The sequence below is a fragment of the Cyanistes caeruleus genome, chromosome 12, assembly GCF_971803275.1.
Source record: "Cyanistes caeruleus chromosome 12, bCyaCae1.hap1.1, whole genome shotgun sequence".
Classification (NCBI taxonomy): Eukaryota; Metazoa; Chordata; class Aves; order Passeriformes; family Paridae; genus Cyanistes; species Cyanistes caeruleus.
The window spans coordinates 787,590-931,768 of NC_141712.1; the positions used below are offsets into that span (position 1 = coordinate 787,590).

At 41.7% G+C, this 144,179-nt stretch overlaps 1 protein-coding gene across 7 annotated transcripts; it reads right to left on the reverse strand.

Annotated features, from left to right (window-relative positions):
- Positions 1-23,536: 23,536 nt before the first annotated feature.
- On the reverse strand, positions 23,537-106,080 carry CDH11 (cadherin 11). 7 transcript variants are annotated; one of them, XM_086848279.1, is made up of 15 exons: positions 105,952-106,058; positions 104,751-104,902; positions 65,264-65,385; positions 55,582-55,733; positions 44,007-44,408; positions 41,940-42,234; positions 41,070-41,189; positions 40,502-40,669; positions 38,147-38,334; positions 36,421-36,674; positions 35,074-35,210; positions 34,755-34,876; positions 33,677-33,794; positions 27,460-27,711; positions 23,537-26,186 (listed from the first exon to the last, which is right to left on the reverse strand). In XM_086848279.1, the coding sequence occupies exons 5-15, from the start codon at positions 44,232-44,234 to the stop codon at positions 25,690-25,692; spliced, it is 2,379 nt and encodes a 792-aa protein (XP_086704405.1). In that variant the 5' UTR covers positions 44,235-44,408; positions 55,582-55,733; positions 65,264-65,385; positions 104,751-104,902; positions 105,952-106,058; the 3' UTR covers positions 23,537-25,689. The 7 variants fall into 7 exon arrangements, with proteins under 7 accessions (XP_086704405.1, XP_086704406.1, XP_086704404.1 ...); XM_086848280.1 differs by having other exon boundaries at positions 105,667-106,058; XM_086848278.1 differs by lacking the exon at positions 105,952-106,058 and adding an exon at positions 105,221-105,375.
- Positions 106,081-144,179: the final 38,099 nt, after the last annotated feature.

Sequence of the window (144,179 nt, forward strand, 5' to 3'; positions counted from 1 at the left end):
GATTTGTGGTTGATCACACATCAATACTGAAATCTAATTAGCTCTTACAAATACTACAGTAGATGGCTAAGCAAATTCTTGAATCAGAAATGGTAATGAATATGCTTATCTAGTACAATTCAAAGGTTGAATAGAATATCTGATATCACATTACTTTAGAAAAAAAATCCAGCTAAAATTTCCCATTAGGTTCAAATATTCTCACACAATATTATCATTCTCAATATTTAGCTATTTACTATGGGATTCATAAATTCAGATATATGCCTTGAATTATGCTTATTAGAAAATTTTGGAATTCTGTGTGGTTACTATTTCCTATAGAGCCTAATCAGAGATGAGATTAAGGGGAGTTCAATAACTTCTGCAGCTGATTTTCAAGTCCTGCTTTGTAGCAGCCAGGGTCTGGTTCTAAGTCACAAACATCAATTTTGTCACTGATGAGTGACTTGAATCAAGCCAAGTCTTGAACCCATGAGAATTAAGATGATCTGGGTTTAGGACCACATGTTCACTGAGAACATTCATCTGTATAAGCTTTTAGCTGAGAGTTTTGATATTCCCTCTGAAACCTAAATCAAGAACTGGATTCTTCTCTCTGCAGAGGTCCCATGATGGAGCTCAGAGGAATGACTGACTCAGGCCAGTGGATGATCACAGTCCTGGGCACTTTCAGTCTGAAACAAGATGGGATGGGGGGTTACATGCAACCTTAGATCTCTGCTGCAGTCTCTGCCTTCCAATCCAATTGCAGATAACATGGGGTTAATACTCAGATCCATTTCTAACTGGATTTTCCTCACCTCATGTTTGTATTCCAGTTCTCTGGCCTCTGTTCCATGAAGTCTGGGGTGTTATGGCTGAAAGCAGGGTAATGCAATCAAGAGTGGGCTGAGTTCTCTTCCATCATATGTCTCACTGTAATGGAAACCAGACTGCGTGCACACAACACTTCCTGAATTCTGCGAAGTTTGGAAGAGAACCCCGTGATTTTACCCAAAATACTCAGAAAATGTCATGACTTTGTGGTTGTTGCAGATATCAAGACAAAATATTATTACTTTCTTTTTAGATTCAGAGAACATGAGGATATTTTCTTGAATAAGAACAACGTGCACTTTCGTGTAAATATAGTCTGCCTCTTCGATTTGCTGAAAAATCCAGGAGGAAAGGTCCTGTAACACTGAGGCTGTGGTGGTTTCTATGACTTAATGTTAAATTTGGTGAGATCTACTTTAAAAATCACTGTTTGCATGTACTGGAGCATTATTTGTGTTTCTGGTGATTGAAGAGGAGGGTCTACACAATCCTCATAGATGTTCACTGTTTATAAACATTTTCCACCAACTCTAGTTCCTCAGCAATTCCCTGTCTTTTAATTGCGCTGTTTCATTTTATTGCAATGATATTTTCCATTAGTTTCTAAATGGAGCAGATGTTTTTCCATCAGTTTGGGATTTTTCTTACCAAAATATTAACTTCTCTTTTCAATTTTGTATCTCATGCTTAGTGCTGGGAAACATTTATGAAGTAACTATTCCTTCCTTGTGGCACCAATGTTCTTCCAGCCTGATGCTGTTTCATTCCCAGAAAAAATCTGTCACTGTGGAATTGCAGAGGAATTTGATAATTAAGGTATAAACTGTTTTTCTTTATAAAAGTGTATGATTTCTGTGGTTTAGGCCTTAAGTATAAATCAGCATAACTGATTTCGAGAGAGATGCTAACACTTACTAAGGCTTCACCTTCTTCAGGTTTTTAATGCTTATTTGTAAGCAGCTGGAAATAAATATTCATTATATTGATTTTTTTATCTATAAAATAATAATATTTTTTTATCTCTCTGGGGGTTAGGTGTCCTTCCTTTTGTTCCGTGTCACCTCTGGAATTTTTACCCATCAGTGGAGGGGAAATCTGACTGCTGGTACTTGTTGGGTGCTTGAGAAACACAAGGAGCTCGGCTGGGCCCAGCGGGGAAGGGAGGCAGGAAAAAGGGAGGGTGGGGGCAGCTGGGGCCTGCCTGCTTTCTTCAGCTTCAGAGCAGGACACTCGCTGGGAGCTGTTGCTGTGGAGAGAAGGGAATTTCGCCATCACCCACACAGAGATGCTCCTTCTTCTTCTCCTTCTTCCTTCTTCATTGGTGACCTCGCACCCCCTGTCCTGCCGGGACATGGCAGTGCCAACCACCACCGTGGAGCTGCTGATCCACCTCAGCCACCAGCCCAGGATCTCAGCTCATCCCTGCTGATCCACCTCAGCCACCAGCCCAGGATCTCAGCTCATCCCTGCTGATCCACCTCAGCCACCAGCCCAGGATCTCAGCTCATCCCTGCTGTTCCAGCTGAGTGTTCCTCAGAGCCCTGCAGGAGCACCAGGACTGCCCTCCCGAGGGGGTTTGTGAAGCAAAACCTCTCCTCCATCCCTTCCCGTCTCAGCAGAGAAAGCTGTCACGGGGCCCCTGGTTCTGTTTTGTTGTTAACGCTGTAGCTATTGTTGTTTGTGTACCTGGTTATACACACTAGTAAAGAACTGTTATTCCTATCCCCAGATCTCTGCCTAAAGGCCCCTTGATTTCAAAATTATAGTAATTCGGAGGAGTGGCCTACATTTTCATTCCAAGGGAGGCTCCTGCCCTCCTCTCTTGGAATCTCCCTAGCAGACACCTGTCTTCTAAACTGAGATGCATCCCAAATGCCATAAAGAGCTCATGGGACTCTTTAAATGTATGAGGCTAAAACTTCCTCCATGTTCAATATGTGCAGAGTAGAGGATTCCTGCTGATGGAAGGGAGCAGAATTGATTTGCTAATAGATGTTTGTCCATTTACATCTCTGGATCTTCCAGCCACAAGGTAGCTGACATGGTGGGAAATTCCATTTGTTGTGGGAAGAGGAGAGAATGAGATCATAGCCCTGGATAATATGGCCATAGTAAATTATTCATTATTGTGATGCATATATAGTCCCTGCCTTGGACTTCCTTCAGCAACATGAAACATGACAGGATGTTTCTTTATTTCTAATGAGTAAATAGACAAAAAACCTGAGACAGCTTCTGTCTTCTATTTCTCCTTTTTGGGACTTTAATCTACTACTGTTTTCAACTTCCTGAGTGTGGTCTTTATTTAAAATAATGAAGGAATGAGGAAGGAATAAAGAAGGAAGGAAACAGCAGAGAATAGAGACAGAACTCCTTTTCCAACCACTTCGTGAAGCTTCTGACATGCATTGACATTGCTCCTCTCATATAGATTTAAGATATGTATTTCAAAACTTCCCTATGCCCCTAAGCCATAAATATTTAATTCTCAGTATTACCATCAATCAGATTAGAGGATTTCTGAAAGATATTGGTGGTAAAAGCTTCTTGTGCTGTTTGCTGTAGACCTTCAAAAGCACTCCAGTTTCTCAGAGAGCTTCTGAGCTGCTGGCAGAGGGGGGCATTGATTAATGGCTCCCTGGGACCCTCTGACACCTCTGCCAGGATCAGAGAGATAACAGACAGCCAGAGAGCAGTGCTTTGTACAAGGTAGGCAAAGGTTAGCAGCACGCAGGTATTCCTGCAAGGAGCAGGATATAGGCAGCAACTCCCTCTGGGGCAGGATAATGGGCTGCGAGGGGGAGCCAGAGTGAAGGAGCATTTTGTAGTACTCAGGCAAAAACAAGAGACAGGACAGATGATGTGAGAGGATTAGATAAAAAGCAAGAATAAGAATCCATGGAGAAATGAAGCTTAAAGTGTGTCAAGGTTTGAGGGTTTTTTTAAAGTATAATTTAATCTGTCATTCATAAGAGAGGGCTAGTATCAGGAGGCTTTTGTTTATTTACTCTTTTTTGCTACCAAAATACACCATACTTTGTGGTATGCTGATCACCTGAGGTGGATCAGCAGGTGAGGGAGGGGATTCTCCCCCTTTACTCTGCTATCCTGAGACCCCACCTGGGCTGGGATGTGTTGCCACCACTGTGAACAGTTCTGGTGCCCCAACGCAAAAAGGACATGGAACTGTTGGAGCAAGTCCAGAGGAGGCTACAGAGCACCTCCCCTGTGGAGCCAGGCTGGGAGAGCTGGGGCTGCTGAGCCTGGAGAGGAGAAGGTTGTGTGGAGACCCCAGAGCTCCTCCCAGGGTCTGCAGGGACCCCAGAGAGAGACAATTCCTCAGGAACTACAGTGACAGGACAATGGGCAAGGGCTTGCCACTGAAAGAGAGGAAATTTAGGTCAGGGGAATTCCTTCCCAGGGAAATTTGGCAGGAATTGTTCCCTGGCAGGGTGGGCAGGCCCTGGCACAGGGTGCCCAGAGCAGCTGGGGCTGCCCCTGGATCCCTGGCAGTGCCCAAGGCCAGGCTGGACACTGGGGCTGGAGCAGCCTGGGACAGTGGAAGGTGCCCATGGCTAGGATGGGATGAGCTTTCAGTCTCTTCCAACCCACCCCACATGACTCTATAATTTGTCATCTGAACGAAGCTCACTTCTCTATCCAGCAGTGTCACCAATAAATCCAGTACATCAAACAGTCCAGTACTTAGTTAAAACAATGCTCACACTACAGGGGTGCAGGAAAATTCAGACAGGTTTGTCAGAGTATCTTGTTCTGCAGATGTGAGCTATTTGTGATAACTGGCACAAAACATCTACTGTAGCCAGGCAGTTTCCATGACCCAGGGACATTTCTTTGATGTAAAGCAGAACAGAGTGCAGGATTTTGCATTGCTCACTCATCTGTTTATCCCAGTGTCATGCCATGTGAAGAGCCCAGAAACACATGCTCCACAAAACTGAAAAATTGCATTTTAGGTTAACTTTGTCTTTTCTTCAGACTGTGCTTACAATTCTTGGTACAGAGCAAGTAGGGTTTTTTTTCAGTCAGTTTCCACTTGAAGTCATTGGAATACTTTTCTGGAGTAAAATGCTGTCCCACAGGTTGCCTTCCTGACCAGGCAGGGAGCTTTTTTTATTTACAGATCTAACTATCTGTAAATACCCTGCACAGAAATAAAGGTGGCTTTAAACTTTGCAAATGTCATTTGCAAGGCAATGAGGCAGCCTTGGGAGAATTCTGTATACAGGGGTTGATTCACAGAACCTGGGAGTCAAAAATAAATTTGCTTTAATGAGCTTCGACTTAGTATTCAAAGTAGGAATTTTTGACACATTTGGGAGTACTTTGCATTAGTGTGAATGAGCCAGTAGCACAAATCCTTGGAATGGGAATTATTTCATAATGATCATAGGCTGACATCACTGACTGGGTTTAACTGCATCCTTTTCAGTGGGAAAGGTAAGGGGTCCTTCAGGGCATGACAGTAAAAGTTGTGCTTGGCATGGAGTCTGGAGAGGAGAAATACCTACATCTCCCAGATGTGGGTGGGCAACACCTAAAAACCCAGGGGTGCTCTCTTCCACAGAAACCTCTATTAACTGGTGGCCATGGAAGGAAAACTGCAGGAAAATGGCAAAAATGTCAGGGCTATCCTGCTTGGCATGGAGGTATGGCCACAAGTGCAATCACTTACAGTGATGCAAGGAAACATGATATCTTTGGGTCAGGAAGAAGGATTTAAGAAGGTCCTCAAGGAGCTTTTACTATAGGAGTCATTTGGAGTGACATTTTGAGACTACAAGGACACACCATCCACTTCCTACAAGTGAGTTATCCCTGAGAGATCCCACACCACCCACCCGTGCACTACTCATTTTCTAAATGACAGCAGCAAAACATAAACTTGGGAAGCAACACAGTTTCATATGGAGTTGGTCTTTCTGGTGAGGATTGGTTATTGTCTAATTGGAGACAAGAGGCAAACAGAGAAGTCTTTGCTCTTTGAAGTAGCAAAAATAAAAGTATTGCATTTTTTCACTGTAAGAAAATAATTTTTAACATTTTGGTGTGAAATTATGTCCAGAGGGTATAATGATCTTATTTACTGCTGGGCATAACTGGGCGCTATAATTTGTGCCATGCTCTCTTTCTTGTTACAGTGCTTCTCAGAGGTGGCATTCAAATCCAAAAGCACAAGATTTTGAAAAAGGCATTAAAGAAATATTTTATTAGGCAAATGGGCATTTTGGTGCCTATAGGTATATTTAAAAATCCCATTAAATGTCCTACAACAGTGAAGTAAGAAGAATGAAGGTTTGTAATTCCTCAAGGAAGAGAAGGCACCTCCTTCTCTCCCAGATCTGTGAGATCTGGCCATGCCCTTCTCATGGACTGGGGCCTTTAATATCAGGGTTGTTACACCTGAAAAGCAACTCTGCAAGAGGACTTTTGCTACTTTAAAAATCTTAAAAGTACCGTCTCACAAGGGAAGATGTTTGGAAATAAAGGGATAAGCTAATTATTTATAATTAGGTCAGACTGGGTAGGCTGATTGCCATAATTAACACAGCCTAATGACTGGCCAGGGGGATTTTACTTGGCTGTACTGGGTGAAACCTGGTCGAATGGATCTCGGCTGTGCTGTGCTGGTGTGAGAGCATCCCCAGCGCAGGCAGAGGAGCAGGGAGCGCTGGCTCAGGGCAGTAGATGCGGGCTGGGATCACGGGGTGCTGCCGGCAGGGCAGGGTGTTATAAATTTGTATTGTGATATTGGCTTTTGCAGATGAATATTATATATTAAATACTTTTTAGCTATGTATGTACTTTTTTTTTCTTGCTAACAAGTCTTAAGTTTAAAAGAATTTCCTAGGTACAAGGCAAGGAAACCCCAGAGGGCAAGAACACTGGGGCCCAAGTTGTTATCAGGAGAACAATAGAACCCAAACTGTTATCAGCAGAAGATATGAAGACCAGCTGCCCTCAGGGGAAGGATGAGGGGCCCAGGCTGTTATCAACAAGTGACCATGTGCAAAAGAAAGGAAACCAAACTCCAAAATAATGCTCATCAGGAAGAATAATGATGACCAGCAAAAATAAATGCTGACCAGCAGAAAATAAAAATTGTACAAAAGCATGATCTAAGAAGGCGGAACCAGGGAGGGGACGCTTTGAATATGCATTAAACCTTCACAGCAGGGGGGGATAAAAAGAGTGTTCCCAAGATACCAGGTGTGTTCCTGGCAAGGCGTCAGGGCACCCGGCCGTTTTAACCCTTTGCTTTATTTCTTTTGTCTCCTAATTGTCTTTTGTTTATATTAAATTCTTTTTATAATTTATTAAGTGAATCTCGTTTTTAATAAGGGGAACCCTGAGCGAGCAGCGAGGAGCTGGCTGAAGGCTGAGAGAGCTGTGCATCAAAGCAAACAGCAGCACTCCACGGTAAAGAGATCTCTAGGAGCCGGAGGAGTTCCTCGGCTCAGGGAACCGAGGGCTCATCCCAGACGGATCCAAGCCGAGGAATCTGGCAGCCCAGGCCGGCTCAGGAGCTCTCCCCGTCCCACAGCCGCTCCCAGGGGATGCTCAGGGAGCTCCGGGGATGCGCAGAGAGCCCTGTGCTGTGTTCCACCCTCCAGCACAGCTTTCCCTGCTGCAGGAGCGCTCCCTCCCCTCGGCCCGGCTGCTCCAGTCCTCTCCACAACACAGAAATGAACCCGAACAGCAGCCAAGCCTCCCAGACATAACTGCTAATATAGCAAAGAGAACAGAAAACAGCCAGAGACTGAGCAGCTTCCAGACTGCTTCAGGAGAGCATCATACACACCTTGGCAGATAGAGAGCGTGAGCAAAAATGCTGGCATGGCCCTGTGTAGCTTTCCAAATCCAAAATTCAGAACTCCAGGCTGCATCCAGGCCTTCACAAGCAGTGTCACATTATTGTTGGAATTGATGCAAAGTTTAAACTTTTTTTTTATGTAACTTTAGTCAGTTTTGCTCACCTTTGCGCCATGGGCGAGGTCTGATAAGCTGAACATCTCAAGTAGCACAAAAGATAACAACCATCAACTGTCGTTCGGATTGGGAACAGCTATAAAGAACGACATGAACTCTCAAGGGAGTTACATCAGGAGAATTCCTCTAGTTTATTGCTTCAGGCCTGTCTTATAGACAGATACATGGAAAGTACAGAAAGGAAACTCTTATTGGTTAGTAAAGTGCTATATTACCATCATTGGTCAGGGGCACACTACCCCCCTGACTTTCTCCTGCAAGGGAAAACAAGAGGACAGACAAACAGCACCTGGCAGTTGTTTTCTGTCTCTGAGGATTGTTTTGAAATCCTCCTATGAATTTTCTCAGGCTAGCTTCTCAGGCAGGACTGAGAGGCCATGGGCCTGCAGTTTCTGCAGCTCCCTGCAGCCTGCTCCAAAGCTAGCATCTATAATCAACGACCATCAACTCCAAACATCACCTCTAGCACAACAGGAAAAGAGAGAGAAGAATGGTCTGGGAAAGAGAGAAGAGAAAGAGGACCTAATTAGCATCGGAGGATCTGTATAACTGGAAACCAAATACTAAGAACTGCACAACTTGGGACTAATGAACACTGAACCATGAATTTCTAAGGGTTTTGATTGTATAAAATATGTGAAAAATCTGGTAAAAATTATGTATCATGGAACTATTTTCTCTGCACAATCTGAGCTATGTGTGGATGAAATTATTTCTGTTGCCCATCCTGGCCAGAACAACATCCTGGACAGAATAAAGTAATGCCCAACACTGAAAATATTTTGGTTTTCTAGCTCTAAAAATGTTGTTGGAGAGTTTTTGTTTTTCCTGCAGTTTCAGTGGCACCATCAGGCCTCATTGTAGCACAGGAAAACACTTGCTCAGGTGCTTTGCTCACTGAATAGAAGTTTCCTGAGGAGAAAAGACATAAAAATGACTGGTGCAAATAATTTCATACATAGAAGGTGACAAGACAGCTGTTTCATGAGACCTTGTGTAGACCAATAAAAAGATTCTTTTCCATCTCTGCTGACTTCAGGCCCAAATGTTTTAAGATCTCCAGGTCTTTCATAAGTATTTGGTGGGATGACGAGGAAAAATAAATAGTCCCAACTCCATTGCTCTGATCTGAGTAATGTTGGTGCCTCTCTGGCGCCCCTTTGGAAACGTGCCTGGGTGTGGGGGTCTGTACTGAGTTAAAGTGGCTCTGAGGAAGCAAAATGCTTAGAGGATCTGCAAGACCCACAGCTGGCAAATGCACAACCAAAACACATTTTACTGAAGCTGTGTGACAAATACAGACTCTTGACATTGATGGGCATTTTCCAATCACATATTTCTTCCATTGAAATATTCATGGCCCCCAAAAAAAGCCAAACATAATGCTTTACAAAAATCAAAACATTTAGTTTTGACAGATTTTTAACATATCTTTCTGCTCCTATTTGCATAAGATTTCATTTGGAAGTTTATTTCAAATTCAGGTAAACCTTCTCCTTGAACTGTACAAGTGTTGTTGAAATACCAAAATCCAAAACGAAGTGTTCAGTGCAGATCAAAGTAAAGGCTTCAAATACATACTTGTCCACTCCCCAAACTCTACAAATATTGTTCTTACAAACCTAACTATTTTTTTCTAATTAAAGAAAAGCAAGGTAAAAACTTAATCTGGAGGCGACATGGGCAACCTCCTGATCAAACTCAGCCAGAAGCTCCCACTGCCACAGCACTGTATGAACATCTCTCACTGGAATGGCTGCTAAAAATGACCTTGGAAATGCAAATTGCAAGGTAACTCAGCGCAGTTAGGCTCTCGGAGGACAGTTTTCCCTCTTGCTTCTCCGATGGTCGCTCTCCCGAGGCTGCCATCAGCGCCTCGTTTGTCGAAAGGCCAATTATCCAGTGTTAAACCTTCCCATTCCAGCTGGACTGTGGGTGCAGAGCTTTAAGGGAGGAATAATTCTGCACCATGTTACAGCCACAGAGCGCTTCAAAGGGGCACTGTACCCTGCAACCCCCAGGTGATTCCAGCCTGGGATTCCCCCTTGGAGCATCCCAGATCGCAGAGAACGAGTGCCATTGGAACTGGTGCTGAAAGAAAAGCGCTTGTAACCAAGACTGTTCATTATATATGTATATATGAAAAACCTCCACATTTTAAACTAATGATGACTTTTAGGCACGGTGTAATTGGAGCACCGGTGGGAACCCATATGTCAGCAGATTTCAAATGGCAAACTTGTGCCTACGAAATGAAGCCATATATTCCCATTAATTGAAACACTTGATTTCCAGTTACACAATATTAGTTTTGATGGTAGGACTCATAGAAGGTTCATGAATTTGTTTGGTTTGGTTTTGGTTTTGTTTTTTTTTTTTTCTTTTATTTTAATTTTTTTATCTATTACTCTGCGGTGTTAGGGTGGAACAATTTAAACTGAGCTGGGTGATATTGGTGCCAGCAGGGTTGTGAATATAAGTGACTTTCAGGGTGCTTGTCTGTGAGGTGACATCAGAATAACCTTGGAGGAATGGTCTGTCAGCACTGCCTGCACAGTCAGAGCAGAAAGGATTAGCAAGAGAAATTTTGATGAGGGTATTTACTACTAATGACTGCCTTCAAAATTGCCTTTTATCTACAGCTTTTCAAAGCATTTTCCATTCATTAAGCCTTATAAAACCTTTGTAAAACTGGTAGAAGATATAGAAATGCAGATATCTTTGTGCCAAAGCACACAGTAATACTTTGAGAGAAAAGGGCAGCGGTACACACTGAACATTACTTAAAATAGGAATTGCACAATATTACAGTGATGCTATCGCTCTATTAATTAGAGTTTGACCAGAACAGGGGAACAGTCCTGCTCTTCTGAAAAATGGTGTGGAACAATCAGTAAATAGTCCTCAGGGCTTCAGTTTTGTGTAGTAGCAGTGAGACAGATGTATGTTATGCAGTGATATAAAAAAAATGTTAAGAATATGAATGGCACCAAGTTCTTTTATTGTAATGAAATCTGCTTCCCAAACTGCCATCCCCCAAGAGATAAAAGCAGTGAGTCAGACCTACTAAACTGCCAAGCTGAAAACCCTGAGATTTTAAAAATTTAAAAATATAGGGTCTTTTTTTAAGAGACTTTACACTCAGATTTCGTTTTCTCTGTGGTCCCAAGAGAAAGAAAGCTAGAATGCAAGCAATCAAGCAAGAGAAAGAAAAAAGGAGAGAGAGAAAGAGAGAGAAAGAGAGAGAAAGAGAGAGAAAGAGAGAAAAGAAAGAGAGAAAAGAAAATGAGAAAATAAAGAGAAAAAATGAAAGAGAGAAAGAGAGAAAGAGAGAAAGAGAGAAAGAGAGAAAGAGAGAAAGAGAGAAAGAGAGAAAGAGAGAAAGAGAGAGAGGGAGAAAGAGAGAAAAGAGAGAGAGAGAAAGAGAGAAAAGAAAGAGAGAAAAGAAAAGGAGAAAATAAAGAGAAAAAATGAAAGAGAGAAAGAGAGAGAGGGAGAAAGAGAGAAAGAAAGAGAGAGAGGAAGGAAGGAAGGAGGGAAGGAAGGAAAACTTAAAAAAGAAACTGTCTCAAAATCTTTGTTTTTCATGACAACCATAACAGTCTCCAGATGCTAATTTTTCTTCCAAGGCCTCACATTCTGAAGCACCTGCATGACTTGTTCAGGCCTCTGTTAAACACCACCAGAATAAACATCCTTCCTTCCTTCCTTCCTTCCTTCCTTCCTTCCTTCCTTCCTTCCTTCCTTCCTTCCTTCCTTCCTTCCTTCCTTCCTTCCTTCCTTCCTTCCTTCCTTCCTTCCTTCCTTCCTTCCTTCCTTCCTTCCTTCCTTCCTTCCTTCCTTCCTTCCTTCCTTCCTTCCTTCCTTCCTTCCTTCCTTCCTTCCTTCCTTCCTTCCTTCCTTCCTTCCTTCCTTCCTTCCTTCCTTCCTTCCTTCCTTCCTTCCTTCCTTCCTTCCTTCCTTCCTTCCTTCCTTCCTTCCTTCCTTCCTTCCTTCCTTCCTTCCTTCCTTCCTTCCTTCCTTCCTTCCTTCCTTCCTTCCTTCCTGCCTTCCTTCCTGCCTTCCTTCCTTCCTGCCTTCCTTCCTGCCTTCCTTCCTTCCTGCCTTCCTTCCTTCCTGCCTTCCTTCCTTCCTGCCTGCCTTCCTTCCTGCCTTCCTTCCTTCCTGCCTTCCCGCCTGCCTGCCTTCCCGCCTTCCCGCCTTCCCGCCTTCCCGCCTTCCCGCCTTCCTTCCTCCCTCCCTTCCTCCCTCCCTCCCTCCCTCCCTCCCTCCCTCCCTCCCTCCCTCCCTCCCTCCCTCCCTCCCTCCCTCCCTCCCTCCCTCCCTCCCTCCCTCCCTCCCTCCCTCCCTCCCTCCCTCCCTCCCTCCCTCCCTCCCTCCCTCCCTCCCTCCCTCCCTCCCTCTTTCTCTCCACACAAATTCAAATTTTTCCAAGAGCAGATTAATTCTAACTGTTGCTGTTTTAATTCCTCTTTCCTTGGAGTACCCCAAAAATTCAGCAGTTGCTATAGGAGCAATGTTAAAGGGCTATCAATACCACCTATAAAAACACAAGCAGTTTAATAGCTGAAAGCTGCCAAAAGATACAGTAATCTGTTGGAAACCTGTTCTGTGCACCTGTGTCAGAGTGATTAGAGTACATTAAATTTAAAATAAATTTAAAAAAAAAAAATTAAAAAGCCCAAAATTTTTACTTCGAAATGACTTGTGGAAGGAGCTTCACAGAATCTTTGAATATTTTTAAAGGGAAAGATGTTAACAGATAATGCACAGAATGACTTGCAGATTCATCCATGCCTGCTCTGAGGGCCACAGGAATTCCGTGCGTCACTGAGTGGCAGCTCCTTCCTGCAGGGCTCCAAAGACGTTGTCAGAATGAAGGGTCTTCATCACAGTGAGTAAAATGTTGCATCCATCTTGGGTGGCTTCCAGGAAATTATCTTATTTAGCTCATTTGCTTATTGCTTTACCATTTCTGCTCATTAAACCACCCAGAGTGAAGTTCAATTTACAAAAAAGTAAATAAATTAATTGATAAATATTCAATGATACAGAAGAAGGCTGGATAAGAGCTGGCACACTGAGAGCTGAGGAGGAGGGTGCAAGAAAGTTCTGAAGCCCTCCCCCATAGCTTTTCTAATGGTTGATAGATATAATCTTTGGAAATTTGCTCTTTGATTTTTGGACAGTGTGAAAATCCCTGTTAAACTCATGTAAAGGCTTGACTGTGTCCATAATGGCTGTAATAAGATTGCTATAAAAATCGCTGAATGGTTTTCTAGGTAAGTCAGTCTGTAAGCTTAGGAAGAACTCAGATTTTTTTGTTTCTCAGGGCTGTAGAGCTACAGAATTGCTGATTAAGGAATCACTTGGTGGGTGAGAAGTACCCTCCTTCCTGAGTGCAGTTCAGATTTGCCATCCTGATTAAAATATTCCCATTCTGCAGTGTTAATCTACTCTTTAATAGTCTGGCTTTTGGCCATTGAAATTCACTCCAGGATTTTTTTTCACCCAGTTTAGTTCACAGTATTTTGTATTATTTAGACAAAAAAAAAACAACCAAGCAAACAAAATTTTTTTTGTTGGATGGAAACTTTCAGAAAGGTTCATGGAAGATCAGAGAGATCCTTTTGCAAGGAGGATCTTGGGAAATGCTTTGAGGAAAAAGGACACAACATTCAGGGTCTTTTGAAGCCTCCACTAGGCACCAAAGAGCTTTGGAGTCTTTTAAATGGTTATTTTATAAGCCATTGGCACCAAGCTCAGTTAAAGCACTTGGCTAATTTTTAATCAGATATACGGAAAAGCATAGAATAAGAATGTGGGTTTCTTTTCTGAGGCTTGTTAGTTATCAGAGTGGTGCTGGAAAAAAGGCAGCTCCATTTCAGTGTTTAATGTGCCATAATATTGCATGACCACAAACCATTAGGTTCTTCATCTCATAGGTGATTAATTTCCAGGGAACATATGTTAAGAGAATAACATATATCCCCAGACTTCCTCTCCAAAAGATTGTCACCAAGCAACATCAGTGTTTTGTATTTACTGACACAAAAATGAAGAAAAAACAAAGATGAAAAATCAGAAGAATATTTTTTTCAGAAAAACTAGTTTGGTCATTAGAGGGAAATCAAATATTTTCCAAATTTCTGGGAAGTTCTGTGAAGTAATATGGTGGTGATGAAGAAAAAAATATTGCAGCTAACTTAGTGTGAGTATGAATTGCATCATCACTGTTCCATGACTTCTGAAACTGGGTAATACAAGTTCATAAAATTACTATAACTCCTTAGGAAAAAAACCCTATTTAATCTCCTTTCAGATAAGCAGAAATGTCATTAGGTTTCCCCTTTCCTGCCTTAAACAGACAGCTCAGTGCTCAGGCTCCTCTGTGGGCACTGATGCTGAGCCCAGGGAGGAAAGGGACAGGATGGGAAAACTGTCTGCCCAGACTCCTGAGAGAATTTGGCTGCCAAGTGCTAACAGGTCTTCACTGACCATCTGTAAACTGAGTTTTACTCTCCTCCTCCCCACCCAGGCTTAGGCATCCTCTACACTGGGATGGATTTTTCTTAGGGCAGGATCAGTGATTATGGACGTGGTTATCCAAGATCCTGCTAGCACCCACAGCCCAGCCCCTGAGCAATGCTGACATGCCATAACAAAAATATTGCCAGGATTCTCTTCATCTTAGCTCTACCTTTTCGCTGAGACTTTTCATCTGCTTTATTCCTCCAAAACTTGATGGTTTTTGAACTAAACCAGGAAAAAATTAGTCTAAATAGTTTATATTTGACAATTTATGAATGCCTCTGTGTGTGTGTGTCTGTCCAAGGCAGGTCTTCAGTGTGAGGTTCCAGTGCTGTCTCCAGTTATTGTGCAAAGATAGCCTAACAGGGTTTTCAAATTATGTCAGTGCAACTGTTTGAAAAATTATGTACAGTTATAGCTGTCTTTAAAACTCCCTATTTATTGTGTAAGCTTTCAACATATGGACCTAAATATCAGTATTGAAGTCATCTATTTCACCTGTCTCATTAGAGAATTATATGTAAGAGCCATAAGAATGTAAAGGTTATATAAAATTGTATCCACTATTTATGTATTATTGTCTCCGACACATATGTCCTTTCCATATGGGATGTTCTCACTGTACAGAACATGGTTGCTTCCAAGTATAACTCAACAGAAGCACTCAACCTTTGATTTTAAAACTGTGATCATCCCCACTTCAACAGCCCACGTTGGGAGGAGATTCCAGATTGTGGGGGGAGGAAAATGGCTGCCAATCTGAATGAGGAGGAACGTCAGATGGCAGGGAAGTATTTGTACGAGTTGTATTAACAGAAGCACTGACCTTTACACACTCCAAAACAAGCCAGATGGGCCTTGGATCACAGCACCTGTTTGTCAAGCAAAACTCCTGAATCATCTCAGGCAGTGTTCAAACACAGCCAGGAGAAGCCTGAACACAAAAGGTCTCCCCTAAAATACATCCCTGAAGCAGTGAAGGTGCACCAGATTTTGAGGTAACTGCTGTTCAAACCTTCAAATCCTAGGCAATATTTTGTTGCATAAATTTCGGCCTATCCATTGTCTGGGATGGAAAACAGATGGGCTGCAGTTTAGCTTTGTAGCAAGAATCCAGATTCAATTCTCTGGTTTGTTCTTAAGAGAATTAATGAAAGTTGAATAATATGCACTGGCAGCCCCTAAAACCCTCCGTGGTTTTCTTTCTCTTTTCCTTGGCAGGGCAAGCCCGTTCTGCATTAAATTTGCATATGGCCACCTTTCTGCTTAGAGTAACTCCAGTGATTCATCTGACCATATTTCTGGTGGATAAGGGCCCTAAATTTCAGGAACTTTGCCCTCAAAGACAATCCCCATGCTCCTTGCAGCTCCTGCAAGTGAACCAGAGGGACCTGCAGAAGTGAACAGTGATTTAGTATTTACCTTGTTTATTCATTGAGCTGGTGAGGGTGATCTTTTGCTGCTCCATGACAACTTGATGTTCAACTGAAACAAATAAAACTTTCTTAAGGGAGAGAGTACAGAACTGTGGATGTCTGTAGCAGGGATATTAAGTAGAGCAAAAAAAGTACATTGGGTTCTGCCTGGAGGAGAGGAGGAGAGGAAGAGCTCACGTGTCAGAACTCAGAGCTAAGAAAACAACACAAACGTTTCAGTCTTCTGAGTTTAAGTGATGATGGAATTCAACCTGACTGACTCATTTTGAAGTTTCTGAGAGAGATAGAAACTCTTTGCCAGATAAATAACTCTAAATTTGGCCCATTAGGAGCAAGAGCCTTCTTCCAGATACCATGAGCTTCTCTGCCATTCCACTATGAGCACGGAAGCTTTCCTTAAGGAAGGACTGGAAGGATTTATCCTGCTTTCTGTTTCCTGACCTGCCTGACTCTCTGCTCAGACAGAAGTGATGTGCTGAGCCCATGGGGAGCCCTGGAGCACAAGAGATTTGGGAAGGAACCCAGCAGAGAGGGGATGAAAGTTTTCAGGGGTCTGTCATTCTTCTTAAAGATCAATGGGCTTGTGAGAGAAAGGGATATTAAGAGCTGCAAGGTAACATTTGAAGTCAGCAGGGATCTGGATTATTTCAAATATTGCACCCTCAACAGAGCTGCAGGGCCTGTCAGTGAAGCTGGTTCAACTCACCAGGGTTTAGAGCAGCCATTTCCTGTGGCACAGAAACCAACCTGCTCCCCATAGCTGTGTGTCCCCGGGCTGTGCTCTGGAGCTGGATCTCCATCGTGGCCATGCAATCAAAGTGGTGGCTGAGGTGAGCATCAAGGTCTGAGTCCCTCTCACTCCCACACACACTCACATTATCTCACTTGCTTTGTTGGCTTTGATTTCTCTCCCCATAGGACATTGAGCCAATCAGACCAAAAGCACTTTGCCTGAATCTTTTCTCCTCCCACTCTTCTCTGAAAGAGTTTTCAAGACAAAGAGTAAAGCTCGGGAGACCAGGATGGTTTAAAGTGAGCTCCTCCTCCTTCTCCTGCTGTCTCCCGTCCTTAGAAATGCTTCTATCTCCCTGTTTCCTGACTCCCCAGACTAAAAGATATTATTTTCTGGCTGCAAGGGAGTAGTTTTGGTGGTGTGGTCACAGCACATCATTCTCTTGGCAGATGCAGGTCTGCATTGGCTCACCTCCACTGCTGCCAGGGCAGCTCAGGTGTGCCATCCATTGGGCAGGGAGCCCTGAATCTCTCATCCATCAGTGGCTATTCCAGCTTGTGACTCCCAGGAGTATCTCAGAAATGTTGCCCTCAGAGTGTGCAGCCAGCACAAACTGGGAGCAGAGGCCAATGACACCTGTGGGGTGTGAGGGAGATCACAGGAAAGGACACAGCCTGGGCTGGCCGAGATGGATGGTTCTGGCAACCTCCCCAGCACCAACAAACAGAGCAGCTGACTGCTCCTGGGCCTGGCTCACCCCTAGAACATGTGATGGGAAGGGGCCATATCTACAGTGAATTGCTGGCATCCAGCTTCCTACACTGTGTGAGAAGGGTTTGTTTAGGTTCTGAGTTTTATAGGTGCACTGGGAGTCTAATGCCCTTTTATTATCACAACTCCGTGCTGACCTCCATGCTAAAAAAAGCAGAGACTTTCATTTCATCTCATAATCCACCAAGGGCAAATAAACAGTCAGAAATTCTACTCTTTCTTTTCCCCCAACTCTCATTAAAACTGTGGTCTCTGTTATTACCATGCAGACATTTTGCACTAGTTTTTTATTACAGTCAAGTACAGATGCCCTTTTTATTTTGAGGCAGAGTTAATAGCAAAGCTTTTTTTGCTAAAGTTTCTGATTATCTGCTATGGCTGAGAGCACTTTGCCAGCAATAGTCTCCTTGGAATATTCAGGGTTATGCACATCTTTTAATTCTTTAAAGAGTTTGGCAGTAAATAACTTGTGTACACTATGATCTCACTTGAAAAGCAGCCTGCAGACTTCTGAATGTGCCTGTCTTCTTCTCCCAGCACCCAGCCACTGGTCCAGCATTGGGAACCTGAAGCTGCTGGTGAAAAAGGCATTAAGGGGATTTTACAATGAGCCGGTGGGCACGGCACAAACCATGCCCTGAGCCTACACTTTTGGTGCTGCTGTGCTCTTTAGGATACCTCTGTCCTCTGTAGGATGGCTCTGTCCTCTGTAGGATGGCTCTGTCCTCTGTATGATGGCTCTGTCCTCTATAGGATGGCTCTGTGCTCTTTAGGATACCTCTGTGCTCTGTAGGATGGCTCTGTGCTCTGTAGGATATCCCTGTCCTCTGTAGGATGGCTCTGTGCTCTGTAGGATATCTCTGTCCTCTGTAGGATGGCTCTGTGTCCTGTAGGATGGCTCTGTGCTCTGTAGGATGGCTCTGTGCTCTGTAAGAAGGTGCTGGCCTTGCTGCTTTCAAGGAGGAGGCATAGGAAAGAGGAGGAGAGGGCAGCAAGAAAGAAAAAGAGCTTGTGTTCTGACCTGTTTGCTGGAAGTGTGCAGGGCAAGGCTAGGCAGGGACTCTGAGAAACCTGGTGTGGTGAAATGTGTCCCTGGTCACGGCACAGGCTGGTAATGGGGTGATCCTCAAGGCCCCTTCCAACCCAAATCATTCTGTGATACTTTGGTACAGTGACTGGGCAATAGAGGCTGACCTTGCTGGAGATTTACAGCATCTCTCAATACAACACATTTCTGCTGATTTTTTCTTTCTTTTTTTCAAAATATTTGAAAGCAGCTCCTATGTCTTTGTTGTTGTTTTTACCCTTATTACAGCTGTGTATTTTTACTTAGGTGAGTGAAACAACCAGTTCTCTTTGGGTGGCCATGACAAAAATTCTGCCTTTCTAGCTGTTCTTAGGTGTTATTGGAGGCATTTTCCTCATGATAGAAGTGGTTAGTGACACCAGACACTCCAGAGTAGTCTGCAGTGCAGTGGCAGCCTTGGTGAGTACAGAGAGTGTCCATATTGCTTCATCTAATGATGTTTAAACACAGAGTGACACATCAGCCTCTAGGACTGTGGGAGCACTTGGACTCCAGCAGTTCTACCTCATTACAGTGGCTGTTCTGAGTGCTACCATTCACTCACAGCAGTAAACTGCGTGCTAGAGCATGTACACAGGATCCAGGCTTTACAAAATGATACAGTTATGAGAACTGAACAGTCCTGAGAGACTGTGCTTAGTGAAAAGCACTTGCTGGAGCATTGTGTAAAGCCACAGAAATGGGCAGTCCTTGGATGTCAGGAGCCTTTCCGAGGCTTTTTACCCAGATAAAGTTCTGATAAAAATTAAATGTCTGAGATAATAATGATGAACTAATAATGAACTATGATTCATTAGTGATCAAAACTGCAGAACTTGGGGCGCTGAGCCATTCTGTACCTGAGCTTCTCTAAGACTCTTAGCAAGGGTGATGGATGGATGAGGAGAGCTTTTGAAGCGTAGACTTCTGCTAAATCAATGGACAAGATTTATCAAATTTCCAGTCATTTCCCAGAGCTTCTGCCAGACCCCACAAACAGCTACTCTTTTATTCATTCTGTGCTAGAGCCACATAACAAGAGAGAAAATTGTGTTCTTTGAGGTTTTATACTTTAAGGCATCCAACTTTCCATTTTAGAAAGCAAAGAACATAAACAACAGTTTTGTTTCTATGTCTGGCCAACGTACAGCAAGTCCAGAATCAATAACAGAAAATATTCCTGAAAAGCCCAGCAGACCTCAAAGAGATAATGTAGATTGGCCATTAACAGTAAGTCATTATGGAACTTATTAAGTGAAGCCTTGGGACTGTCATAGAGCCTAAAGGTTGACATAAATTTTTCATACACATTGAACTTTGCTAAATGTGCTTGCATTTGATTAATGATGACTTTCTCCAGTGTGCTAATAAGAAGAAGGAAAATGTGAGCTGAGGCTGCAGCAGGGAGAATGGGCTTCTGGAAGGAAGGTCAGTGGCAGCAGCAGGAGAACAATGGGGCTTTCTAGAGATTCCCTGCCAAGCAGGAGGGAGTTTATTACTCAGTGAAAAACTTCTCCTTACCACCCAGAGACAGGGCACTGAGCACAGCATGAAAGCCATTTTTGTAATTATGGAAGTAAAAACATCATAGCTCCAAAACAATGGTGGAAAAAATCCACCTCCCAGCCCCTTGAAGCCCTCATATATCACAAAGCACAACCAAAAAACCCAACCTCAGCACGTAAAGCCCTCCATACATCACAGAGAACAACCAAAAACCCACCCTCAGCCTTTGTAGTCCTCCACATATCACAAAGAACAAACAGAATCCCACCCTTGTCCCCTAAACCCTCCATATATCACACAGAACAATACAGAAGAGCTTCATATTCAGCAGGAGAGAGGAGTGGTGTGTCTGCTAGTCCTGCTGGAGACAGACCTGCAGGAAATTTCCCTTGGCAGCTAATGCAGTGAGTCACGGACTCATGGAATGATTTAGGTTGGAAAAGAAGACAACAACAACAAAACAGAGCCTTTACTTGCAGCTAGGTCTGGACAACAGCATATGGATTTGTTCAGTTAAAATAAACATGTTTTCCCTTGTTTGGAAGTAGAACAAAAAGGGAAAGCAACAGCAACCTCAGTCCAAAGCAGTCACGAAGTCCAAGACTCTTTCACTAACCACCAAAAATGCAAGGCATGCCCTAAAACTCAATTGAAATTGAATTCTTAAAAGAGCTACAGGGCAAGTTTTTGGGATTTTTTTCAAAAAAAACCTTCTAATTTTAGAGTTGCTAAAGGTTAAACCTTGAAGATTTTGTTTAATTTTAAAAGAGCACCCCTTTGAGCAAGAGTCTGCCAAACAGTCATAGCAAAGAGGACTCAAGATAAAGTCTTCTCCTTACTTAGATAGCTGAGCAATCAGGTGTTAGTCCTGATTTTACAAACAAGAAAGGAAGAAGAAATGCAGAAAGCAAGAGATGTGGTTATTCCATCTCCTGGCAGTGTGGGGTAGAAGACTGATTGATTCCCCATCACCACCAGCTATAAATTTCCCATTCTAGAGCAGTTTTCCCACCAGCCATGGAATGCTTTACACATAAGCCTGGTTGGTATTTCAGTTGATGCAGTTAAGAACTACTGCAAATGGATTAAACAAGTACAGAAAACAAAAGGGGGGAAAAAAGTATCAGGTTTCGTGTTTGGTAGTTAGAGAACTCACAAGGACTTTGAAAATATCAAGTTCAATTCCCTGCCCCGGATAATATTTATTTATAAAACACAAACTGGCTTCACTGGGAAGTCTGAAAGACTTTTGAGAAAGACCTGGAAGGAGTTCTGAGAGCCACTCAGTCCAAGCAAGTCTCTCCCTCTTTGTGTTGGGTGTTTTCTTTCCATGGGGAAACATGAAATGCTCCATACCTTCTGCAAACCCCCACATGGATCAGGAGCTGTCCCTGACATGCATACTCCCCCAGCAGGAGAGGGAGGTCTGGGGCATCAGCAGAGTTCCCTGTGTGTTCACACACATGAAGTTTCCTGTGGGACAGGGCAGGACAGCCACTGAGGATGTGGGATTTGCAGCTCATTAAGGGAGGGAGTAACAGAGATCTAGAGTTGGTGAGCAGGCAAGGCCCAAGATTTCATGCAGAAATACAAGAAAAAAGTTTTCAAATGGCTATGAATCCATGAATTGGAGCGGGCTGAAATTGTTCTATGACTTGCATAATTGTAGACAGTCCAGCTCAGCCAGATCTGAAGGAGCCTTTCTTATCAAACACAGAAGTCAGTGATAATAAATAATGGAAAACTTTGCACTTGCATGCAGGGAATGGAACTGGGTCAAGATGGTTGATCCCCAGTCTCAGCCTAAAAGAGTGAAAACAATAGTAGAGCTCCAGAGACCTGCAGCTCACTCCTGGAAAAGCTCAGTCTGTTTCCCAAGTCACTCCTTTTGCTTTTCCCTCTCATATTTTTTTTCTTTTTCCTTTTTCCTTTTTCCTTTTTCCTTTTTCCTTTTTCCTTTTCCTTTTCCTTTTCCTTTTCCTTTTCCTTTTCCTTTTCCTTTTCCCCCCCTTGATACAGAATGTGATTCTGATGCCAATTCATCCATTTTGGTAACAGTAGCTCAGTATTTAGATCAAAAGACAAAGGGAAAACTTGCACAACTCCTACCTGGGTTTTTGCTTACTGACCCTTTCATTACAAAAGTAATTTTGACAATGCAGCTAGATGGGGAAGACATACAAGAATTCCACTCTTTTGGGTCCCTAAGATTGTCCCTTTGTGAGCCTTATTTAAATTCCTACTCTTCTCTTTCTCTCTGAGCTTACAAACAGCAACATGGTAAACTTCAGCATTTTATTTTGCCAGTCAGTTAGCAACACGGAGCCAACAGAATCTGCAAGCTCTTTAAAAAGCTTTTCTCATCTGAGTTATAGCAGGCTCTGGGGCAGGATCTCACCCAAGATTACAGAAATGCTGGTGGTTCACTTGGCAAGCTTGTACCCCTTGACATGGTATCAAAGACTGCTTGACATTGTGACAGGAACACAGCAGAGGTGATCTGAGAATTCCCAAACAAGCTCTCCCCTTCCCTTTCAGAGCAAGTTGGGAGAGCTACCTTAGCAACCAGCCCTGCACACACTTCCCTAATTGCATCTTGCCAGGAGGAGGAACAGTGTTCCAAAGCACTGCAGAGACATGGGAGTGGCACCTCAGCCTCCTGCTCTCCTGGTGACACCCAGCTAGATCTGGAGCTGAGCAGCTCTGCCAGCTGGAGCTCAGTATTTGCTCAGCTTACAGAAAACATCCCTCTGCTAAGGTCAGGTTGTCTGTTACTGATGGTGTTTGGAGAGGCATTGTTGCAGCCTCTCAAATGATCCTCAGGCAGGACTTGCAGGAGGGAAAACTGGCCAAAGCACCACCTGCACTGGCCTCCATCCCCTGCCTTACCTGGCTCGGCCGTGGTGATCCTCCTCGTGATTAGGGCTTTCTCCAGACCTACAGACTTTGTAATTACCCGTTTAGTTGTCTTCCATGGGTGTGAGGCTCTGTCCTCAGAGAAGGCAGAGCTACTGCGCTAAAGCAACTGGAGCGTGTGAATCCCTTCCCAGGTGGCTCAGATCTTTGGGAATGCTGCAACAACCTATGGCCCACAGCCTTCTCATGTGTGCCAGGACTAACTCAGAGCTGCAGTTCTGAGCTGGGTTTTACCAAGCTCAGATTAAAGACCTGAGGCTCCAGCAAGGGCCGTGGTGAAGTTCAAGGCAAAGCTATGTCCTGCTGCGGTGCCAACACACGCCGCTCATCCGAGGTGCTGCCGACAGTCCGGAGTGAGGATAATTCCAGCATTTAGGGGCTGGCCTCGGCTGAGATTAGCAACCTAACTTAAAAAAGCTCTACTGTAATTGCATGTTCACTGAAAAGGGGAAAAATAATCAAATGAAAAAGGACAAAACCAGCAGGGAAAGAAAATTTATTTCCAAGCATCTACGAGAGTGCTACAAACAATAGAGACTAAAACTCGAAGCATTTGAAACTATTAAAAAATGTAGTTGACAATGTCCTTTTTAAAAATCAAACATAAAAATGTAGAAAATGCAGTTATTAATTCTAAAACCTGCTTAAAAGTGAAATAAATCCAGATAGCATCAATGAGGATGGAGTTCTACAAATTACTTTTTTTTTTTACTTTATTTCAATTTGTTAATTTGTAAAGTGATACTATTTTTTTTTTTTTTAATGTTTATTTAAATTTTTAATGGAGAAATGTGCAAATCTAGCAAAATATTCTTTGGATTATAAACAAGAGAAAAATCAACAACCAAAGAAATTTGAACAAAGTTAATAATAAACTATAGAATTATATAGAATGAATACAGCTATAATAAAGTGAAATATTACAATAAACATTGTAGAGCAAATCTACTGATTTAGCAAACTCTGCCTTATAAAACATAGGGATGTAAAGGGAAAAGTGAATATGTTATGGATATAGAGCTGAAACATCAGTCATCATTTTAAGGAGTTAAATTTTAATCTAAGTACATATATGGGGGGTCTTCAGAAAAGCAACACACCAACAAATGAGACTTCCTCTCAGATCAAGCAGTTTGGTACCTGACTGCAAATGAAGGACAGGGTTTGTAAAACAAATGTAGGAAAATGTAGATAATTTCTGTTTATTGCCTCTTCCCATATTGTAGCTGCTGATCTCTGACCCTAAACAGCCAACTGTCTTAAATTCAGCAGAAGTACAGCTGTACGCAGATGCAGAAAATGTTGATGTGCAGAACGTATCCCAATCCCTTGCTCCTTCTGAAGTAATATTTAAAAAGAAAAAAAGTTATAGATCCCTTTTTGGATAAAAAACATGCATCACAAAGAATAACTCTGAAAGCACTCTGTATTTCTGTTGTCACCAATTAAAATGTCTCCCTATCCGCAGATGATGCTTTTCTACTGGAAATTAAAAAAAATAAATAAATAAAAAAAATTAAGTGCCGGAATCTTAATTACTACTAAGGTAAGGTAATTGTCAGGTAGAACAGTCCTTAGGGAAGTCACAGCTAAACTGGGTCAGATTTTAGTCTCTAGAACCCGCAGAAGCTCAGCACAGATATGGAAACTCACAAGGCTGGAGTAAAGTGTAAGTACAGAGTACTCCCATTCACTCACAAAGTCACCCCTGAAACCTTGGGAATCTCTAAGATATAAGATAAATGCATATTACATGGGAAATACTGAAAAGTATTACACTTAATTTAATCCAGGAAACACAGTAAGACTATATGATGATTCTTACTGTGTTCTGGGAGCAGCCACACGCTGTAGATAGAGAGGGTACAAAATGTTCACTAGACGTTACATTTGTTTTAATCTAAAAAACATTTGTAAAATGTACTTGATTTTTAAATAATCACTTAACAAGCCAACAAACCAACTACAAACACATAATAAATAAGGCTATTAAAAGGTCACAATTGTAGTAAATTAGTCAGAACTATAAATGGGACATTAGAAACACTATGTTTTTCTTTATATGTTTAATAACCAGAACAAGAATTAAAAAAGAATCAGTTTATTTCAAAGTCTGCTTCTTATATTGAAGCACATATTAAAGCAACAGTACAATGTTCATAAAATATAAGTGTGATGCTGTAACATTTCTTACATGTCAGAATACTGATATTTGTATGTATACTAAAATAAGAATTTTAAAATTGTACAAATAGATACATTAAAAATGACATAGAAATAGGGCGCCTCCCACCGCAACAAGACAGAGTTTTTATATCTGGCACGTATTAGTTCAAGATGAAAGAATAAGCAAAAAGATTTACAAGAATCAGCAGTAACAAGTCTGATGCTCAAGAGACATAATAATTGTACATTGTATTGTACATACATCATATGGGTTTAAGCTGGCTGATTATTATATATTTCAAGTTTAAAAATGCACTACCATATAGAGTGTCCATAGTTTAAGGCGAAATTACAGCTCAGAACTGTTATCTTTTCTAATTTGTGGAAGCTTCTTTGACATAAAAGATTTAGATGTTCATAGCACATAAAAGATTTCCCTCATTTGTAGGTTCACTTTTAGCATTTTCCTTCATTTAAATATTTCGCATTTCTTATGTGGGTTTTTTTCCTTTAGTGAAGCTGGCAGCCAACTTCCAGATTTGCCTTTTGTAGGAAAAGGTACTTCACAGTATTTACCACTTTCATGTCCTTTTATATCAAAGGAATCCTCTCTGTCAAACTTAAATGTTTAAATGAGATTTTTCTTGATTTTTAAAAAAATACCTGCTTACATTTCCTCTGGATTCTTCAGAACTTCGGACACAGTTCTTAAGGCCAAATCTTAAACTTTATTGTTAAGAATCATCATCGAAAGTGTCTTTGGAGCCATACAAGTCTGCAAGTTTCTTAAATCGAGGTCCCCAGTTTTGTAGATAGTCGTAGTCCAAGTCAGAATCTGTCGTTGCTGACTCCAAGGAGCTGAGGGACCCAGCCACGGAGCCCCTGCCCTCGTAGCCATAGATCTGGATGGAGTCATAGGGAGGGGCAGTGGGGTCGTTGTCAGCCTCCTGTATCCTGGTGTTGATGAAATCATCCACGTCCACGCTGTTGGGCGCGGGCCGCAGCCCCGGCCTGGGCAGGTACTGGTACTCGGGCTTGATGTCCTTGCGGGGGATGAAGCCGTTGATGCCGTCAGGGTTCTGCAGCGTGGCGATGTCAAATGCCTCTGTGTCCTCCTCGCCTCCGCCCTCGTCATCGTACGTGATGATGTTTTCCCGCACGTCTTCCTCCTCAAACACGATCAGGGGTTCCTTCTTCTGCCTCTTCAGGGTTACAAACAGTACCACAATGACTGGGGAAAAAGAAGCATGGTTAGATTGCACTGTCGAACAGCAGCCCCTTTGTAAGCAATTATTGCATCCCCGAGCCCTCCGCTTTTCTGCTGGATTGTTGCAAACTTCTGCATTTTCAGTGCTCCTTGCTAGGTAAAAGCAGCGATGTTTGTACACAGAACCGATCTGAGGCTTTCTGTCTGGGCAGCATGCCACTGCTCTTACTAATTGCTCATTACTGCAACACTAATTCAAGGGATGTGTTTGTGGGGCCCCAAGTGTTGCAGAACACTATGACACTGCCTTCGAACAGCCCAAGCACATGAATATCTGCAACAAAACAAAGATGAATCTTTATACTCTCCTGTATGCCAAAAGCTTAACTCTAATTCCAAGTGGCATTTCCATTAAAATGGATTTTTTTTAAGCAAAACCTCCAAAGACATATTTGCTTCTGCGTTCTTACTTCAAATTTCTATAAAATACAGTATATAAGAAAAGAAACACTATAAAATACTACAGGGAAATTAGAAAATATTGCATATTTTTTTTAAATCATCTGAAAACACTTTCTTAAAAGCAGGTCTTCCAAGCCACTCATCTGTCTTCAACACAAGATGTGTTTGAGGGAAATAACTGGCAGGGGCGATTAATCCCGGCTGACCTCAATAAGGAACTTGTCATCCAGAGAAGATCACAGAACTAAGAACTCTAAGACATGACCTCCTTTAAGCAGTGTCCCTAATTAGCTGGCACTAGGCCACAGGAGGACATTCTCCAAGCACATCTACAGAAATTCACTGGTGTTTAGTATTGAAGATACCACAGAAGCCCAGAAAGGTTTAGGATGGAAGTGACCATAAAGCCCATCTCATTCTACCCCTGCCATGGCAGGGACACCTCCTACTGTCCCAGACTGCTCCAGTCCCAATGTCCAACCTGCCCCTTGGGCACTGCCAGGGATCCAGGGGCAGCCCCAGCTGCTCTGGGCATCCTATGCCAGGGCCTGCCCACCCTGCCAGGGAACAATTCCTGCCCAATATCCCATCTATCCCTGCCCTCTGGCACTGGGTGCCATTCCCTGTGTCCTGTCCCTCCATCCCTTGGCAATTGTCTCTCTCCATCTTTCCTGCAGCTCCTTCAGGCCCTGCATGGCCACCCTGAGCTCATCCCAAAACCTCTCACAGCACATCAATACTGCCTATAAAAATTAATTTCACCATCTTGTAGCTGAGGGCAGGATTATTTTTTAACACAAGTCCAGAGGAGCAGCAAGGAAGGAACATCTTTTACCCAGCAGAATGACAATGCAGGCCAGGATGGCAATGAGGGCGCCGGTGCTGAGCCCCGCGTTGAGGACGTAGGCCTCGGCGTTGCAGGACAGCAGGGAGCCGCTGCTGTCACAGCCGCACACGCGGATCGTCAGCGTGTTGGTGCTGCTCAGCGGGGGCACACCGCCGTCACTGATCACGATAGGAAGGAGGTACAAATCCTGCTTCTGGCGACTGAACCCTTCCCGTCTGACCAGCACGCTCGCTGTGTTATCTGCGTGAAGAAGAGAGAAAAATCATCATTAATTTTTCCAGAGTCGTCGTCTCAGGCGATATTGAAAAGGATATTATCTCGCTGCAATGGCTCTCAATTTTCAGGGGCTTTAGCATTATTTCTACAACACACCATTAGAAAGTGTCATCTTTCAAATGACTCGAGCAATTATAGGATTGTATTTAATTCATACATCATCACACTTAGTTTTAATTCTTTAATTAACACAACCAACACAGATAATCTCTGTCTGATAGCATCCTTTAGTACCTGTAACTTTCTGAGAAAGTCACTATATTTTTTCTGCTACCCAAATGGCTGGACCTTCCTATTGCTGTCTGAGCTGGTTTTATTGCTGCTCCAGAACTAAAGCTTTCAATGGAGGGGTAAAACCCGTATCTCCCTTATGTATTCTTGGAGTCACTCCTAAAAGCATGGTAGATAGATATCTGTCCCCAAATAGACTCTGATAATGAGACTCCAACCAAAACAAAAGCCAGTATTTGCTTAGTATGAGCAAATTTGACCCTTGTTGTTTCAGTAAGAAATACTGAAGGTAACACTGTTTTATCAGAATCTGATTTTCACCCAAACTTCCAAAGCCAGAATTCAGAGAGCTGGATCATACATGCACAATATGTCTGGGCACATTCTGAATATAGTGGATGTGAGGAAGCATTAAATTACAGAATCAAAAATGCTCTGAGTGGGAAGGGGACCCACAGGGATCCATGAGTCCAGCTCCTGGCAGTATTTCTGTAACTATCTTGCCATTGTCCTCATGAGAGGTGACCTGCCTTAGTGCAGGGGACAGAAAACAAGCTGCCATCTCAGCACAGGACATTTTGGATGGTCCTGCACACTTCCTCTGTCTAAAGCCTTGGAAAGGAGACAGTGTGGGATGACACCCTGGGGTAAGGCAGCCTGTGCTTCCCACTCCCAGGGGAACACCAACAGGGCTCCCTTGTTGTGCCCCTCCTCTCTTGCTCTCTCAGTTCAGCCTGAACCAAAGTTTATAATGGTTGTAGACATCCCAAAGTAAATAAAGTGAAGCAATCATATCTGTGGTTTTCAGACCATCAAAAGCCAGTTTATATTGAAGATTTATTCCTCACAACCTTTCCTGGTTTGCCATGTTCTTTATTTTTCACTATATAACAGAAAGGTGGGGGGGGGGGGGAAAGAGCATTTATTTTATCTGCTCAGGGAGGACTGTTCACCTCCAAAGGTACCCACTTTACTGCTGCCTCAGGCTTCTGCAGATTAATCGTTTTCCTGTTGAAGAGTCAGCATAAATCCCAGAATTTAATAATGCAAACCATAAAACCTCTTCTAATGATCTAATCACTGTGATTTCCATGGAAATTTGTGAATAAATTATACCCAAAGAGAAGTGTTCTTGCCTTGTATTAACCACCCTTGCAGGCAGTGCCCCTGGTGTAAGACAAGGTCTGAAACTGTCCCCAAATTCGGTCGATCTACGGGATGAGAAGGATGTTTGCACTGCTTGACTCTCCAAGGAACTTCACCAGAAAGGATGAATATTTTAGGTAGGAGCTGTTTGTTACACACCAAATGAATCCATCCCCCATATCTACCCCTGTCCTGCCAGCCCACACTCCCGATGCCCTGGGCATGACAGAACTGTTGATTTTTGGTGTTGAGTTTCACAAAAAGAACAACTGGGTAGAAGACAAGTTGTTCTCCTTTGCACAACGTCACATTTGCTACGGACAGAGACACTGATAAAAATCTGATTACTTGTGGCTCTTGGAGGTGCCCTTTGTCTCCATCAGAGTCCTCTTAATCTCCTGAATGTTTACATGAACCATCTAAACTTTGAGGCACAATTTTTTACAGGATCTTGGTGATATCAATGTCTGCATGACAGAAGCCTTATTTTAGGACTTTAAATTAATGGCCCCATAACGATTTGGTACAAACAGGAATACAACATCTAATATCTATTAACCTATCAGCTAACTTGAACTAATATATTGATCCAGAATAAAACTATTCCACAGAGTCCTCTAAAAATGCAACTAATAATTCATTTCCTCAATGGGACAACCAAGATCTGTTCCATTAAATGAAAAATCACAACAGGACAGATTATCCTTGTGGCAAAAAATATGAACATCAACAGGGGGCTGAGCTACAGCTGCCTTGAGGCTGCAAAAGCACTGTGTAATGGATAACAATACCATATAGTAGTATATTTAGTCTATGGCTATACATTTATTATTTATATTTATATTTATATTTATATTTATATTTATTTATTTTTATTGCCTTTTGCCAGCTGAAATAGTATTCCTAGTTAGAAATAAGAAAAGGACAGCAAATTATTCAACTGTTATACAGACTGGTCTGGTCCACTGCTGTCACTTACACTAAGTAAAGCTGATTTTGATCCAATGGCTGATTTATCTCTTTTAATGGGAAGTGATTTTTAGTTTAACATAAATTTTTAAAAAGAAAAATCTGATCAACATGCCTGGTTCAATTTTAAAAAGGACTACAATACATCAAGCCTAAAAGGTCATTTTTTAAACTTTTACTGTTTATGTTCACTTCTCATATTTAGAAGAAACATAATATCCATAAGAGGAAAAAACCCCCCTTTTTAACCAGATAAAAGATAACATATAATCCTAGCTAATATTCTCATCCTTGCTTTTTTATTATTTTCAAGGCCCAGGAGCAGAACTATAATCCTGGTAAAATGGCATTTTTTAAGTCAACAGAAGTTAAATGTCAATACCAGCTTAAAACTATTACTTAACACATATGAGAACTACCTGACTGTCAGTCTAATGAACACAATGGGGGTTAACACAAGAAGAAGAACAGTCATCTCAAGGCCATTCCCAAAATTTCACATTTTTCCAGCTATGACTGTCTTGGCTATCTAACATCCAAAGGTGTTGCAAGTGAAGAGTCCCTGTGATCTCCATGAAATCTTCAAAATTAGAAGCTAAAATTGCATTATTTATTGGTGATCCCTATACTGATTTCCCTGACCTTTGATTTTTGTCTTTTTCTCTGGTGATCTTATTGATGACTTCCAATCTTTCCTGTGTGCACAGGCAAATGTAGCTCAGCTTCTGGGGGCTTGTTAACACATAGGTTGTGTAAGGAGGATTCTAGATTACAGGAGCTGATTGCAGTGTGAATTTTATCACCTATATCAGGTGTGAGTGCTGACTCAGCCAGAAAACAGAATAATTTCAAGCGTCCAGCTATCTAAAATCCTTACCTTACCAGGAGTGGCAATCACTGTGGATAATCCATGGCAAAATCCTTTGACTTGATTGTTCGTGTGTTTCAAAATTTTGTTGTTGAAAATGTGTGAAGAATATGTTTGAGTTTAAAAGAGGACTTTAGTAATTGATTTTCAGGGGCTCACAAGTTTAATTTCAGGCTCTGTAAAGCTTTATCTTGTGAATTTGGGACTGCAGCCTTTCCAGGAATGGCAGGCTGAAGGAACCCAAGGAAAGGGCATCTCAGCACAGGACCCTGCAGGATTAAAAGTAGGAAATCCATTTATTCAAAATCTGCCTCTCTGCTGTGAAGTGCCATGAGCCTCTGCTGTTCTTCTGAAGGCCTGACTTCAGTGGGAGCAGAATTGAGCAGAGCCCAGGCAGACAGTGCTGCTTGTTTATGAGCTATAATATAAAGAAACAGTGCAAAAGTAATTCTGTGTTTTATCCCAGCGTGGGCTAAGCCATTATCTCATGTTTTCTATGGGAGATGGGCTCACAGCTGAAGACTTGGTAACACAGTGGGTTATTAATAGGATGTAGAATGTGATTATGCTTTTTTGGATTACTGCAATATGTGATTACTTTCAGGAGATGGTAAAAAGAAACTCTATTAAATTATAATTATGGGACTGTATTCACTTTAAAGTTCTGTAATAGGCCCAAACACTAGAGTTTTCATTAACTGTTCTCCACAGTTAATAAAGCCCTTTTTCTCTGAAAGTAGCAATTCCCTCTGAAAGCTGTTGCATGGCTTACAGAATACTTAGACTTACAACTGAAAAAAAAATAAATTTGAATGACCATGGACATTATTTGACTTGCAAATGGTAACATACTCTCCCTGAGAAGTTTTTTATATGGAAGTACACAGAATTTCAATTTTTTAACTTTGCTCTTGTATAATTTACTTAAAAAAAACTCACAGGAAATACATAAATTAACAACATCATTGCACCGAGGATGGAACAAAATGAGGGAAAGAAAGGATGGAAATGGATGAATTTCCTCAGACTATACATAAAAGAAAATTATATGAGAAGATTCAGTCCTTTAATACTGTCTTGTTGAAATAATCTTTTGCAGTATTGTCAGGTAGAAACATGACATTAAACTGACATCATAATTTCAATTACAACACACTTTTATCTAGGTTAATTTTGTCAGCAACAAATTTGCTGCATATGGAAATGAAGGATGAATGGGATTGGATGGAGTCAGGAACCATAACACCTCTGAGATTATCTCTATTCTGATTTACACTTCCTCTGATAGATTATATCTAGCAGATTATATGATAGATTATAATCTTGCTAATCTATTTTCAATTTGATGTGTTGACTATAAAATGTATTTTTTGATGAAACTTGGCCTCCAGGTCTCAAGCAAAAAATACATGTTTTATTACTCCTCCCTAAAAATACACATATGAATTTTTCAAAACTAGTGTTTTACTACTTTAAAGAGAATAAATATATGCCCTGCACTGACTCCTTTGTGAATTGCTTGTGTATGTACAAGTGTCAAGCACTAGGCAACAGCATTACTTTGATCAGTCAGCAATAACAGAGATTTTGTTTGGGAACTCTGATGATAATTACCCTCCTTTCAGATGCTGAGAGAGATATAAAGTGTGCCTCAACAGAACAGGTTTTACTGAAATCATGTATCTGGATTGTGTTGCCTTTTGTACTTCTGGCACTCTTGGATTCATTATTTAAACCAGTTCAACCGAGTTTTACTATTCAGAAAACAGTCAAGTTTCCTTCAAACATTAAAGCTTGCTAATCAAAACCAATTCCTTAGAAGCTGAAACAGTTTTTGCCCTGTGAAGGGAAATAAAATGAAAATAGAATGGAATTTCTGTAAAATGGAAATAAAAAAATTAACATTGAATCAGAATATAATGAAATAAATTGAGTAAATACGTAAACTGGCCAAGACTGTCTTTTTTTTTCAGTTTACCCACCTTCTCTGGCTCCCTCAACCTCTGTCAAGTTCAGGTCGCTGATGTTATTATGTTGTGATCAATTGAATTTTGACACTCTCCCAGGCCTGAGGTTCTCTGCTTACAAATTTCTTACATCTTGCCATCAATTTGAATGCAGAGCTCTACTTTATTTTGTGAATACCAAATGGGCAAAGGGATCAGGATATTCAGATCCTGAGACAGCCAATGGCCAACGCAGGTATGTTCCACAGCACAAATCCCCGTTTCATTTCCTGCACCGGGCAATGATTTGATTTCGTTGGGAATCTAGCCCATGTCTCTTGTGATCCATAATTTACAAAAGCTGGCATACACAGTGGTGAACAAATACAAGTAGCCTAATAATTTATGCTGTCTCAGCTAATTTTAGGTTTCTCTAAATCAAGGAGATCTGCCAATTCCATTTACTGTGTGCTTGGCAGTGGTTTTATCCTCTTCCTGGGAGATAAAATGGCAGTGGATTCTAATCCTGATGGGTATTATTATATAATTTAAAATACACATTCAAGAAAATTCAAGTGAGTTAACAAACATCCCACTTTCCCAAAAACATCCTTGCATCTCAGCTGTATGCTTTTGTCTTCCTCCCCTAAATCCCGGAGAAAGACACTCTACCAAAGTTAATGACTGCTGTTGCATGACATTACATTGGCCATTTGTTCTACTTTGTCATTTCTTTGGATTCTGGTAGAGTAGGAATCTTCAAACAAACCTCTGTTGTCTCTGAGAGTAAAATTTGGATTATGAATAATTTCAGGTGGTAAACTGAAGATAAATCTTGGTCCATTGGCCGAGTCATCCTTGTCATCAGCACTAATTGTAATAAATTGCTGTAAAAGAAAAGCGTTCTGTAAACAAACAGCTCCTTCTCTGGGTACGTCACATACAAGCAGCATTCTGAGACAGCTCTTGACTAAGAATTGTAAAATAGCAGAACCCCCCCTCAAATATAAATATAACAGAGCTGACTCCAAATTACGACAGGCAATCTTTAATTACTATTGCATTAACCACCCCAGAGTTACAGCTGTACAAGCACACACCTTCAACATTCTTATACACGAACATGAATTAATGGTAACACAACAGATCAAATAAAATTCTGCAGAAAACTCAGCAGCTGAGAAAGTCCTTTTTAAACTGCTACACTGACTGCAAAGGCACAGATCATGTGCAGAGCTATTTCTCTATGATCCTAACCCCTCTTCCTCACAGACTGCCAGGAATAAATCTGTTGGCCAGACTCTACAAGCACCACATTAGGATTCTTCCCATAAGACATTGAGTATTTCCATAATATCCAAACCAGTCTCACAACTGGAAAAGCTGCTCCCAGCCAGCTCTACTGCCCCTGTGCTGGTGGGTACTCCCAGTCAAGACCGATCCCGCTCTGTGCACAAAGCACTGGATAACTGCAGATAGCAGTTCAGAAATAAAGTGCCTTTCTGGGTGCTCGAGGCTTTCTGACCAAAACCTCAAAACAGATGTTCATTTATTCCCTTTCACTGGAGCTGACAGGACAAAACTGGGTTAACACCCTAAAGGAAGAGCCGTGTGTGCAGAGAGGTGGGGGGAACAGGGAAGTAGTGGACAGAGGAAAGGGAAAGTGGTGGGAACAAGAAAGGTGGTGGGCACAGGAAGGTGGTAGGAACAGGAAAGTATTTGGGACAGGAAGATGGTGGGCACAAAGCAGTGGGCAGAGAGAAAGATGTTGGGCTCTGGGAAGGTGGGCACAGGGAAGGTGGAGCAGAGGAAGGTGGTGGGCACAGGAAGGGATGGGCAGGCCATACCTGATTGCTTCGGGCATTCTCACACACAAAGGCTTCATAGGCCGCCGCAAACTTGGGAGCATTGTCATTGACATCAACGACCTTGATTGCAACGGGAACTTTGGCTTCCTGGTGCTGTTTGTCTGCAGGAGAGGCAACACTGAGATGAGACAGAAGCAGGAAAACCCCTTAAACAAACAAATTCCCAGCTGCATCCAAGGAAAGATCAAATATGCTGAGGTATTTCTGCTGAGATTTCTTGCAGTTTATCAAACTGAGACAATTGGAGGATTACAGGATTCGTGCCACTGATTCTAAAATACCTCAGTGAAATACTCACGGACTTCAACTGCAAAGACAGAGATATTATGCCAAGCCATTTCTTCCCTATCCAAAGCCTTTATTGTCTTGATATTGCCATCTTCTGCATTAATAACAAAATATCTTTCAAGATCGGTGTGTCGATCAATTGAGTATCTAAAGAAGATTGAAAGTCAGTAATTAGAGAAAAGGACTTAGGAGTTTCATGCATCCAGATTTGTTCAATATATTTACTATTTCTAAATAACTGTAAGAAGTACACCTATTGTTGCCCTCAATACCATTGTCAAAAGGACAATATGTATTCTTTTAAAAGGAGAATCACCTGGTTGATTTTTACATTTAGAAAAACAGTACATCAGAATGTTTGTAATAAGTGAAAATTGCTGGTCTTTGAAGTCTCTATATCAAAGCCCTAATATACTCTTTATTTTCTTCTCTTACAAAACATGATAAAAATATCTACTGAGATATGTTTTCTCTTCTGTTTCATATTAATCGTGGTGATCTTTTAAGTCTTCCAATCTTTGGTTTACACAGAATATTAATTGATCATACCAATTTATCAAATATTATCCACTCTACACATTTTTACAGCTTTATAAAGCTCTGGCTTTCAAAACTTCATGCTGAAATCCTTTGAAATGTTAAGTATACCCACAAAAGAGGTCTTCACAATTTAAGTTACACTGAGAACATGACAAATAAAATTGAACTAATAGAAGGCTAATATAATATCAGAATTCTTTACTGGGAGGGTGGGCAGGCCCTGGCACAGGGTGCCCAGAGCAGCCGGGGCTGCCCCTGGATCCCTGGCAGTGCCCAAGGCCAGCTTGGACATTGGGGCTGGAGCAGCCTGGGACAGTGGGAGGTGTCCCTGCCATGGCAGGGGTGGGAATGAATAAACCTTAAGGTCCTTCCAGCCCAAACCATTCCATGATTCTGTAATTCCAAGAGGATCCAATGTAACTGCAGAAAGTAGGGGTCTGTATGGGCTTTAACAATTAACACTTAAACAATTAACAATTACCCAGCCCAATCCCTAATCTAAATCTTAGAGTCTGATATTTTGAGAAAAATCTATGCTGTGATAACAGGACAAGATATTTGTGGAAAATTTAATTTAGAATAGAGTCTACCAAAGATGCCCTGAAGTGTATTTTAATTAGACACAGCTATAGTATGATACAGGCTTTGAGAATACACAGGCTTTGATACTGGCAGTTTATGGAACAAAGGCACAAAACCAATGTTGGATGGTTAAAGTTTCAATTATCTGGGTGTCTGTAGATCTATCATACTTCCTTCAGAACTTGCATAATAATCCCAAAAGCTAATGCTCAGAAGGAAACAGAATGCAGCAAACCTTATAGCACTGTTGGCAGCATCCGGGTCTTTGGCATGTACTTTTCCAACCACAGTACCAGACGCTGCATTTTCCTGTACTTCAAAAATGTAACTTGGCTTCAAAAACACTGGTGGCTCATCAGCATCTTCCACTGCTATTTTCACTGTCACTGTGTCCTTGAAGGGCCCATTGCTGATGAACTTGGGGTCGATGTGGACATTGGCTGCCTCCACCTTCAGGCTGTAGGACTTTTTGGTTTCATAATCTAAGGTCTGTGAGAAAAAAGAAGACAGTGCATTCCAGAGTCAGGGAAACCAGGCTGTAAGAGCAGCAGGCAGTGCCCTAGTGTTCAATGACATCAAACAAATGTGAGCATCTGTCAACAAGCTTGGACTGAAATGTGTGTATTTAAAAACATAAAGACTCAAATGGAAGGAGCTACATTCTATGTGTGGAGCAGCATAGGAGGGCACTCAAAATATCACCACAGAGTCCTGGTCTCGCTCTTTGCTTGCTGTATCACTGAGGAAATCATGTGCACTGGGAAAATTAACCTTGTCTCCATGCAGCCTTCCAGGCAGCAAAAAGTGCAAGGGATGGTAAAGGGGTTTCCACAAGAGGCCTGGCTTTATCCAGGCTGGCAGGCATTCCAGGTGGATGTGGTTTGAAGTGCTCCTGGGTGCACCATGAGATAGCACACAGATAAGTTAAATTATTTAGGTAGTGGGGAAAATACGAAGACTGTTTGCAGTGCTTTCATTCCTGTGGTTCTCTCCAGCCACAGAACTCATAACACTTTCTAAAGGGGAGGTGGAATAATGCCCCATGGGACAAGTCCTTTTGGGAGCCTGATTAAAGCCACAGCACCTCTGCACCTGCATTGGCATGAAGTGGCTGCACAGTTGCACCTCAAAATGATGATGCAAGTGCCAACCACAATTCACAAAGTATGTTAGCACCAGAGACTGGGTGGAATGACAGCTCACCCACATTTCAAAACACAAAAAATCCACTCCCACCTCTAGAACAGAGACATAAATTAAACCAGGGCAGTTTTGAGCAGAAGAGACCTCTGGGTCCCTTCCTCAGGGACTGCTCCAAAGGGCAGGACGAGGCTGACCAGAAGTTGCCCAGGCCTTCTCCTTTGAGTTCTGATTATCTCCCAGAGAGATAAATAGCTCTAAAGATACAAAGGGCAAAATTATAATGCTTGCATAATAATAATATTTATGTTCTGTAATTTACAATTTAAAATTAATTTGATAATGCTTTCAAAGCTCCTGTTGATGGGCTGTGTGTGAAATCCCCTCTGCTGCTTTTCTCATAGCCTGTGACTCCTTCAGAACACTATTGTGGACAATGCACAGCTGAAGAATTCAAACTATAGGGCATGAGGCTTTTCAGACTGAACATAAAGCAACAGTGAATGTCTGCTACTTATCAGCACTAGGCAAAACTTCATTAACAATGAAGCTGATGGCATCATATTTTACCGTGACTTTTTATTATGAATTCATTTAGTTTGTGCAATTAATCCACTGTACAGTATTTATGTAACTCTTCTTGGTTATTTTCTTCCATTCCAATTCAGCTAATGGGGAAATGGAATATTAAGAGTTAATCACACCTTGAGAAATGAATTAAGTGAAATTTGCATTTACTAATATTTTAGCTTAGGTGGTAATCCATTATTACCAAATATTCTGTCAGCAACAAACACTACATAGCAGTAGGCAACACTTACCTTCTTAAGCTTCACAACCCCTTCCTGAGTCTCATAATCTGTGGTGATTTCAAACATGTCCATGCCATCTCCATCGATGATGCTGTAGGCCACCAAGCCATTCTCCCCAATGTCAGGATCTTTGGCCTTCACTCTCCCCACTTCCTCTCCTGGGACAGCTGCTTCTGACACTGACATCTGGTACACACCTGGGGCAGGGAGAACAGGCGTGTGCCCAAGTGAGCAGGCTGCTCCCCACTTGTGTGTTTAGTCCTTGAACTCAGAAGTTCCAAACAAACCCAGTGATTTTTGGTGTTTTCAACCCCCCTGAAGGAATGTTGTGTTGTGCTCTGTTCTGTTCTAAAGAGCTCTGAGCAGCAAGTCGGCTGTGAAACCTTAGCCCACATGGACAATGTGTAGAACATGACCTCCTCCCTGTTACCCTCTGCTCAGAGAGGGGCTGAGAAGGACAACCAATCACCCAGAATGCAGAAACTGTTGTGGCATCATGGTTACCATCGATAGCAGAGATGTTATTACAAAAATGGAAGGAAAACTCTCACATGGCTCATGGTAAAACCTTCACCTCTGTTTCTCATTTCTGCCCATTCATTCAAAAGCCATAAATTATATACAGTGAATTGGATAAATCCTGTCTGCTGTGCTGGCTTAAGTATAAATCTGCTGCCTTCTATGGCTTGAATTTGGAATGTGAATGTAGAGCAACAGTGATTATCAAAATTTCACACCACAGAGAGTATGTACCAATTTGGATGTGATTTCATGCTGAACAAAAATGGCTTTCCCACAGCAAGCTCCAGTAGGAAAACCATCCCCAAAAATCCCTGGGTATTCAGGGACACCACAGGAGAACAACACTCATCCTGAATAATTCTCTCTCCAACAGTTGTCTTTTAGGAACTTTTGATTCCAGAACTTCCCCAACCCCCTCAAGAGTTCAGATAATATAACCTGATCCTAAATATATAAATCTACATCAGCATTTTTTGCCACATCATCAGCAGTAATAAACTGGGGAGGGAAGAAAAAAAGGGATGATAAAATAAAATAATATAATTTATTTCCCTTTTTAATTGCTCTTTTTTGCTCCACGGGCACCCTAGAAACATCAGGAGACTTACACCAGGCAGGGACTTGGCTCATTACTCAGAAAAACAATTGCCACATGTCACTGGAATAGGTCATTAACTCCAGTCACAAAGAGCCCAAAATTTAAACATATAACTCATTAACAGCTTGAGCAATGAACATTAAAAATAACAAAAAAAAGGAAAATAAGAAATATCAAAATATCAATCATTTGTCTGTTTATACAGACAGCTAAACCCTGGTTTTGAGTTACAAAGCATTCCCAATTCAGATTTAACCTGGGGGTGAATGATCAAGTAGAGGAACTGCTTTTGGGCATTTCTGATAATTTAAAATGTTCTCAGAAAACACTCAGTAGAAGGGCTTGAATTCATAGAGGTAAATCCATCATTTGACAGAGATAACAAAATATTGTATCCTGGTGTCCCAGGTTATGATCTGGAGTGAAAAGGCTTGTTTGTAAGGTACATAAACCCTGATTTTTTAGGATTTAATCCTCTTCTGTTTGAAGAGTAGGTAATGCTGACACAGATTTTTACATTCAGCTCTTGTATGAGGGGCCAGGGAGCTGCAGCACTGGAAGAAGAGCTGTCAGAGCTGTTAGAGGGATGGCCATGGCCAGGATGTATCAGGGTAAGAAGTGCCACTCAGAGGAGAAACACGGTGGACTGAGATGGTGTCTGCACTGCACTCAAAAAACCCCAAACCTAGAGATGAGCTGCAGAACAGATGTGTGGGCCCATTAATGTACTTCCAACCAGCTGTGAAGGCTGAGTCTGGTAATGTCAACCCTGATTAATTTTATATGTGATAAGTAAATTGCTCAGGTATAAAAAAAATTGCTATATTTGACCTCCATTAATACATTATTAACAATTAAATAATACACTTTAACAATTAAAAAATTGTAATTGTGCTAAATTTAGTTTGTTTTGTCATGGTAAATATGAGTCTTGGAGAATATATACATATATGTCTGTCTTCTCATATAAGTTATACAGCATGGCCCAGTAGCTTCAAAAATGAAGTGTAGGGTCAGGAATCTTTTCCATTTAATCCTGGCTCTAAAAATGTCTCACTTTGCAACACAAAGTAAATAATCCAGACAATAAAGTTCCATATGTTGCCAGCAAAAAATGAGTAACTAATACTTCTTTATTCATGTGTGCTGCATCAGTTATTGACTCTTCAAGCCTTGGGTGTGTCTGGTACTTCACAAACACAAGTCCTGGCAGGAGATACGAAACTTATTTTGCAGGTACTCACTCTGTGGGAACTTTGGTGGGTTGTCATTGACATCTGTAAGTGTAATTGTCACTTTGGTTGTCCCTGAGAGGCCTCCCATGTGTCCTCCCATGTCCTTGGCCTGTATCACCACGTGGTACTCTTCCTTGGCTTCTCTGTCCATGTTGGGAAGGGCAGTTCGGATGATTCCTGCAGGCACAAAGGAAGGTGGCACACACACATTTAATGAAAACCTGGCTACTGCACTTGGAGTGCATTAAACACAGCAATATTTGCAGTGATGGTGGTGGTTCTGCTTTTCCTGAGCATTGCTGTAAGGAAAGCAGCCCTAATTTTCCACACAGAAAACAGGCCTGGAGAATTAGAGCTGAGCACAGAGACAGTGTTTCAATCATCACAGCATACAGAACACACAGAAATAGCATCAGCTTTCTGGTACAGAAGCTCCAGCAAATGCCAGGAGACCAATGTGCTGCAGAGCAGGAAGCTTTGCTCAGACACATCAGTAGCTGCACCCAGTCAGTACATTTAGTTCACTTTGATGCACTCTGGTCATGAGGTGCTGCTCAAAGAAACTCTTCAATAATACCTGTTTGAGCCTCCACTGAGAAGTAGGGTTGACCTTCAAGGATACTGTAAACCAATTTGGCACTGTTCCCATAGGTAGGGTCATCAGCATCTGAAGCTGTTACCTGAATAACTGATGTACCTAAAAATGGAGAACAAACACAGGAGGGAGAGTCAGAGGCAAACATGTCTGGAAGGACTGTGCAGAGATGCTTTCAGTCATAGCAGAGCTATTCTTAAAATTTTTTTGTTTCCACATTTGGTAAATGAAAATCAAAATTACTTGACCATTTCTATATAGCAAAATATACTTGTACGACCCAAAACAATCTGTCACCAGCTGTGAAGTGGATTAATGTTCTAACCAGCAAAGATATAAAAGTCAGCAGTCACTCTGCACCGTTATGCTTTTTCCCCTCAGTAGTTTAAGCCTTATATTGCTTTGGTTGTTAGACAGCCAAACAATAGAGTTTTCCTTTACATTTTTCTCAGTAAGTTTCAGACAAATCATTCCTGTAGAAATCTCTGAGACAGACACAAGCTCAAACAGAAGATGAAAATGGAATAGATGGTGAGGCAGTAACTTCCCAGCTTTATTACACACCCCTGCCAAAGGAATGATCTTCGTGTTGACCCCAGAGGATTCACAACTCCATAAATTCCAGGGGACTCTTATGCTCCTTCCTAGGAGGAAAAATAGTTCTATTCTAGGAACGTCTCTCAGTTAGAAGCTGTGCAGGGTTTGATTTGGGCAGCAGATTAAATACATCAAGTGAATCACTGGCTGAACACGAAGTAAATTTTACATTTTATTTTGACAATAAGAATGAAATAAAGCCAAGATGTCCTGACAGTGCAGCACCTCCCACAAGGACAGTGCCTTTCTACTCACCTACATTTGATCTCTCGGGCACATTGGCATGGTAGTTTTCATGGAGAAACTCGGGTGGGTTGTCATTTATGTCTTGAACTTTGACAATGAATTCAGAAGGGGGTTCCAAAGGTCTGTTCGTGTTCCTGTCCACAGCCTGAGCAGTCAGGGTGTACTGAGCTCTCTCTTCCCGATCCAGTGTCTTGGTTGCATGGATGTTCCCTGATTTGTCATCAATAACAAAAATGATTCCTGCTCCTTCACCTGAGAGAATGTATTTAATGTTTCCATCTCCAGAATCAATATCTGAATGAAGCTACAAAAGGAGAAACAGACACACCTTAACAAGGGGGCACACATTTCCTGGATGTGCTTATGAAACAAAGAAGTACAGGAAATTGCTATCATTTCAGTTTTCAACAACTGTGGCTTCCACCAGGCAGTAATCCACACCCAGGGACATGCTGTGACCACATGTACCCTGCATCCAGAGCAGTGCCAGCCCAGACGTGCCTCCTGCCACATGCAGGGCGCTGCTAAACCCAAAGTTTCAGATTTAAAGAAGAGAATACACAAGAAGATACTTATAGCAGGATCTATATTCACATGAAGCTGGTAGGAGGAGTAATTTTTACAAGGATTTTGTACACTTCAATGAATCAAGTTCTACTGGGTTGCATGTAAAAAGCTGTTAAATGACAAATTGATTGATTTAAGTGATAAATGAGTGAGCCCAGCTGTACCCAGGTGTGCAAGAAGGCCAAGGGCACCCTGGCTTGTAGCAAGTACACTGTACTCGAGGGCTGTGTCCAGTTCTGGGCCTCCCTGTTCAGGAAGGACATGGAGGGGCTGGAGCATGTCCTGGGCAGGGAATGGAGCTGGGAAGGGTCTGAAGCCCCAGGAGGGGCTGAGGGAGCTGGGAAAGGGGCTCAGAATGGAGCAAAGGAGGCTCAAGGGGAATTTCTGGCTCTGCACAAGTCCCTGGCAGGAGGGGACAGCCGGGGGGGTCGGGCTCTGCTCCCAGGAACAGGGACAGGAGGAGAGGGAACGGCCTCAGGCTGGGCCAGGGGAGGCTCAGGGGGGATATCAGAGGAATTTCCCCATGGAAAGGGAGCTCAGGGATTGGAACTGCCCAGGGAGCTTTGCAGTGCCCATCCCTGGAGGTGTCCCAGGAAGGGCTGGAGGTGGCACTCAGAGCTCTGGGCTGGGGAGGGGGTGGGGATTGGGCACAGCTGGGACTCCTTGGGCTGGGAGGGATTTTCCAGAGTCAGTGATTCTGGGATTCTGTGTGATTCTGTGACAGCCAACCAGTTTTTAATTACATCCTCTCTAATATAAAAGAAGCAATAAATGCTCACTAAACATTCTTAATTCTACAACTAGTGCACACTTCAGTTTGACAAATGAGGGAAACATTGAGCCAAATTTGGTTTTATATTGACATCTACAAATTGCATCATTTTAAACCAGAATACCCAGCATGGTATTTGCTGACATTGATCCTGTTTCTCCTCCCTTTTTGTGCTGGGGTTAAGTCAACACTGGTCTGCTGCCCATTTACAAACTAGCAAATAGACTGGTTTATTTATCTGTTTATATTTTACTAGTGTTAGACAGTAGCAGAATAAAAAATAATTCCAGGAACTGTGCACATAGCCACATGCACACAGATATTTACCTTCCTCTATACATAGCCCTCAATATATTTTACTGATAATTTGAAAATGAGAGGATCAAAAGATACCTATATTACTGAGCTGCTGGGTTAGACATTCAATTTTTAATTGTTGTTTTTAAAGACCTGAGAATTATATTCTTGAGACATATTTTTGATCAAGTTGTTGATGGGGTTCTTTCTCTTTTGCTGAGTAACAGCCTGAACCTTCATTCAAGGAGTACTGAGGTCAATGGAAATATTAGTATTGGCTTTGCTTAGCACCTAAACTGACCTATAAGAAAATGAAGATACAGCTTATACAGCACAAAGGCAACAGCAAAAACCACAAAATAATCCCCACAAACCTCCCTCAAAAAATAATAAAAAATTTAGAATATTAATCAATGGCTGAAAAAGGAATTCTTTCTTACCCTTCCTACCAGCACAGGATCTGGTCCCGTGTACTCTTCTATAACAAAGAACTGGTTCCACACCCAGCCTCTTTTGGAACGGTGCAGGACTTGTCCCTCCTTGCCCTTCTCGTGGTGCCCGTGCAGCGAGGGCCGGGAGTGGTTGAGCCTCTCCGTGGTCAGGCCGTGGCTGTAGCACAGCACTCCCAGGCAGAGGAGAGCAGCGTGTAAACAATGGTCCTCCTTCATTTTTGGTTATTGTGTAGGCACAGGAGTATCTGAGAATCTACCCCTTCCACCTTGGAAGTCAGAATGCCTTGGGCCACTGAGGAGTTTCAGACCTGTTGCAACTGTTGTGCACATAGGATGCCACCACACATTAAACACATCACCTTAATGCTCTGCAGCTTCCCAACTCAGTTCCTGGAAGAAGGGAAAATGGAAAAAATTGTCAATTCTTTTAGGATGTAGTAGGGTTTTTTTATTTAGTAAAACAAAACTAGGACTTCCTTGGTAAATATCAAGGTAAGATTAGAATAAATACATCAATACTGATGAAATCCTGAGAGCAGACTTGATGTTTTGCTACATGGAGCTGCCGCCTTGCAGAATCTCCTGGCTGGCTTGTTTGGCCACTTACTGGCTGGAAGTTGAAATATAGATAGGGAATCATATTTTCTCCTGATCCTTTCAAATAGATTTTGGCCAAGATGAAAGGTAACTGTAGAAACACCTAATTTAGACCTAATCCCTCTTTAGAGCTTAGATATAAGCCTTAGATATAAGCTGCTAAGGCAGAGGTCCAGATACAAGGGAGATCCCAAGACTGATCACGAATGCAATATTTCTCCACCAGCCCTTTCATGATCAATGGATCCTTGTGCTGAACATAGCCACCTCTGTTTTTTCTGGGCAGAGCAGGGGCTGGCAGAGTTCCAAGGAGCTCCAATTTGGATTTAGACCTTGGAAGCGCCTCAGACGATCAAGGAACGATCAGCACTGATTGCCAGTGTGCTGCTCTGGGCTGGACACAATAAATGCCACAAAGTAATAAAAATGCATTCAGACATTTCTGATAACAATTGATTTAACTATTTTTTCCTGCTTTCCCTGGGTGACAAATTACCAGGATTACATTGATCTCCTACTTTCTAATACTTCTTAGAACACTAGGTCAGATTTAATATTTGAGGGAGAAATTGCATAATAAAATGAAACCTGAACTAAGCAGCCCTCAATCCATCACAAAGGCCACTTTCACTTGTCTCTGGGGTTTCCAACATATTCTCCTTGAATCTTTGCACAACAACAAATTTTACAAGGTCCCTACAATGTTTGGTTTAGTTTTTGGTGTGATTCAACTTTACTCTTCTGCAATATACTGATAAAAATCTTGATGCTATATTTACACAGGCAAATGTATAAATATGTGCTACCATCAGCTGTAAAACAGAATTATTTTTTAAATAAGGAGTTCTTACTCATATTATCAGCAGAGAAAATGTGAATATAGGCAAAAGCTTGAAGCTACAGCACATTTTGTAACTCCAGCCACGGGCAAACATCTCACTAGTCCCAAACCCACTCATTTTGGGTTGTCTTTCTCACACCCTAAGCAGTCATGTCCTCCTTCCACATCCCTTTTACAGTTACATAAAAGTACATTGGCTGACAGGGGTTCATGAATAAGGAATGAAATATTTGGGTTTATTTCCCCAAAAAAGATCAGCTTTCAATTTACTGAAAACTGAAATCACTTCAACCACAGCACCAAACTAGCTCCAGCATAACAAGTGAAATGACAGTCTCACACATAGATGCAAATATAGTGTGGCTTTCCCAAGCATATTTATTAAATAGATTTGTTGTATCCATTTGACTTTTTCCTATTGTTACATTTTACTTGATTACTCACACCAGCATGGAATACATGAAAAGGAAAACCATTCCTATGATTTTGCTTAGGAAGATGCTTTAATTTGGACACAATGTATGTGTGTAAAGTGTGGAGCGTAGGGTCTGTGTTTTTCATTTCATGTCTCCATCTTGCTGAGGGATAAAAACAATGTAAGGCTTAAAGAGCTTGAAAACTGAGATTTCACCTATTTTGGGCACTTGCCTTGCACCCAGCTTTGCATTAAAAAATAAATCAAAAGCTATGGGATTTGTGCTGTAGGGATCACTCATGTGCAGCAGTTAGAGGGGACTGGGCTCCTGGAATGTTATAAAGAACCTACATACTCCAAACATGGAATATGAAGATATTCATAGACAGCTGTGCATTTCTAAACCTGTTGTGAAGAAATAAAAAATAAAAAAAAAATAATCTGTAAATAAACTGCTTATGTTAATAGATTTAGGGAGCATTTGAAAATTAAACTCACTGATAGTCATTCACCATTAACATCACAGAATGATCTCAGCTACAGACATAAGTGAACAAATCCCCCCACTCTTCCCCACCTCCTCAATACTGTTATGTAAACTAGAAAACTTTTTATAATGTTGCTTAACCAGAATGGCAGAGCCAAGCTGATACACACAGTGCTTATTATCAGCTATTCAAGTGTGAAGTGCTGGAAAAAAATGTTAATCACAGATCAATGCTTATTTACTAAAAAGGATTTAAAGCAAAAATTGTTTATTATCTTTTGTTCTGTCCTCTACATGTCCATGTACAGAGATGAAGCAATAAGGTTCCATGTCTTTAAGCTAAAGAAGACTATTCTCTCTCATCCACCACTTCAGAGAATCTCAGAATGGTTTGGGCTGGAATGGACTTGAAAGCTCTTCCCATTCCACCCCTGTCATGGCAGGGACACCTCCCACTGTCCCAGGCTGCTCCAGCCCCAGTGTCCAACCTGGCCTTGGGCACTGCCAGGGATCCAGGGGCAGCCCCAGCTGCTCTGGGCACCCTGTGCCAGGGCCTGCCCACCCTGCCAGGGAACAATTCCTGCCCAATATCCCATCTCTCCCTGTCCTCTGCCACTGGGAGCCATTCCCTGTGTCCTGTCCCTCCAGCCCTTGGCAATTGTCTCTCTCCATCTTTCCTGCAGCTCCTTCAGGCCCTGCAAGGCCACCCTGAGCTCAGCCCAAAGCTTCTCCTCTCCAGGCTGAACCATCCCAGCTGTGGCAGCCTTTCCTCCCAGCAGAGCTGCTCCATCCCTCTGCTCATCCTGGAGCCTCCTCTGGGCTCTCTCCAGCAGCTCCAGCTCCTTGCTGTGCTGGGCCCAGGCTGGGGCAGCTCTGCAGGTGGGGTCTCACCTGAGGGCCAGAGGGGCACAATCCCCTCCCCTGTTGCCCATGCTGGCTCAGCTCAGGGCAGGGGGATCTGGCTGGGTCAGGTCCCACTTGGGCTAAAAACAAGTCCCTAAGACCATTTACTTCTGGTTGATAAAGTCAAAGGGCTCCGTGCTGGCAGCAGTTCCAAGCTGGCTCTTTAGGAAGTGACTCCCAGGTAAGACAGGCTGCCAGGAAAGCTGGAACTACAACAAAGTGTCCCTGGCCTCCTTATGTCCCTTCTCCCCTCCTGGAGGTCATGCTCTGCTCACTCACATCATGTTCACTCCAGCAGCAAAACCTCTGACTCCTATCCTCAAAAAATCTAAAATAGCATAACTTGACTGGCTTCCACTGAAAGCTGTGAAATTACTTAAATTCAAACCAGCTACAGTCTGGATTTTCATGAACTACTTGTATTATAAAAGACAAGGTGCACGAGATACTCTTAAGTAAAAGCTAAAATAAATTTCATTAAAAAATGAAAGAGTAGCATTAATAAAAAAAATAAAATACAACAAAACAAAAGCCCCCAAATATCTTTTTTCCTTTATTTTCCAAACAATCTATCTAAAAACATTTCAAACATTTCAACAATAACTCAGCTGCTGAAAGCCTATGGTTTCTTTCTATCTCAATCCGAAAACATGAAAAAAGAGCTAAACAATTTATAAAGCAATTCTTTTTCTCTTGGGGAAAAATACCTCATAATGCTGAGAGTCTGGAATACAGGTGTGAGGATGGTGTTTGTCGCTGCTGGGCTGCTGCTCCAGTAAGCATCTGAAAATTCCGTGTGCAGCACTTGGGTTCAGACACTGCACAGATTTGTCAGACTGATTTGCCATGAATGGTTGCAGCCTTTTTTAAAAAGTCACAATCTTTGCGGCATTTGGGTATTTCTGCCTATAGTTACAACCCTCAGCTGCAGCCAAGCCAGTCTCAGTGGACACTTGGCCAAACTGCAGCACTGCTGCTTTTGGCTGGGATAGAGCCAGTCTTCCTCTCGGTAGCTGCTCCAGGGGTGTGTCGGGTTTAGGAAGAGAATGATGCTGATCACACACTGAAGTTTGAGTTGGTGATGAGCAGTGTTTACACTGAGTCAAGCACTTTTCAGCTGTCAGCAGGCTGCAGGGGAGGCAGCAAGGGCTGGGAGTGGACACAGCTGGGATAACTGACCCAAGCTGACCAGAGGGATATTCCAGACCATGCCACTGTGCTCAGCACATAAACTGGGGGGAACTGGCCAGGGGTGTCTCAGGAGCTGGCTGGGCAGAAGTCTGTGAATGATGAGCAACTGCAGTGTGCATCATTTGTTTAGTATATTCAAATCATTTCTTCATTATTGTTATCACCATTTTCTTCCTTTTCTGTCCTATTAAAGTGTCTTTATCTCAATCCGAAAGTTTTCTCACTTTTACTCTCCCAAATCTCTGCCCCCAACCCCAGGGAGGAGCAGGGAGTGAGCAGTGTGTGCTGCTCAATTGCTGGCTGGGGTTAATCCACCACAAATCACATCCTGACTTTTTTTACTTTATTGTTTAGAAGTTTGTGATGTATAACTTTGAAATCCCAAATTTTTCTAAAAAATCTGTAAGAAAAGCTGTTTCCCACTTCCTTGAGCATAGTAGATTCCAAGTTTCATAGAAACAGAATATCCTGAGTGGGAAGGGTCCCACAGGGATCATGGACACAGCTCCTGTCCCTGCCCAGACCCCCCAACAATCCCCCTGGGCGTCCCTGGCAGCGCTGGCCAAGCGCTCCTGGAGCTCTGGCAGCCTCGGGGCTGTGCCCATTCCCTGGGGAGCCTGGGCAGTGCCAGCACCTCTGGGGGAAGCAGAACCTTTCCCTGCCCCTGAGGAGACTCAGACACTGGCTGAACCAAGATGGACTTGTATTCAAAAGCATGAATTCCATTAATATATTTTAACTGTACACAAACAAATGTTGGCTATTTTGGTACTGCATAACAGATTATCAGGGGTAAAGGGTGAACAAGAGTTTATTAGCCACTACACAAGGTCTGATCTCATCAGCAAGGCAAATGAATGCAGTGAAATCCCTGAATACCATTTGAGGCATGCAGTACAAAGAAATGTTTTAAAAGTCTAGTCCATACTCTGAAAAACCACCTGCATGGGGAGGTGTATATCAAAATGTCTGCACGGAAATAAAATATGTCCCTAAATAGCTGTGAGAACAGGCATGCTGGGCATTTCTAGTTGCACAGACAGCATGGCTGTGCTGTGTACTTGTAGTTGTTAATACAAACCTCACCAGTTTCAATTTTAACATAAGAAAAGTCTGTTCTTTGACCGTTAGAAACACCTATCAATATTCCTAATGGAAATATGTTGTTCATTTAAGAACTAAATCAAGAACATATCTTAACACCTGGAAAATAATATATCCATGTCCATGTGGAAACCATACTGCAAGCAGCCACTCTGCAAAGTCACTGTACTCCACACAGCTTCACACAGACCTGAATGACTGCTCCAAGATATCAACAGCAAAAAATGAAGAGGCACCAGAGATTATTTCAATGACAAGAGCAGTGGCAGAAGTGGAGTTTAGCCAACTTTAAATTCCTTTCATTATTTTTATGGAAACAATAATCCTCAGCATTCATGATGATTTCCTGCATGCTATTAAATGACCGTAAGCCAAATTATAATAGACTAAACAATTTTTTCTGATTTGTCTAGGCCATAACTTCTGGATGATGCATTAAAATAGCAATTGTTCTCAGGAATACATTTGGCAGAAGTCAGCCAAGATCACAGTGTTGCAATATAATAATGGATGATTATGTTCTGAAATGTTTTCCAAAAGTATCAAGTAAATATAGCAAACTCCCAGTCTAAATGATATTTTAGCTGTAATTAGAATTAGCTGAAAAGATGAAGGATTTATTCTACCATAATTTTATCATCAGACAAGGAAATGAATAGCTTTTTAATGACAGAATAAATATTGGATCTTATTAGTTCTGGAGTTGACAGTGCCTGAGTTTTGGGCAGAGAGGTGGAGGTGGGGCACAGCTGGAAGAGCCCTGGGAGGCAGGGCAGGACCTGCAGTGGCCAGGTGATGTCCTCAGCTGGGCAGGGACCTTTCCCCATCGGAGCGGGCTCTGCAAAGCTCCCCAGAACCTGGACAGACTCCTGCTTTGGGGCTGGGGCTGTTCTGAGCAGCCCCAGGGCTCCCACTGTGCCCTTTAACCTCAGTGCTCAGCACAGAGAGTGTCCCTTCCCCAGACAATAAAATTTCCATGGGCTGATGGAAAACCAGCAGCTCTCATGAAAAGCAAGTGGGGAACAAATCTCCAGATCCAATAATCAATCGAGTCCCACTAGTAAATCTTTAGGACATATCACAAACATAACTGCTTTGGGAGTTTTTACTAAAACACATGAGGTGAGGGATGTGGAAGAGTCCTGTGCACAAGGATTTCATTCCTCCTGTGCATGGATGAGTGTGGGAGGAGTTCAGTCTGCCATAGATCTTTATCCTCCTGCAGATTGCTCCATGCAAACCCCTGATGCCTACCAATTTTCAAGAAATTGGGTGTACATTAATCAGAAAAGATTTTTGAAGGATACAAATTTCTTGTTGCAGAAAGCTACTCAGCCCTAACCTGCTGGTCTCCCACATTTAACATTTAATTTGATTTTTTTCCTCTTTAACAAAATGTTGTTCTCTTCCTTGAGTCATTTCAAGAAAATTATGTAAAAAAGTAAATTGATAGCCTTTTCCTTATTATTTATGGAACAAGTGAAAACAAGAATCAGTAACTTGCACATTTAACTTAATTCTCTCAGTTACTTTTTGATTTTAAACTGTTATGCATTATCAGACCAAAACAGTTTTTCAGCTTGGACTTCATGACAAACTTGTGCTAAAGAGGGCCTCTCATTTTATTTATACAAAAGAATATTATGATATCAAGAACTGCTTTGCAGCACATTTAGTTGCATGACACATATGGCAAAGCCAGTTCTTCAAATAAACCCTTTAGTCCTGAAAATGGCTGAAATTTTAAATTCTAGGTGTGCTAAATTTGGACAAGACTCAAATTTGGATTATTACATTTTTCCTCTGGAACTAGAGGCCAGGCTGAATTTACCCTTAGGCAGAAAGGGAAGTGCGACACTGGTGTGTTAAAATTTGCAAGGCCTCCTTTAGAAGAACAGCTGAACTGGGAGATGACACAACATCAGCTTTCAGCTGTGCCCCAGCAGTTTTGGGCTTCCTGTGTATTTCCAGTCAGGAAATCATCCCAGATGATGAGATGATGATCAGAGATGGAGTTTTGCTTCCTCAAATGAACCCCTTCTCCCAGGGCATCACGGGGACACGGCACCGGCACATTTCCCTCTCTCAGTGCCATAGGTCTCACTCATCCCATGTGAAATAGGAGAATTAAAAACTGAAGGACTTCCTCTGCATCAAACTGACTCCATGCCTGTGAGCAAACCCAGAATCTGGTCATGCCTATCTGTGTTTAATGGGAATCAGGCACAAGGAGTGGAATGACAGGACAACTGATAGAGAGAAGGTTTAGAAAAGATATTAGGGAGAAAAAAATGTTCCCTGGCAGGGTGGGCAGGCCCTGGCACAGGGTGCCCAGAGCAGCTGTGGCTGCCCCTGGATCCCTGGCAGTGCCCAAGGCCAGGTTGGACACTGGGGCTGGAGCAGCCTGGGACAGTGGGAGGTGTCCCTGCCAATGGCTGGGGTGGGGATGGTTGGGCTTTGAGGTCCCGTCCAGCCCAAACCATCCTGGAATTTTTTAATAAAGGCCAGTGTGCACTGGTCTCATGTAAAATGTTTTGTTTAGATGACATGAGCTTGGATCTCTATACATTCCTGCTGTGTATGTAGCTGGTAAATCTCAGTTTTCCCAGTGTGTGATTCCAAAGCAGACTGGCAGCCAGTAACTCCCTGTGAGCCCCTCTGCAGCTCTGGGTCCCTCTTGCTGGAGCACATTCCAGTCCTCACTGGAGAGAACAGCAAACAATCCTCATCTGAATGCAAATTGGTATAAAGTTTTCTGTGCCATTCACAGAACATAATTAGTCTTATGAGACAAAAGTGTTTAGTCCAGAAAGGGAAATTCTTCATATTTAAAGATACTTGGGGGAAAAAAATTCTCTTAGTTATTGCACTGAATAATAAGAACCTCACACTCCCCCAGTTCATGTCCTGTGTTTTGCAAGGGAGCACTTTACACTGCAATGTAAAGGATTAGAATTTGAGGCTGCAGTTTTGCAGAGATAAGTATTTATGTAACTTATATATAACTTTATATTTGGTTAGCAAACAGACAAGATTCTAGAGGTATCCTACCACAGAGGAATTCTAGGTCATGACAAGATTTGTATGTACTAAATGCAGAAGTGAAATATTTACAGAACTGGTGATTTTCATCTTGACAATAGAAGTTGCTTCAAAAATGCTAAGCAAGTTTTGTGGAATCCTATTCTGAGTTCTGTAGAATCCCATGAAAGGAAATCTTAATCCTTTGCATTTTTAAATTATGTTTTATAGCACTGTATTGGATTACTGAGATGTTTAAAGCCAATAATCCCCAGCTGCTCCAAAGAAGAGTTTTTGAAATGTAGCCACATTTTCCTGTAGCAGCTTTGAGACTCAGCGTTACAAAACCATAGACAAAGCCAGAAAATGATGGCCCTTTGAAAACAGAAGTCATTGTGCAGGGAAGAGGAATAACCCCCTGAACAGTGTGATGTGCTATCTGTCAGCATCCACCTCTGGATTCATCATGGAAGTATGGCATTTTCCCCAAGCTTTGATTTAATTTGTGCTCGTGAGGGTGAGATTGCTGCTCACTGTACCTCATATAAAGCAGGGGAAAGCAGGAAGACAACTTAGTACATTATGGAGTGAATGACACAGAAATAAGCCTGAGAGAGTGATATTAAAAGGCTTGGGAAAGGAAAAATGGCTGTAAACAGAGTTTTACATTTACTTGCTGCCCTGGGGAGATCCACTTAAGATAAATGTGACAGAGGCTGTCTGGTTTTAAGCATAAACTCTACAAGAAAACAACCAGCACAAGAAAGGTAGTCTTATTAAAGAACATGGTGATTGATAGAGTCATTCCAAGTAATGTCTAAGCTCTTGGTAGAGTTTATTTTAAATAGTAATTGTGTTCTTGTGCTTTTCAGACAAACTGGAATTCTCATAATTCCCTGGATGCTCCAAGGCCAGCAAAGCTGCAGCCCAGCCCATGCTAGTCTCAGTCGTTGTTATTATGTGAGTGGCTCTCAGTGACACCCTGAGGAGGACACAAATGACAACCAAAGCCAACTTACTTGCAACTACTAACGCTGTAATTACATGCTAAGCCAACCCTAAATATTTTTTCCCCTAAGAATTGATATGTATGAATATCTGAATAACACTTGTGCTGTGACTGATGGTCTCTTTGGTTTGTGCCAGAAATGAGACAGACAGTCAAGATTAAAGAGTGAAAACCTATCAAAAAGCTAATGATTGCAGGCAGGTCTATTGAGCTCCCAAACCAAGGCAGACAGAATTCCAGCCAGCAATCCATTTCTGCTCAGATCCATAACCTCCTGCTGAAGAGCTGGCAGCCCCCACACAAGCAGAAATCTAAATTCAGTCTGTGGTTCTGCACTTACAGCTTCATTTCCAGAGGCAGCTTCAGCAGTGCTGCCCAAATCCAGACTGCTAAAGCATCCTGGGTGGTCTTTGTGTGGTCAGTGTGTTCCTCTACAAAACATTCTTCCACTTTGAATTTAATCCTACTGGACTCCTCAATCTCCATGTCCCCCTCAGTTTGGTCTCCCTCTAGCAGGAACGCTCCTGATGAAAGACTTTCACATCATGACTCACTTAGAGAGGTTCACACTGCAGCCCCTGGAACATTTATCTTTATAAAACTTGACAAGTTAGGGAATTACTGAGAGTCACCCTTCACAAAAGAGAGAAAGGTGAGAGCAAAATTACCAGTCAAAAGCTGCTTCCTTTCCCCAGCTTTCTTGGAACTGCAGAAGGAAGAGCTCAGATCCTTCAGCCATGCCCATGGAAGGTTCTTTTTTCGATAGCTCGCTTAACTGCTCCAGTTTAGTGCAAATTTCTTCCATAAAGAGCATAAAAGCCACTTTGAGATTTCTGAATGAAAAACTGAATCAATAATTAATTTTTGCCTAGGCAAAGATTGTCTGTGAGGAGACCAATTTTGGCTCAAAAGTGAGAGAACAACCCTAGAATATTCAAACATTCTTAAATCAGCTTCAGTGGCACTAATAAAGGAGACCATCACTGTTTAAATTCCTAATGGGAGGCTACACCTGAAAAGACCAAATCTTCACATTTCTATTATTATTAGTTGCAACCTATTAAATCACAAGATTCTAATTAAAACAATATTTGCATGAGTCTTTTCTGAGATGCCTTGCTGCAATTAGTCACCATAGAATATTTCCATTTAACCTAAAAACCCCCAAGTACACAAACACAAAGAAAACACCACTTTCATTAAAATAACTTCCTTTATGGCTTCCTGATGTGCTTTGAGCACAAATCAGAGGATTTATATGGATTTTTAGGGCTCAAGGGCTGTAAGGACTAAGGCATAATTTTCAATTTTATATTGCAAACCCCAAAAATCCAGCAACAGGTGCTATGATGATGCAAAGAGATACTAAGCATACAAATAAATGCAATGATAGCACAAAAAAGACACAAAAAATAGCACAAAAAGACAGGCTGGTGTCAGCTTGCAATTTAAATTTGTTTTTCATTCAATTGATCCACTAAAAAAAAAAAGGCAAATGATTCAGCATATTTTTCATGAGCATAGCTCATTTTGATTTGAACCTGTTCATCATATCTTTCTAAATGATAACATGAACCACAAACACATCCCAGACCTGGCTTGGAACTATTTCTGACCTGTAATTACAGATGATGGTGACAAAACACTTCATTTCTGTTCCTGTAACATGAACCAGTGCCTTGCTACAGCTGGGATGGTGTTTGGTGTCATTGTTATCATGCAGAAAAGGCAAATTTTAAATAACTTGAACTGATATTTCACAGACATTTGTTGTGGGAAGTTGGCCAAAAATGGGCATTTTGAAAATTAAATTAGTGATATTTGTAGCTGAATGAATGAATCAACTTTATTAGATGCATTTTGGAAATGCATTAGGGGTTTTGAGGCTATAAATATCTTTTGCCACCCTTACTATGGTGCCAAGGGCAAGTCCTGGCCTTAAGAGTGCAATAATCAGGTCTGGTGGGGTGTGTCTGCATGTCCTGGAACACCAACCTCAATTCTGCATCTTGCACCAGAAGCGTCTTCTTTAATCAACAGGACAATCTAAAAGTACTGGAGTGCAAATGAACCTGTGTCCAGGCAGGTAAAGCTTCACCTTCCACATCAATAACAATTTTCTCATTAATGAAAATCTCTGAAGTGCCCTTAAAAATGAGTTTGGGGAAAAGAAAGAGGAAAACATAACATTTGGTAGGACTGTTATATTGAGTTTAATTTTTTCATTAAATAACCTTAATATGAGGCAAGTAGAGGGGAAAAAAAATACATTTATCAAAGTGAAATAAATCCAAAAACCAATAATTAAAAAATTGCCATACATGTACGAATATACCAAAAAAATACTGAAAGCTCCATTCACCAGAAGAGGATTAGGCACTTTTTTCTCTACATTAAACATGCCCTTACATTCAGCATGTTTTCTACCAAAATGTTCTTTTCAAAATGTTGCCAGGGTGATATCACTATTTCAATTCAACCAATTTCCTTTGAAGTCTTCCATAACAGTAATTAAATAAATTGCTCTTGGAGTAATTATGGTTTCTTTTTCTGGAAAATGAACTATTAGGTTAAAGAGAGATGAGAGAGTCTGTCACCAAACATAATCTTTCTAGAAACATTGGTACCTGCTACATTTATTGGAGGAAGGATGGAATACTTAAAAACTTTGGACCTAAAGGAAATGTCGACTTCCCAGCTGAAATAAGCACCAAGTTAAAATGACTGCTGACAGTCCTGAGAGAGCAGAGAGAAAGAAAATGGAAGTTGTGTCAGTAGAAAGCTTTTACATTCCATAATATTAAGCCCAAGAGAGCTGGTGAGAACTGGAAGGCCAAATTACAGTGTTAAAGCAAGTGAATGGTGAACAAGATGAAGAGGATGGAGAGCCAAGGACTGATGATCCAGTGGAGGGCACAAAATGGAACAGTCTATAAATCCATCGTGTTGGAGCCCTTGGAGACTGGGCTGCTGCTGTTGAGGGGGTTCTGTGTGTGGCCATTCATCAGCTCCAATGAGTTTCCAAATACATAACTTTATGTTCCAGCTGTACTTTGGCTTTGGCTCCAAGTCAGACTAAAATTGTTAGGTGCAGCATGTTGAGCATCCCTTGAGTTTTTGGGGTTTTTTTCCCAGATTAAGTTCTTTTACCTTTGCTAAGGATTCCCCTTTATTTGTGAAGATTTGCCATTGACCTGATAAGCAGCACTGATTTAACCCTTAGAACAAGCTTAGCTAACCCTCACCTTGTTCTCTGGCTTAGTGTGGTACCTCAGACTTCACAGAATTTAAATTCTGTGTGCTTGTTGGTATTGCTCACATTGCAAAGAACATGGGGCTTTTCATTCCTTGGCTATGTTTTATTTTATGCGTGATGCTGAAACTTCTATCCTCATTTTCCTTTAAATCTCTCTGGTACATGAGATAATGTTGCATAAGAGAACTCGTGTGGATCAGAACTGAGTTTCTTTATGGAGTCTTCCCACCCAAGGACAGTGACACAGCACTTGTCTGCAAAGCTAACCCTCTGTTTTCTCACCACTTTGAAGACCCAAAGCCAGTGTTTTCAACTTAAAAACTTACAAGGCTGAGCAAAAGGACAATAAAAAATAGCTTCCTGGAAATCCAGTGGTCAGAGGGAATAAAGCACCAGACAGGCACCAGCTGGAGAAACTGGATCTGGGGATTCATCCAAGAACAGGGAACATCTTTCTGAGTAGACAGACATATTTCTTGTTCCAATGGATGGCTGACAGGGTAAACATTGCTATAAAAAACTTAACATGATTTTTTTTTTTAAACTCTGTGAAAATCTTTTGAACCCCTTCTGGCTTAAGCTTCAGCAAGTGAGCTTAGAATCAGACCCAAGGAATGGCAAAATCCATACCATAAGAAGGATGAATAATTATGAAGGTCAAGCATGGGCACTTGTTTTATGTTTGTAAACACAGCTTTAACTAAACCCTATAAAACCCTATAAAGCTATAATACGTGACATGAATGATGGTGTGAGAATGAGATTGCCAATAGGAATGTTTACTAAATGCTTATTTAATAATGGGGCTTAAATAAATAGTGTAAAAAATAATTTTCCACATGATAACGTGAACTTGTTAAAATTTCAGCACCTTGTAAGCCCTTAGGATGGTGTCACCATTGCTTGTGACATGCCCAAGCTGGAGTGAGCTGCCTGCACAGGCAGCAGGACCCAGCCAGATTCTTAAGCAGCATCAGCACCACTTTTGGCCTGCCCAGACCTTGGGTTTGGTTAATTTATTTGGCTGTAACAAGTTTCCTAAGGACCAAGGAGCCTGGCCTGATTTGCTTAGGCTTTTTGCTTAGCTCAGGCTGACTCTGTGTTGTAACACAAAGGGGGATTATGTTTATGTTTGAATTGAAGGGGTAAAAATAACAATGCATTAGTCCATACACAGTGAACTACCTGTGCAGCCAGAAGACAGCACAGGAGGAGAGAGGAGATGTGGAAATCAGGGACAGGAGGGTGGTGGGGCTGGAAACTGCTCCCAGCAGTGCTTCAGCTGTGGAACCACTGCAGTCTGGGAGCTGCACAAAGCTCAGAGATAACACAGGGAGCAAAGGGTGCTGTTCAACACCCAGAAAATCACCTTTCACAGCAACACAGGCTGGCATGTGCCCTGCAGAGCTGAGGCAAAAGTGCAGCCTCATAGCTGCAAATGTAACAGTGGCTCTGGAAAAATAAGGTGTTAGAAACACAGTAATGGTTCTGGGTGCAGGGAGAAAGATCCATCCCGGCATTCTCTGGGATAAAGTCCTGCTCCCATCCCGCCTCAAGATCTCTGCCTGAGGCAGCTCATGGTTTCTTCTCACGAGGAAAAGGCAGGGACTGGGAAGCTCCTCCCTATCACTTTTAACTGTACATAGCTTGAACAAGAGCTCAGTGTGACTGAACTGATAATTCAAGTAATAATAAATCTAACTCTGGTTACACTCTTTAGAATTTAGGCCAGCAGAACACTGTTGGCTTTTAATTTCTGTTCTTTTAAGTTAGATGAGCTCAACAAGCTGCAGCAGATTGAACTGGTGGAGACTCCAAGGAACCTGGATGTAACTCCTTAACTGCTCATGGGCGAAGCACTCGGCAGGACAAAGGGAAGTGTGTCAGCCTTGTGTGAGCTGTGCAGAGGAAACAGATGGAACAGCAGCACGGGGGGAGCAGAGGCAACCTGGATAACCCTGACCCAACAAAGCACCAGCCCCTGCTTAGGAGTTTTGGCAGTTATTAAAAAGTCATTACCATTCTATTCTTAGTTGGCAAGTTTTCCCACTTAAACAGTTAATTATTTCTGTGTTTGTTAAATATAAAGCAAATCAAATGACTACAGACTTACAAGGAGAAAAGTGGTCATTCCATTTGTTGAGTACACAACTTTGGTGTCATTTTGCTGATGCTGGGAGCAGCGCAGGGGTGACAAGCAGTGGGTCAGTGGCTTTACTGGGAGACAGCACAGCACAGTCTTTGTTGAGCTGTCCTTGGGGTGAGCCTGTTCCTGCAATGGAGCTGTTCTGTCCTGGGTCTCACACATGGCAGAGGGGACAGGAGACACAGGTGGCACCTTTGAGCTCATGAACAGAGCAGCAGAGCAGTGAAAGCTGCAGCTGGCTCCCAGCCTTGGGATGAGCACCTCATTAGTGAGTGCTAAATGTTTGTGTGAGCACATTCCCTGGAATAAATATGGAATATCTTCTCCCCAGTGTCCTGCAACTCACACATGTTGCCTGCAGTAAGAAAGCATGAGAGCAGCTCAGGAGGTCAAGGCAGAGCCTTTGGGTTGGTTGGTTATTTTTGCTTCAATGCAGCCCTGGTTCACAAAATACAGCTGATGGCATGAACCCGAGCCAGAAGGCCTCTCACAGTAGCCAGGCTGTGCAGGTTATGTAATCTGCTTTTCTATCTTGGGGGAAGAGAAGGGAGAATTGGAAGCGAAATGGCCAAGTTCTCCTGTAAAAGTAGGGATAAAGCTGCAAAAAGACAGAGGGTCAGATGCCATGACCATGAATATTCAGTATTTTAGGCTGCTATTTCTAAAAGATTGTGTTTATGAACAGAACCAGAAAATACCCTTCAGGGTCAGTCCTGCTTTTGATTCCAAATGTTGTGTTGGTTCAGACTTCCCCTTTCCTGGCCTCTCCCATTATCCCATTGAATTCATTAGAAGGCTGTGGCTACTGGCCAAAAGAAGCGGGTAATGCATCCCAGAACCCATATTCTTTGAAATATCTTCTGAGACAGGAATTTATAGCATCAGTATAATGAAACTCAGATTACAGCATTAAAGTCTGTGTCTGTCTGCTTGCCACACATACCAGAAATACACAGAAAATCTGAGCCACAGAACCCCGAGGAAATTGGGGAAAATACGCACTCCAATCTGGAGGGAGGCATTAGGACTTGGTTACACCTTTAGGAACAGCCTCAAGCAAGAGATATATCACACATGATGCTACACAGGTAGCATCTTTCAGCAGACCTGAAAGAACTGCCATGGAACTACAAACACTTTGGTACACTGAATTTAGCAAATTTAGCCTGGTCTAGAGCAGTTACTATCTCAGAAGAGAAAAAATAGGATCGAGTCCTGACTGCATTCTCATTTTGTCCCTCCTGCCCCGAGCAGCCCTGAGAGGATATTGTTTTTTTGCTTTAATGTATCTGTTTAGTTGTTGTGTTCTATGCCATTCTCTTTGATGTTATGTTTATTATTATGTATTCAGTGATTATCAAATGGGTGATTTTGATCCCAAAAAATCCACATAACTCTCCTGCAGTAATTACAAGTATTGCTTTTATAGACCACAAACTGGACAGCTTTTTCCTGTAAAGGAACAGAAGGAGAGACTTCACCTAAAACCTTGGAACAAACCTTCATTTATGAGACAAGGGAATCACTTTTGTTCCACTACATGAATTCAGTGGGCTGCCACAGGCCAGTCATAATCTGTTATTGTTTCCCTACAACCTTGTACTATTAATTTTTCTTTTTAATGAACTGTCCAGTCTAGTTTAGCTGTGGGAACTATGATGGAGCTGCAATAGAAATGGTTTATGTCATGCCTTTGTCAAAAAGCTTTCCCCTACAGCAGCAGAATGTAATTGAAAAGCCATTTAAAAAATAAAAGTAACTGAGTGGTTGCAAATGCAGGTTGTCAGGAATGGAGAGGGAAAAATCTTTGCATTACATTAGATTTTACCAATCACCACTTGTGTGTCTTTATTAGTATTTATACAGATGAGGAAAGCCACATAAATTGTACTTGCTACATGATTATATCAGCAAGTGTTCCTGCAAGACACATTTTTAAGAAGTTTTTCTTCAACTGTGACTAACAATGTAGTAACTGCCTGGGTTAAACACCTCAAAAGAATTAAATACACTAGATTTTGATTTATTTTATGGCATACTGAATACATCCATTTTTTGAGACAGCAAACTAACATCTGAGTAGAATTCAAATAACTTTTATTGCATATGAAACCTTGAAAGGCTGGGTGCCCAGCCATCTTTTCATATGTAATAAATATGTGAAAGGCACACTATTTAGTTTTCTCTTGGGTTTATTTTTCTATCCCTGGCTGTGTGTACTTTTTCTTGGAGACACTATAGTATAAATTTTAAATATGCTATTATTCTCCTCCTTGCCGTCATCATCATTATTAAAACACAAAGTAAGCAACTATATATATATACATATATATGTAGATAGGTATATATGTGTGTGGATATATACACACTGTATATTTATATATTTACCGTTAAAGCTGACAACAGTTTTCTCCATAAATTCCCATTAAAATTGTTTCAGAAAGACTCTGATTTAGCTTTTAATTCCCACTTTTTACCTTTGAAGTAACCGTGGAAGTTTTGTCAGAAGTTCATTTTATCAGAGCACAATTTCCAAGTATTGGAGCTTATTTTGACCAAGATGTGACTGGAGTTTTGGGGAGCTTTTCAGTCAATGGATCAAATTTTTAATGTCCTTTCTTCTCTGCTGGCTGTGCAGTGCAGATTCCTTAGGGAATCTCATCCTGGTGGAGGATTTCAGGAGGATCCCATTCCTTAGCCCAGCCAGGGTGCTCCAGATCTTGCTCCAGAGCTCCACCCTGCAGCCCAGACAGGGCTGCGATTCCCCAGAAATCTGGGAAAATGCAGGGATGACTTAGTTGTTTCAGGATTCCGCCTGGGACAAACATTTTGCCACGAAAAGCTAAATTTCAGCTCAGGTACGAGTTCATTGCTTCCAAAAACAAATCACTCATTTCAACGTTCTTCTACATTCAAGATTCTTTCAAGGTAGCATGTAAGTAATTTTCTATTTCAAAAAGCAGATAATAACCAGAAATGTCCATCTTAGGAGGTACTGAGACCATCAGAGACAGGACAGTGTCAATGCATTTCCCCACTTGATGTCTAGAAGCCTCTGCAATTTCTAACAAAATAATCATTCTTCTTTGGTATCTGTTTGACCAGAATTTGTCTTATAATTATCCTAACAACGTTTCCAAAGCTTTTTCAGGTCAACCAAGGTCTTGAAGAAAACCAAAAAGCAGAAGTAATAAATTCAGACTCCATCTCATTGCACAGATTATGTGAAATGACACTCTTCTTAACAGTTCACTCTCATGCCTTTCTTTAAGAGCCACCTAGGGATTCCCTGTACTTTGGAGCGTCATCCTACAAAAATCAAAGCTTTTGCCCTCCCATGTGAGCCTGTTTAATTTAGATTACTAATATCCATCCTAAAATACATGTAATGAGCTAATCCTGCAGGTACACTGAGTGTCTGTTCTGTGGGTTGACACTGAGAATTCAAGATTCAGGTTTTAAAAACCTGCAGAAGCGGATATTTGTTGAGAAGCAAAGTGAGAGGTGTGAGACAGGATAAAACAGGCAGCTGGAGGGGGAACACTGCTCTGACATGTAGGCTGGGTTCAACATGCAGAACAGGAGAATTCCAAGTGAAAATTAATTTTCTTTCCTCACAGTGGCATCTGTGCAAAAAAAAAGCTACAGAGGAATTTCCTTCCAAGATCTGCTCTGTACATCAGGAACAGCCTGCTTTTCCCATTATGGTCTTTCTACATAAGAATTAAATGTTATATATGAAAGAGTCAAATTATGCATTATACAGCACTAATTTCTATATTCAGGAAGTGAACTTCAGTTTCTCATCCTGTGTGATGAACTCATTACAACCTTCCAGGGTCTGAGGGGGCTGCAGAGAACCTGGAGAGGGGCTCTGCATCAGGAGCTGTAGTGCCAGGACAAGGGGCAAGGGCTTCCGCTTCCCAGTGCCAGAGGGGAAATTTAGATGGGATATTGGTCAGGAATTGTTCCCTGGCAGGGTGGGCAGGCCCTGGCACAGGGTGCCCAGAGCAGCTGGGGCTGCCCCTGGATCCCTGGCAGTGCCCAAGGCCAGGTTGGACATTGGGACTGGAGCAGCCTGGGACAGTGGGAGGTGTCCCTGCCATGGCAGGGGTGGGGCTGGATGGGCTTTAAGGTCCCTCTCAACCCAAACCATTCTAGGATTATCTGATTTTATGATTCTATGAGAGTACTCTTTTTTTGGGTCCTATGGACCCTTTATTCATGTGGAATGCTAATAGCATATCTATTATGCTTATCCTCAGTCTCTCTTGAAATTCAGTCTAGAAAGTCCAAGTAGCACAGGAAGGAAATGTCCAGTCAGGATATTCCCAGTTCCTGAAGCTCCTGGTCACCTTCTGTAGTGAGTGAGCTAAGGCTGTGTCACAGCCCCCAGCAGCTCAGCAGGCCTTGCTGTCTGCCCCACTGCTCCTTCTTCCATCAACAATAGTTAAACATGAATATTTTACCTTCTCAGCTCCTGTCATTATCCAGATACTGTAACAGCAAATTTGCATTCCTGAATAGGCACAGCTGGAAGTAATTTAAGAAAGATTCTTCAAAAGAAGGGAAGAGAATTTAGGAAGCATATGGAATCCCAGGTTTACATGATAATCAACAAAAGCAGCTCTTGTTCTTCCTCTTTTGAAGGGAGACACTTCACACTCCAAGCAGAGAGAACATCCCACAGCCTCTCTGCAGGAAGCTTTCACAAATTATCTGCTTTAACTCTGAAATGCAAAGAAGTCTATGAAAAAGACACAACACTGTCAGATAAAACTGGGGTAGGGACCCAGTTAAAATTCATTTATCTCACATAATAGTGAGAGTGATGGGATGTTTTCCTTTAAGCTTATTTCTCACAGTCCTTTAATTTCTAAAAATTAAGTCTGTTTGGAAGTGACTCTGAATCAAGAACAAGCAGAGTTGAAAGGGGCTTGAACTAAATCATGAATTGAGGTATTAGAAAATGTCTAAAGAGGTGAATTCATGTAACTGTGCATGGAACAGAGACATACAGAACTAATTTCATATATTTTCTTTATGTCTTCTTGATATCCAAGAATGAATTTGAAACCTAGTCAGGAAAGCTTCAAACGACACCCTCTTTAGAATAGTTCAGTTGAGAAACTGAATCTGCACAAAAGCTAAGCACTGTTTGCAAAATGTGGCTTTTGTGTTCAGGACAAGAATCTGCCATGCTGAGCTCTGCCCTTGCTCAGGAGTTAATCGAACCCAGCTCTGCTGGTGTCACCCAGCCTGGCTGCTGCAGTCCTGTCCCCAGCTCTGAGGACACCACACACACAGCCCATAGAGCTGCTCACAAGGATGTTGAAGTGTTGGTCCATTTGGCTGCCAGAAATAAGGTAATTGTCATTCAAGGGCATTTTCACAGAAATGAAGCATCTGTCAAGCAAGACCTGAGTGAACTGAATGTAGAAGCTGTGAATGAGTCAGCAAGACAAAGAGCTTTAATATCCTGGCATTATACTTTTTATCCCACACAAATTAGGTGGGCTTCTGCCTTTGATTCTGTAAAAATGACAGCGTTTATATATTTATTATCTATTACACCTAATCTGTTTCTGTATTAAACCTAAAAACAAACAATAGACACATAAGTGAGCAATTCTCACCTCTGTGGAATCACAGCAACAGCACAACTGAGAATCTCAGAGGAGTTGAAAAATTAAAGGCATAAGAGCAGCAGATCCAACTATTTTTAGGTCTAGAGTTTCCCACACTCTCTACTTTGACACTTTCCACCTTCTCTGAAGCCTGAGGGTCACCAGGAAGATACTTTCCCAACCCAAGTCTGAGTAATTATATTGAGCTCAATGGTATTGCACAAAATATCAGAGAAAGAGTCCAAACATGGAATTAATTACTCACTCACTAGAATAAGGAAAGTATAAGCCTGTTTGACTGATCACTTCCAGCTGTAAACCTAAACATCAGAAAAATTCTTACATTCCTGTTCTTCAGTGCTCCACTGCTGTGAATTTTCAAGTGATATTCTGATGTTTTAAACAAGAAATTCAACAACAGGGATTCAAAACTTGTCCCTTATCAAACTGTGCAGTACAGAGGTAGAAGGATGGTCTGTGTCCTACAGCTGAGAGCTCTCAGGAGCTCTGGTTAAACTCTCTGAGGGATCAGTGCCTGCAGAAATGTTCCCTGTATTGCACAAACACTGTGGACACTACAGAAACAAGGTCCCAGCCATGGATCCCTGACATCCCTCAGGAGATCACGGGGTTGGATGCAGGACTTACCTTCACCCACTGGAAACCTGCTGCCAGTTGATGTAGCATATTCCACACATCTGAAATGCCACTTCAGGAGCTGCCACACCTGTCAGCCCTCTACTGCCACTCAGCCACTACTTCAGCTCTGGCTGCAAAGAAAGAAAAAAGGCCATTTGAAATCCAAACCAGTCGTGGGACCATAATAAAAGGAAACCAAAATCTGCCTGTGAACTACCAGAGCAGCCCAAAGAGAGTTTAGAGATAAGTAATTAAATACTACTTATAATTAATAAATAGCCTTTACCTAGAATCACAGAAGGCCAGATTTGGAGAGGACCTTGAAGATAACCCAGTGCCACCTCTTCCATGGACAGGGAGGACACCTCCCACCATCCCAGCCCCATCCAACCTGGAACATTTAACAGACTCACTTTTGCTACAGTGTTCCCATAACTAAAATGCTTGAGGCTGTATCAAAATTCTTTCACATCTCTTTTGTGTTATCTATGGAAAAAAATCTGTTCTGGCAACATTATCCAAGACAAGACACACTGTAGTGAAAAAAGGAACAGCTGCAGATGCCATTAACCAGCAAGATGTGCTTTGAACATTTCTAAGTGCTCTAAAGGCATATTAGAAAATTAGTGGGTTTATCATGATTATGGAAAAGGGAGAACATTATTTTAGGAAGCTGAACTGCCACTACAGTAGTGAAAAAATACATAAGATAAAACATCTGAAGCAAAAAGAACAAAACCAAGTAAGAGGTGCCTCTGCCTGTAAGAAGTTCACCTACAGCTGTTTCAGTGGTTACAATTCTTTCATATATGGGGCAGGAAGTTGAGTCAGTCTGGACAAAGGGAGCAGAAACAAAAAGAAACCTGCTGAATCATTTCTCATGACAAGTCTTGAATTTAAATTGGTAAGTTAAGGATGGTCACAATTTCACAGAGCAGTCATCCTCACAGCTCGTCATCGCAGGTGCTTCTGATAATGCCCCTACACAAGTTAAAATATAGATAAAATGTAATTAATGTGGCTGAATGCAAAGGAAATACTCAGTGTGATCTGTTGTTACCTATTGGTGAAGACACTGCATTCCTGAGGTTCATCTGGGACCCTGACAGACACTTAAAGAGCCCTAACTGAATTCTAGGACTAAAATTCATTCCACCCAAGGAAATAAGGCTAGATTCCCCAGTACCTCCAAATTTATCAACAGAAAATTTCTAGACCTAATTATTAAAAAAAACCCTCTCTAATTTGGGCTGATAGATGCAAATCGGCAATTTTCTGTAGTGTTTAACTGTTAAAGATAAGATCTGTATCAATCCTTCACCTTATATCCACTTTTCAACCCCACTAAACTAATCAAGTTTTAATTGCAAAAAACCCAGTTCAGCAGCACAAAATTTCAGAGCTCCTAGCACAAGTGTTGAAAAGGAAACAGGCATTGACTGACTATTTTATATTCACATTGCACAAACATATTTCACTCTTGCTCCATCAAAGGAAGAAATAAAGTCACATGGCTTCTGTGGCCTCTGACGACTGCAAATATGTTGAGTCTCTTTTAAAAATTTGGAATACATGTGCCATAAAAGCACATTCCTAGACAGTGGATTTTGATAAGATTAAGCTCTGTGATGATTTGTGTGATGACTGAGCCACTAATATAAAATACTTGGTTTGTTAAAGTACTCCACACATTCATGCTATAAATAAGTACCTTTGGCACTTTGAAATATATTCATTTTGTAAGTAATTTTTTTTCATAAAGGACCCTTTTGAACTAATTCACAATTCATATGAATGACTGAAACTGAATAAACTCCCTCATTTTGATAATTTGTTCAATATCTTTACAGAAAACAACATCTTTATTGATGATTTTGCCGCTCAAGATTCCTTTATGCCCAAGACATTTGAATTTCCTTGGATAAGGACTTCTCAAAATATCCTCTTAAATATCCCTACCATCCAATTTTTAAGCTCTTGTTTTGCTTTTAGAAGCCTTTGATTTGATAACAGACACTGCTAGTCCCCACCTGACCTGCAGCTCCATTAACTTCTTCCTGTGCATCCACCTGGCCACCTGCAAAAGGAACCATGGAACCAGAGTGGGCTGGGCTGGAAGCATCTTAAAGAATAATGGATAATAAATTATAATAAATAATCACTGCCAATTACAGCCTCTATTCTTCAGTTACACTGCATTGCAACAAATATCAGGGGTTACAAACAGATTTTTTTTTTTGTAGCATTAACCATTACTAGAAGTAAATAAATCTTCATATTATCATCAAGCAAGGAGAAGATCCTCCAGATGTCATTTTTCATTAAAAGCATCATTTAAGACTATTTTCATCCTTGTGACTGTAGACAGAACAGTTTAGCTGAGTAATTGATATTTAGGTACCAGATACCTATTTACTTCCTATTACCATTTCATTTATCAGACACCTATTATTTACTGTATAACATTTTTATTTTCCTCTTCTCTCTGCAGCTGAATATGCCTTCAGTAATTCCAATAACTTTATAATGCTTACAAAAGGGTGAAAAGCCAAACCCTTCCAACAGCTGTATTTACAGAAGGCTGTTTCAAAGTCCAATTACAATAAAACTTAAAAAAAAAAATAAATCCATTAAACAGTTCCAATGTTCCAAACAGATTTGCCAGGGCGGCTCTTTAAGGCACACGGCCTAACAAGACTTTTTGGGGCAAAAGAAGTCGTGGCTTCAGAGTTGGTTTATGCGAAGTGACAAGTGGAGCAGTTTGGCTGCTGGGCTGGGGAGAGGGGAAGGAGCCCCCTGCCCATTGTCACTATGGTAATTATTGCACAATGCCTGATGTGAAACGGGCCGAAGCAGCAGCTGAATCCGGCATTGTCCTCGCACGATAAAAAGATTTGGGAGTCTGAAAAGCAGAGGAACGGAATCTCACAGCTTCTTAGAGTCCCCTCTGAAAGGGCCATTGTAACATCATCATAAATCCTGGGCTCCCCAGGCACTTGACAACTAAAGCAGTGGACAATAGAATTCTTGTGTTGGACAAAACACTCCTTGTCTGCCAAAGGGCTTATCTGCTTCATTTACAAATGTCTTTCTTTGTAACCAAATAATTCCCTATTAGAAAAACGATTAGGAATACCACTAAATAAATATTCACAGTTTTGTGGGCCGTTTGGCAAAGTGAATAAACCAATACAATCGAGGTGCATGCAAAATATGATATTTATGCACAGGAAACCCAAAACCACCCCAAACCTCCGTTTATTTTAATTTTCCCTTTTCCTGATGCACTCTACACACATTTGTCCCTCTAGAAAACACACAGGTACATTACTCTTATCAAAAAGATGAAAAATAGTAGAAATCCACAAAGATTTCAAATTGGAGAAAAATTGTATCCACTGTGCCCCTAAAATTAAATATTTCAAGAAGAGCAGTTCCAGATATAAACATGGGAGCATATCTGAGTGTAAAATGAAATAGAGACAAATTACTCACAATCATAAAAGGATTTTAACTGTGGATTTCTAAGTACATATGCTTAGGTCCCACTTACTGAGAGATCCAAAAACACCAGGGATGAGTTTCTGAAATGAAATGGTGCCAGATTTTTGCAACTCTTTTTAAGCCAAATGGAAATTCTTGTAAATACCACAGAAATGACTGAAAGAGACTAAAATATTCCATATATATTGTCGTAAGCAACACGACAGATATGATACTTCAAAAAGCATTTCTAACCCAGTCAGAACTGCATTGCCTCAGGTTTCCAAATAAATGGTTATTTGATTACAATTTACTGGAGAAGTGCCTATGGAAACACAACTGACACCACACACAATGATTAAAGAAAAACCCTAAATTATTGCTCAAGCAAAGAGTGCTGATCATATTCAAAGTGCCAGAGACATCTGTATGGCAGAATTAAAACCTGGAGAAGGCAAAACTTCTTGACTGAATTATTGATCATAAACTACTTATTCAAATCCAAAGAACAAGGTTTTTACACAGCCCAGGCCAATGGACTGAGTGGCTGAAGGGCTTTTTCCCCCTATGTGATTATTTATTACAAGCCTGCAAAAAATGCAGAAATTCATAACCTGCATATTAAACAGATCACTCATATTAAATATTTGGAATGTATGCAATAAACAACAACAATAATGGCAAAATTTAAAAAAAAAAGGAAAAAGAAAGGAAGCTAATGTAATTTAAAATAAAAATTATGCAGGCTGGAGCTCACCATCACAAAGGTTTAGGAATATGTGAGCTTTCCCTGGTTCTATCATGAATTTGCACTCTGTCCCCACCACACATCACTTAACCTTGGAGCCACTGCTGAAAGTGAACAAAGGCACACTATAAAACATTTCACCTCTGAAAAATGCACTAATCCATATAAAACTCCAGGGAAAGAGGCTGGAACGCAGATCTCCCACACACGCCAGCTGAGGATCTCTGCTGTTTGGGTGCAGAGCTTCCCCATTTCTTCTCTCACATCTCTCCTCAGTGAATAATTAACTGTTCTAAAGATGTAGGTATAAGTTCTGTCTTAAAATAACGTTTACAAACTCGATTTCCTCAATGCTATTTTTTGGTGTTTGCTGTTCTGTGCTATGCACTACCCAAACTCTCCTTTCTCCCAAAGCTGGATCATCTGCACAAATATAATTTGCATTAAGTTATTCTGATTATTTCTGCAATTTGCATTTCAGGAACACAGCTTCACTAAAATCTGCTTCCTGCCAGCTTTCTGAGTTTTATTCTAGTCCCTGCTACACACCACAGCACCACACCGTATTTTTATATAGAATAATCTCTGTTTAGGTAGAAAAAACTTAATCTGCACTGGGCTTTAAATCTCAGTGTACAACAGGGATTATTTAACCCTTTTGGAGAATATGGATTTGGAGGCCTTGACCAGGATGAGTGCCCTTGGCTGTATAAAAGTTGCTCCTGCTTGCCTTTATCTTAAAACTAAATAGGCTCATGCTTGGAATCACCTTGCAGGAGAATCTGTCTTTTACCTCTTATTCCAGGCAGCTGAGCCAAGCAATGGGAATTCCACAGTCAGCAACAGCAGCCCAGGGTAATTCAGGTGGGAAGGGGCTCTGGAGGTCACCTGGTCCAACTGCACTTCATAAAAGCAGCTTCAAATTCAAAGTTCATTTAGGTAATTGAGGCTGTCACCTTATTAATGTCCACAGCTGACAGCAGCAGCAGCAGGGACTCTGTGTGGGCACGGACAGGTAAGGATTCCCCATCTTGTGCTGAAAGATGCATCATGTGCATCGATGGATTGAACAATGCAAAGGACAAGAACTGCATCAGAAAGGATAAAGCAGAGTTTGGATAATCTGCCTTCCCCCCACACCCCCAGTGACAGGGTAAATAACTCTGATTTCAGAGCTGGGGGTGCCTTCCCTGCTCTGTCTGCTCCTGAGCACCCTGCAGCAGGCAGGAGCGTGCTTGTGCTGAGCACACAGTGTCCTTTCACTGCCCTGCACCAGCACAGCACTGCAGTACCTGAGATCAGCTCTGCTGCCTTCTGCTTCCGAGGTAGGGAAGGGTTAATGCCTGTGTCCACACACAGGGTTCAGTCCTGCAGGAGCTGTTCTCAACCCAAGAAGCCTGACATAAAATGAGGCTCAAAACCAGAATTTGACTCAAGAAGTTGTAGAGCCCTGTACCATTATCCAGAAGGAAAGGACCTCTCCACTCAAGGGGGATGGCTTGTACAGGACACACATGAGAAGGACAAAACACAAGAGCTGCAGAGAAGGTTTCACACAAACAAGGTTCTGTTCTAAGCAGGTTAACAGCCTGTTTCGCTTTCTTGTGAGCTATTCTGACTTTATACTCTGCCCAAATATTTTCCCTGGTGTTCCCATCCCTTGCCCATCCACACTGCTGAGTGCAGTGGCACAGGCAAGGAGCCAGGGAGAGCAGAGCAGCTCTGCCAAATCCTGTTCCAAACCCCATCCACCAGCCCAACACCCAGCTGGGAGAGCACAAACCAGGGCAGAAAGGAAACTCAGGAGCAGAATAGCTGTGTGCTCTCATGAGAGACAAAATCACATCTCAGTGATTTGCAGAATGTTAACAGTCTGCAGACTAAAGCCCAAATCTCACCCATCTAAAGCCAAATTACCCAGCAGGACAGAAAAGGTTCATGGGGGCCCACAAGGAACAAATTAACCTCCCTCCAAAAGCCCTCTGCAAATCACGAGTGCCCAGTCCTCTGCTCACCCAGTACAATATGACTTTATCAGCTTTTTCTTGCTTTTGGGTCACAAGGGCCCGGAGGCAAACAATGGGCCCTGGAGGATGAAGTCTGTATTAATTATCCTCATGCTGCTGCAGCCCCATCCTATCCAGGTACCAGGAAGACAAGTGGATTGGGAGGCCTGCAGGCAGGTGTGTTCTGTCATTTTAAATATCATAAATCAAGCCCTCTGCTTCAATGTTTCCAAATTCCCTGAGCTTCCTCTAAAATCTAAATTTGGAAGCATTTTGGATCCACAGCAAGCAGCTATAGGCTTTTTGTGCATGCACCATTATATAGATGTATATGAATGTAAATAAATATGAATTAAAGATTATGCAACTTTTTCATGCTTAAATAAATATTTCTATGTACCACACTGTATATAATTCAAATTACCTACATGTGGGAAAAGCACTTCATTTGTACTCTAAAACTTGACTTTTTATTTTCGTTGTCTAGCAGATTATCTCAAACCTTTGTTCTTGAGCTGCTACCAGTAAAAGGCTTCTATATATTCTCTCTTGGAAAAGCAAATTCTACATGCAGAGCATACCAAATCAGTTCCTGCCAGTGCAGGAGGCACACAGAGCTGCTCTGAAGCCTTCTGAGTCACAGTGGAGCTCAGCTTCCACTGGCAGCAGATGTCAGACACCACGGACTGGGAGCTTGTCAGCTCTGAAAGATTTTTATGGCAAATTTGCCTTACAGTTTTGGGATTTCTTCTGGTTTGCTTCTTCCCCTTACCATTTTCCCCTTCTTTGGTGCTTTTCTTCCACTAAACATGAATGGCCAGATCCTTCCTCTAGAGCAAATTCATAGCAGAGGCAGTAGCATTTGGCGCTCTATTTATATTATCTTTCAGGAGGCTGTTCTCTATTTCTTTCCTCTGGCTTTCTTCTGCTCTCTTTTATCAATCTTTTCTAGTGACCTGAAAAGAAAGCCTAAAAATTGAGAGCCACTGAAGTATATGCTGAATGCCCCCATTAGTCAAGCTGTAGGGGACACTCAGCACAGAAAATAAATTCAACTAACCTTTGGAAAAATCTTTATATAAATGTTCTACAAAATCATCCTGCTGGTTCCAGGTCCACTGGAGACACCCAAGGAAGAATAATTCTGGGACATCAGAGATACCATAAAAGAGAATAGCTCAGAATACGTCCAAGAGACTCAAGAGAGACAGAATTCTTTGGTCTCAGGGACATTTTTTCCTACCTTCTTCCTCTTATTAATAAATAAAGAGGAGTTGTTCAAAGCCACCACAGAGATCTGATGTTTCTGAATTTCTGTGAGCCTCATTCAACTCACTGAATATCTCTGTCAGCCCAGGAAGATTCATGATTCATTCTGGGGAACCTATTGCAAACCCAGCAATGACTCTTCAAACATTTGTAAGGCTTTTAAAAAAGTTTCATTCAGTCTTATTTCTGGACCAAATATATCCCTTTGCCTATTCCTATTCCATTCTACTCCCAGAGGTCATAGCTTGTCTAGATCTAGGGAGGGTGGCAGGAAGAGAAAATGGATTGTAAATTCATTTTAGGTCACCCAGAAGCCATTCTGTCTCTGCCCTTCCTCGCTGGCTTTTCCTCATTTCCTTTTGTGTTTCCTCAAAGGACATTACACACTTGGCTTCTCAATCAAGGACAAAGCAATGTCAAGCACATTAATTTGTCCATGAAGCAGTCTTTAAATGTTGACAAAAGAAAGCCTAAGGAAAATGCAGACAGACAAGATAAATATTACTGATTAAAATAAACAACATACCCAAATCCTCTTTAAGTGGTAATTTCAGTTTTCAGGAGTGAACAATACTGAGTAACTGATATTTTGATACTGTCATAATATAATGTATTTGTGTATATATAACATATATACACATATATTTTATGTATATTTTTCATATATATATATACATATAGATATACAATTTAAAAGAAAATATCATTAAAAGCAGATCTAAATATCAGTGAGTAAGAACTTGGGAGATGAGGAAGGACTAGGAGCACTTCTTGATGCCTGCTGTGCAGTTCCTACTCACAACTAATAGACTCTTGCAGAAATTCAGCAATATTTATAGCAAAGATGACATGATTTTCCACCTGCTATCATTTCAGGATATCACTCCAGAAATTACAACACACTTATATTTTTTCATGAAGTTACTTTGTTATTTGCTAACCTGCCTTTCTTGGAGCTGTAACTTGACCATGTATCTGTATTTCAGCTACAGGCAGGTAATGAAATGTTCATAATACTGAAGTAAGTTCACAGCCAAAATGAACCAGAATAGTTGAAAGTATTAATATTTAACATTTGTGTGCTCTTTATTATGCCGCCCAAATAACACCAAGGCTTTAATTTTCTGTGGTGTAATTATTACAAGCTACAAGCAAATGCATTAGGCAGTTTCTTCCAAACAATGGCTGTGTAGTAGAAATAACATAACCAAACAATAACAGAGCAAGTGCTCTGCATATTCCAGAGAAACTGCACAATTAGGTTAGAATTCCTGCTGGTATCTGTCAGTGATATTGCTTGGTGGAGATAGTCCTAGGTGCTGTAGGCAGTTCTTTAAATAACAATAAATGAGCTCCACAGTACCACTGGCAATCAAGTGGTAAACTAATATTCAGTGAACGAGAGCATGCATTTAGGAAAAATCAAAGGATCCTAATAAAAAGAAGCAAACAAACAAACAAAAACCCACAAAACAACCCCCACCCCAAAAAAAACTCAAAACCAAAAACCAACAAACAACAACAACCAAACAAAATACCCCACACAAAACAACACTAAGAAAGCAACAAGCTCTCGCTGGCTGAAAGCTGAGAACCTGTCTTCACTATTTCACCAGATTTCAGAAGCACAACTACTCTCTTAAGTTTCAGTGGCTTTTTTTGGGACTGAGCAAGGAGTGCCCAGTGTTAACATCCCCAGAGAAAATGGAAGACTGAATGAAAATAACCTCACTGGGAGCTGGAAAGGGGCTCAGGCTGGAGCAAAGGAGGCTCAAGGGGAATTTCTGGCTCTGCACAAGTCCCTGGCAGGAGGGGACAGCCGGGGGGGTCGGGCTCTGCTCCCAGGAACAGGGACAGGAGGAGAGGGAACGGCCTCAGGCTGGGCCAGGGGAGGCTCAGGGTGGCTATCAGAGAATTTCCCCATGGAAAGGGAGCTCAGGGATTGGAACTGCCATGGGAGGTTTGCAGTGCCCATCCCTGGAGGTGTCCCAGGAAGGGCTGGAGGTGGCACTCAGAGCTCTGGGCTGGGGACAGGGTGGGGATTGGGCACAGCTGGGACTCCTTGGGCTGGGAGGGATTTCCAGCCTAAATGATTTTATGATTCCATGATTTTAATTCCTAATAAAAATCAAAGATAACTTTATAATAATAATGGAGTCACTTTACCAGCTCTGCAGAAATGTGATTCTCCCCAAAAGTACAGAAAAGTCTGTTTGTCAAAAGCTTATCTAAAATAGATAAATGCAGTAATTTTTATACAGCAGTAACATTTTCCCTTTTCAGCTGAAATGGACAGGGGTGGAAGAATGTTCCACGCCATAACCGAAGCCTCCTGGGTGGCCTTGGGCAGCTTTGCTGGGAGTATCTCCACGGTGCATTGTGGCAGATGTGAGCTCTTCCTGCCCGAGCTGCAGGCTGAGCTGGAGCTGAATAAATGTGAATGAATGTGCTTAGCACAGCACAGCGTGCCCGGCCTGCCGGGCCCCAGCGAGCCAAGGCCCAGGGCTGGTGCTGAGAGCTGCCCATTGAGCCTGGCACGGCAGGACGCGGTGTGGGGCTGGCCTGAGGTGCCGTGTGCCAGCCGCAGGCTTTGGCCTGTGCTCCTCAGCTCCAGCAGCTGGACACCGCGCCTAACGCCTGCGCCTGGGAACGGCTGAAAACGTGACAGAGTTTACTCTCACAACCAGTGCTGAGATGCTCTAAGCCCAGAATGAGATGGCCATATAATTATTTCTTCAGGGAGCCAACCTTTTTCCATATGTGTGCTGTGGAACTGAGCCAAAGACAGGCTGTCTGCACACTTAATGTTCAGTTTGGTGAGCTCTCTACTCGGAGAACATAAACACACACTCACGTCTGTGCTATCAGCTTCGAGTTTGTGAGACTATGAGTACTTGACAGCTCAACATGGCTAAACAAACCTGTTATTTAGTTTTCAGATAGTGTCAGCCTGAGTTATAGGGAAACAAGCCCCCTAAGGAGTTTACCTGAGAGTGTGGACAGCTCAGCTTCAACACCTCGCTGGTTCTCCAGTCATAGAATTGATAATTACACTGCAGCCTTTTCTAACAGCCAGCATTCTGCATGCTAAATTATGGCTGAACACTTCACAAAATTCATTTGAGAGGTTTCAAACGGCAATAATAAGCTTCCCCACACCCTTTCAGAGAAGGAAATCTAATTATTCATTCTGTCAATCTCATGCAAGATGTTCACTGTTTTTATATTATTGTTTTCTTATTACTGTAACTGCAGTGCCAAGAGAAAAAAAGAGCACAAGGAATAAACCACAGAAACTCCACTAAATGTTGGATTTTTCCTTTTATAGTTTGCATTTTATTCAAATGCTGGGCTTATGCCCTTAGTTTTCAGGGCACAGGAACTGCCCAAGCCACACTGGAGAAAACAAACCTCACCAGTCCCATACATCAAGACAGTATAATTTTATGAGCAGTTACAAAAACTACCTTCCAAAACACTTTGTGAAGAAATATCTTGTGGTATTGAGAAACATCCACTGCTGTAACTCAAAAGGTCAAGATTTCAGGGTTTAAAGCACTGCATATCCACAAACACAGTACAATGGACTGAGACAAAAATTATCAAAAGTTGCAACTTGGAGAGCAAGACCTGGTGTTTCATCAGAAAAAGAGATCTGGATGAGCACCCAAGGCACAGTCACACGCTGCTTTCCTTCTCTGTGTAATAATGCACAATACCACCCAGCTGGCCTGGGGCAGCCTCTGAGACACATAAATCTGCAGAGCTGGACTTATGGACACAGATATTCCCAAGTGCCTTAGGAACAGGGAGGGAAAATGCACATTCTCAGGAAGATGAAACAGGGGCAGTTGGAAGTTGAGCTGTGGAGCTGTTTTTACCCTTTACACAAAGCTGATTGTTTTGTGTCCTGGAGATTTCCAGGACTGGAGTTACCTCAGTACATATTAAATTGTAATAATTTATTACAATTTACAATAATACTATTTAATTTACAAATTAAATAAATATTTCAATTAATTAAAAATAATAGTTGGAGAATAGGACATTTACAGGGAAGAAGAAAAGTGATCCAAGGCATCAAAGATTTTTTTCAGTACAACTTCTATTGGAAGTCTAATGGTTTTAACAAACACAAATCACTCTGACTTGCAAAAAACTTGAGATACTGTACGTTTGAAGATTTCCCCCCATATCAGTAAACTCAAACCCTTTAATTAATTAGTAATAAACCCACATCTGCAATGAAAGTTAAGTGCAACTATTCAGCACCATCGAGCAAATGTAATTTATCTTGATTGTCAGAACTAGAGGCAGCACTGGGTTTATGCTCTACAGAGTAAACCTTGCCAGCTGCCCAAACTCCTGTGTGTACAGGGCTGCCTGAAGATCCTTTGAGACATCCCCAGCTCGGAGTCACCACATCTCACCCTCCCTGGATTTCCCCATCTGCCACTTTCAGGAACAACCTGTGGGCTCTCCCATGGTGCAGCAGGGGCTGTGCAGGCATCCCAAAATCAGCTCTGAGCAGAACAGAGAAACTCATTAAGCAGAAAGACAAGTTTAGCTGTCTTGAGGAATAATAATAAAAAAAAGATCCTTAAGAATGAAGCCAGCAATCTTGGAAGAGCCAGCAGGCTCCCATGTCAGCCATATGCCTTCATATGTCTGTTCTGGGGGAGTGTTACAGCTCCTGCTGTTCCATTCTTCACTTTTTAAAGGAAATGTTACAAGGCCACAAGGACTCACAAACATTTGTTGACATTTCTTCTGGGTCAGCCTTAGGAGGCCTGCAAGAATTTAAACATATGGCAGTATTTAGCTGCGTGAGGGAATGCGTTGCTTCGGAGAAAAGCGGTATTTAGTTGCAAAACAGTTTAATCCACCATAAAGGTTTTAAATTTTTTGGCATAAATCCAAACTTTTTCTCATTATATTTTTCACATTATATATTTAAAGCAGCTTACCCTCTGAGCTGGTATTGAGAAATACTGAGATACTTCACAAAGTTTTCTACTACCCTCCACACAAATAATATCTTGATCTGGGGTTGCAGATCAAACAGATTTGATATGTGTTTAGACTTCAAGAGGGGGAGAAAAGAAGAGATAATATGAGCACTGGAATGAAGGTTATTGCCCACACTTAAAGGACACAGGACCTTTGCATTTCAAATCACATGACAAAATTAACTGGGTTTTCAGCATTTTTCAGTGGCAGTACATATGCATTTGCAAGGCAGAAAAATGGGATTTGCAAGGCTTTGTCTTGTTCTTCAGCTCCCATTGCTCTCTTTGTGCTAGCAAAGGCACAGTGGCTCCCTGGCTGGCACTCGTTAGATCTTGGTGGTAAAAGAAATACATTGCACTAAAGGAGCTGAGCTGAAGTTTGTCTCAAATAATGTAAAAAGGGCACTACAATATTAAACTTCCTCAAAACCACACTGGGAACACACCTGACTCAGCTGCAGTGGCAGGGAAGGACCAAGGCAAGGTGCAGCCTCTTTTTCCTTCCCTGCTGATTTCCTCCAACACAAAGCTCAAGGAGGGCAGGTTTAGAGAGATATGAGAGAGAAATTCTTCCCTTCCTCCCTGGCAGGGTGGGCAGGCCCTGGCACAGGGTGCCAAGAGCAGCTGGGGCTGCCCCTGGATCCCTGGTAGTGCCCAAGGCCAGGCTGGACACTGGGGCTGGAGCAGCCTGGGACAGTGGGAGGTGTCCCTGCCCATGGCAGGGGTGGCACTGGATGGATTTTATGGTCCCTCCCAACCCAAATTATTTTGGGATTCTGGGATTGCAGCTCACAACCAAAGGAGTTCCTGCCACTCTTTTTCCTTCCACAATCTTGTGTGTTAACTGTATAGCACAATATTTAAAATGTGCCAGCTGAAATGGAAGATCTTACATGGAAAACAAGGATGCAAGAGCCACTCTGTTAATTTTTTTTTCCCCCAAACTATAGAGCAGGCATGGTTTTTAAAATGAAGAGTGGATCCAGAAATTACACTCTTCCTAAAATGTCCTGTTAATTAACATATACTCTAACACATGAACTAACATGAACCAGGAGAGTGTCGCTGTTGGACACAAAATGAGTCACACAGACACAGCTCGAGGTGTGGTGAAATAAAGAGTGTTTTATTTTATTTTCTTAGTATTTATAAGTTTCTGACTACAGCCAGGGATTGGATAGTTAGGTTAAAACTTTTCCAACCACAGTGGCCACGAGAGATGTCTATCAAAAGACGTGTATCAGAAAGAATGTACACATATCTGTGTTTACAGTCACTGTCTTGGGAAAGTTTTTAGAAACTGTGTCAACAAGATCAGAAAACTGAATTTTCAGGGTGACAGGAGAAGACAAACCCCTCTGGTTTAGAATATTGTGGGGCCTCAGAAGGAACCCAAGATTACTTTGCAGAAAACATTCATAAGAAATTAATATATAAATTACTTAGATGGATACAGAAATTTTATAGGAATTATGAGAGAAAAGAAAAATGCCTGATTTTAAAAAGTAAATTGTACAAATAAGTAAAATCTCTGGATGAGAATGTTCAAAAGAGAGGCAACACTTCCTTGGGGGTTCATCAGCTGGCAGCAGGCAGGGTTTCAGGTGCATCACCTGTGCTGTCAGTCAGATGAAGGAAAGTTCCTTATAGGCCTTATTTTAACTCAATTATAGGCTGGAAAACCATCAAATATTCTGAAATTTAAAATTAGTCAGAGGACAAACTTCTGTCATAACAAGTTTGTGGGAACATAAAAATGATGTGAATAAAACTTCAAGGTCAAGTTACTTTTATCCAACTTTCATAGTCTCAACCAAACTATCACCCAAATTTGGTTAGAGGGGTCACTGTCTAAAATGCTGCAGATTGTGCAGCCCTTAAGAAACAGAGCATGCCCCATCTTCTAAAGCTTTGGGAAAAAAAAAAAAAAAAAGTTTTTATAATCTTGCTAAAATTAAGTTGACATTTCCAGAAAGTTACCTGCTTACATTTAACCTTTATTCAAAATTGCCATTTATTCTAAGCTCTTCAGTAATAAAATGCATGAGGCATTAATGGAAGGTAAAAGCTGAATTTCAGAATCCAGTTATCAGCCACGATCACAACCAGGAAAATGAAGGTTATTCTGAGAAAGTTCCAGTAACTCCAGAGGAAACAAAACCAAAACCCCACTGACTTCTAGTCACCACATAACAAATACTAAAACATAGGAGAGATTTAAAAGCTGAATTGGACAATGACGAAAGGTCCTGAATACAGAAGATATTGAAGGGTATGAAGAATCTGGTGATGTCAATGGAAATAACTGGAAAGTATTAATTAAATGCACATGTGATTAATTAAATAAAAATTAGAGCATGAAAACAAGACTAAGGCTGCAGTGCTTAACCTTGCAGCTGAATTCCAAGCTTAAGAATTTGTGAGCCAGGTAGATCAAAAGATGTATCAGCAGCAGAGGAAAAATAACAAAACAATGAATAATAGCACCGTATGACTCATTCAGATGTCAGTGAGAAAATGGCATCAGAGGCCCGAAAGCATCAGCTTACAACAATAAATAAAAGGTTAAAAATAAGTTTTATGTATTTAAAAACCATCAGAAAGACTTAGCTACAAGCTTTCAGATGCCTTCAATGGCAAGGGTGGACAGCTTAAAACAAAATCTGGGAATTCTGAAGAAATTTTTATAATTATTTTTTTCTGTAAGTACTTGGTCTTAAACCCATATTTTCTCAACTTCATGATAAAAGGCAAGACCCACAAGTCCATTTTCATCTTTGGGTAAGAGAAGCGATGGAAGTATGTTAAGTGGCCCAGTGCAATGGAAAAAAGGCTTGTTAGATTCTTGAGTCCACTGACATTTTTTAAGTGGGAAAAAAAGGAGATGGATTCAGTTCTGGACCTGGAGACAACATAAACAAATATAAAAATAATTGTGAGCATGGAACAGCAAGGCTGAGTTTTATAGGAATTATGAGGAATATGAATCCAACAGGAATTTCTGTTGGGCTGCTGAGGATTTTCTCACAGTGGTGAACATGGCAGTGGTGCTGGTTGAGCTCAATGATGTTAAAGGATTTTTCCAAACTTAATGATTCTGTGATTTTATGACTAAAAGCAGAACGGTGGATTTCACTGCTCTGCCCTACAGAGATAAGCAGCTATGCCTTGGGCTCCTGGATAGAACTTCAGCCATCAGTTGTGATGAGAACCTCACTCCAACCCCCTGAAAGCAGAGGGGTTTGTCTGTGTTTAGCTACTTAGCCCAACTAATTCATTCTTCTTCCACTATAAGAAAATGAAAGTAGTCTGATATACCCATGAGCCATTATAAAAGCTATGCAAATATTGCCAAAACACTATGAATATTCATTTCAGATTAAAACATTCTGATCAAATTCAAACACTTTCAGACCCTTTATCTGCAAATGCTTCCCTAAATCCAGATTTTCAAGTGCATTTGCTGAAACAGCATATTTTGTGTAACTATTCACAGCTACCTTTTAAGTTGTCATTTCTTATATCTCTATCAGGATCCAAACTCCAAGAAGTACAGATCCATTTAGGAAACTGAAGGTAATCACACATCGCTTGTACATCACATCAACCCAAAATGCACCGAACAGCCCACAAAAAAACCCCCAAATAAACACAATTCCACCAACAGTGCATGCCAGTGCAAATGGTTAAGTCAGGTGAGGAAAGCTGATGACATACACAAGTCTTTGCTGAGTATTTTGCTGAGATTAACTAATTTTCAATTACAATGTTAGGATGTAATTATTGCATGAACATACTGCAAATGGAAAAGCAAGATGACCTTCATTAAATGAGTTCTTGTAACAAAATTAAGTAATATTATTAAAATAATCTAAAAACAATTACTTTAAGTTCTTAACTACACCAAGTGAGCATATTTTTCTTAGAGTCATAGAATCACAGAATGGTTTGGGTTGGGAGGGACCTCAAAGCCCATCCAGCCCCACCCCAGCCATGGCAGGGCCAGCTCCCACTGTCCCAGGCTGCTCCAAGCCCCAATGTCCAACCTGGCCTTGGGCACTGCCAGGGATCCAGGGGCAGCCCCAGCTGCTCTGGGCACCCTGTGCCAGGGCCTGCCCACCCTGCCAGGGAACAATTCCTGCCCCAAATCCCATCCAGCCCTGTCCTCTGGCACTGGGAGCCATTCCCTATGTCCTGTCACATCCACCTGTTTAATTTTAACTCATAAATTCTAAGGAATAGAGAACCCATGACCATGATTTTATGGCAAGATAGGAGCATCTGTTTGGATAAACCATAATAATCACAGTTAGAATTTCTCATTAGCTCCATCCAGTTGAACACCCAACACTTCTGCTGTCAAATCCAAACTAATTGTATCCCAATTTACCATAATCATTAGCTCCAATTAGCAAACATGATGGCTGCCTCGATCACAAACAGCACAGTGAGGGTTTGTAATTCTCCCCACTTGGGCTGAAATGCAGGTCTGGTCACAATTACTTCCATTGATATGAAGCCTTATATCAGCTCATGCATTATTTTTATTATCCAACAAAATAAATGGCTTTGCTGCACAGAAACAATAAACATCATCATGAGAGGCAGTCAGGTGGCTTCTGATTTATACTCTGATTTTAGGCCCACAAAATTAGGGAAAAGGAGACAAGCTGAGCACAAGTTCAACTCATTAGAAGAATTATTAAGAGCTGAAGCCGTGCTGGTGTATTATTCTGCACTCCTGGTAAGATGTGAGCAGAAGCTCAGGTTGCTGTTGGAGATCTCTACAGTATTTAGCAAGCACTCCAACCTCTTTCATCACCATTTAGTACCTCTCCAAATAAACAGTACAGAGCTAAAAAGTAAATTCTTCCTGTTCTTGGGAAGGAAGAACTCCAATTCAATAAATTGATGTTAACATTTTTCCTGCCATGCATTAAATATGTTTTCAGTACCAGTTTCAGGTCAGATTTTTACCAGGAGGTAAAAAATCCTGTGACTTCTCCCAGTTTAAGCAGGGCTCTGGATGAACCAGCTCCAGCTGGAGAAAAGGCAGGATGGGGTTCACAGTGTCTTTAGGAAGAGCACAGCTTTTTCTGGATGGCCAAAATGCCATTGCCAGGATCACCTCAGTACAGCTGCTGTGCCAAGGCATCACCTGCCTTCAATCCCAATCCCAGCAAGTTTTAAATGCCTTAAAATGTTCATGTTCTTTTTAATTTTCATAGCCTAAAGTATCTTCTGTACATCTGCACTGCTAACTCTTATTTTGACCTAACTCACTTTCAAAGTCCTAAATCCCAAAAGCATAGAGCACATTTTCTTAATTCATGTGACTTTTGTATGTTGAGAAATTAATAAACGAATAAAATCCAAAGCAATCTATGAAATACAGAGCAATATGGAAACATAAAACATAAAAAATATGGAACATAAAACACTGAGTCAGATCTCTCTCCTATATACATAAAGTAGAAACCAAAACTGCAGCTCATTTTCATTAAATGTAACTTTTGGACAAAGTAGGACAAACAAAAAGAACAGCACAGAAAATTGTGGTAAAGACAATACTGCCAAAAGAGTATATATTACTATATATACTATACAGTAACATATACAATATCTTATGATATAAATCATGTGTTTATCAAGCACTTTTCTCAACCTATCAACAAAGAAATTATCTGGTGCCAGCGGATCCTCATCCTGTATTTGTACTCCACTCCAACAGTATGAACTTACAGTTTCATTGCTTACAAACCAGAAATGCTGAAAGGGAAATAACCCCACAAAGGCTCTCATGGAAATGAATGTTCCTGACATTTTTATCTCCTAGCCCTTGTATCTCTTCTCCCCTTGAACATCTCCTTTGGTGTCTCAGCAGCAGCTTGAGCCCATCCTAACCCACAGCACCAGCCAAGTCACAGCTCTGACCTAAAGACAAGCCAGGCAACTGAGTCTGAAGGAAGCAGGAGCTGGCCCTGGCAGTTCCCTCAGTTATCAGCAATAATGAAGGGCTTTCTGCACAGCTGAGGGAGGCTTGAGAGCCACGTGTGCTGCTGGAAAACTTCTTGGTGGGCAAGAAGCAAGAGGGTGCAGCAGTACCCTCGTGTAACTGCTGTGGGCAGACCCAGACACACGTCTGGGACAGGTTTTATTTTTTAGTCCTACCTCTTCATAAACAATCCTGCCTTCAGAAAAACACCTCTGGCCTGGTGTGAATACATTCTGCATTTATAAGCTTATAGAGAGGAAAATGGAAATGGAGCTTTGTGCGGGGGATTGGGTCGCACTGTGCATGAACTACACGCTGTTCACCAGCAATGGATTAGCTGCATTTCCAAACTAAGTGCTTCATTTTGCTAATTTAATAATGATGTAGGTAGTGAGCTACAGCTCCTGCAGGTTCTGAACTAAAGGGCACTGCTGGTCACTGTTAACATCCACAGGTTTTTGGGTTAGCAAACTTCTATGTAAAAGAAGTCTTAATCTGTTTTAGATTACTTAGACTGGAAACTTCCTGGTTTGACAGAAGGACCTATCTCCCTAAAGCCTCTAGATTTCTAAAACCATGTGCAAACATATTCCAAGAGATGGGCACAGCCACCTGGGATGGCCCTGTATAAAGGCCATAAAACAAGTCACTAAAAGAATCCACAGTGGTAGGAAAAAAACCCACATTTTTTACTCAGATGTCTCTAGATTAGCAAATGTGACATTAACCATACAGTCTATCAATCCTTTCTGTCAGTTTTTACAAGACCTTAAATCCATTTGCACTGACACCTCTATGTGTTGCTGATAACAGTGTTTCTTTAAAACTGCGACTCTAGAAATAATGTCTAAAAAAAAAGCAGAAACTTCTGAGATGTCTAAATTAGCAATGTCTCACTTTCTCTGGCTGCCTGAAAATTTGGGTCTAGCCTACATCAGAGATGCCTCAGCCCCTCCTGACAGTGTAAGACAAAAACCTGAAAAGTTTTTCAGCTAGCAGAACCTGAGCCATTTCTGCCATATGAATTTTATCCACGAACAGATAAAAGCATTTCTTTGCCAGCACACACTGTGCTGAAAATAAGGAGCATTGTTGATACAGCTATCCTGGCAGAACTCTATCATCAAACACTTTCTGCTGCAGAACAGGACCCAAAACACATCTTCTTCATGAGAACTTTTTTTTCTTTTTAAAGTTTGAAGTACAAAAGACCCTCCAAACCTGGAGCAGACGGTTTGGTGAGAGTAAATTTCTTTAAGAGATAATATCTGCATTTGAAAAGAATTTCGTTTCCTGCCACTGTCCTAAAACTAATTACAAATCATAATATTAAAAAAGGAACAGTTTCAGACCTCTGACTTGCTCCATGAGTCTATGCTAGTGGATGTTCCCTGTTCCCATCTCTCTGAACAGAGCTACCTACTGCTGCTCCACCAGGAAAAGGCTCTCCCATCAGTGCATGCACATTCCATGCTCCATACGCCTTCCAAGATACCCACATATTCTCCTACAGAGAAACAAGAGGCAGACAAAGAAATAAATTTGGCAAGTGGTGTCAGCTGAGTCCAAGTGACACCATGTGGGCGCCAGCAGTTCCTCTCAAGTTCAATCTTCTGTCTTACCCAAAGACAGATTTGCTACTGCCTGAAAACTGTTACATGAGTCATTTACTAAGAATACTAAGGGATGGAATTAATTTTCCTCTGAATTAAAAATTCAAGGTTTTCTTCTTCCAGGAAATAAGTAACTAAAATTACAGCAAGTCTGTCGCTTTATGAGTTTTGCCTGTTTTAGCATCTGAGAAACCATCGCTTCAAGGTAGTAAATGTCCTTTCTTTTCTGCATAAAGGATTGCAACTATTAAATTTATGAGTGAAATAGATAACTGAAAATGTTATCCTAAAAGAAAATGGAGAAAATAATAACAGTTCAAGAATAAGAAAATTAAATATTGAAATTCTACACCATAGTATCTGAAGAAAATACTTGAAATAAATTACTACCCTGTATTAATTTAATGTTCTTTCTTTTGAAGACCTTAATGATTCCTTGAGATATTATTACAGAGTTTTATCTTAATTTTGTCTCATTCTGTCGTACTCTCATACTTTCTCAAGGAACATTATACTACAGGAATAAAATCTTTACATTTCCTCTATTTAAAATGAAGAAACACGTAATCAAAACTGAAATAGTCATATTGAAGTAGTCAGAAAAGAACAAATGAAAACAGGGAACATCTTGTGAACAGATACACTTTGAAGAATTTTTACAAAATGTATTTTCAAATGGTAAGGACAAGACTATGGATTTCACTAGAGGTCCATTAATCCAATATACACCCCTTGGTTTTCCCAGGCTCTTTGAGAATTTAACAAACATGAAATATTTCATCTGAAAGAGCACAACAGATATTTTATACGGAAAAAACACTGCAAATAGAATTTGCCTTCTCTGATCCAAAGGATCACAAATAAATCTGAAAAGAGTAATTATAAAAAATTAATTCCACTCTTCATCTGATTCTTTTATCAGAATCTTTTAAGACAAGTTTTGGTATTCCTTCACTCAAAGGTCTCCATTCCAGTGGTGTTTCCTCCAAGTGACTTCAGACAGAACAACTCACCCAGGATGTTATTTCAGGTGGGGCTCAGGACAGCCTGCTTTGGATGGGACAGTGCTGGTTCAGGTAATTAAAGCTTGTGCACCTGAGCTGTGGTGACTTCACTTTGATCATTCCTCAGAAGAAACTGGAGAAATTCCTCTGATGAGCGCTTTGGCTGGTGCCACCCAAGGGTTGTGGCAGCAGAAATCCAACACTCCTCACACAGCTGCCTTGGGCAATCTACAGCCTCTTCAAAAGTCTGCTGACACCTTTTGGTTCTGAGGATTTAAACTGGCTGTTCTAGTGTTCTGTACAACATTTGTAACTCTCAAAATGTTGAAGTATGTAATTATGCTTGAAATAATTAGAATCACAGTTAAAGAAAAAAAAAATAGAAAGAAAAGAAATGCAAACCCAACAATGGAAGGAGAGCAAAAGGGGGATCCCTGGAGTAAGTGTGCTGGAAAACCTGAAGTGAGGCTGGGAATCCACTGCATGTGGCACTGTGAACCCTCAGACCTGAGCCAGCTCAGCAGGAAGAATCTCACAGAGCTGAAAGAAATCAAGAATGTGAAAAGGGAATCCATGGTATGAGGATATTGAAAAACAGGCAGTAGAGACATAAGTTAAAAGATCCAGGCACTGAAAAGGTGAAAGATGAAGCAACATTGGGATGAAAATTTATAAATAAGAATTAATTTATATCTGTCTTTTATCTGACAGAGTGCATGTGGAGCAAAGAGGATCCATGTTCTTCTTGCCTCTGGCACCGCTCAGTTTATTTTATATTTCAGCTCTTACGATGGAGAGCTTAGTGCAGGGACAAACTTTACATGAAATAAAGATTTTAGGTACACCTCCATGACCTTACCTTTCCCTGCATTTAACCCTATTAACCATCCTCAAAAGTTCTGATGTCTTCCACACAAATATGTGCCAGGACTCCTTTGATATCCAAGAATATACAAAGCTGCTTATCATCCCCTATCCCAATGCCATAACCTGCCCAAAATTCACTGAAAGCATTTCAGAAAAGAGGAACAAGGAACAGCTATTGGTAATACCCCCGCATGAATCACATTTGGAGTGAAGGGTCCTTTTCCAAACAAATCATAAGAAATTCTTGGGAAATTTCTGGAAGGAGCGGTGATGCACACGCTGTGCTCAGTGTAACAGAGCAGAGCCGAGAGATAATTACCATGTGAGCACGGAGTCAGTGCGGTGTAAAAAAGGTGCCAAAAATCCCAGTGCTGTCATTAACAGCTGCTGGCTGCTTGTCAGCTGCGAGGGGAGCGCAGCCCTGCACTGCTGATGGGCAGATGAGAGCACACCTGAACACGGCAGGATATTTATAAAATCTAATCATGCAGGGGAAAAAATACAGCCATTGCCTCACAAAGACTTGTAGCACTTATTTCAGGTACAAGACATCTCATTTTTTTTCTCAAGCCGGCAGTGTCATGTTGCTGATCTTTCCCTGATTTAAAACTAAGTTTCCAAAAACCTATTAAATAGGTTTTAATAGGTCAAAACCTACCGGATTTTTTGTACAGTCCCTGGATTGAAACAGGATCAAGGAGAGAAAGAACCATTAGTGGAATGTTTTGTCTATTTGCAGTAGATCTATTTTCTTTGAAAGCTATCAACACCAATGTTTTTAAGAGTTTCAAAGCACTCTATAAATAATGGCACTTAAAACAAGGAATTTCTACTTTCACTTCTGTCTTAGCATGTAAATTATCAAAGAAATTACCTCTATGCTCTGCTGAATAAAAAAGGAACACCTGGAATTTCTAGACTTTGACTCAGGCAGGCAAAGAAGGACATTGAAAAGATGAAACTCCTAAAACGCCATCATATGTAAGCAGCATACAGGTTTGAGTGTAGGAAATTCCAGATGTGCACTAGAAGAGGAAAAACCTAAAGTGCCATAAGAACAGAGCTTGAGAAATCAAGCACAGGCTCTGAAAGAGGAATATGTTTGCAATGGATGCCCTGGATGATACTAATTTAAAAATATATAATAATTCCCTGTTCCAAGAGAAGAAGAGTAGAAACTTAAAAACAACCCCAGAGAGTGACCTGAGCCTGTCTAAGCCCTGTCCAAACCACATCTGATTTACAGATGAACCATCCCCCTGCTCTCCTGTCTGGGTGCCAGACTCTCCCCACTCCCCCACCCCTGGGTTAGAAAGGAGGTACTTTTAGGTACTTTTAAGTACCCTAATCTAGGCACTTCTCTAATTGGATTAGCTATCGCCTTTTGCAAAAATAAAAGTGGTCCCATTTAATAATACATAACAGCACTTACAACAAATTCCTGTTGTTTCAACTGATTTATGTACATTCTATTTTAGCGTCTGCCCAAGTTCTGCAGCCATTTCAAGAGACAACTTGCTAAACTTGTAAAGCATTTTAACTTTATCTGATTTCGCTTTCATCTCTCACACTGAGTTGTAAAACACATTTTTCTTATTCACAAAGAGTACCACAGACAGAGATTTGGGCTGGAGCCTGATCTACATGACAGCTGCTGAAGTCATGGACAAGAAAAACTGTATCTGAAATTGCAGGGAGCAGGCTGGGAGCGATAGCACCTGCAGCAGCCAGGAGCTGCTGAGCTGGGTTGAGATATATTGCCTGACTATTGCATTTTATTCTCATGGCAGTAGCAGGCTAAGTGCAGTGCTCAGATTTCAGCAGCTCTGATTCCCCTAGAAAGAGCAGGACAAAGCCAGTTCAGAGGTGCTGCTGCAGACTGACATTACCCAAATGGACCTGGCTGCTTTCATTCCCTGTGTTAATACAAATACAGGAGTGCTCCTGGTTCCCCCAGATTCAATTCCCTGTGTTACTACTACAAATACAGAGCTGCTCCTGGTTCCCCCAGCCTCCAGCTGCAGCTCCCAGAGAGGGCACATCCTTGTATGGGATGAACTGGTATTGCCCCTAATATATCTTCACATGTTTCAACTTTTCCCTGTTTTTTCTTGGCATCTTGGAAACAGCAACGGTCACCTGGACAGGCTGGCTTCTCGCAGGAGGGGCTCAGGGGACACTTCAATTTGTGGGTGTTTTTCAGCTGGTGCTTAATCACCAGCAAGATGTTCTGATGCTTGAGCAGATTCCAGAACCTGATGTAGTTCAAGAGAGATTTCAATTTGACAAGAATATTCTGCAAAGCTCCCAGGATCAGTTTGGGGTGCCTGCAGCTGTCCATAATGGGTATAAAGGGGAAACAATTAAAAAACCTGTACACGTTCTCTCACCCCCACCTCTGCAGCTCATCCAAGAGCACTCTAAGGACATGAACCCTGAGCACACACATTGTTTAAGCCTCAGAATAAGGCTGGGCAAGGAGACAACCAAGACTGACCTGCCCTTTCTATGTGTCTCTCTCTGTGAACCTTGGGAGATCCTTTCAGATTTTTAAACAGCATTTAATAGTCATGGAAAAATGGTAGGAAAACAAGTAAAAAGATGGAAAGTAGGCAAAAGAGATCTTGCCAGAGGAGGTGGAGAGCAGAGGGAGATGGCCTTTCCAAAGACCATGCAGCACATGCAGCAACTTCTGTAAAAAGCTGAGAAAAAAAAGTGACCACTGTTAGGGCTTGAGGGTGTCACAGCTTCATCACCTTAACAAGACCTTGTAGTTGTTGAGCCCCATGCAAAATGAGACTCCCCTTTCCTGGGATTTTCTTTCTCTCTCAAAGGCTAAGTGGCTTTACATTTGTCTCCTGCACCTCTCTAAACCAACTGAGCAACCCTCTCTGTAGCCATTAATCTTAAAACCTTGGTAATGTGAGCTCAGAGTGCTCACTTGCCTTTCCTGTGTGCAGTTTTTGCATCCACAGCGACTGAACTCTGTTCAAACGCCTTTTGGCAGACTTTGGGTGCCAACAGCCTTGTCAAAGTTTTATTCCAGTTTCAAGCAGAGATTGAAAGATTCACAAATGTCAGATTTGTGTCTGCTCCTCTCCTTGCATAACTTGCAAACACAAGTCATCATGCATGTACTACACCCACAGCCCCTTTTCTTAGCTAAAATAATACAATGCACTTTGGGAGTTTTAAACTCTTCACCTCAGATGAGGGATTCAAGGAGTTATTAATAAAATTATCTATATGAATGTTTTCTAAAGAGACTGAAACACCTGCCCATGTACTCTCTTACAAAGAGCATGGCTGTCAACATCTAAAGATGTTCTGTATTTCTGTCAGGAGTTTTGCTTTTATCAAGGCAGATGAATCCTGTACTACCTGAATTTCTGTTCATGTTAGTACATGGAAGATATTGTTTATACTGTTGGATTGTAAGATAGCTGGATAAAATAAAAATAAGTGTAAATTTTTACATTTTAGTCTGACTATCCTTGGGCAGCAAAAGAGAGAATGAAACTGTGCCACATCCAAAACTCACCAACTGAAGATCTAGATCATAAATCTTGTGCTCTGAGATGTTCCACGGAGGGCCTGGATAGCCAAATCAAAGGATGCATTACATCCCTCATTTAGATAATATTTTTAGCCCCCACATTTTTTTCTCTATGCACTAAAATATAATAATTTTCTATTAAAAAAATTAAATTGTGCTAAATACTTCATAAAGCAAATGTTGGCATGGGCAGACAATAGTCTATGATGGAGGTTTTCATTTACAGCACCTTAATTAAGTTAATCCCTAACTTAGTCCTGAAAATTTCCATAGGAGAGAGTCTATGTGGGAATTTCCACTAAACAAACATAAAAGGCACCTTTCCATTCATCCTCTCAATGTTCACCTTCACTCTACAGCAAAAGCAACAATGGGTTTATACCAGCTTTCCCCCTAAATCAAGGAACACAGCCCAGGTTTCAAGGCTTTCCCTTAGCCCTTCTCATCCTTCAGTATGATATTTTATCCAGTTTTTAATTTTTATAGGGGTACTTCTCCCCACTAAATATTCCAAGGGACTCGAAGTCTTGCGTAATTGAATTACCAAGTTTATAGAAAATCAGTTATAGATGAAATTGCCAAGGTGGGTGTGGGGAAAGAAAGAACATTTCAGCAAGATGTGGCCCATTATGCAAATTTGTCACCACATGCCATACATAATGAATAAACCTTGTGCTCTTAACACTTTGATTATAGTCTATACAGACAATGCAAATTAAAATTCCTGCTGCTCCATAAACGAAATGAGAGGAAATTATGTAAATTCTAACACATTAGATTGATTTGGTTGAAACAAAACCTGCTCCACTTGATATTTTGGGGGAAGTGCCACAATTACAATGATTGAGAAAGTGCAGCGTTAATGAAGTGTGTTATTGCTAATCAATTCCTCCTCCTCTGGTAATGGCTGCATCACCCACTGCCCACGGAGCTGCTGAGCTCTGGGGCACACACTGAGGCTGCCAGGAACTCCTGTTTGCACCAGGAACTCACAGAACTCTGTGACTGACACCCAGGAGGGGCTCATGTTCTCGTGCAGGATCATGGAAGGGTTTGGGTAGAAAGGATCCTAAAAATGACCCCCTGCCATGGGCAGGGACATCTTCCACAAGATCAGGTTTCTCCAAACCCCATCCAACCTGGACTGGAAAACTTTTTGGCAATCCTGCCTGGCTATCTTGGATGCTACTGGAAATCCTAACCAAGCAACTTCCCCTTAAGCAAAAGGTGAGAAATCACCTCTCTGTGAATGACTTCTCCGAAAATAAGGAATTAGATTTTCACCTGGTAATAAATTGACCACGTTTAGTTCATGGAAATTAAAAGCAAGGTCTTTTGGGCTTAAAAGTTCCCTGTCCAAATTAAAGAAACTGAAAAATGGGACTCAACAGTTTCAAAAGTTTCAAATGAAACATTCTTCCAATAACAGTTGCTTGGGTTTGTTGTAGGAATTTGGAATGTCTCTGAAATGGAGTTCACTTGATTAAATTCCGTCATCTGCAGGGACCTGATATGAACAGATCTGATAGAGCTGTTCTACAATTAATCAACAGGTGAAGGCTATGCCTTCTTTACACCAAGCAGAGGAACATCTTTCCAAACATCCTCTCACCATTTTAAACAAAATACTCCTCAGAGCTCCTCACCAAGGTGCTGCAGAATACTGCATTGCTATCTTAATTATTCACTATGCTGTATAAAATAATTAAGTAGTTTATTTATCATATTTTGCAGCCCTTCCTCTAAAATATTTCCATTGCATTTTTAAAGAAAAAAATTTCATTTGCAAAAGGACCTGCATTGTTAGAAACTTGTGGCTCTTATCTCACAGGTAAATACGAGCAGGTGGAATGAGCCACTGTTTTCTATTTAGGTAACTTTTATCTCACTCTCAGAAAAATTTGTCACTGCATGCAGTGACTGCATTTGTTTCCTCTCTCTGCTTATTTGTCTCCGACTAATTTATTTTGGCTCCTGCTGAGACATGAGGAAGCACAGAGACATCTCCCTGCCTTCAGCAGCAGCTTCACGCACAGGACTGGTGCAGGTTGCGAATTAAATGCATCCAAAACCACATCCAAAACCAGGGCAGCACAGGCAAGGAGAGAGCTTTTATGCAGAAATGACGTAGCACATAAACACACAAGACACACACCAAGGCTGGCACTTACCAGAAGAAATTCTAGTATTTTGTGTTTGCTCCATGAACAAGGAAACAACAGGGGTCAGGCCCCGGCTGCGAAAGAAAATTTGGCAGACCGAGAAAAGAGAATGTAAAAATGAAAAGAGAAGGGAAAGAGACAAAAGAATTCATCTCTCCTAGAAATAAAGCGACATTTAGTTTTGCGGGCAGAGGATCCATTCTGGTGGCAGCACACGCTTCTCTGCTACGGCTGGGGTTTAAAAATGCCAATCCATTTCGCCTGATTAATTGTGAATATCGCTGCCGCTGTGAGAGGCACCGGGAGCGCTCGGACTGAGCCCGAGCTTCCCTCCCCTCCCGGAATTTATCCCGGCTTTTGGCCGGGATGCTGCGGGAGCCGCCGCCCCCGCACAAGGATGCCCAGTCTAATTACACCGTGCTAATTAAAATCTCAAAGTGTGACGTGGCCAGAGAGCTACTCAGAACTTGGCACAGACACATTTGCAACCCAAAATGCGAAACATCGCCCAAAACTGAGGATCAGGGGAAACAACGACAACTAAGTGGCTGTCCGGCAGCGGGAGCATTTAGCGTGGGACAGATGTTTTCTTACATAAAACAGACACAAAGGATCGCAGCGGTAAATATCTCACCCCGCAAGAATCATCTTAATTTCCAGCTCAAAAAGACCTTAGAAAACGGAGTCTCTCCACATAGCTTCTCCTTGAATTCTTTGACTTCCCACTGCTTTGTTTATAGGAACAGGCTCTCTTTGATGTTGGAACATTAGAAGGAGTGAAACAATAAATTTCCCATATTCTAATATCCAGGCATCCCGAGCTTGTTCAAGGACCCCTTGATTCATGAAGGCAAATAATTCAATTACCTGAGCTTTAATCAAGGAGTCGCTGCAGTCCCTTTTTGATGTGCATTGGGCTGTTTGAAGCTCCTCACAGATAAGTGGCCCACACGGGCTTTAACCCTTTTGGCAGCAGCAGCAGAGTGCAGGCAGCACTCTGGCCAAGTGAGCCCCACTGCACCATTTGGGAATGCTGCTCCAGGAGGAGGCAGGGCAGGTCCAGGAGGAGCCCGCTACCACACTTGATGGGATGTTCACTGAAAGGCTGAACCTCTTCTAAACAAGCTAAAATTATTTCCTAGTCAAGTCAACCTGTCCTAAAAGCATTTTTGGGAGCTGCTCTTTAGATGGCACGACACTGAGACATAACAACACTGCTGAGAAACAAAGGGGTTTGCCTTGGCAGCACAAGAGATTTCATAATGTTCCTGCTTCCCAACTATTTCCCTCAAAAGAAATGGAAGTGGGCACACTCCAGTGGGACTCCTCTAGTCGGGTGAAAGTACTCCTCAAATAGCAAAATCAAGTAGATTTAAGCATTCCCTCTCCTCACAGACAAGCACCTGGATGAATTAATCTGTGTCATGACCAAGTCAAAGCCCTGGTCGTGGTGCCTGCAGAAAACCAGAAACTAAAGTCAATGCAGACATTGTGCTCTCAGCTGATTTGCCTTTCTGAATATGATTACGGAGAGAATTCCTCCGCATAAATGAGGAATTAGGCTCCTCTTCATTCATTCTAAGATTCTTTTGGGACATGAGGAGGGTTCTAAAAAGACATAATTAGAAGGCATAATTAATATATAGCGATCTCTCAGTTCTCTGCACAGCTCCAAAAACACAGCCATGGATACACCCCTAATTTTAGCAGCAGTTCCATGGATTATGAAAATGACCTCACCAGACTACTGAGATGTGGCAAAAACAGTTCTGCAACAGGACTTTTTCTGGTCTCATTCACAGCAGAAAGGCATCTGTCCTTCACAGCACAGCTGGGGAAAGGATCCCTGTCATGCAGAGTGACATCTCAATTCACAGGGATACAGGCTGCAAAAAGCATAATGAGCATGCCTGCCTTCCCCAAGATAACAAGCAAATTATTTTGGGGCATGAGGATGTAGATGGAAATTCATGTATTTACATTAAAATGCTTGATAATTTATTAATAAGTTGGGATGTTTCTGATTTGTTGGAAAATAAAACTTGGGGCCTTCTGTAAAGCCCAGAGAGGAAATGTGTATAATGAATTGGTAAGAATGAGAAAAGAAGTCAATGTAGACATAATTTTATACATTTTCCATAAAGCCAAAGGATCTGCATATATAACTAACATGAGAAATGGGAAACCTTCCTCTTTGAGCAAACACCCCTGGTAACACCAGTGAAAAGTGTTAAAGGAGGAGCTGCTAATCTCAAATTCAACAAGCAATTAGCATTCATTAAAGTAATAAAATGCCCAAAGCACTTATGGATTAAATACAGTATACTTTAAAGAACATGGAAACAGTTAAAAAATAAGCTTTACTCCAGTTTATTTTGAATTATTTCATTTCTAGTAAAAAGGATGTGATTTCCAGATGGGAGATACCTGTGGGCAAAAACATTCTCCTTCTTCAGTAGGCAAAATGACTAAATACCAATGGAGAAGCCTTTTGTATTCATTAATTTAATTTACATTATTTTCTTAAAAAAGTATCAATGACCTTGTGTGAATTTTGGGGGAACAAAAAGTAAATAGAAATAAAAAGCCCTGAGTTTTGGTAGTTTGCCTAAAACACACGACTTCCAAGAAATAACTTGCTGGTTAGTAATTTCTGAAGGGAAATACCATAAAGGCTGAGCTGTTTCCCAGACTGTTTGTGGGGATAGTCACAAGCAGTATTTCACAGCTCTTTGAGCAAAATTCAGAATTGCATCCAGTGCATCAGGGATGGGAGATGTGCACAGTCTGGTCAGTGCCCTTAGGATGCCAGGAAAGCAGAAATTCCAGAAGCACTCTCCCTGACCTCCAGCTCATCCCAAAAAAGCCAAGGTCATGACAAGGAGCAACTGCAAATCTTGGTAAATCTGAGAGCCGGCTTCCTCTGCAGACTTGGTTATTTCAACCCAACTCATTTGGTGTTCAACTTGATTGGATAATTAAACACATATTAGTGCAATTTCATCCACTTGATGGAGCATTGACAGCATTCCTAACAACTGGCAGGATCAAAACCTGGCTGAGCCGTGTGATGCATGACTCAATCTAAACTCAAACGCACATTCAGTGTAACTACCAAAACTCCACATTTTCTTGATGTGACAGAAATGTCACATCAAGGGTGTTGCTCAATAATCCCAAGGAATAACCCCATGAACTCCAGCACTTGTCTGCTTTAGATCAGGTTCACCAGTCTGAATTTAACCAGGAAAGTGCAAACATCAGATAAACAGCTGAAACTTGCCTGCTAGTAAAAATCATTTAAAAAGGCTGCTAACCACAGTAACAAAGTTCTGAGCATGTATTAACCAAGGCACATTCCCTGTGCCTTCCAAAAGTACAAATCCACACTGAAGGGCACAACAAGGTGGAATTCAATGTCAAGTCCATGCCATGAGGAAAAAATAAATCAGCAATTAGACTTTTGATTTTCCTCATGTGTTTTGACTGCTCCTTTAAAGCCCAAGCCAGCAGCCCCTAGGTAATTTGTGATGCTCCAGAATGACAGCACATCCCTGCAGCCTGGAGTGAATCCTCGTGCTACCTTTTCCATGGATTTCATCATGTCCAGGTACCATGTTATAGCTGCACATTGCACTTCTCTGTTGATGCAGCAGGGCTGTTTCCCACTTCCTCTTTCAGAAGAGTGCTCAGGTATTTCTCAGATTTCTCTTGCCTCATTTAAACATGGGGTTTTCTTTGTTATGAAGTAAATAATTATTGAAGTAATTGAATGTACCAAGAATTAATTTTAGCTCCTCCCAGCACTTTGATATCTACTGAGAAAAACACACAGACAAATGAGTTTTTGCTGTTGGATCAAAAAAGTGAAATAATGTCAGCAGAAAGTCACTGGACATCAGCTCCAAGCTTGTAGTGAGGAGTGTGATTGCCCTGCAGGCTGGACATGGAAACCTTGCTTAATTCAGGAAGTAGCAAGAGTCAGAGGAGAAGGCAAATGTGGGATAAGCCTGACCCAAAGAAGCTAAGAAGAATGTTTCCACTTTTGAACAGAAGTGGAGCTGGCTGAGTAAAGGAGAAATACGAAAATAAAAAAAAAGAATGGTCAGAAGAGGTTGCTTTACCTGCTAAATGTAAGGGTATGGGAGAGCAGAGCAAAGTCTGCACTGCAAAGTGAGCAAGTCTGGGGTTGAAATGTTCACTGAATTTGGAGATTTGGAGCTGCACAGGGAGAGAAGGATCTGACAAACTGAGGGGCAAGGAATCTCATCCACACCTCAGCAAGGTGAGTGAACTGCAGCTGAAGTGTAGGAACCTGAGAACCTAAGGCAAGCCCAGGAGCACAGGCAGGATTCCAAGGGCACAGAGACATCAGTCTCAGCTGTTGTACATAGTTTGTTGTCAGCCAGGTCATGCAGATGCCCCAATTAGCTCAGAATGCTCCAAATCAGTTTTGTTTGTCCAGGGCAGTGGACTGTGACCTGCAGCACCGAGGAAGGGATCAACTAAAACCAGTTTCACTTACAGGGCTGTAGCCAAAGCACCACAGAAAACCAGAGATCGCTAAGAGGATTTGTAACTCAACACTTGAAACATAATGAATTTATGACTATTAATTTTTTTCATATAAATATTACAAGATTCATAATTTTAAGGACAGAAAGAACAATTATGACCATCCTGTCTGACCTACAGCCACATGTACTGCTACCTAATCAGCCCTTTTTTATGTAAATGACAAATTGTTTGCATGCAAATGCCACTGCCTGCGCTGTTTTCTTCTTGCTTTAGAAAAAGAAATGCTATGGAAATTGTCCCTGTGCTAAAAAGAATTGAAATGCATACTAATCAGCCATATTCTCCCAGATATACCAGCTATAATTGGAACAGTAACAAATAAAAAGGCAACAATCAGCACTGGACCAAATTTCCTATTTGAATCAGACCCCAAGTAAAATTATTATTCAGCTGCTTTTCAAAATTTTTGAACCTCTTACATTTGGAGAAATTGAGTTTGAAACTGAATGAACAGAGACTTTTCACTAATGTGAAATATTGAAGATCTCTGGAATTTCAATTGCAAGAAAAATATAATGAAAGAGAATGGGAAGGAGCCATTATTATAAAAAATACCTGTTGTCTGTGTGCACTGGATAAATGCTGGAGTAATTCTCAGTTCCACCAGGCTGCTGATCCCTGTGGCTCGTGCAATATGCAATGGGAAGGTCTGATCAGTGATCTGGACGTGCTGAATTCACCTGGCAGCATTCAGTTGCTCTAAGATTGTTCCTTCCTGGAAAACAGCTCAAAGCCATCCCTGCCTGATCAGGAAGTGCTATGAAAGCAAGACATGCACTAAACCTTGTCTTCAGTGGTGATCTACCATGAGCTGAGTGATGCTGAGAAATCCTCAACTGCACCAGTGTGTGGTCAGGTCTCTGAAGGGAGCACTGCTCTGAGGAGGGTGAGGTTGAATCCTAGACTTGAATCCCAACATTTCAACTGTGTTTTCTATTCTAATGAGACTTTTCTTAATTTCTAAATGCCATTCAAAGTCCTGTATTTGCCTCAGGATCTCTATCAAATTAAACTATGTCCAAAAATTACGGATAAACTTTTTGAATTGTATTTTCCTTGAGGTTGCAAATTTTACTTGTTGCTTCCATCAAAGTTTTCCAGTCACTTCTATAAATGGAGTGTACAAAATGCACATAAGGTGCAGGCAGGTCTGTGACTATAAAGGTCTGGAAACCCTTGTTTGGGGGCTGGCATAATTACAGGTATTTTGCTTGGGCAATGAAAATACATTTATTTTTGGTTTAAATGCCAGCCAACTTTGCATAAACTCTATTTCTTTTGTTTGCCTTGCAATGTCTATACACATAAAAAAACTAAAAACTTAGTTGATAAAAGATGAAAGGAGTAAGAGAGTTATTCACTCAGCAGCCAAGATCTGTGAGATAATTACTTTAAATCAAGAAGGGGCAGACCATTTAAATTTATGACTTAATGCCGACACATGCATGTATTAATAAAACAGTTAGCATTAAGGAAAATAGGGTTTAGTCTCCTGATTCCAACAGAGCCATCATTTCTGCTTTCCACTGAACTAATGACTTAGCCTTGGCAGAATGATATGTATGCATGTATTTAACTATTTAACTTAACCACTGAGACCAATTAATGTGTTTCTGAAGTTTGATTTTATTTAAAAGTATATATCAGCAGCCTCACTGGGATCAAAATTATGTTGAACCAGAGTTTATATGGCAGCAGTTTAACCTTAAGTGTGACTCCCTGCCTTGGAATATCTGATGTAAAAGAAAGAGCACTAAAACGTGTGCAGAAGCAGCAGCCCTTCAGTAGGACTGGCAGGGAGCTAAGGAAGTTTTTGGTTTCCCAGGGTAGCACAGACTGAGCGATGAGGGGCTCACTGGGAGGGAGCCCCAGTGAGAGGGCACAGCACTGATTCACCGCCGGTCCTGGTTTGGAGGACAGGACGTAGGGACAAACCTGACCCAGCCAGGCTGAGATCCAGCTGGCCTTGCTCATAGGACAAGAAAACCTGCACCAGGTACATCATACAAAGACAGAGGAGTTCAATGCTCGGTGCTGTGCAGCTCACAAACACAAAAACTCTGTTTTCAAGGGTTTTTGAATAAAATTCCTCCTGCTTATCTCTCCAGTGTTTCGCTGCACAGGCAGGTGTCCTCGCAGTATCACTGGGGGCTCATGGCAACAGTGTCAGTCTGCACCAACACCATTTAATGAAACCTTAAAATAAAAAACCAGAATTAATGTCTAGACAGACATTTCCTACAGCTGACATTCACATATCAAAGTCCTGTCCAATTTTGTCTGCATTATCATGTTCCATGATCCACAATTTCTGTCAGTGTATCTATAATGTGGCTACAGTCTACCTGTTGATGAACAATTAAACATCATTATAATAATGAATTATATTTGGAAACCTCTTGCTGCACTGTTCACCAATCACTCTGGAAAATCCTGGCTCCTTTTTTACATTTGGTTACTTGGTCCTTTTTTTTTTTAATCCATTTACATTGATTTCTACTATTCCAACTCTGCCTGCCATTGCATTCCAATTAAGAATTCTGATGAACTCTTCCTGATTCAGAAGGGAGAGGTCTCTCACTCACTGCCAAATTTTGGAGTGAAAAAAAACCAACCACACATACAAAACCCACTTAGAATTCTCTTAAACCAGCACTTCCAAACCGGGGAGCTAAATGATGGCTGGTGGAGCCAGCAGAGCTCGGCGGGACAGGGATCCTGCGAGCCACGGCACCACCCAAGCAGTGAAGGAAGGAGCCCCGATGCCTTTGTCAGGCAAAAAGAGCCTCAATGTCGCCTTCCCCCGGCCACCGCTCAGCACTGAGCTGCATTCACTCGTCTCTAATTCCGGCCGGCTCGAGGCACCGCCGATGTCCCAGCTGATGTCCCAGCCCTGCGGGACCTTCTCGGGACCGCCTGAGCAGCACTGGCAGCTCGAGGTTCCCTCCCAGCCTGAGCACAGGGAGCAGCAGAGAGCTGTTCCCTGCCCTGCAGCACAGAAGATGGGCACTGACAGGGCTCCCGTGCCCTTTTGCCTGTGCAGGAACCACTGATGCTCTCCCCAAGGGTTGTTCCACCAACATAATTCTTAATTAATAGCCTCTCTCAGGCCGTAGATAGAAAACTGTACAGGTAGCATGGCACAGTGCTGCCTGGGTTTGGCATCAGTTGTAGGCAACTGGATGAGGTGTGTGAATGAACTTCTCTGGCTGCAGCAGCAATATTGTCGAGTTCTGCACTGTTATGGTATATCCTTCTTATACACAGCAATGTGGTTGGTCTGAGTCAAATCAAAGACCAAGTCTGCAGGAACAGCCCAAAGGGGATGTCCAGAAGAACATCAGAAGAAGGCAGCTGGAGTAAGCCTCTTTCCATGCCTGCAACCATTTCAAATCTATATGATCACGTACATCCTTGCTGGTCAGCATCCAGCATGGATGGGCTTTGGAGCAGCCTGGGATAGTGGAAGGGGGTGGAAGGAAATGAGCTTTACGGTCCATTCCAACCCAGACAACTCACTGATTTTGTGGGTAGTAACAGCAACATCTTTTGTGTTCCAGTGTGCTGCAGGATATATGGAAGTAATTTGGACCAATCTGCTTTTCTCATTCCTTTAGCTGTAAGCTTCACTGACCTGGATGTGAACAGATAAAATTAGTCCAATTTGGCCTAATATGATTTTTTTTTTCTCCTATCAAGGATGTCTAAGATCTCTCAAGCCCGATAACGTCACTGAAAGAAATACATTTTGTTTCACTGTATCATTTTTTCCCGCTTTTAAACTCTTGGCATGGCATGAACCGACGCTGCCTTTGAAAACAGAGGAAGGAGCGAGCAAAAACCCCTCCTAGAGGGGCCCGCGCTGTTATTCCACACCCAGCCTCCAGCTGTGGAGTCAGCTTGTCTGCAGACAAGCCGCACTTCCAGCATGCCAAAAATCCTCCGCCAGAGCCAAGACGGTGCCGCACGGCCGCAGGTGAGGCGGTGCAAGGCCCGGAGGGCTGCGGAACCCCGGGCTCCGGGCTTTTCCCACAGAACCGGCCCCGGGAACGCTCCGGCCCCGCATCCCCGCATCCCGCGGGCAGCGCTGCCCCCTGCCGGCCGGCCGCCGCAGCGCAGCCCCGCCGAGCGGCCCCTTCCCCCGCTAACAGCGCACTCCGCGCCCCGCTCGTCCCACAGGCCAAACCTCAGCCCCAAACACCACGCACGGCTGCTACATTTCCTCCTAAAATACCATAAAAGGTTTTACTCCGTGCCCGGTATGTAACTAAGCAGATGGGTACGGTGCTCCTTGACCTGTAAGAGCGTATCTGACGTACAAAGACACAGATGGCCTAAAATGTCCATAAAGTCCTCTTAGTTCACCCAAAGTGCCCGACCCAGTCTCCATTTAAATCAATGGCCACCTCGCCATTTCTGTCCACAAACCTTGGCTTGGCCCCAGCAAAGAAACAACGAAAGCTGAAGGGCCATTAAAAACATAAAAATGGGCATGGCATAGGAAATTATACACAGATTTTAGCTTAAAATGCTTGTAGAAGAACTCTCTCACACACACATACAAAGTCCAGGAAGTATGTTGCTGAACTGTTTTAAATTAATTGATTCCAGATGAGACCTCTGCTTCACACATACTGAAAATATTTCGCTAAACATCCAGCTCACAAAATGAATTCAAAATTCAGTTAGGTGGTTCACCAAAAAGAAGAGATGCCAGTTGTGCGAGATGACTTGAAATTTCTGTAATGGCTGAGCTAGAAATAGCTTCTATTGTGGAATTCTCATCACTCAATGGTTTGTTTGTCAAGTTATGCTGTTATGTTACAATAATTGCAGAAAATAAGAATGTTTGTCTCAGTCTACTGTAACTCTGAACTTCACATATGTTCCTTACACTAAATTAAATATGTCAGATGTTGTCAGAATAGCATATTAATTGAAGCTGAAATCACATGATATACTTTAAAGCATTTTATCTGATAAATCACAGAAATCACTCCAATCTTTGCAGTTTCCTGATATTTTTATGCAGAAGAAAAATTAATTTAGCTGCCCTATCTCTCAATCAACCATTTCTATACATATTTTCCTCTGAAACTGCTGCTGATAAATTGCTATGAGTTATCCCCTGGCATGTCCTATTGTAGCAGCATTTCTGCTAATGAAGTAATCTAGTTCCTACTGATTTCTTTGGACAGGCAACACTTATAATTGTAGCAAAGTTAAAGCTGATGTGGTGAAGCCTATAAATAGCATTCTCTGTCCATGCTCATTCTCTGATGTACAAGGCTGAGGTGAAAAAAAAATCCTATTTCTGGGCCTAAGAACAAGAGCCTGTCAAAGAAAGATGTCCTTCAGGTAAAATTTTCCTAAAGGATTTCCAATTCTTTTACTAAATATCTTGTTCTTAGTTCTGTAAGTTTATTTTGTTCTTCTGCAAGAAGCAGGAGAACTGCTTTTGAACTACAGCCAGGAACTTCTGTGTTCTAGAGCACAGCCTCTTCTGGACTCAGAAACATGCTCCAAGAATGCCTTGTGTGTGAAGGCATGAAGCTCAGAGCAGACCTCCTGCTCCCAATCTCCCCCTGCTCTCACTGCCCCTCTCCCAGCCACAGGAACTGTGCAGCTCTGCCAGGGATCTGCTGCTCCCGAGACAGCATCTGCAGCTCCCTGCCATGGACTTGCACATATCTGCTTATAAAACCAGCCAAAGGACTGAACACAAGCATCGATTTGTGCTCCAAACCTCGATGGACAGACCTGGCTGAGGCAGATGTCAGGTTAATTATTGCAAGACTTCTACACTGAAAGGCAATTTATTCATTGGAATCCGTTAGCCAGCATGGAAAAAGAGAACAAAGTATTTACCTGGAGAACCATACAGACTTTGGAAACACTGAGGCAGACGAAGAGCAAGGGAGGGGGAAAAGAGATGGACATTCAGCAGCGCCTGAGTGCTGCTTCCCTGCTCTTGAGCCCGGTGGTGCCTCTCTTATCCAACAGTTCCATTATTAAATAATTCAAAACATTTAATTTCTTAATAGAGAGGCACAGAGTCTGTGAAAACCTTATCGTATCACCATCACAAATCAACAGGAAGAAAGTCTTTTCCAGGGAGTTGCTAGTAATTGGAACGTGAAAAAGAAATGAGCATTCTCCTCATAAAGGGCCAATTTCTGAATTAGTGACCTCATTTGCTAAAGAGGTTCCTTTGTCACAGATATCTGGGTAGGTAAATACTGTGTTACACAGCTACTCTGTCCTTTGTAGCAGCGGTACAAAGAAGCTCTCCCAGCACATACTGGTTCTCTCCTCACCAAATGAATATTTAAAAGAGTAGACAATAAAGGGGGACTTCTATAGAAGGTGAAGGCATTTGTATCATGATGTCAGACTGCTATATGTGCTCCCAAAGGGCTGCACAGGAAGCACTTTTATTCTAAACTTAATGGTATTTATGGGGACCTGCAGCCTGATCTATTTTATCATCCTAGGGGATGTGCTTATGCATGCATCACCCAGGAGTCTAACGCTTTTTGGACCAGCCCGTGTTAGAGACAGATACCATTTTGGTACCTTGTGAATAGTAATGCGTTTGAAAGCCAGCAAAATAATTAAATAAATAAATAAGGGGTGGGGGGGGAAGGATATAAATCAAAGTCTTTGCCTTTTTCATTCTGGCTAGAGTATTCTTCATTTCATGCACTCCTAATTCCTGCATATCCATTTCGTGCCTGGGAGCTACGGCGTAAGTAAAAGATTTTCAGTTCGGGGCTTTCAGCATCGCTTCTCCGGAGGAACATTTTTAAACGGCCAGACGCTCGCCCTCCCCCTCCCCGCCCCCGAGCAAGAACTGAAGTGAGGAAAAAAAAAATTAAAATAATAAAAATAATAATAATAGTAATAGTAATAATGAAAAGCAGCGCGTACCGGAGCGTTCTCCTTCTCCCTCCGGAGAGCCGAGCGCGCCCCGGGGCCCCCGCGTCCGCCGCAGCGCCCGCACAGCGCCCGGCCCCGCTCGGCTCCCCTCCGCACACTGCCCGGCCCCGCCAACTTCGGGGGGCCCGCGAGCACCCCCCGCTCCCCCCGTCCTTCCCGAGCTGACACACGCTCAGCCCCGCCGCTTCCCTTCCCTTGCCGGTGCCGGTCCCTTCCCCGCGGGGCTCGCAGCGCTGCCCCCGCCGCTCCCCGGCTCCCCCCGCTCACCTGCGGCTCCGGCGGGGCTGGCAGCGTCCCTCGGCCGCCTGCGGAGCGGGGACACCGGGCAAGTCCCATTCACAAGTGGCCGCGGAGCGGGCTCGGCAGCATCTTCAGCCTATTACACTCCAGCGGCAGCGGCTGCTGAATGAGGCTCCGAGCTAGTGGCAGGAATTAGAAAGAGGGAGGGAGGGGAAAGGGGAGAGGGAGGGAGAGGGAGCAAGGGGAGTGAAGCAAGATTAGAGGAAGGGAAAAGCTGGAGGCTGTTGCTTCGTCTCGATTTTCCTGTCCCTTCCCCCCAGCCCAGGGGGAGCGCAGCCCCCGGCCCTGCCCTCCCGCCGGGCCCCGCTCCCGGCGCCGCTGCCCGCGGGGACCGCCTGGGCCTGAGGGGCGAAACGGGCGGGGGAAGGAGCCCAGGGCAGCCCTGGCCCCGTGCCCGGCCAGGGGCGGGTGTCCCCTCCCCGCGGCTCGTTCCGCACCCTCTCGGTCACGGCTGCGAGGGGGCCGGGGACCCTCATGGTGCGGCGAGCTGCCCCGAGGGGCTGGGGCTCCCCTCCTGTGGCCTCTGCAGGCTGCCCGGGGCCGCTGGGCTGAGGCACGCCAGAGCTCCGTGCCTGGGGACACAGGCTCGGCTGGGCGGCACGGACAGCGCCAGCGTTTTATACTCAATCCAGTCATGTTTCCTGTCAGGAGCAGACATTTGTCCAGGAATAAAAAAAAAAAAAAAAATAAATAAAAAAAAAAATAATAAAAAAAAAAAAGACAAAAAAGAAAAAAGAGAAAGTTCCTCAGGCATTTCTGAATGTGGAAAAATCTTGGCCTCTTGGCTCACAGCCAGAGGCTGAGGCCAGGCCTGGGGGTGGAGGGGGGTCTCTGGGTCTCTCCCCTTCTCGGTTGCCCCTCTCCCACTCCCCGTTCTCCTCACCTGCAGTGATTCCCAGCCGTGGCTGAGCTCCGTGACCGCGGGGAGCAGCACCCCCAGCCCGTGCACCCTCCACACCCCGCGGCAGCTCGCAGCCCCTCACTCCCACACAGGCACAGGGGAGCCTGCCAACCCCCTCTGACCCAGCAGCACCATCGTGCCCCACCCGTGTGAGCCTGGGAGCGCAGCCGGTGCCACCCGGGTGGCTGTGGAGCAGGGCAAGGAAGGATGCAACACGTGGGGCCTCCAGAATAAGGATTGCATTCAGTGCTGGAATAAACCTGGTACCTCTTTGTGAAGATTTCTGCCCACCCTCAGGCATCCCATCCCTCTGCTCGTTCCCCAGGCCCCAAGGCAGCACTGGTGCTGCTCTGGGACCTCACCACCCAGCCCTGGAGAACAAGGCTTTTATATTCTGTGGTTAATTAGCTCTGCCAATAATTCCAGGCAAAGGAAAAAAAAAAAAATTGGCGCAAAAGCTGCCACTGTACAAACAAAGACTTTGGAGGGAGGAAAGCTGATAAACAATGCATCCTTAGGAGCCCAAGGGATGCTAAACGTAGCACAGTGGAGCACAAAGTCATAGAATTGTTTAGTAGAAAAGCCCTGTAAAACCATCAAGTCCAACTGCTCTCCCAGCACTGCCAAATCCACCACTACATGCTGTCCTCAAATGCCACATCCACATATCTTTGAGTGCTTGGGTCACCACTTCCCTGGACAGGTCCTTGACAACCTTTTCAGTGAAGAAATTTTCTCTAATAGCCAATCTAAACCTCCCTTGATGCAGCCTGAGACCATTTTCCCTTGTCCTGTTTAACAGAGCCCGACCCTCACCTGGCTACAACCTCCTGTCAGGGAATTGCAGAGAGCTCTGAGGAGTGGGAGCCTCCTTTTCTCCAGGCTAAATAACCCCAACCCTGCCTGATGGGAGCCCTGGGAAAATAACAGGAGCCTTCTGGCTGCAGAGCTGGGGCTTGGAATTAAGGACAAAATCTGCTTCAGAGCATGGCTGAGAGTTGACATTTCAGTTCAGAAAGGCCCAGGGACAGACCTGGGTGTGCCACAAGGGGAGAGGATGAGACTTGGAGCACAGACACAGCCCCAGGACTACTCCTGGGGAGCCAGGTAGCTGAACAGGGTGAGAAACAAGGGCAGTGGCCGTTGTTGGGATAGCCAGGAATAAACCCAGAAACACCCCAGGGACTGAGCTGAAAGCATGAGGTAAGAGCAAAGCAGAGTAATTAGTACTGAAGTTCTAAGGGCTTAATTTTGTTAGGAATACGGCTGTGGGACTAAGACAACATGTTTCAAGAGTGGGTTTTGAGGGACATTTCAAGGAGCAATAAAGGCCATCAAGAAATGAAACATGGAAAGGGTTCTTTGGGAATGTCTTTAGGGAGATGTGAATGAGGAAGGAGGGTGGTGCAGATTAATTTGTATAATTTTGTAATGAAATTGGTTTTGGACAGAAAATAGGAAAGTCAAGTATGTATCAAAATTGATTATATAGACCCAGTCCAAACCTGTTGCCTTCAATGGACACATGTCAATCTTGTGGTGATGGTGAAAGAATTACCATTTGGCTTTGTCATGGGTACAGGACTAGTGGGCTCTGCCATAACTGCCACCAAACTGAGACCTGAGATCTGCCTTAGGAGTTTTTCCCTTTTTTCATTCCCTTGCTGACGCTAGGCACCATGGTGGAGGGGATGACTTTTGTAATTCCCTTTTTAAATGGCTGAGATCAGATTTTTTTGACTATAAAGGAAATGTGAAAGCAATTTTAATCTAATTAAGCATATACAATAGGTACCCATAATATTCTCTAGTCAAAGAGCGTATTGATCTATAATGAAAGGTTTTATTAATTCCATTCAAGGATGCACGTTAACAAATGAGTGCAGAAACATCTGATCCGGAGAGAGCCTTGTATGGTCCCTTCCTTCTGCATTGAAATCTCAGCATAAAGTAATCAGATTCTGCTATTATTTTTCTCATTTGTTCATCTTCCCATAGGATCTATGGATAGATGAGCCTTATCTACAAACAAAATTGAAGCAAAACTCCTGCTGGAATCTGTGTTTGCACCTCTGGCAAAGTCCCAAGACTGATTACCTGAATAACCACTGTGGAATTAATTTCACCTACCTTAAGACATTTTAAAATTGAGTCTCTAACAGGCTGTCTGTAGAAAAAGTTCAGTTAATGTCAATAAACAGTCCCTCTAACTGGGACAGGCTGAAGATGTCTCTCTGTATCTCAAAGACAACTTCCTCACTAAAATCCTATCTCCAGCCATCTGCCAGCCAGAGGACATGAGGCAGGACCTGCTTTTTCTGTTGGACATAGAAAAGAAGAAGTGCTCAGACCAAAATCAGCCCATGATGCTGATAAATGGCGACATTTGGAATATTCCCTTCAGCCAGTGCAGTTCCCATTCTGGCAGCACTGGACTGCCCTGCCATCCTTCCAGGAGAGCATTGCACAGGGAATGACAGCAGTCACACCGAGGAGGAATGGGCAGAGAGGAAGGGCAGCCTGGCAGAGCTACCCCACTGATTTCTGACAGTGCTTGTGAGTTCACAGCCTGCCCAGTGACACCCTTATATTCCCAACACATGCAAAGCCAGGGAAGAGAGGATTTGCCTCTCCCCATTTCTGCCTTTGGTGACTCCTCACCTCCACAGCCCTGAGCTGGTGGTCACTCCATGAATGGCACACTGAACCAAGCTAAACTCAGTGTCACGCTCACTGCTGGGAAATCTTTCTAAATACAATGGTCAGCTCTCTTCACAAAATGTTAGATTCACCCCCAAAAACCAGGCTGGTCTCTCCTGCTCTCAAGGAAGGTATGGGAAGCAGCAGGAGAGCACACTGAGCTCTGCAGTTAGCATTTCCAGCTGCTTGAAACCTGGAGTCAGAATGAAATCAGTGTCAGACATAAATAAAGGAAGTTTATACATATTTTAAACAGTATTTGTTTTTGCATATCCATATATTTAGGTTAAGAACATCTGTGAAAACAGATCTGTGAAACAAACAAAAAAAAGAGGTTTCTTTTTACTGAGTTTACAGAATCTGAAGTTTTAAAAAATTATGCTTATTAGTGGGTAAGTTAACCCATTTCTTATTTAAAAAGAAGCTGGCTGCTTTGTTTTCCAAGCATCTGGAGGGATACATGCACTTCTTCTAATTGAATCATTGTTCTAGGAAATGGTGAGTTTAGAAAATAAGGGTATGAAAGTCACAAGCTTAAGCTGGACATTTGCATTGAGTTGCACAAAAAAGCTTGAACTGTGAACTTCAGGAACTGAATTTCAAAAAGCCTTTAGCAATGCAAAAGAATTTACCAGTACCCCATTTACTCACCAGCTTGAGCACATTTACACAAGGAGTAGGAAAGGAGAAACTTCTTTCCATCTCTTAACCCTGTTTCCTGCAGCCTCCCTTGCCGTTTGGCTTCTCCAACACACGCTCTTCCCTCTCAGCTCCCTTTAACAGACCTGCAATTTCCTTCACTTTTCTTCTCACCTGGAAAATTTTAGAGATTTAAGAGGCACATGAGTAGCATATTGCTATCTGCAGGAGCTGGAAGCTCAGGAAGGAGCAGGAGAAGCAGAGTTTTATAGGAAAGGATATTCTACAAAGTCAGAACAAAATTCAAAATGTCCTTCAATTTCTATGTTATTTTGCTAATGAATAAAGCAAAACTTGAATCTTATGTAAAATGCAAGGTGGCCAGGACTGAAGGAGAGAAAAAACCTTATTCTTAATAATGCCAAAAAAAGGAAAACTAATTAAAGCCACAGTGCCAGCCCAGTGAGAAGACAAGTGTGTAAAAAGAGTATAACTAACAAAAGTGTTTTTCTTGTGGCGAAGCAGCAAGGCTTTTAAACCATAAATAATGAACAGCTCAAAGCAACTGCTACCTAAAGCCATTTCTTCCAATAACAAATGTCTTCTTTGTAGAAATATAAGAATACAACAACATATGTTTACTTGAAGAAGGTTAAAACAAAGGCAAAACCACTGAGGTTAAAACAAATATACACAAAACAGCTGATACAGAATCTCCACAAAGTTAGCAATACAAACATTTTCTGGGGGTTAGATGTAGATTTCATTTGATTATCTAGATTTGAAGCATTGAAACCTGGATGGAAAAGGAAATTTTGAAGTGGGAAGAAGTGGGAAAAGGATCACAGTAAAAATGAACTGAACTACAGAAATAGTACAATCATAAACAGAATATTTTGGGGTGGTTTTAAATTCCAGATGTGCACATGGAGCTTCTTGTAAGGGCACAGGCTACACTGAAAAAAACATTGGCTGGAAACACCTATCCCAAGTGGAAGCTATCCCATGGAGATGAAAATCCCTCTTGTCAGCCAAACCCAGGCATCCAGACTTAGGCCACAGAACCAGCACCTTCCTGTCCACAAAGGACAACAGAATGGAGTCCACTTTCATTTAGGCTGCAGCAGAAAAAAGCTTATTTTTCTCCAGTGTTCAGAGACCTTTTAAAGCTATGTCTGTTTGCATTAAGGCTTTGGTGGGAGAGCTTCCCTCATGACTTTGTTTTATAAAATCTGATGATGTTTGGCAATGTGTGGACACTGAAACATTGCTGTCACTGAGCTTTGAGATCATCTTACCCTCATACAATCCTCTGAATCTTTTCAGCCTATTTTATTCAGTTTTATGATGTGGTAAGTGACTGGTGTGAGTGCAGCAGTATTCTGGCCATCATCCCATTTCCTCAGCTCTGCTGGGAGGCAGTGAAGGCCAGGCAAGACTGAGCTGGTCAGCTTTTTTGTCCTGAGGAGCTCTCTCAAGCCTGTGAGGTCTTCAGAAGCACTGGGACACTTTTGGTTGCCTTGAGTTACACACTTAGCTCATGCAGGGATCAAGCCCCAGCTGGGTGATTTTGACCACACTGAAGTAGATTATCACAGAGAATATCATTTATAAGGACGGTAATTCCAAAATGCTCTATACAAAGGGTCTGCTGCCCAGTGTAGATTCACAACTATGAACTATTCATAGCTTCAACCCAGTATCCAAAAATTACAACACAAAGAATCCAGGAGGAAAAAAGGCCTGCATGGGTGAGTCAGACTGACCTCATAAGCTTTTTAATGTATCACTGTCTTCTGCTAATAAGTTCTTTAGAAATGCAGACACTAAAATTAAATTTCTGATTTAGACAAGGTATTATTTAGTTGGGGTTTGAACTTGAGGCTCATTTGTTTCTGATGCTGTGCATTAAAAGAAAGAAATGCATTTTTTTAATGTGTATGAACACACAATAAAGGACAGGCTGGAAATGAGAGGCTGGGGAGAAGCCATGAGAAGGGACCTGGGAGTCCTGGTGGATGGCCAGGTGGATATGAGTCAGCAGTGGAGGGACAAATCATCCTTGTGGGTCTCTTCCAACCCAGGATATTCCATAATTCCATGGCTCTGTGATTCCAACCATGTGTAAGGCACTGTCTGCACAGGCTGCCAAGCAGGATAACACCTCTGAATATATTCCTCTAATGTAGTCAACTGATAGCTTATTAATTTATCTTGTTAGAAAACAAGTTTAAAAAAATCACTGCATCTTCCTAGAGAGCATGCACAGCTTGTACACACATCATCTGACAGTAAGTAAGATATAGCACAGCTAAATAGCTGCTAATAATCATGTATTTTCATTCCAGATCTGAATGTCAGTTATTTTGTGCAGGATGTGCTGTACAATTAATGATTGACTATTTCTCCCAAAATCTAAGAAAAAATATATCATCTTCAGTATGTTCCATTTTTGTCCATTTTCCTGTTTTGTCTGGAGAAATCATGTTTTGTTAGCATGTACTGCTGCTGGGAATATTCTTTCTGTGTGTATAGGGCACACCAGCCATCAGTTTGTGAACAGCCCTGGCTGTGCCCAGGAAGATTTAAAGGAGATCTGGAATCTCCCTGCTCACCCTCCTGTGCTGATGAACACCAGGCAGTCATGCTTATCTACCACAAAGATCTTCCTTCATTTAATGCCTGCAGCTTGAGATAGTCAATCTTGCCCAGCATGTGCCTCAAGCATTTCAGATTATTCTTAGTGATTTCTGTCCATGTCCCCTCACTATTCCAGGCACCAGGAGCTGGGAGCTAATCTCTCCACAAGGCCATAATCAAAGGCATTTTCACATCTGTACATGAATAGCCATGATCCAAGAGACCAACCACTCTCAAGTTCAGTAAACAGCTATAAACTGTGCATAGACTAGCAAATTAATGGCAAAATTATAAAGTTTTAGCCATAAATCACATGCTGTCACTGCTTGCACATCTATCTGCTACAGGAAAAAAACACAGTGGCTTTAATGGAGTAAAAAAGTTATAAAAGAAATATGTTCGCTTCACTATTTAAAGTCCACAAGATTATAATTCTTTATTATTGATTTTATCAGGAGATAAAAATATAACAGACTTTGGAATTTGTCAGATTAGTCACAACTCAAAACAGATGATTCACACAATAATCAATCACAAAACAAGAAAACAATCTCAGTTATTAAACTTGTTAAAAAAAAAAGATATGGCACCTCTTTACTATAAATCTGCCATGGGGTTTAAAATCTCATTGATCACACAGTGCAATCTTTTTAAAATCCTGTGTATAATATGGTATCATTTTGCTTGAGCCCAGATAATTATTTGAAGAGTCTTTTGATTTTTTTCCCTTATTTTCCAATAATGTAAATGAAATATTGAATAGCATTTTTAGTTCCATGTACAAGCAAGTCAGGGGTCATAAATCCCACTCAGAGAAGGGATGCCTGAAAATGACAGGCAGGAAGCTCAGCCTTTAATTCCCACCTAGATAGATCATCTAACATGTTTCCGTGGAAAAATGTGGTGTCCTTTAGGCATCTATAAGAAATCATGAGAATGCCTTTCTGTTGCTTGGTCATTTGCTGATTTTGTTTATTTGTTCTGTATATGTGCTGATGTTTTTTAGTTTTTAAGAAAAAAAAACAAAAAACAACCTAAAAATCTTCTGTCGATTCCACAGGGGAGATATGTTGCTATTTGCCTTCCATTTTTCAAAATCAGGAGGTAGATTAACACAGATGCTTAATGCATCAAACAATGTCAGGGTTTTTTCCAAGTGAAATATTGCAGGTTCTAAGAAATCGTGGAAAACATGCCCAAACAGTGCTGCCCCACTGTCAAATGCAACCAGGAGACAAACACGTTCCATCTGAGAATCCAATACACCCTTCCTGCTAATTTAATCAACAAAGGAAGCAAAACTACTTATTTAGAAAAGAAACAAATGGGAATTTTCACATGGACTAGGCCTCTTCGGCCTCTGTTCAGGTTATACAACACGAAGCAACGCTTCACAGAAGCATTTCATACAATTTAACAGAGCAGAATGGCTCTTTCCTAGGAGCATTGGAGAAGATTACATATGTTCTGGATCTGCAGAGCCCTTAATCCATGGAAAATGCTTTCATTTCCATAAGACCTACTCAGAGAAAGCCTCATCTTTCTCCATTTTCCACCACCGCCGTGCAGGAATGTGCAAGGAGCCCTCACTAAACTGTTTAGCATCTAGATGAACTCATTTCCATGGAAAGCAGCACCTGCAATGCTCTCCCATGTAGAAACCTCTAAGAGATTCTCTGTAGTTGCTTCTGCTTTTAGGGATGTATTGATTACTTTGACTCTCCGTAGCTTTCCTAAGCATCTTCTTGGAGAGGGGTGGCGTCCTGCAGCTTTTCAGAATTGAGTGGATGCTCTCTGCCACTGCTGCCTGCTCAGTGTTTCACACCAGGCACTGAGACCTGTCTTGAAGGGACCCTGATAATGGCCTGATTTCAAGAACATACCCACAAGATGTTAAAATGAGCCAGCACCTACTTTCCTAAGCTTTTAAAAATCCATTATTTCAATGTAGTCCCATCTGGACTTCTGCAATAGAGTCATGGACCTGGCAGCATGTTCTGGGCTGAGCCAGCGTGGGCAACAGGGGAGGGGATTGTGCCCCTCTGGCCCTCAGGTGAGACCCCACCTGCAGAGCTGCCCCAGCCTGGGCCCAGCACAGCAAGGAGCTGGAGCTGCTGCAGAGAGCCCAGAGGAGGCTCCAGGATGAGCAGCGGGATGGAGCAGCTCTGCTGGGAGGAAAGGCTGCCACAGCTGGGATGGTTCAGCCTGGAGAGGAGAAGCTTTGGGCTGAGCTCAGGGTGGCCTTGCAGGGCCTGAAGGAGCTGCAGGAAAGATGGAGAGAGACAATTGCCAAGGGATGGAGGGACAGGACACAGGGAATGGCTCCCAGTGCCAGAGGACAGGGTTAGATGGGGTATTGGGCAGGAATTGTTCCCTGGCAGGGTGGGCAGGCCCTGGCACAGGGTGCCCAGAGCAGCTGGGGCTGCCCTTGGATCCCTGGCAGTGCCCAAGGCCAGCTTGGACACTGGGGCTGGAGCAGCCTGGGACAGTGGGAGGTGTCCCTGCCATGGCAGGGGTGGCACTGGATGGGCTTTGAGGTCCCTCCCAACCCAAACCTTTCTACCACTCCATGATTTTTATGGTTTCACAATAAAGTTCACAGAACTATATTATAGGCCTACATGTTTCCTTTTTTGGTTTGATAATGTAGCTTGGCATTATTTTGAAGATCTAATTGGACTGCACTGCTTGTGGTAGAACATAGTATTTGAAAGTTTGACTCAAGGATACCAGTAACAGAGAATTTAAATAAAATATTGATAAATATCACCCCTGTGTCCCCAGGAGTTACACATGTTTTTGCATTTAAAGCCTGGATCTAGGGACATTTTAGACTTTTAATTGTAATATTAAAATTAGTTATAATGATGGTTACAACTGTCCAACAAAACCAAGGTTAGAAAAATATGCCTGAATGTTTGAAACTCCTGATCATGCAGTGAAAAGAGCAATTCATTTTCTTTCATTGTAGTGATTCATGCAATTAAATTAATACTGTCCCCGTACCATTTCAGCATCTGTTCTGTTAAAAAGGTAACTGAAAAAGACTCTGTAGCAGAATTGCAAAATAGAGAGTCAAAAAGAAAGGAGGCAAAGAAGTTAGAGAACATGATTTATTAATTATTCATGTCACAAGTCTTCAGGTCAAGCTCAAAAAAAAGAAAACAAACCTTTTGGCTGGTAAAGATGAAGAAACAAGAGCACAGGATTCAGAAACTTTCCCACTTGCTTCCTCAACTAGCTAAAATATAAGGAAGCCATGCCAGATTCTGTTCTAGTGTCATAAATCCAAAATAACACCATTGGCTTACTTAGATTTTACATTGACTTCGGGAGAGTTACTTTGAATTTACATCACTGTAGGATCAGGATCAAACTGCTGAGAGGATATTAAAAGGAGATTAAACATGATCTTAAACAGCGATTTCCCAGGAGATCCAAGGATTTTCAATTTGCAAGATTTTACAACTGTCTGAGAGTTGGATAAATTTCAAATGCAGTTGCTGATAAGAGCATTTGCAGCTGCCAAAAGAACCCGTTTTAAGGACCTGGAAGTTGGCAGAGGAGCTGAACATCCTGGGAGAGTGTAACACAACAAGTGAGGCTGTGAGGGAAGGGAGGTCTGAGAGCATTTCTGGGAGCACATGGGTGTTTCTGGATTAACTCTACTCAGATATTGGATAGGTTCATGCACTGGTCACTTATTCAGTAACACTTTGAGTCTAGGTTTAAAGCACAGGTTTAAATCAGATTTTGATATCATTCAGCTGCCTGACTCCTGTTCAAGACAGACTCATGCTGAAAGAACTCAGGAAACTTTTAAATACTTTGGTCTGAGTTGTTTTGCTTTTTCCCAGGCACAAGACAAATATTCAGCATTTACATGTCTGATTTCAATCTTGATGCCTCATCTAGCTTTTTCTTCATTCATTAAAGAGGATTTCTACAGAATTTAGTGGAAAAGCCAATTTTGAAGCCATTCTTTGTGTGCTTGGGTCTCTGGAGCTGCAACTTGCAGGGAGCTCTCAGAGCATCAGCAAGAGGAATGCAACAATCCAATCTGTAGTTCTTGAAACAGAGGATGGGTTTCATTTCACTCAATTTCTCATTTGCCATAAGAGGACACCATATTTATCTTCTGATACTTTGAAAGTCACAGGCTCGGTTGATAAATTTTCCTGAATAAATGAGAACCCCAAAGAACTGATAAACAAAGAGTGAAGCCTGGTTTGGTGATGGTCTGTGGGGTAAGAGATATAAGAAAAAATTAATGCTCTGCTCTCAAACTATGTGTGCAGTTCTGAGCATCACGTGTCCTTTAAATTTCCTTATGCAGCCATGTACAAACTGACCAGAAATCAAGTTGAGCAGATCTACAGATGCTTTTTGAGCCCAACTGTAATGGTTCTGTACACCAAAGAACTGAACAAACCACACACAATGCAGACATACAAATTTTTTTGTACCTTTAACCCTGAAAATCAAGCACTGTAAATCATTCTCTTCAGGGATGTGCTCTAGTAACTAAAGTATGCAGATTTTAAAGATACCAAGAGAATAATTTTAAATAATCTAAAGTACATACAGACACGATACATTAAACATGAAACATTATATAATGGGCTAATTTTAAGAAATCCCTGAATTCTACTGGCCTCAAATTTGGATGAGGAAAATCCTTAAAGAAAGCATCTTCTCCAATTCACAAGTGATTTTTTTTTTTAATTGTTTGTGTTTTATGATGCAACAGTGACCTAGTTCATGTTTTATATACAATTATGTAGTGCTTTTTCTGTAATAAAATGGAATTTAAATACACATAGAAGTAAAATAGTTTAATTTTATTGCCCAGAGCAATTACAGCATGGAATCAGACAAAAAGAGGGCAGAACCTGCTGTAAAAGACCAAAGAAAGTATTCAGATGTCAATATAACTTCATTCTCTAGAAACAAATCTGCCACTAGGAAATAGAAAATGGAATTTTTCATTTGTTATAATAAAAGTCCTAACAAGAGTATGGCACTGAAGGATGTCCCACATGACATTCCTGAGTAACCCATTAAATGCCATTATTTCTGCATTATTTGCAGTTATATCCATGACCTCCATGCATTTCACCTCCCTGTCCTAAACCAAACAGTCCTTGTGGCACCCAAAGTCTCACCTCTCAAAGCACTTGCCACTTCAGCTTTTCCAATTAAAACCCCAATTAATGACAGGGATGTTTCTTTTCAGCACAAAATATTCAGTGCTTTGTGCAATTTGGGCCTGAATTTACATGTTTTTTTTATCAGCCTCTGTTTAAATTGTTCATTTCTGTAACAGATACACTTGAAGTTTTCTTTGTGGCTGGTTAAAATATTAAGCTGAAATTTTAGCAACAAATTATTGGTAAATTGACATTAAATCCAGTGTGCAAATGGGATTGAGACAAATGAGAAGGGAAACATTTTAGACAAGTGAAAGCATTGCTTTCATATATTTTAAACAAAATGTGTGAAACTGTTATTTATATATGTAAACCAAAATGAAATGTAACTAAATTTCTCAAACCTAAATATTTAAAACTGTCTTTGAGCAGATTAGAACATTTAGTTCAACAGTACATACATTTTGGGAGTTTCATTTCTAACAGAAAAAAATGTTTAAATTGTTTTATTGAGTGTCCAAAGTGGAAAAAAATAGTTTTCAGTTTAAATAAGGTTTAAGGGAACACCTATAAATGTTGGTAACAAGTAATATGATAATGACATGCACAGAAATATTCCACTGAACTTGTAAATTATGAAGTTCACTGGTTTGATAAAAAAAGTCTTTCCATGACCTTTGTTCCCCAGGATCTTATGGATAGGCTCTCATGTTAATGTACTCAGCATCAATATATTTTTATAATTTACATACTCCCCCCAAAAAAATCCAGCCTATTTTTACCTATCTCCATACATATTAAACAACTAAAAGGCAATGAAATGTGAAAAGGCAGAAGTTAAAATGTGTAAAACAAAACATTTATAAAGATATGATCAAGACTGAGCACAAATGTCACCCTATTCATGGTGCAGATTACAAGGCACCTGAGGATTGATGGAGATGGCAATATGAGGGTCTATCAAAAGCAGTGCCATGTTCAAAATAACGAGGTCATCATTCCATTGTGCACTTTTGGGATGGAATTAACAGAAAAACTCATTGAGGATCAAAATGCTGTATTGCAATCAAAGTCCTTGGAAGCAGCTCTTTGAGAACCTGTTCATTCAAATGGCAAAGAGAGGGGTTAGATAATCCATTTTTATAAAATACTGTATAAAAAGAAAATTAGAGAAATGTGTAAAAATAAGAGGAAAATTTGAGTATTAAGAGTTGTTCATAACTACACAGTATGATTCTTCCACAGAAAATAAAAGCACTGCCTTGGTTTGTAATACCCACAAGCTGCACTCAGAAAAAAAAGAATTGATTCATTTGTCCAAAACAGAGATTTCCCCAATGACAGAAATAGGCATTTCTGGGGCAAAACGCAGAACAGCCATTAAATACAGGGGTGACCTGAGTGTGCTGATGGTGGCTGAGATCTGGAAAGAGACATCACAGTGCATGGAAGAGAAACTGAAAGAGGGGAGGTTTAGATTGGATCTTGGAAGGAATTGTTCCCTGGCAGGGTGGGCAGGCCCTGGCACAGGGTGCCCAGAGCAGCTGGGGCTGCCCCTGGATCCCTGGCAGTGCCCAAGGCCAGCTTGGACATTGGGGCTGGAGCAGCCTGGGACAGTGGGAGCTGGCCCTGCCATGGCAGGGAACTGAGGTTCCTCCTAACCAAAACCATTCTGTGGTTCTGTGATGCTAAGAGTTAAAAATCTTCTTTGTAAAGATGAAGACTTTTTGTCTTCAAAAGAAAGAAATCTTTCCAAAGTATTTTTTTGAAATATTTTAGAATAGTAGCAGTGGCAGGTGGAAATAAAACTTACAAGTCTTACCAGATTCCCAGCCATTTTAATCTACAGAATGATCAACATCAAGGAAAGGGAAAAATGACTATTTTTAAATTAAACTTCATCTAATGAATCTACAGGCTTGCCAATGTATTAAAACTTATGCATTGCCACCTCAACCAAAAAAAATGCCATAACTCCATTAAACAAAAGTGCTCAAAATTTGCCTTGGAAACAAGGCAGTTCTAATGAGACTTTTCATTCATCCCCTTCACACAAAATGTGGTTCATTACTTTTGTAAAACCTTTGAAACCCTGAGATGAAAGGTGTCAAAGACATGCAAAGCATCGCCCTGATGATCCGGAGGGGTGTTATCATTGCCATCAAACACGGCGCCTCAGGAAAGGGCACTTTCCACAGCACTTCTTTTGGGATTTTAATCCTCACTTATTCCAACGGGAAGCCACTGCTGCCGTCACATCCAAACCTGCATCCAGGGAGTGAAACTGTCAGGAATAAATCGTTCACTCCCAGCCCCAAGACTGCTAAACACAGGATTGGATCTGAATTAGAGTTTAGCAGGGTGCTGCAGCTATTCAGCACCCACCTCCATGGGCAGCAGCTCCAGCTCTGGAGCTCCTCTCCTGCAGGACACTGGGAAAATCCTCTGCCTCTTTTGAGATCATGCAAATGCCGTTCTACAGAATACTGCTCAGTGAGTGGAAATAAAAATATATGCAAATGCCTAATATGCAAAAGAGAAAGTTAATTTCTTTTAAATTTATTATTATTATAATATATATTATCGCTTTTATTTTAACATCCCCCTGAATACAGCAAGTAGTTTAACTTTAGAGTTGCACAAAATTTCTTCAGTATTAGCTGAGGATTGGGGATTATTTTTGCCATTCTAGGCAGCAACACAGGCTCACTTTGACATCTATGTCATTAAAATAACAGGGCTGTACTGCTATAGAAGGAGAGGCTGTGGTTCCATACATCAACACCAACTCATCCCCCATGACACAGCAGCAGGATTTCCACACCAGCATCTGCCCAGGCTGAGGAATTTATAAGAAGCTTTGCAGGAGCCTCACGTGCCCAAGCTCTGCCTTTTGCCACTGCTGTTCCTGCTGATGAAATATTAATGATTCTTCGCAAGGTTTGGCTGTGCCGTGCTGGTAATCTGTCACTTCTACTCACTTACCTGTGAGTAAGCAAATGACATCAATGGTTAAAAGGTTACATTTTTTATTGATCTTAAGCCACGATTTGACAGATGCTCTTTTCTTCCCATAGGTGCTGTTTTTGGCAGCACACCTCAGTGGAATTGCCCTGAAATTAAATTCCTGCTTTGGTTCATTAGAATATTCAACAAGTGAATACATTTATAAATCATAATTAACTTCTTTCTGTTTTGTTTCTCTCTTGAATTGCTTTGCATTTGTTTGTTACAGTTTTGGGGAAGAGAAAAAAAATATGTCTGTTAAAGATTTCGGAAGTCTCCTGGAAAAAAAGTAACTTTTATTGATTGCTGCTGAAGGAATTTGCTCCTGCTTGGAGAGGATCGAGCTGTCCTTGTCTTTCTCCACTTAAACCCAAACCAGTCTGCAAACTTCTGCAGCTGACCAGTCACATGTGGGGCTTGTCCCAAATTACACCTCTGGCTGTTAATTCTGCTATTAACTCACAGAACAGTTTTGAAGCTAGTGGAGATGGGCCAGTTTTCATGTGCAGAATATTCTGCCTATAATTTCTGACATCACACAATTACAGAACAGCTCTACCAGGTTCCTTGTTTTTATCAAGAAAGTTTATTTAAATCAAGTGTATTGTATTGTACAACTCTTTAAAAAAGGCTTAAAAAGCCAAGGGAGTAGAAAAAGTAGATTACTGTATTCCTTACAATAGGGGGGTGGAAGAGGTTCATTTTGATGTAAATTCCTCTAAGGAATGATGGGTTCCTTTTCCCTTGATAACATTCAAGGTGTCAGTAATTCTTTGTGGAAACAACATATCAGATATTCAGAGAAGCTTTTCATAAGAGTACACTGGAAACCAACACATTTGTTACTTTTAATAGACTAACAGAGTAGTTTGGGAGCAGTTTCTTTTCCTTTTGCTTTTTTTGATGGTTTGGGAAATAGTGATCAGCATTCTCATGTCTCAGCAGAGGATGGTTTGTGGAAATCAAAGGACATGTAAGCCACGAGCAAAGGGTGGGGGGCTGCTCTTCCTCCTGACCCTGCCCTGCCAGCAGAGCAAACTGAGCAGAGCTGCTCATCATCCTGAGGTATGATTAGCATGGTGCTAATCCTGTTTGCTAGGTGGTGATCACGGTGCTAAACCCCTCAGATGGAGGAAATCAAGGATTGTGCTCCTGGGGTCATTCAGTTTCACAGCTCCACACTGCAGACGAGCACCTGTCTGCCACCATCTGCCTCTGCTGGCCTGCTGAAGGGTCTGCTGACAGGAAGGCTCTGGGGTAAAGCTTTCTAAACATGATTCCCAAAGACAATGCAAAAATTTAAACATGCCTAAAATCAATCTATGCCCTGCCTCCCTCAAATCAGGGCAAATCAGGGAACAGATCCATCTCCAGCCCTGCAGTGCAAACTCTGCTTCCCTCCCATGAGGCCAGTGCACACCACCTGGGGCACACTCAATGGCTCAGGGTCAGAGGAGACCACACTTTTGGGAAGCTCTGCCAGAGGTGCCAACTCAACAATGGCTTGTAATTCCCATCCTTGTGCCCAGGTATAAGAACCACGGTGGGTTCTTGGCTTGCAGACCACCAGCCCTCTATGGAAAGGCCACAGGGTTCACAGGGAAAATAATGTGGCTTAGAGCACCATTTGCTCTCCCTGGATACTCATTTGGATCATTCTCCTGGTTCAGAACACAATTTCTCTTCCTGTGCTGCTGTTCTTCAAGTCACCACTTAACTCACTTGCATTTTTGCCCTCAGTAAAGAGAAATGTTCTGGTTCTTTCTATGTTGATCCTTGTCCCTCTCTAGTTCACAAGTTGATTATAAAAAATCAGTGTAAATAAGTGCTGATCCTCCAATAAAACTTCATCTGAAACATTGTCCAGGAAGCCCAAGAAAACAATATAAAGTAAAAAGAAACGCAGAGTGGGAAGCTGCATATTGCTGCTTCTCTTCAAAGCCCAGACTGCCTGAAAGAATCCAGTGTGAATATAACATTGAAGTGACCTACAGAAACCATAAACACTTGATGTTTGAATCACAAAAGAGAAGAAACCTAGGTAAGACATCAAATACAGTAAAAAACAGCAGAGAATAATAGCTACAAGGCAATGTACAAAGGTGAAAGAAGAGAGACATTACAAAAATGCTAAAACAAAAAGGTGCTAATTGCCATTCATCTTAAAAGTAGGCAATTTTCCAAGGCACTGTAACTAGCCCTCATCTTCCTGTTAGATGAAAGAACAATATTTTGGGTAGAACACTTCAAATACAAAGCAAAATCACCTGCCTCAAACCTCAAGTAAGAAAACAATTCCCCCAGAATATTCTGCACAAATTGCACCAAAACTCACTGATTTGTAAAAGCAAAACATGAGAACCCAGCTCAGTGTTTAATCATTGCAGCATCCTATCAGTAATGACTTAGTGAGGAGGTTAACATGATTATTTGTATCATTTAGCACAACCATCTCAGATACAGAAAATATTGTTTAAAGATTCCCAGGGCATGTTCTGTTCCAGTTCACTTTTAACTATCACTTTGAAACAGAAAAGTTTGCTTTTAAATAGGGTTTATATTTACTGTTAAATCAAACACATCAGAATGCGCTTTCTGCTTGATTTTTATGTGTCATGTTCACTTAGCCAACAGAAATTTGCAAGGATACATAGAGCTGTACAACTGAACACATTCCAGCCATGGAAATATGGAGCATGTGGAAGATTCAGTGCTCTTTCTCTACCTTTAGAGCCCAAACTGAAGTGGCTAAAATTGCTCCTTTGTCTCAGAAAACACTGGCTAGAGATCACTATTGGTGGCTCCTTGGGGAAGGTTTTGTGGGGGCTGTGGAGCAGCTGTAACTCCACCCCACCAGGCTCTTCCCAGTGTTCACACACTCCAACCTCATCCAGCAGAGACCTGGCTCTGCTTTCCCCCATGGATGCTTTGAACATGGCAAGAGTACATTTGGATGATGTTTAAAGTCAACCATTCCAATAGGTCAAGGCCAGCAGAATTAATGATCTGCATTAGTAAACAACACAGTCATGTCTGTGCTGTTTTTCCCTATGTGGAAAATAAAGTAATGTGGTGTGGAATCCAGAAATAAACACCAGATCCTTGTAGCATTAGTTTCTGTCAGTGTTTCACAAGATTTTGGGATAAATTCTTACACAGCCATTGCTCCTTTTGTTCTAACTTCTACTGAGCTCTCCACAATGTAAAAGGTGGGGATACTGGGCTCTGTTTTGGGTTTTCCACCCAATTTTCCTGCTTCAGGAATACTGAAGTAACTGTTCTTCACCTTGAAATATCAATCCCATTTCAGCTGAAATACTTATTCCAAACCAGGTAAGTTTAAGTCACTTATCCAGGGTTACAGAATTCCATTTTCACTCCATCCTTTTGTCCAGGCCCTGCTGGGACATGAATTACACACAGCCTGTGGAGCTGGAAAAGCTGTGCCATGGCCACTTTCCACCTCTGGATTCTCTGGTATAAAAGGACTCGTTTATGAGAACAAATAGCCCCACAAGTCATGATTCAAACCTACAGCATCTTGAGGGTTTGTACTCGTTAAAATCTTAGCAAAAATTCCCCAGAGGAAGCCAAAAACTCCTCAAACATTGACAGCACTAAGAGATTTATGAGGACTAAAATATCCACCAGAACACACTCAAACATCCAGTGCAGGAATGTTTGGTTTATACATTCAGATTAAAATCTCCTGTCAGTCTGACTCCATCTGTGATGTGTTGGTATTGACTTGCTCACCACAATACAGCAGCATTGACCAACCTAACCCCAAACCATGCACAGCTTCCACATCTAGGACTTCTGCTGGATGGGACAGTGCTTCAATCACTGGGAATGCAAATGCTATGAAAAAACAAAATCTTTCCAGTTTGTTATGCCTCCAGTGAAGAATAGGACAGAGAAATAAGTTAGATTGCATATTGTAGATGCAGAACTGGCTGTGAGAGGAGAGAAAAAGCTGTTCCAGTAGCAGGAGATAATTATGGAGAATGACAGGATATCTCAAAAAGTCTCCTGGGGAAAAAAATTGACCCATGCTATCAATAAAATAATTCCACTTTATCTTTTCATCTTTGTCTCAGTTTCTATTCTTTCTTTCTTTCTTTCTTTCTTTCTTTCTTTCTTTCTTTCTTTCTTTCTTTCTTTCTTTCTTTCTTTCTTTCTTTCTTTCTTTCTTTCTTTCTTTCTTTCTTTCTTTCTTTCTTTCTTTCTTTCTTTCTTTCTTTCTTTCTTTCTTTCTTTCTTTCTTTCCTTCTTTCCTTCTTTCCTTCTTTCCTTCTTTCCTTCTTTCCTTCTTTCCTTCTTTCCTTCTTTCCTTCTTTCCTTCTTTCCTTCTTTCCTTCTTTCCTTCTTTCCTTCTTTCCTTCTTTCCTTCTTTCCTTCTTTCCTTCTTTCCTTCTTTCCTTCTACTCTTATTTAATCTTCAGCTAATCATTAAAGTAACCATTGAGCAGCAGTAATAATTTTATAGTGTGCTCTATAATAGTCTTGCTTTTGACATTAATCTCAGGAGGTTTTCTTCTTTTTAACATCACTTCTTAGTGTTTCCAGCATGATAAGGATGCATCTTCTGCTATTTGAATTGCTTTCTATTGGTACTAATTATTTCCCAAAATGTGAAAAACACTTCAGTGCCAGGCAGTGAGACTCAGCTTATTTCCATCTTCCTGCCAAAGACTTATTTGGATTTATGCAGAACTCTAGACCTGGTTGCATGACAGCAACTCTTCAGTCCACTGTATCCCTCAACAAATAAATAAGAATTCCATAAAAGTCCTTGGGCCTCTCACTGATAAGGTGACACCAAGGTACAAGAACACCGGCGCTGATGTAGCCCTGCCAAAGAGGGGAATGAGTACAAGCTGAAATTAAAAAATAACACACCTACTTCTCAGTTTTGTTGTAATTCTGGATATCCTATTATATTACCTATTACCAAAGACTTTCATGGTTTCAGTTCTGTAGAGTATAAACATCGCCTTAAAAGAATTAATAACTCTAAGTATTATGGCTGCTAAGAAAGTACCAGCAAAAATGCTGGAAAGCATTAAAGATATTAACATTTACATTTAAAACAAGCTGCAGAGAAATCAAACTGAAATTAAACAAGAATCTTTCTGCTGGCTCTTCATTTTAAGGAAATCCATGAATTTCACTTGAAGGAATGCTATTAGGAAATTAAATTAAGCTGACTGTGCTTGCAGAAAATGGTGTGAGCCCCAGAAGAGGAGACAGCACAAAGAGGTGACTTGGGAATCTTTATCCTGACCAGCCCCTGCACAAAGACAGAGAAACAACAGGGAAAGCAACACTGGAATTTAGGGGTTGGTTTGTAGCTAGAACTGCACCAACCAAATGCTCTTCATGTCACAGTGACAGCGGGGACTTCCAGTGACAGCCAGAGGATGTGACAGAACAAATGCTGTTTTTTACAGTGTAAATTGTCTGGCAAGCATGGTGGACTCACAGACAGAAAACATTCCTGGGGAAATCCTAAACATACCTGGCACAAACCATGCTGAAATCAGAGAAATCCCAGCCAGGCATAGGTTTGTGCTGGCTAATTGAACACAGAAGTAATTAAGGAAAGCAACCTTCATCCTCTCCCATCGAGGTGCTGCTCCTGTTCAAGTGCAATTGCCTCCCTCATATCATGGGCCCAGCACAGAAAAGGAAAAGGGCAAGAGTTATTGCACATAAAAGGTCAAACAGATAATCTAATGGTTCCAGCCAATCCTGAAATTAAAAACACTTTTATTTACTTGCTCTCTGAGCTCTATACACACACACATCTTCATAAATGCCTGTGCTGCAGGAGGAATTTCCTTCATGTGCTCCTTTACTTGCCTTTTCCTTTTTTTTAATGGAGAAGAAACAGGATGGCAAAAGAGGTCTATTAATTTTTAAAAAATATACAATATATTTAAATACATATTACATATCCTCCCTTATGGATTTATGACTGATATTTTCAATATGAATATTCCAACAAAGGGGTGAATGGAGTAATTGGTCAGAGGCCATTCCCACTGCAAAGGTGAATGCTGAATGCTGCTCAGAGGAAAGGTTTAGTTTATGGGGTTTTTTTATGAAAAATAACCCATTTTGACTTTATTCCAATCCAAAATATCTTTATTTCTGAACAAAAGAATCTAAGACAATCTCTAATCTCTAAGACAAATCTTAGAGATTTCTGTAGACAGCACATAACTCCTGGTTTTATTAATTGTAAGAATTCACTTTGAATGCATTCTGGTCAAAGATTACTTAATATGGCATAAATACAAATGAAAGAAATCAAATCAACAAAACAACACCCAGAAAAAAACCCACCATACCAACAAATCTAATTTCTAAACATCCAGTGAATATCTTTGTGCAGCAGAAAAATGCATAAAACAATGCATGGATCCCTTCCACCCCAATTTTTATGGCTGGAAAACTGACAAGAAGGAGTAGGGAAAGGGCAATATTCCCAGCATAAATATATGGAATAGATAATCACCAATATTTTTTTAATGTAAAAAAAATTGTGCCATCAGAATGTATTTGAGTATTTCTGTAGTTCTGCCCCCAAGCACATGCTGAAAGAATGTCACTTTGAGGGCAATAAAAATGTGTTCTAGATTAGAACTGCACATAATGAAGGAAGAATTCCAGTCAAAATAGAATGATTCTCATGTTACTTTCTTGGGTTCAAGAATCAGATACAGTTTCCCCTTTTTTTTTTAACTTATGAATTTGAAAAATGTTTCCTCTTTAGGATATAATCAGGAACATGTGTGAGAAAGATCTAAACTGGTGATACTTTCACAAAGCACTGAAAGAAACAGATTGTCAGAGGCAGGATTCTGATTTGGTAATGTATGTACATAATTGCAACTAGGAAGGTGAAAGCATAAATTGCTACAGGCACCTGCACTCAATCCACTTTAAGAAGCAAATAGAAGAGCTCTAAAATTCCATATTTAACCCCTAAAATGTTTAAGTCCTAATCTTGCAGGGAACAAAATATCTTTAAAACATATCTAAGTAGCTAAATATTTCTTAATAATTTGTTTAAAAAACCCCAATACAAACACAAAAAAAAAGTCTCCATTGGGTTTCTGATTCTCTAAAACACAGTTTGAACAGTTTAAACAGTTTTAACACTCTTTCCCTTAAAAGTTTAATTTACATGTTTTTCACCAGTCACACGTTTTATTGTTCTAGCTAAAAGACAGGAACCAGAAATGGCCCAGAGCCTATTTGTGTTGAGGAAAACACCCAAATTAGTTCTAATAATTTTTAGGAAGATTTAATTTTGCAAGTCTTCAAAGAGATCTCTGCTGAGAAATATGGAAGTCAGACATAAATTATTCCCCACGTAGCACCTGGAATGTGAGTGGAGCAGGTGAAATAACATCACAGAAATGAAACAGATAAGAAATCAGGGACCTGAGTATCTCAACTCATTTCTGTTCATCTCCACTTGCATCCCCTGCACTGAGCCACATTTTGTGGCCAAATATCAGTACTCAGAAGCTCTTTGAGGGAGCTGGGGTCAAATACAAATTTCCTTCAAATTTTTCTCCAAGTTCTTCCCTGTGGCATAAAAAAGACCCATCCTGGCCATTTTGCTCCTTTCATACACATATTAATTATCAGAGTTAGTTTTAATCTGCCTTATTCTCTTCAATTTTTCCGAGCAAACTTGTGGTTTGTAAACAAGTCAAGAAGTGAAAATATGGATACTGGGAAACCTGGATTTAACTGACTGTGCTGAGAACAGGATTTTCCACCCTTCGATTTTTAAGGGATATTTATGAGTCACAGCACAAAAACATAGTCTTTACATTGGGTAAAGCTTAAAAAATAATAATTAAAAAAAAAGGCTTCAAAGCAGTTGGTATAAAGAAAGTTGGTACTTTGCTTCTCTCCTTGGCCTAAATATTTCTGGGAATTTTCTGAGCATAGATAAGACTCTGTTCTGGTGCAACTGGGAGACAGTAAATCTGAGCTGGATTCCTCCAGCAGTAGATGTGCCCTTATAAGACAAACTTGAAAAATCATATAAAAACTAAACCAGACTGAAGGAGGAACACAATTCCAAATGTAACAATACTGGTTTAAAAACAAACAATAGTTCTGTTAGAAACTGGCAGCATTCCCAATAATAATATTTAAACAAGCAAAGACAGAATACAATACGCACAGGCATACTCCAACTATTTTTAACTGACATATTACTGTATACATTCTGAGGAAAGTTCAACGAGATTTGTCAAATAACTCAAGATCTGGCTATTCAGACCTCTCTGCACAGAACAATGGCCTCGTTTTGCAGAGCTGCCTTTCTTTATCCTGCTAGAAATGTGCTGAGGAGCTCCAGTCCCAGGGGGCACCTTGGTACCCACAGGAACATCACACACATTGTCCTGCAGTTCCTGTGACAAAAGGAGGTTCGGTTTCTGATGTGCCATTCTGATTTACACACTGAGCAGGCTGTGCACAAACTGCTTCCTGCCTGCCCATCTTCAGATATTTGACTCTTCAGGGAGAAAATTTTGTTTTCTCTTGGAAAAAAAACCATCTCTGGTGACAATGCTCTGCTCCAGGATCTGGAAGTTTTCAGGGAAGCTGCTAAAGACTCAGAGGAGTGCGTCCCAACAAAAACTAGCAGCAAAACTCTCTAAGGTTTAACTCTTTGGCACCCATGGCATAACTGGAAATTTTTAGGCTGACACAGATTTTTAAGGTCTGTCTGATACTTAAAGAAGTCCAAGACTTATGGCTTCATGCTGGGCTTTTCAAACATTTCTTTATCAGCAAATGACCAAGTGAAACCCTTCAGTTCAGCCCCATGGATGAGATTAGATATGTTTTTAGGTCGCAAGCTAAAAGCTTGCTAATGCTTACAGGCATTCCTTCTCTAGGAATGTTTGTTAATTTGAACTCCCCACCCTTGCTGGGTTTCTTTAATCTCCCAACCAGCTGTCTCCCATAAAAAGATATTTCTGTTTTTAGTTACAAATCTGTTTAGAGATAAAACTTGCTCATAAATACACAACTGCATCCATGGTTGGGTTTTTGTTTTTGTTTTGGCTTTTTTGCTGACAGTAGAAAACCAACTCCAGATGAAAAATATTGAACTTTTTTTAGGATCAGAACATGTTTCCTACTTGCTCAAAGCATGGTGCATGTGTAATAGATGCTCTCGATTTTAGGGCTGGCATGACACTGTGAAAGAACTCATTGAAACAGCCATTTTTGTCACCTTTTCAGATTTAGAGCTCATGAGATGGAATAAATTGAAGCTCTCTCAGAGACTGGCAGTATTTTTACCTGCAGAACACCCAAATATATGAAATGGGCTCATTCTAAGCAACAGAAAACCTCCTCCAAGCCCCAGAGTTTTTGCTTTTCTAATACTAGGCAACCCAGGAAATTTCTAACTTGTTTTCAATTCTCTTAATTTCTAGATTTTAACTAAATAAATTGCACCTATTTCTTATTTGTATGTTCACTACAGATACATCAATCAGCACTTCTGGGAACAGCTTTGAGCACAATTAAGGGCTGTGAGCCAGAACTTCTGGTTAAAAAGCACACATTTAGGGGTTTTTTTTAAGCATTTTCACTATAATGTGGTAAGAGTTCTTTAATTTACCCATACCATATTCCTCTTAAAGCAACCTCCATCTTCTGAATAGTTCTGGTTTTCATTATAATGATTGCCAGATATTTTATTAGATATAAATTGAAATATTTCTCCCTGTAATTCAAGCTAAGTGTAAAAGAGCAATAGAATTCTGGTGATGAATTTTAGTGCTTTTTAGAAAGTAACATTTCAGTAATACCCCAGCAACATTCTCAAAAATGCTTCTACCCATCACACCTCACAGCAACAGAAAAACATTTACTCTCCCAAACCTATCATTCTTCCACTGGTCATCTGCTAATTGAGGCTCTGGACATTTATCTTGCAGTATTAGTTTAGGATTTAGTCATGAATATTTCTGTATATATATTATTCCAGCACATCTCAATAATTAAAATACTATTTCAAATGTGTTTTCATTAATATTTAGTTTACTCCTGCTGCAGTTCAGGACACAATTCAGTAGAAAACGGATTAAAAATATAGTTGCATGGAATATATGAAAATTAAATTCTACTTGTCTCAAAATATCAAGATTTTATGGACAATGTACCAAAACTCTGTGTTATACTGTAGAGTATAAATATTTACAATTGATATATTATACAATTTACAATTTATATATTAGCAGTTCAACTGGGACAATGAATACATCCCACAGCATTTAATTCCCATCTGGGGACATCTGCAGTCTATCAGTTCATTATTCCACAAAGTTATTTTATCTAACCATGGGAGGTGTGTCGTTTAGATCCTGAGGTGATCCATGCCTTAGGAATACCCTGGACTGATAAAGGTGACTGACAGGAGCTGAAAGGAGGAAGAAAACCAAAGATGCCAAAGTCCTCCCCTGCTCTTCACCTCAGCAATGTGTTTTCCAGGGCCAGGAGCTGCCCTTGGCTCCTGCCAGGGCCAGTTCTTCAGGTGTTCCAGCACAGCTGGGTCTCCAGGGGGTTCCATCTGTGCCATGGAGACCCAGCTCTGAGGGACAGAGCCAGAGTGAGGAACTTCAGTCTGGAGGAGAGGCAAAATTACCTGAGGATAGGATCACAGAGTGTTTTGGGTTGGAAGGGACCTTAAAGCCCATCTCATCCCACCCCAGCCATGGCAGGGACACCTCCCACTGTCCCAGGCTGCTCCAACCCCAATGTCCAGCCTGGCCTTGGGCACTGCCAGGGATCCAGGGGCAGCCCCAGCTGCTCTGGGCACCCTGTGCCAGGGCCTGCCCACCCTGCCAGGGAACAATTCCTGCCCAATATCCCATCTCTCCCTATTTTCTGTCAGTGTGAATCCATTCCCTGTGTCCTATCGCTCCAGTTCCTGATGAAAAGTCCCTCTTCAACTTCCCTCTGGAAGGTGCTGTGAGGTCTCCACACAACCTTCTCCAGGCTGAACAGCCCCAAGTTTGGGAAACTGGAATCTTGGAAATTCTGAGGTTTTCTCACTATCCATGGGATAACTCTGGGATTGCCTTGGCTCCAAGAAGTCTTGGAAGCAACTGGAAGCTGAGCTGGTGGTCAGTAACTAAAGAAATTCCACTGGCTCCTACCATCCCTCCAGTCCTGCTGTGCTCACACCTAAACCAGAGCAGAGCCCTGCAACCCCCAGAGTCATCATAACAAGATTTTACCCAGTGCAGAACAAACCCTCCCAAGAAAAAAACCAAACATTCACAAAATGAACACTTAACCAAAATTGATTTTAAAGGTAATAACAATAGTAAGCAACAACATGGAACTCCTCAGTGTCCTGTCTATAAATTAATTAAAGAACTTGTTATGGGAGAATAAATATCACACCCAGGCCAGTGTGGCACAGCTGAAAAATGATCTGACAAACATGATGCCTCCAGAGGAATGAGCTGGCAGTTAAAGCAGACAGGTTAATACCCTTCCTACAGCCACGAGACACTCACTGCTCCCCTGTAACTGCTGGGCCTTGAGACTAAAAGCTTTAACCAATAAAAACCATTAAACCCAGGCAATAAAACAATATCAGCTACAACACACCACATGACTCCAGATCAATACATGGTATTTCCTCTAGAAATCATGGCATAAGGGTTTCAGTCTGAAAATATTTAGAAATGCAGAAGGGGTGAAAAAAAAATAAATTTAGTCAGGCCTGTATTTAAAGAACCCAATCCAGAGAGCAACAAGTAGAAGAGATCCATGGTGAAATCACTCCCAAAATGCTGAAGATTACATGGGGACAGCTGTGGGGTGGTGTGGACATGGATATGGCTTTAAAAGGCCAGGGGATTTACTCACAGCTACACTTAGCCTTTAAATACATACATACATACATACATACATACATACATACATACATATATATATATATATAAAATAACAATCTACCAGATATTCGACAGAGCTTCTTCAATTTTTATCTAGCATGAAGCAGGAAGATAATTACTAATGAGAGCTGATGCCAAGTAATTCCTCCCCAGAACTCAGGCACTGCACACACAGAATCACTAGGCCAGTACTAGGCAAAACCACTTTGCCACGAAGCAAAATTGTGTGTTTAGGGTTCCCTGTGCTGTCAGCACAGTTTTCTCTGCATGTGAGCCCCTCCACACCCCTGCTCAGTCCATCAGAAATAGAGATTTCTATCCCTTACCAGATCTCCATCCCTGTAGGGATTTGCATTTCCCCAACACATTATTTAATATATTCAGAAAGTATTCTTTATATTTATATACTACCTAATTATCAGGTAATACTCTACAACAGAAAAAAGAGCTCAAGACAAAGGCCAAATAACATTCAAAGACAGTTAATTAAAGCCTTATTTCTTTCCCATTTTCTATCAAACCCCGTTCCCCCTCACCCACACCTACAATAAATAACCAATGACTTTATACATTCCAAGAAAGCCAAGGGTGAACTTGGCACAGGAATTCTCTGTGCCAGGCCCCAGGAGGGCTCTGGGGGCAGCAGTGCTGTGGCTCCTGAGCATCCTCAGCTCTGCTCACCCCTCATTTATGGGGCCTGGCAGAGATAAAGCCAAAGCTGACCCCTGACCCTGCAGCCCTGTGATTTTCCAGTGTCACATCCTTCCTGGCCTCGTTATTGCTGCAGACAGGGCTCTTGTATCCAGCCAGGCAGGACATTTATCCTGCCCAGACACTTGAGCCCAGCCAGGCAACACCACGCTTTGTTTCTTAATGAAAAACAATAATAAAAAAAATTACATCAAACTATGATGAAACCTTTATTCTTAACTGAATGACCCCTTTGACATCAAATTACTCTGATATTTCAATTCTTTGTGCCTTAATAGGGCAGCAGCTTTATGTCTCTCATTGCTGAAGGCCTTGGGAAGTAAGATCAGCAATCAAAGTAATAGAAAAAGCAATACAGAACATATATAAAACCGAGTTGAATATCCTCAGATGTTTCTCAGCATGTTGGCTGTTACAAGATCAAGCACCTGGACAGTAAATCACTGGAGTTTGATTTGTGTAACAGGTATTTTGTGGGGGGTTGCCAAATTAGCAGAAACAATCCAAAAATTGCCCACAGTTACTGGTGTCCATGTTCTGTTTTAGAAATGTCATTGTAACTTTACTTGGGAAGGAGCTTTGAAGGGCAGTTTTCCAGACCCAACTTAAACACATTTTCATGGGTCAATTTCTAAAGAATATTATTGTTTCTATTCTGAATTATTTGACCTTCATCTTATGAAAATCAAAGTCATGCAAAGCCTTTTTTATATAAACTGAAATTAGGAAAATGTCACTTCCTACATTGGAAAGGGAGGTTCAGAGGCACACAAACACATATACAGACTGCATTTCAACTCTCAGCCAATTTTCTGTTCAAGTAAATAGAGAAAAAGGGAAGATTTATGGCAAGAATAGTTTCCATTTTTCCATTTCTTTTTCCATGATTTGATTTTTTTTCCCCCTATTATCCATGTATCAGAGAAAACATATTTAAATAGCACAACCATTAAAAAAAAAGACCAACACAAAAAAAATAAAAAGGTGAAGCTTTTTTGGGTATAGGAACAAATCTTCTGGACTTCCTATCAGCTTTTTATTTTTTCTTTGTAAATAAAGTGTGGTTTGGAGTGGGGGGGAAGGGTGTGGAATTAGAACCCTCATTTTGGGCACACAGGAGAAAGTGAGATGAGGAATTTCTCCTGCTGAGAGAAAGCATAAGGTCAGGAAGAGAAGAAGACATGGGAGGAAAAATCCTCCTCCATGCCACCTGACCCCTCCTTGTGGAATCTGAAAGATTTTCTTCTTCCAAGGCTCCAAGTCAATAGATGAAAGAACATAATGACCACATGACCTTAATGAGGAGTAAAGCACTTGCACTGTTTTCCCTGTCACTAATATTACAAACCCTTCATGCTCTGGTGTCCTCTCCCTCCCTCTGGCACTGCTTATCTTGCAGTGTAACCAAGGTCACCTTTATTAAAGACTATTTCTGCCTATTTCTAGTTGGAAAATCAGAATTCAGCCACTGCATTAGAAGATGCCACTACTGCTGTTTGTTCTGCTCCTACAGCCACAGACAGGCGAAACAGAATGACCCAGACAGAGGGAGAGGGGAGCACTAATATCTGCCAAAGTGGAGCTGAAGACAGGTACTTCAGGATGGAACAGGTACCTCACAGTGTGCGTGGCCCTATCATTAAACCAGGCAAATGATTCATAATTATAGATTTTAGCCTGTTTTTTAAAGTATTTTAAATGCTTATTGATTTGTAAGGCAGCATGACTGGAAATTGTGCTGACCTTGGAAAGGCTGAGAAGGCAGAAATCTTCATTTTTTTTACCAAATGAGCTGCAATAGCTCCAGGAGCATTCCATGAACCTAGGAGAGCCCTGCAGCCTTGGATCACCCCAGGAACACAACCCCAAACTCACCATCCCACAGCTGCACAGTGTCCAGCTGCTGGAGCTTTGGGGGAAAGAGCAAATGATACATCCAGGGAAAGGGAAAAAGTGTTTAGTGGTGGCGAAGGGAAGGTGAAGAAAGAAGTATTCCTTCTTAGGATGTTTTTGTTTCCATTGGCTTGTTTAAAGGCCAAGGCTCAGATATGAGAGTTCAAAAGCATTCAAAAGACTGGAAAATTAGGGGTGAGAAATACAGAAAATTCCACACAAGTGATGGTAAGAGTTTGTACCCTGAACCATCTCATATACCCTGTCAAAAAAAGTATTTATTGAAAGATTAAAAGGAGTTTTAAAATAGATTATGTAGACTATTTTTGCAGCCTGTGCCCATAAGCCCCTGTTCTCCAGTGAGTGCCAAGACTGAGGGCTCAAAGGGAGAGAAAAAAATGTGAATTAATAAATTCAGTTTTGCCTTTGTGAGTAAGGCACCCCCTCCCAACCCCATGCTGATAAAACCTTTCTGCCTCTCTCTCGCATGTTCCCCCTCTCCCTCAATTTTAATTTGAGTTTTTCCCCACCTCATATGTAGCATATGCAGAATCCACGATGGAGCTGGGAATAAAGGTTTCATTAGCACTCATTTGGGATGCAGCAGAACTCCCTCCTGATTTCACAACATGCAAGTGAGGGAGCCATTCCAAATACCTCCTGCTGAAACATTTATAATGCAACCAGCGCTCTCCCACTTCGCCTTTCACTCCCATCCACTCTCCACCCACACACGCTGCCTGCCCCATTGCAAACTCAATTTTCTGTGGTTTCTAAGACCTGAATAAACAGACCACAGCCATCTAAATGTGCATGCAGTCCCTATATCTTCATGGAGATTAATATAATTTTAACTCCTCTGCTTTGGTGGGGTTTTGGTAATGGGTTGTGAGAAAATAACTAGAATGACTACCTAAAAAAAAATATAAAAATTGATAACCCCCATCTTTATTTAAATGCCCTTTCAAATTATTGGGGGTTTGGCTTTTTTTTCCTCATAGAAATCCTGTTGAAAGCTCTTGCAAGAATTTAGTTAACATTTTCTCTTTAAATATCACACACATTCTGAGGAATCTATATATTAGAAAAAGTTTCCCCTCAAAAAAAGCTGAAAAACATAGCATTTTAGCAAGATGCCATTGTGGGTCTTTGCTGGCCATGGAAATGAGAAAGAAATGTGTATTTATTTTAGCTAATGGGTAAGTAAAACTCTCAGGATCATGTCTTTGAGTGGATCTGTCATTTTAAAGTTAGGTACTATACATAGTCCCTAATGGTACTGAGGGAAACTGTGCTGGTATGAAAAGCTATTAGGAAGAGGAGGAAACTTTTGGGTGGAATGCAGTGTTAATGAGAGCTCATTATGTTATTGCAAATTTTGACATAGTGCATGTTTTTCTCACAGCCTCAGCTTCCCCAAGCAAGGCAAGCCTTAGTTCTCTAAAAAGGTAAAATGAAGTTATTCTTCCCCTCTGCCTCCAAAAATAAAAGCAGAATAAAAGGATGCATAATTTAGATCCCTCTTACCTGAAACTACCCTAATTACTTAGGATAAAGCAATTTATGACTTTTAAAAGATATGATTGGCAAAACAAAGAATATTTAATATCTGCCACCATAAAGAGCAGTGAGGAATTGCCTTTCAGGGGAGATGGATCTGCCAGTCCCTGGCTCCAGCCCTCTGGCATGGCTTTGCCAACAGAAGCCACAAGCCTCATTTGTTCAGTGTTTGCTCTGCAGCTTTACCTACTGCAGGAAACACCAGACTATTACTTCTCCTGATTTCCAAACTAACAGTGATTTAAGAATGGAAGCAATTTTTATTAGTCTGAGACAGTTTCTTAATGACATGATTTATAGAGGTTATTTTGGAAGGGCAGAAAAATGCAAGCAGACCTCTGTGTGTGGAGACACTGCCCCTGAGGAGTTCTGTAGTCACAGGTTCTTCAAGAAGATGGGCCTTTCCCACCAATTCAGTTATAATTTGAAGCATCTTAAAAAGGATGAGTTTTCCTATTCTTCTTAACTTTTCCAGTATTATACAGCACTGGAGCAATCCAGACTCTCTCTTCCATGCAAGTGACTGCATGAATTCGCTACATAAAAAGGCAGCAAAATTCTGAAAAAAAAATTATTCTGAGACAACATTGCTTCATCTACACTGTGATCCCTTATGGAAAATCAAATTAGCAATATAATAATAATTTTTAAAATTAGTACAATAAACAATCCAAAAAACCCATCTAACACATGTCTTTGAATGAGACTGGGCTTCTCTCCTCACTTTCCAGAAAAATATTTTATTTGAGAAGAATACACAACCTTTCTGCATCTGCTGGATGACTAAAGGAAACTGTTTCATTATTACAGCAGGAGTATCACAGTGCCACAGTCAAAACTGTATCAAATCTGATAAAAATTCTATTCTTCCCTGTCTTACAGCTGGACCAGAAATGAGATCAAGTCTGAATCCCAGCTTACAATAGGATTTTTCTGCTTATTTGTATTCTTTAGCATATTTTACAGTCTTTTCCCACCAGAAAATTAGAAGTGATTTAGTCCATTTCTCTTTTCTTTCAATACTCAATTTAAGGCATTCTTGTGTGCATAACTCCAGCACGATTTTGTTTTGAAAACTTACATTCACCACTCTGTACATTCTAAATTTAGTCTAATTACTGTTGTTGTTGAGCAGATAATGCCCAACACAGAAAAGTGCCAGAGCAGCTCTGGATGTGCCTCTGTGCTGGGCAGAGGTGAACCCAGCAGCAGAAAGAAACGCAGCCACACAGATTCCAGAGAATCACAAACACATTTCCTGCTTTGTCTGTGTTTGGAATGCAGCCCCTCTGCTACAATGCACTGACAAAGCATGCACAGCTGAGAAAAAGCTGGGAAATTCATTCTGGTTTTTATAGGGACTAGAACAGGAGTCTAAGTCTAATTCTAACTGGTTTTTTTGGACACCACTTAAATTAATAAAGAATGGCAATAAGAGCCATCCATACTTGTTCTCATCAGCCTGTACTCCTATTGTTTATTTCTTGTGTCCTTCACCAAGAAAAGGAAAAAATAGATTTTGCTTGTAAAGTTCTGCTTGTATTGCAAGTCCTTAAGAGGGGAGCTGCTGTTGACATTTCCTAATTCCTTCCTTCCTTCCTTCCTTCCTTCCTTCCTTCCTTCCTTCCTTCCTTCCTTCCTTCCTTCCTTCCTTCCTTCCTTCCTTCCTTCCTTCCTTCCTTCCTTCCTTCCTTCCTTCCTTCCTTCCTTCCTTCCTTCCTTCCTTCCTTCCTTCCTTCCTTCCTTCCTTCCTTCCTTCCTTCCTTCCTTCCTTCCTTCCTGCCTTCCTTCCTGCCTTCCTTCCTGCCTTCCTTCCTGCCTTCCTTCCTGCCTTCCTTCCTGCCTTCCTGCCTTCCTGCCTTCCTTCCTGCCTTCCTTCCTGCCTTCCTTCCTTCCTTCCTGCCTTCCTGCCTTCCTGCCTTCCTGCCTTCCTTCCTGCCTTCCTGCCTTCCTGCCTTCCTGCCTTCCTTCCTGCCTTCCTTCCTGCCTTCCTTCCTGCCTTCCTTCCTGCCTTCCTTCCTTCCTGCCTTCCTTCCTTCCTTCCTGCCTTCCTTCCTTCCTGCCTTCCTTCCTTCCTTCCTGCCTTCCTGCCTTCCTTCCTGCCTTCCTTCCTTCCTGCCTTCCTTCCTTCCTGCCTTCCTTCCTGCCTTCCTGCCTGCCTTCCTGCCTTCCTGCCTTCCTTCCTGCCTTCCTGCCTTCCTGCATTCCTGCCTTCCTGCCTTCCTTCCTGCCTTCCTTCCTGCCTTCCTTCCTGCCTTCCTGCCTTCCTGCCTTCCTGCCTTCCTGCCTGCCTGCCTGCCTGCCTTCCTGCCTTCCTGCCTTCCTGCCTGCCTTCCTGCCTGCCTGCCTGCCTGCCTTCCTGCCTTCCTGCCTTCCTGCCTTCCTTCCTGCCTTCCTTCCTGCCTTCCTGCCTTCCTGCCTTCCTGCCTGCCTGCCTGCCTTCCTGCCTTCCTGCCTGCCTGCCTGCCTGCCTTCCTTCCTGCCTTCCTGCCTGCCTTCCTGCCTGCCTGCCTTCCTGCCTTCCTTCCTGCCTCCCTCCCTCCCCCCCATGGCATTCAGGTGATGCCCCATCTCAGTGTCCCCTCTGGATTCAGGCTTTTTCCATGTAGATGTAGGAATTGCTGGTGCAACCAAAAAAATCAACCCCCCCAATCAAACATCAAGAGAAATGCCCACAGAATGCTTTGAATAAATGAGTTTTCAGAATGTTGAACAAGAATTGCCCCGTTAGGACTCTCTCCAAAGTGGTGGCACTGGGCTGGCACCGAGCTGTTCCCGTCTCTGGCTCCGCCAAGCCTGGAGAAGCAGCAGGATTCCAGCCCTGGAGCTCCCAAAGCCAGGCATGATCCACCCACAGAAACAGAGACTGTTTGGGTAGACATGAACCCCACCAAAGCAGAACGTTCCCCTGCACACCCCCTCCCTCAGGGACAGAAAACACACGGGACAGAAGTTTAAATCACTCCTGAAGGCACTCGTAAAAAGCCTCTCTTAAACCAGAGTCATTTCCTGATCCTGTTCCTTTTTTTTTTTCTCCACCACAGCAATAAATAACAACTCACAGCCTCAGCTTTCATTTTGAAACTGAAGATAAAGTTTAGTACAATTACACTAAACTCATCCTGTGCTGGAAAAATAAGAGTTCAATGTTTTCTCAAAGGGTCAGCAAATTCCAGGTCAGACAAAGCCATGCAAAGTCACAGAAGTACACAAGGTCTGGTGCCACCAGAAGCAGAAACATGAGGCCTTCACTACCTCACACATTATATTCTGTTGAAGGAAGACAAATTAATTTGAAGGAAATATCTTGATTATGTTTCTGCACAAACACAGCAAAGTTCTTATTTGCACAACCTAAAGTATACACATTTACTTAAATAAACCTTACCTTTTAGCACAATTTTTCTCCATTTCTATGTTTTTTCCCATGAATGAGCAGAGATGACAACACAATAAGTGACTAATTTGACTTCAAGCCCGTTTGCTTTGATGATAAAATACAGTGCTGTAGGTATTAGCCAATTTCACCTATGGCTAATACATTTTAAAAATATTTCAGATGTACCTTGTCTACCTCTGAAAGCTGCTCACTATTTCTATGTTATGTTTACAAATAATCAAACTATATTTTGGATGCTATAGAGTAAATCTAAAACTCTTGGGCTTTTTTTAGTCTCAGAGTTTGATTTATAACTCTGCAGGCTGGTAGAGCTGAGGGTGGAGGCCCCGTTCTGCCCATCCATCACACATCAGGGCAGCTTTGGGAACATTCCCTGGCTCTGGAGGAAAACCCAGGTGTGAGCTGCCATCCTGCAGGATGCAGGGCAGCACAACCACGCCCTGCCCTCGCTCCTGGCACCAGTTCCCTGCATTCAGCTCCCCATCTCCACATTAATAACCAAGACTCCTGTGGTGAGGAGGTTTTAAAGGAACTCCCACATATTGATGTGTGCTACAGAATTTCAGCCTAAAAATGGAAAGCGTGGAGAGGAACAAAAGGTGCCAAAGTAGAATGAAAACAATATATAAATCAGCAAAGTTTCTGCTGCTAAATTTACTCATATTGTACTTTGATTTATGTCACGCTTCAAAATAATGTAAGCAAACATGGGATTACTGAAAATCACAGAATGATTTGGGTAGGGAGGGACCTTAAAGATCTTCTCATTCCACCCCTGCCATGGCAGGGACACCTCCCACTGTCCCAATGTCCAGCCTGGCCTTGGGCACTGCCAGGGATCCAGGGGCAGCCCCAGCTGCTCTTGGCACCCTGTGCCAGGGCCTGCCCACCCTGCCAGGGAACAATTCCTGCCCAATATCCCATCTAACTCTACTCTCTTTCCCCATCCCATGGGGTCCAGAAACCCTCATTCACAGCATTGTTTGGAGCAGCTGAGAAGAAAACCCAGTCCAGGAGCACCCCTTGTATTTTTTCCACACAGTTAACATGAACTAATCCCTAAGGTGTGGGCTGAACAATCACTGGCTCTGATCCAGAAAACTGTGTATTTGCTCAAACTTAGGAATCAATCCCAGCTCCAGTGAACATTAACATGCTGCATAACATGCAAAATAAATGATGCGTTCTACCACCACAGTCAGTGCTACTATGCTTTGTACCAAAAGCTTCAAACACAGCCTTCCCTCATTTGTATTGCATGCAGGCAGGGCATTGTGTTAAAGAGTTCTTGACTTAGGGATTAAAAGTGAGCTGGAGAAGAATGCAGAAATTTCTTCTGCAGAGAATTCTGGGTTTCTAAATATCTTAACGTGCCTTTATTTCCTTCAGAGAGAAACCACAGGAATGGGTGCAAAATACTGGCATGTTACTGAAAGCAGAAACTCCCCAGATTTCATACCAGGAAGATATAGATGAGTGCTGTGTTGGTGGGGCTCAGAGTTTTATCATAAACTCACATTTTCACTTTCCCTGTGGCAAACCTCTGGGCAACCTGGGGTTACTCTTAATCATTAAAGAGATGATTTGCAGATTACATCCCCTTCTCTCACATGCCTATTCTGATCTCAGAACAAATTTATCAGTAGGAAACTCCCAATAAATACAATTATTCATACTGGAACCATGAATCTGTATTGAAATACCACCAGCTGAAGATCACTATTTCTTTTTCTTCCACTGCAAGATGTAAATTTCTTGGGATAGAGGAAGATGAAGGAAAAAAAAATATTCCTGGGTACATTTAGAGTGGTAGTTCTAGATTTCACAGAATCATAATCATAGAATCATAGAATTATTTGGGTGGGAAGGGGCCTTGAACTCATCCCATTCCACCCCTACCATGGCAGGGACAGCTCCCACTGTCCCAGGCTGCTCCAGCCCCAGTGTCCAACCTGGCCTTGGGCACTGCCAGGGATCCAGGGGCAGCCCCAGCTGCTCTGGGCACCCTGTGCCAGGGCCTGCCCACCCTGCCAGGGAACAATTCCTGCCCAATATCCCATCCAGCCCTGTCCTCTGGCACTGGGAGCCATTCCCTGTGTCGTGGCACTCGAGGCCTATGCAAGTATTCTCTCTGAGATGTCACGGGATTCTGTCTTGCCCAGCTGATAGAGGAGAAAAACTTAGGCCGTGACAATGAAACAGCACAGAGCAGAAACCAAAACTGGCTTCAGAACAGCCTGACCCAAGTTTTCAGAAAAAACATCAGTTCTGAACCCCCACATTTCTAACAGAAAACTGAGTACATTTTAAAAATGTAAATAGTTTGGACATTTCTATAAAGACACCTCCTGTTTCCCAGGTACAAGGAGCATCAGTGGCACAGGGACTGTTCTGCAGAAGGCCTTGGCAGTGAGGCCTCATTCAAACGGGCAGGAAAATCCATTTGTCAGTCATTACCATTGGTGCCACATCCCACCTGGAAAGCACTGTCAGAAAGGTAAAGTTGTCCTTAATCTGTCAGTGAGATCGGAGAAAATGTCCCTAGCTGCACTTCTTCAAAATGTCCAACCCTCCTCTTGTCCCAAACAGATTTTAGGTCACGTTCGAACACCCGGAGCCGATTTACAGGCCCAGATACACCAGACACTGTTTGTGTCCTGTCTGGGAAATGTCACCCTCAATTCCACTAAAAGTGCAGGAGTCCAAACTCTGCACCCTCTGCTGAGCAGCCCTTCGGTGACCCCACGGATCCCTCCCCAAGGGGAGCACAGTGCCGGGGCCTGGACACTGCTCACCTTCCCAAGGCTGCTTCAGGCTCACAAAACCCACCTTCCTCAGCAAGCTCTGGGCAATTCAAATCAGTCCACCAGGCTGAGGCCTTTAAACCGGCTTTATAAATGTCTTAAGGGATAGAAGAATATATTCCATGAGCTAGAGATTCACTGAATATGCTATGATGGTATAAACTGCACTTAGGCTCAGACTAAAATAAAAGAGCTATAATTGGTCTCTTGTCCGCATTTAAGGTAAAGTAAGTGCCTGGATTTCCAGAAGTGAAGAGCTCAGATCACTCAGAGTGAATTTGGAAAGTACTGAGCAATTTTGAAAATGAGGACAAACATTTTTTTCAGTCTAAATATGAATAAAATCAAACCTCAGGCTGTAGTTCCCTGAAAATCCTACTGCCCTATATTTGTTTGTTCACTTTTCTTCTGGTTTTACACCCATATACAGGAAAAAGTCTTCTGTTTCCTGCCTCCATCCTGCTTTTTACCACCAATTCTCTTCCTAGTGGAAACTGAATATCGATATGTGTCAGCCTCCCAAAGCCATAAGTTGAGTAAAAACCTGTAACTACACTAAGGGAGTTCACTCTTTTCTGCCTAAAACACAGCTTGGATTTTGCTGAAAAAAAAAAAAAAAAAAAGAAAAGAAAAGAAAAAAGTACTGATAAAAGCGGGGTACTCATATGAAGTATACACATCCAGTAGTTACAGTACAAAATTTAATTACTCAGTTTTCCATTGGGAAGCACATCCTATTCTCCCTGCCTCTATGCTTGCTATTTACTGCTAAAGGAAAAGATTAATACCTGCAATAAAGAATCAATAACATTATAGTTGCAACATATTTTCAGTCTGAATTTAGACCAACATGGTTCTCCAAGGAGTCTGAAGTGCTTTCAGTCCTTTGAGGTGGGAGTTCTAGAAACTTCAATTTGAAATTAATAATTTCAGCTGAACAGGCACAATAAGTGAGAACTCCACAGCTTTTTAAGCTTGCTTGACTATAATGACTTTATAATTGTTGGAAATAAAGATTTGTCTACATGGCAGATGAATCTGCAGCATTGCTGTGTTTCACAAACTGTCAACATATTTTATATAATCTCCTAAGGACCTTTAAATGCACAGCTTGAGGGGGAAAGATGCAGCTCTCCAAGCTGTCTGTGCTCAGAGCACATTCCCCTCTCCTTTCCAACTAAGATGAAAATCAGAGCAGAAATTTCCCTTTGCCACTTTTCAGAGCATAAATCTTTGTCTTACAGTATTTATCAGAACTGCCCTCAGTTATCAACTCCTGTAAAAATCCTCCATGAGCCAAAGAACGCAGTGACCAATTTATATTCTTTTAGGGAGACAGATATCACGGACACAGGGCTGGGCTCATTGCAGGCACAGGGACCTCTGGCACCACCTCACATTTCTCACACTAAACCTTGAATTTGAAATGTTTTATAAGCCCATTGCTTTTACAGTTTCTTCAGCATCTCCTCTGGCCAGGTTTTTGTGTTTGCTAACAAAACCTTCATGCTCGTATATAAATTGATTTAAGAATGCAAATTACACACACACCTTGCTGGTTAGAAACACACGGGTTCTTATTTCCTGATATGACTTCCCTTAAGAGTGTGGAGCAGAACATTAAAAGTACCCCAGGAATTCAACAGGGAATGGAAATTACATTGCACTGAAGTGAAAGGCCACTTTAAATGACAGAATAATTAAATCACATTATTTCACATCTGAAAGTGCGGCAACTTTAAATCAAATTGATTGGAATTTCCAGGTTTTGTCCCACAGAAAATTGTCATTTTTCAACCCCTCTGCAATGGTATAAGAAGGTTAAATATCAAGTAATTACAGAATCAAATCTTACTAATGAAATGTCAGTTCTAGTATGGAATCAGGTGTTCTAAATCCACTGACACAAGGGGTGCTGCCCTGAACTCCAGGAGTCTAGATTTGCTCCAGTCACAGACCTGGGAATGTTTTTCCAAGCTCAAGCAGCACCAGGGATTACTCAGGTAACAAAGGCAGGCAAATCCCAAGAGGTGCT

Excerpts from the sequence above, each read along its gene's own strand:
- CDH11 (XM_086848273.1), bottom strand. The coding sequence starts at position 44,234 with ATGAAGGAGGACCATTGTTTACACGCTGCTCTCCTCTGCCTGGGAGTG. Across the intron at positions 34,877-35,073 it reads TGTCTTTGCAGTTGAAGTCC|ACAAACAGCACCAGGAAGCC; the intron begins GTGAGTATTTCA and ends CCTCTCCTGCAG. Across the intron at positions 27,712-33,676 it reads TACTCTCAGAGACAACAGAG|ATAACACAGCGAGCGTGCTG; the intron begins GTTTGTTTGAAG and ends TTCTTCACGCAG.